General features: G+C 41.7%; 3 protein-coding genes and 1 long non-coding RNA gene across 10 annotated transcripts in view; 2 read left to right on the plus strand and 2 right to left on the minus strand.

Moving 5' to 3' along the window:
• LOC129736399 (uncharacterized) overlaps positions 1-2789 on the minus strand; it is a 5515-nt gene extending 2726 nt beyond the window's left edge. Inside the window, exons 1-2 of one of the 5 annotated variants that reach the window (XR_008732931.1) lie at positions 2195-2789; positions 1-787 (exon numbers count right to left, since the gene is read on the minus strand). The exon at positions 1-787 is cut by the window's left edge and continues 61 nt beyond it. This is a non-coding gene — a long non-coding RNA (uncharacterized LOC129736399). The other 4 variants (XR_008732932.1, XR_008732930.1, XR_008732929.1 and 1 more) reach the window with 4 other exon arrangements.
• Positions 2790-6510: 3721 nt separating this feature from the next.
• Positions 6511-12942, minus strand: CMPK2 (cytidine/uridine monophosphate kinase 2). Its single transcript, XM_055714768.1, has 5 exons — positions 12653-12942; positions 12425-12539; positions 11431-11632; positions 9935-10168; positions 6511-6682 (listed from the first exon to the last, which is right to left on the minus strand). The coding sequence occupies exons 1-5, from the start codon at positions 12746-12748 to the stop codon at positions 6562-6564; spliced, it is 768 nt and encodes a 255-aa protein (XP_055570743.1). The 5' UTR covers positions 12749-12942; the 3' UTR covers positions 6511-6561.
• Positions 12943-18806: 5864 nt separating this feature from the next.
• RSAD2 (radical S-adenosyl methionine domain containing 2) lies at positions 18807-27430 on the plus strand. Its single transcript, XM_005432253.4, has 6 exons — positions 18807-19416; positions 19598-19759; positions 20205-20434; positions 21734-21883; positions 23667-23699; positions 24253-27430. The coding sequence occupies exons 1-6, from the start codon at positions 19068-19070 to the stop codon at positions 24415-24417; spliced, it is 1089 nt and encodes a 362-aa protein (XP_005432310.2). The 5' UTR covers positions 18807-19067; the 3' UTR covers positions 24418-27430.
• A 1348-nt stretch (positions 27431-28778) lies between these two features.
• On the plus strand, positions 28779-96252 carry RNF144A (ring finger protein 144A). 3 transcript variants are annotated; one of them, XM_055713925.1, is made up of 9 exons: positions 28779-28947; positions 43867-43956; positions 64737-64882; positions 83342-83446; positions 83658-83718; positions 84765-84972; positions 86835-86982; positions 88304-88393; positions 91477-96252. In XM_055713925.1, exons 3-9 carry the CDS (start codon positions 64748-64750, stop codon positions 91606-91608), a joined length of 879 nt encoding a protein of 292 aa, XP_055569900.1. In that variant the 5' UTR covers positions 28779-28947; positions 43867-43956; positions 64737-64747; the 3' UTR covers positions 91609-96252. The 3 variants fall into 3 exon arrangements, with proteins under 3 accessions (XP_055569900.1, XP_055569901.1, XP_055569898.1); XM_055713926.1 differs by lacking the exon at positions 43867-43956 and adding an exon at positions 48402-48476; XM_055713923.1 differs by lacking the exon at positions 43867-43956 and having other exon boundaries at positions 28780-28947.
• Positions 96253-143495: the final 47243 nt, after the last annotated feature.

Consider the following 143495-nt stretch of genomic DNA (forward strand, 5'->3'; position numbering starts at 1 on the left):
CATAAGTACAGCTGTTGAGGAAGAGAACAAAACAAAAACAAACCCTCAGAGAGGTGAAACAATGGTGAGAACAAGCCTCCCCCCAAAGCTTTCAAGTCTGCTGTGGTTTTATTGATACAGACCCCTCTGAGAGCAGGATTTCTCATTGCTTCATCATTTATAGTCCTGGGTGAAGGCAGGGAGAGGTGTATGTATGAGAGAAGTTGAGCTTCAGAAGCTTCTTGAGAAGTTTGTTGGGCTGCTAGGTTTGATTTAAGAGTTTAATTATGTCCAAAACATTTCTCCCATCCCTATTGCTGATGTTTTCTAAAAATTGATCAATACATCATTTTTTTGCTATCTGCCTGCCAAACATGAAGTCAGAAGAATGATTGAGGTACCTGCATTTTACATCCAGAGTATAGACTTCAATCAAGGAACTTGTTACATCAATTACGCATAGCTTAAAGGTCTCCACAAGTACCAAAGTGGAAAGACTGAGCAGAAGGTCCATACTAAACCCTCCTCCCTATTGGATGCATTACTCAGGTCTGCCCAGGAGTGCAACCTCACCTTGGTGGTACCCTCCAGTGAAAAGACTGGCCAGGGCTCACCCACTGACCTTGAAAGCACAGGGACAGAAATGTTCTTCCTTTGTACAACAGATTGACAAAATACATTCCAAGAAGACATAAGCACAGGTCAGAACCTTACTCTTCTTTCAACGTTTCAATCTCTTGTCTCTTTTCTCTGGTAAGAGTCAGGCTAGCATTGCTTCAGAAATAAAAGTGTTCTTGCTCTTTCATCCCTGTGGGGAAAAGATTAGGAAATCAACACCCTTGTCTGTCTTATGTGGGAAAAGTCATGCTCTACTAAGGGAACATGGTGCAGACTGAATAACAGATGCAGTGGTTTTAGAAGTGTCCTAAATGGCATTCAGACCTAGGGAAGCAAAACAACATATGTGCAGCATTGCACCCATCGGAGTGTCCCTTGCATGGATCAGGTTATGCATGTGCCATTTCTGCCCACTGGTGAGCTATACAGGCAGCCCAGGTGAACTTCTGGGATCCACTGACCCACAGTTGTACATGAAACTTACAGGTAGGAGGCATCTGAAAAATAATTTCTGTCATATAACTAAGCTATGTATTCAGAGAAAGATTTAATTCCCTACGTATTCCCCCAGCACACAATGTGCACACATACACACATGCACACATACTAACATGCACAGTTCAGGATAGTGTGCATCCAGTCCAGCATCCTCGCATCCTTGCAATCTTGCAATCTTGCATCAGTGTGATTCTATCACAGATTATGAGGTTTTGAAACACATGTGCTCCACCCTTTGCATTTTCTTCATTTTTTTCCATTGCTGATTTTGTATGGAATATTTACTGTACTTTTTGTGGCATGACCTTCTAGGAGGGAAATGTGTGGTCCTTTGAACCTACCTTTTTGAATATTCCCTATTTTTCCCATCTCATTCTTCATTATGGCATGGGCTGAGCACAGCCCTCACTGATTCCCTTCTGACTCAGATCTCCTTTGTGGCTGGTGGGCTGCAAACTCAGAGCAGCTCCCAGGCTGTTTCCCTTGTGTTGGAAAACTTCCCCTGTTTCCCTTTGCCCTCCTCAAGGAGCTTTCTGCAGCCACCTGCAATGTTGTTTGATTAGATTTCTGAGGCATAGGCAGTGTCCCAGGGCTCTGTGGTCAGGTGGACATCGGGGACTGTTGTGGCCCATGAGCTCATGTGTACAAGTGGCTGCATACCATCCTGTTCCCCTTCTCCATGTCAGTCCTGTAGCTGCACTTTTGTTTTACCCTGAAAAAAAACTGCCCAAAGAACTTCTTTGGAGAACAAGATGAGGGTAGCAACCCCTATCCCTTCTGAATAATGCAAAATCATCCCCAAAAAACACCCTAAATCCAGTGTCTCTAGAGACTTATGTGAGCAACAGGTTTTGTCCCAACAGATTCAGATTTATAAGAAAAACTTCATAAAATGCCAAGCAATTTTTTTCCTAAGATCAAATGCTTTGAGAAAGTGAATCTATTTCGGGTTATTGCTGGCAATGCTACATATAGGTGCTTCCTTTGAATTGCAGCTGCAGATAAGTAAGTCTTCATTTCCTATGCACATTCAGATCATTTCCTAGCTGTCTGCTCTGTGAAACTCCCACACAGAAAAAGGAAAGGCTTTTTACAGTACCTTGAGAGCAGTTTGTTGCACAGATGATGCATCCTCCGAGGGAGGCAGCTGTAATTGTAAAGTAGATGAACTCTAGAGCTGAACTCTTTGCTGTGTTACAGGAGTCATATGGGAATCCTGCTCAACTGAGCAGCAGTGCTGCTACCAGGAAGCAGAGTCAGACCCAGTTAAAGGCTTCTGATCCCAAATACCACAGTTAAACCCAACGGCAGTTCAGAAGCTTGGAACTGCTGAATAAAAGCTAACTTAAGTGCTTTCCCTTCACTAAAATAGCCTATATTCCATTTATCAAACAAATATCATATGGAAAATGGAAAAGCAGAGAAAAACTCATACTGTTTGGGCAATACACATACGTAGTACACAAAAATAATACATGAACTACATTATTAAGGATGTCATTTGAGAACAGACACACCCAAGTAACCAGCTCCAGGAAAATACTGTTGTAGAGTGAGAAAACTCGAAGTAAAATACTGGCACAGAGCCATTTTTGCCAACCTGACACAGAAGAATTGCATCCCATTTTGGAGTGAAAACTAAAAATAGTCTGAAGATGTTTGAGGAATTTTTTTTTTTGAGGGATAAGATGGGTATCAGGGGTGTCTGAAGGAAAGTTTCTGGGAGCTGCAGTCATGGACTGGAGCATTCAACCCGAAAGCTTACAGGCTGGGAACAAGGAGTACATGCAGCTGGATACAGAACAAACCTCAGAGACAACAGCAGCACAGTATCTTCTGTGTGTCAACGTACGGAAACCTGTTTGCATCAGCAGGTGAGACTCCTTAGCACCGTGTCGTTACTTACCACTCCAACCTCATGCCAGTCTCACCAATACCACAAGAGTCAAGGAAAGCTTATTTGGATATGATCCTCTACAAAAGTGTTCATATCCCAACAAAAGCCTCAGAGTAACCAGCCCAAGAGACTTACAGCTCTGGGAAGTCGTATATGTCCTCTACAGAAGCTGTGTCTTCCGTCCTCTCAAGAAAAGATGTGCCTGCTTGACTACAGCATCTTTTGCGAAAGAAAACTGACAGCCCAAGCAAATATGCAGACTGCACTAAACTTTTACCTGTACAGCTGGCCCCAGGGAGAGGGGAAGAGCAGCAGAAAAAGTAAATTGCCCCACTAGAACTCATTCTGTACCTGCCGTGTGCTTAAAATGGGGCTTTTACTGGCTGGCTCTTTTCATAAGCAATGAGTTTGCGGACATAACATTTTTTGTCATTTCCCCTGCTTTGCAGTACATGACTTGCACTGTCTCTATGGCTGAATAAAAGGTCATGACTGACCAGCTGGTAACACAGAATGCATTTTTACACTAATGGCAGGGTATTCTAGCTTTTGTTTCCCATTACAATGACTGTATATTTACATAAATCCTACATCTGTTTAGCTAAATTAAGCCAGAGGGTGATGATCTTTGTCTTTACAAAAGAGCTGATTTAATTGTATTGAACATAGCTTTCCATTTAAAAGATCAAAGTCAGTGCAGCCCCCTGCAGCAACAATTCAGTCTTATGTGTTTCTTCAAATATTTAAATTAAGAAAATAGAGGAACTGGGGCTAAAAAAACTAATGAATTTTAACAGACAAATAACAATTACTCATTCCTTAAAAAAAAAAAAATAAATAGGGAAATAAAAATAAAAACTCTTTGGGGTCTTTGTTTATCCAGAGCTTGAAGAGAGACATTTTTCCTTCCATCAGAGTCTCATGGAGTGTCCTGGCTCTCCAGACTCTGAAACTGTAAGGAATCGATAGTGGAGGCAGCATGCACATTTTTAGGCAAATTTGTAGAAGCTGTAATGCTATGGGGAAAAGACACAAAACACTGAACAGTAAAGAAAACCTGGTGAAGAACTGGCCTCTCTAGACACCATGCATTAGTTCCAGGCACTCAGCACAGTGAACTCCTACTTGATAAAACATCACTTTGTATGTAAAAGAACAGGTTGCCCAGGGAAGCTGTGGGTGCCCCATCCCTGGAAAGGTTCAAGGCCAGGCTGGATGGGGCTTTGAGCAACCTGGTCTAGCAGGAGGTGTCCGTGCCCATGGCAGCGGGGTTGGAAGTACACGATCTTTAAGGTCCCTTCCAAACCAAACAATTCTATGATCCTGTAATAAAATTGCATGTTACCTCTACAGAAAATAATGGTAAAAATCCTGGCTATGAAACTGTACCTGTAGTGGAGATAGGTATTTCATGTCTTCTGAAAGAGTCTTCATGTCACCTCATAGCATGTGACTTCAGGAAATTAGTCTTTGTCTTGCAAACTTTTATTTTTGGGAGGGGAATGACTGAACACCAGCCTTACATTTCACTGCTGAAATTTGGTATTCAAGAGGTTTCCTCATCTCTCAGGCTGACAGCAGCACTTACTGCTCCCAACACTGGGTAAGCACCACGGCTACACCCCATGCTACTGCAGGACGGGGCCAATTGTGCACCAAAATCCACTTTTCCCTGCTCCCACCCTGTGGTTACCCCCTGCAGACAACCTGGGAACATGGACCAAAAGCATCTGTAGCATGTTCGAGGTTAGCCCTCAATCAGGAAACAGAAGAAACCAGACCCAAAGTCTGTTTTGGCTCTGAGGAAACCCTTCCAAGAGAGACACGTTGCTTTTACATTACATCTGCATCATACATCCACATTAGCATTTCAGCTTGCATCAGGAACACAATTTTGAAGTGATCGTCCTGACTACCCCTCCTCACCATGCTTTGCTTCACCTTGTAGAACAGTCCTGGTGTCTGCAAACAGGACCCCATCCAGACAAGGCTAAAACAAAAGATCTGGTGTAGGAGCACACTCATTGCACTACAGCCGCTAACACAAGACCAGTCAATGTGACCTGATTAGAGCTGGTCTGAAACAAACCTCTGAAATAACGTGGAGGGTACACACTGGGTCCTCTGCACCAGCTCCTCTGTGCTGCAGGTCTGCCCTACTTGTTCCAGGCCACCTGCTAACACAGGCACAGCTCAAAGAGGCTGCGCTGCTGCTTTCTAACCCTCTCACTGCTTAAATGGGTGAATAGCGCCATTTTAGGCACCATATGGTATCCCTGCAGGCCTCCAGCTGCCACTCTGCAGATCAACAGCTCAACCAAATGTCTCGTGTCATATCTGGCAGCCCCTCACAGACATCTCAGATACCTTAGGGAGACTAACGGACTGTGGATGTCTATGTTTAAGCAACAGAATACCGTTTTATTTAAGTATCTATTCTCCTCTAAACCAAAAAAAAGAAAGCAAATGAGACTAAAAATGAGGAAACAAAGGTGCTTGAAATACTGTGGTGAGTTCTATCAAATAAAATAGCATTTCTCATAAAATTCTCTCATCTAAAACACTCGGAGACTTTTTTAATAATTAAAAAGTACACACAGCTTAATTTGGGCCAATAAGAGTATTGTTTTGTACTTCAAGAAACACCTGAAATTTACTAATTGCTTTTATTGTTCAGTAAGGGCTGGGTTTACTGACTTTAACAGAACTATTGAGAAGCCTGAAATTAAGTTTCTGCATGTGTACTTTACCAGTCTAATACCCCAGATGCTCTGAGAACTTTAGCATCAGGATCTTCTCAGGATCACATCCTAAAGCTAGGTCTGTACTAGTAAATCAGTAAATTATCAAATTACTAAATTTGCTGGGGTAGTAATAAAAGAAACAGGCTTTGGCACGTACAGTGCCCTGAGGATGACTGACAGAGAGCAGCCACCTTCTGTGCTAGCAAATGCCTGGCCTCCAGAATGGGCTGGCTGCAGGTAAGCAGGGATGCTGCATGGGCTAACCATGCTCGGGACTGCACGACAGAGACTGACGGCCACAGGACAGCACTGTGTCACGGGCTAACCTCCTAGTCTTACCCAATGATCACACTCCAAAGCTGCAGAAAAACAGTTAGCTACCAAGAAGCAGCCTAAGTTTCTGAATCTGCATGGATATATTTAGAGCTCTAGGTCTTTTAAGCAATGAACCCAAAATATGAACCCTTGCTGTTCTGTTAGTCTTCCTAAGTAGCCTTGGCTTAAAGAAGAGCATGGACTATGAATACATACTGCGTGTGTGCAATCAATAGTGTTTGATGCCACTCACTGTATATATATTATCAGCACTCTTAAATACGAACCTACACTTCTCAGTAATAGATGTGAGTGGGATTTTCCCCTTATACAGAAAAGTACAGTAAACAACAGAGAAACAGATAACCTGCACAGATTACTGTTGACAGAAGAAAGATTATTCTGTGGGACAAAATACATCACAGTGCATTTTCAGGTACCAAAACCAGAGAGGCAATATTTAAGTGCACTAAAAAGTGTATTTTAACTGTTATAACAAAGAAATTGCTTTCACAAAGCACAGTGTTTACTAATTAGTTGTAGTACTGTCTTGAGAACCTCTTCCTTGGAGGCACTGGCATCAACCTCTTGGCATGCAGGATTCACCATCCTTCTGTAGGACTCTTCAACTCTATTTAAAAACAAAACAAGAGAAATAAAACTTCAAATGGCAGGGATATGAAATGGCATTAGCCATCAGTCTCGGAAGAAAGTGTTTGCACTGCAGAGACAAAGGGAAAAAAATCTAGTATGCTAAGAATGAAAGCTACTGCAAAAAGCAAAAAACCATTTGTTAACTATTAAAATGCAAACCTCAAAGCACATAGTTTCCTTGACATTGATTCCCAGAACTCTATCCATATCCACATGGCATGGCACTGAAGTATTTTTTTCTTTACAGCTTAGCACTGGATACAGTCTGGTATAGCAGTACAATGGACAGCCTGCTTCTAACACCTGAATTAATTTATTCAAAGCCCACTAAGGTGTCTCTGAACTATATGGCATGGCATTGTGTAGGTGTGCTCACTGACTGATCTGAGCTTTGAGTTACTGGATTACAGAGTTGGCACATAGTCCAGCCCTTTCCTCTGATCAACTTTGTTAACCGGATGAACATTGGGATGAAATACAGGATGAAAACCTCCTCACTCAGACTATAAGCCTTCTCACAATTCAGAACTTCCTGCATTTAGCATGCAAGGATGAATGAGGATGTGAATATAATTTTCTATGTTCCCACAATTACTAATGCCAAACGTTCAGGCTGCGATTCATAAGACAAACAAAGCAAGATTCTGGATGTTCTCACATCCAGGTTGACATAATTAACAAGTAGAAATAACCAAAGGCTTTCTGACAGAAATAAGAAGTAACAGAACTGGAACATAAAAGATTCTTAAATAGCAGCATCCTCCCTAGCCCACCCATCTCTCTGCAGGTCCCACTATATGAACCCTGTGTCCACACAGCGTTTCTGTCAGAATTAAGTAATGGATATTTTTAAGGTATATGATCACCAGAAATGTTAAAACCCTAGAGGTAGATGTCAGTTTTGCAATTTGTAGATACGGACACTGACATTCAGGTGTCTATACTGAGGTATCTACATGAGCACTAGGTATTTAAGTTTCCGCTGTAGACAATGATGATCTAATCGATACATTTGGTGGGGCCTAGACAGCAATTCAACACACCCTGACGTAGGATGCCTAGGGTGCAATTCAGTTGCTTAAGCAAATTTATCTAGTACTGCTAGAGATGCTCAGGACTATCTCATTCAGCTTCCAGTTGCTGATCCAGAAAGTGTCCACAGGTTCTGCATCACTTCTGCCAGCCTTACGCAGATGTCTGAGATCATATCAAATGGCTCTAGATAGTTATACTTAGATCACTGAACTCCAAGCTGCTGGAAGGTTCCATTGAATGTACTGACTATATCGGGACCTGACACACTTAGCACAACTAAAGATATCTACAAGAGGACATCTAAATTTTATTCTCTTAATCTGGATCTTAATTCCATAATTTTCCAGGGAATTTAAGTGTTTCAACTTCTTGCCTCCCAGTTCTGGAATTTGTAGGTCTCTCTTCTTCATGACCTCAATAAGAAAGAAACACAGAATCACAGAATGGTCAGGGCTGGAAGGCACCTCTGGAGATCATCTAGTCCAACCCCCTGCTAAAGCAGGTTTACCCACAGCATGTTGCAGAGTCATGTCCAGGCAGATTTTGAATGTCTCCAGAGAAGGAGACCCCACAGCCTCTCTGGGCAGCCTGTGCCAGGGCTCTGGCACCCTCACAGGAAAGGTTCTTCCTCATATTCAGGTGGAACTCCCTGTGTTGCAGTTTGTGCCCGTTGCCCCTTGTCCTGTTGCTGGGCAGCACTGAAAAGAGCCCGGCCCCATCCTCTTGACACCTGCCCTTAAGATATCTGCAGGCATTGATAAGATCCCCTCTCGGTCTTCTCCAGGCTAAACAGGCCCAGCTCTCTCAGCCTTCCCTCACAAAGGAGATGCTCCAGACCTTCATCACCTTTCTAGCCCTCCACCGGACCCTATCCAGTAGTTTCCAGTCAGTCTTGAACTGGGGAGCCCAGAACTGGACACAGCACCCCAGATGCAGCCTCACCGGGGCAGAGCAGAGGGGACAATGACCTCCCTCGACCTGCTGGCCGTGCTCCTCCTAATGCACCCCAGGGTCCCATTGGCCTTGGCCACCAGGGCACACTGCTGGCCCATGGGCACCTTGCTGCCCACCAGCACTGCCAGGCCCTTCCCCGCAGAGCTGCCTCCCAGCAGGCCAGCCCCAGCCTGTACTGGTGCGGGGGGTTATTCCTGCCCAGGGGCAGGACCCTCCACTTGCCTTTGCTGAACTCCATGAGGTCCCTCTCCGCCCAGCTCCCCAGCCTGCCCAGGTCTCGCTGAATGGCAGCGCAGCCTGCTGCGGTCTCAGCCACTCCTCCCAGTGCTGTGTCACCAGGAAACGTGCTGAGGGGACACTCCGTCCCTTCACCCAGGGCACCGATGAATCAGTTGGACAGGACTGGACCCAGTACTGACCCCTGGGAACACCACGAGCCACAGGCCTCCAGCAGGACTCTGCACTGTTGATCACAACCCCCTGAGCTCTGCCACTCAGCCGGTTCTCAGCCCACCCCCCTGTCCACCCATCTCACCCACACTGCCTGAGCTTGGCTATGAGGGTGTTATGGGAGACAGTGTCAGAAGCCTCGCTGAAGTCAAGGTAGACAACATCCACTGCTCTCCCCTCATCTACCCAGCCAGTCACTCCATCAGAGAAGGCTATTAAGTTGGCCAGGCATGATTTCCCCTTGGTGAATCCACTATTCCTGATAACCACTCATGCAGGCCTCCTGTCCCTTTCGTTTGATTATTTACTGATAGGGTGCACCTATCCTGAGCTTGGAGGAAGTGATGCTTGAATATTAGCCAGCTCTCTTGGACACCCTCACCTTCCAGAGCCCTAATCCATGGGATTCCCCCAAGTAGGTCCCTGAAGAGGCCAAAGTCAGCTTTCCTGAAGGCCAGGGTTGCAATCCTGCTTATTGCCCTGCTTCCTCCACTTCTGCCACAAAGGTGCTACAACAAAAGTAGCACATAGCAAAATACAAGTATTTTAACTCAAAGCTCCTTTGCAGGAGAATGAAGTTCTTCACCTGCGGCTTTCAAACACTTTCAGTCAGAACTAACAGAATTTACTCTCCTTGTCAGCCATGAATCCTTTCCAAAAAGAACCCAAACCCCAACCCAAAAGCTTAGATGTAGGAAAGCCTTGTCTCAGCAATGTGAGTGGGACATTTGCCACTGATCAGACAGGAGCCAAGATTGCCTCCATCCTCTTATTCCTCATTAAAGTGTACCTTTGGCGAAACAAACTGTTAGTTTCCAGCTCAGCTTCCTCCTTTGTTTTCTTCAGCCCCCGACGCTGAAGTCTCCGGACTCGCTCTTCAGGATCAACAGTCAGGAGAAGAACAAGATCAGGTTTAAGCAGATCTTCAGGCCACTGGTATACCTCATCATGAGCTGGTGGAAGACCCTGGACTTCCCCAGTTATTTCAGTGGCAATTGTGTAGGCAGCTGTGCTGTGCCAGTATCTGTCAGGAAGATATAAATGGAGAGAAAAATTTTAAAGAGGACACTAATTCTTCAGTAACATAGAAGACAGGTGTCACTATAATGGCAAGTGCAATAATGACAAGGTAGGTGACACTGTGATTTTGAAGGGAAATGTAAAGAACAGTTCTCTGCCATCCATTATTTCTTAACAGAGCGGTAATATGCAACACAGTACTCAGCATTACTGTGAAATATTAACTAAAACATATGGCAGAAGCTACACATTATGCAAAGAGTGTTCCAATTATTCCTATCAAAAGAAAAGTCTTCTCATCTAGTGAGAGAGGTCAAAAGAAGAGTTACATTATATGGCAAAATCCAATATTCTCGTCCCTTTTTTGTGGTTCCTATCCTACTTCATGCAACAGATTTGGTAGAGAACATGCAGTCTTCAACCACATGTGAATGAAGACAGACTTTGCTAACGGTTATGCATTCCACTTGCATTTAGCATTCCCACCACTCTGAGGCACTGTATTTTATTTATTTCAGTGGTTTTGTGGCTGGTTGAAACTAGCACTCACACACACAGCTTCCGTGTGTGTGTGCTGTGCAGGAGGTTAAAGTACATGTACTGAAATAAGCCAGAGATTTCAAAGTGCATCTAAACTTACTTTAGCAAGAGTAATACTGAAAGCTGCCTACACGGCTGGTGAAAACAAGAAACGACATAAACAAAGCCAAAAAAGTGGGAAGTATATTTCTGGCTTTACATTGTCAAGGAGTAAGTCTACCTAAAACTCAGTCCTTCTAATCCATTCATACCTCAGATGCCTCTTAGAGATAGGGCATCAGCAGCCCTCATTCTCTGCAGGTCACAGAGCCCTAGTTTGTCTTGGGCTGCACAGTCCATGCCTCCACTTATTCCTAACAGAAGACGTAAGACTTTCCATGTGTCTTAAAGCCAGTTATGAGTATCACACAGATGGAAGTCCCCCATCTTACTGTTATTTAGAAGTATTTCTCTCTAGAAGATTTAATATTTATCTGACTATATGCAAAGTAGCGCTTCCAAAAAAAAAGAAAAGAAAAAAGGAGAGGAGAGGAGAGGAGAGGAGAGGAGAGGAGAGGAGAGGAGAGGAGAGGAGAGGAGAGGAAAAGAAAAACGAAAAGAAAAGAAAAAAGAAAAGAAAAAAGAAAAGAAGAGGAAACCCAGAGACTATGATTGGTAACTGCTGCTTGTAACACCGAACAACTATATGATGGCACTGATATAAGAGGACTTCTTAAATATACAAACCTGTCTATGATCACAGGTGCTTGAGTGGATGCTTTTGCTATTTCTGAAGCAAGAATGTAGTTGCCCGCAGCATAAAATGCTCTTTTAATGGACTCTGGCTCATCATCAAACACTGTCCTCCACTGGCTGATGCAATCTGGTGGGGACCTTAGCAGGATGCCATTCAGGGTGTCCTTAACTGACTGGGTTACGGTGGTTTTGCCTGCATTTCATTTACATAAGGAAATATTTGTTACATTATGCACAGGTACAGCTGAGTTTTAAAAACTGAAAACTGCTCCTATCCATTCACTCAGAGCACATGTTCTGACACCTATGTAACCAGAGTATCTTGCGATAATGTTTTCAGCGGGAAATTATTCTGAGTTTAGTTGCAGGAATTGTTGCAGGACCTACTCCACTTCCTATTCTCAACACCTTCCACCCCTCACTCTTGCCAGCTTTAGGTCTTCGCTGCCTTAAATGCATTAAGTGCAAGACAATTTCCCTATATATGCATCTACAATATTTTTCTAGGTCACAGTTCATGTGGATGTCACCATGCTGTCCGCCAGTACTTTCTTTTTAGAGGGGATTTTAATTTATCCTTAACTTATAAGTCAGAAAACAAAGCTATCCAGAGGCAGCTAACACTTCTCCCTGAGCCAAACTGCTTCCAGTTTCCCAGTCTACCACTACTTCAGTTCATTTATTTGAAAACTCTCCGGTAAAAGCGTATTTCATCACCTGCACAAGAAATGTAATTTCCAGCACTCTGTGTATTCTTTCATTTATGTAGATAAAGAATTCATCCACTGAATGAAAATTAGCACAGACTGTTTGATCTCTTACAAGAGAAGACAGACTGGTATTTCTAATTCCTAATTCCTTCAAATCTGTCACAGGTTTCCAGGATTTTTTGACTTTTTAAGCCTTACGCCTGGCTGAAAGCCCTAGCGCTCGCTCTTTCCAACAATTTCTCATCCGTGTTTCTTCAACCACACACTGCCCTTACCTGTGGCATCCAGCCCCTCAAAGACTACGACGGGAAAACCTCCCTTCTGCTGGCGCTCCGGGCATTTCTCCAGCAGGTCGAGCAGCGCTCCAGCCTCCGGGATCCGCGCCGCGCACTGCAAAGAGATGTGACCCTTCACACCCGCCCGCCGCACGGCCCCGCAGCTGGAGGCGCCGGGGCGCGGACCCCGCTCCCGCAGCGCTGCGGGCGGCCCCGGCGGGCGCTCACCTCCCGCAGGCGCTGCCGGACGGCGGGGGCGGCGGACGGCAGGATGCGGCGCAGGGGCTGCGGGACAGGCGGGAGCGGGGCGCAGCGCCGCAGCATCGCTGCCGTAGCCGGGAGGAGGAGCCGGAGGGAAACGAAACCAGCCCCGCCGGCAGGGAGAGAGCCTGGCTACCGGCGAAGGCCCGGCAGGCAGGGGCCGCTCCGGGCGGGGAGGGCTTTCTGCGGCACCCCCGCCCCGCCGCAGCGGCGCTGGGGTGAACGGGCGCGGTCCCCGCGGGAAATGGCTCCGTGCAAGGACGGGCTGGAAAAGAAAGTGAAAGCTAAGGTCTTAGCCCCAGGATTCGGTCTGCCAGCCCCTCCCACGGCTAAATCCTGGCGTTCTCCAAAATAAATAATAAAAAAAAAAAAGGCAACACAAATACACTCCGCTGCTTCGGACTCGGCCAAAGAGATAAGCAAGGCATAAACCACACTGAACTGGTTTTCTGTGTTGCAGTGCCCAAGTAGCACCGAGCTGTCGGGACACATCGGTAACTTATTCCCATTATTCTGTTACTCAATAGCTTTATAACAAGACCAACGGACTCAAATAATTTTGGAAGTACAACAGACTTTCCCAAGCCTGCAGTGTTTCCATAACTTTGTGATGGCCAATTTCAGCTTTCATCGGCTCAGGGGCAGGAACCAGAAGCACTGCAAATAGCTGCAACGCACACTTAGTCCCATGTCAGCTGCTACGAGTAATGTTGCCCAAAATGTGGATTTTGAGTTTTCAAAATTTGTAACCTGAAATGAAGGAGAATCTGCACCTCTGCAGAATCTTATTTCTCCTTTTCAATAGTTGAAAAACTCTCAGTTAATCTAAAGTTAAACTTCTGGTGCATCTTCTGAAAGAATATACTCTGCAAGCAAGCACACTCTATAAGAAATCCCTCAGACACTTGATGTCTTCCTCTGGTCAGCTCAAACAAGCTGCACAAATATCTTTTGCTTGGTGTATCTGCAGGGAGAGGGGAGCAGCTGGTAGACAGTACCAGTTAGCTAAAGATAGCTGTACTAGTTGGGAACTACCCATGCTGAGGAAGCTGCTGGAAGGCTGAGCCACAGCAGGAACTGGGAATACAGCTCTGGAGGCTCTTCAATACAGTCTCAGCAGCTGGTACCAAAACTGACTTTATTTTAAGGTGAAACATGCCCTTTTTCATACCTGAGAACTCCTGTGTTGTTCCACATCACTCAAACACATGGCTATGGCAGCTGGGTATGGGTGCCAAAAGACACAAAGTGAAACATCGTTCATTATACAAGAAACAAATAGATGGTAATTTTAGAAACATAATAATATGCACTACTGAGTCAGAGTAGTGACTCTTCTTGCCCAATATTATGTCTGGTAGAATGACATGCTGTGCATAAGCCTGGCTTATCCATGGTGCCTGCTCCTAGCCCTTGTGTTCATCCAGCGTCCAGTCACTGAATTAGAATGTTAGACAGCACATCCTCATCTCTTCCTTTTAACACCTATTTATGGACCCTTGTTAAACCTCTGTTTAAATCCCCTTTTGACTCTACGGTACAGTCTACCTCCACAAGCCCCTGTGGTCTTAAATTCCATCAATGCATCTGTTGCATAAACCAGTTTTCTTTTATAAGTTTTAAATTCATATCCTACTTGTTTCAACAAGTGCCCCTTCCAGTAATACTACTGACTTTGGTGAATAACAGTTCAACATTCAGCTTATTTATCACCGTCATGATTTTGTAAAGCTCACTCAGATTTCCCCCCTTCAGCTTTTTCATGTCAGAAATGAGAGCCCCCACCTCTTCTGAGGCAACTGCTTCATCCCCCTGATCATTTAGATACGGGGATAGTGTCTTTAATTCCATAAGGTCCTGCCAAGATGTGGAGAGCTGAACAGTACCACTAGCCAAGCTATGGCTGCACGCACCAAAGTTTCACAGAACAGCAAATAATGCCATCTGCCTTGTTCTCAGTACCTTTCTGGATGATAACCAAGCTTTTTGTTGTCTCTTTTTGCTACTGCCTCTCACAGAGCCATTGATTTCAGAGGGGTAGTAAAAGTGACTCCCAGATCTCTTTCCTGAGAACTTAGTGCTACTACTGAGCTCAGTGTCAGCTATTAAAGGTTTCAGTTATTCTTTCCTGCATGTATTACCTTCCCTTTTTTCTACACTGAAGCTTATTTACCACATTTCTGTTCACTTATTTTTTTTTAGGTCATTGACTTGCAGCCACATTTCATTTCAAAAGCACTTGAAAGGATGGCAGCGTCCCGCACTGACCTGTGTGTCCTCTTGTTCTTCTGTTTCTGTTTTCCTGATACACTGTTACTTTTCCCTTCCCTGCTAACTAAACAGAAAGAGCTTACTTTCGTTTTTCCTTTTCCCCTCTCACTACTTTGATAAAACCTTGTTTACAAGCTTTCTTGAGCCAAGCTGGTGGTGCTTCCAACCTCTTTTATAATATGCTTATGAGATCATTTATAATAGGCATGTGATGTCTGTCCTCCTTGCTAATTATTTAAAAATATCTTCTTGCAAGATTTTAGGTCTTTCCCACCAGATGATACAGAAAGAGTTCAGGTAAAATTATAGGAAGAATTGCTTTTTATGTCCAAGACAGGTCTTTGTATTTAAAACCAGTGTAGAGAGCATGAATATGTTTTGAAATTAACTTACAGTAAGTACTCAGTTTCTTCACAAGGACCTTTATCATTTTGATGTCTGTATAATATTAAATTATGTTGAAGAGCAAATATGCTAATTATATGAAAAACACTGTTCTGGAGCCTCTTGAGATCTTTGAGGGCTCACTGTGCTTGAGATACAGGCATAACAAGAAGCTGTAGGACCATTCAAAATGTTTTTCATTTGACCAAAGTGGAAAAAGAGAAAAAACAACCTGAAAATGAATGAATCCATAGCTTTAGAAGTATATCTAAGTGCACAGCCCTGTACTGTAGATGAACAGCTGTCTGAGACACAGGCAGGAATTACTTCAGTTGAAGGCTCATGAAATGCGTAGGTACATAAAATACATGCAAATAGAACACAGCTGTTTTCATGCAGAATAAACTTTAAAGGACACTAGTAAAGGGCCCTCCGGTAAAGACAAAGCTCTGGGGATAAGACCAAAAGAACACAGAAGTTAGTACAGTGTCAGGACAAAAGACTCTCTCCTGTTCTGCTTGTGCCAGTGGCCAGTGCCAGATGTTTGGAGAAGAGTAAGGAAAGGACATAGAAGGAACCCCTCCCAACATCTTTTTGCCAAGAAATGTTGGACCAGAAGATCCTTGAGGTGCCTTCCAACCTGGTATGCTATAATTCTATGATCTTTTCCCATATTCTAAGAGTCATCTGTTTAAATACTTCCTGAGCTGGAGATCACATATATACCATCAAAGGCCCATGGCGGACTTCTTTCAAACACACCTAATCTGTGTCTATATTTATATTGTGTGTTTCACATGCATTTCATAACTTAATTGCATGTGGGTTTTAATTTTCTATTTGGTGATTTCAGTGACACCCTTTGGATTCTTGCATCCCAAGGAAGAATGAGTCACTGCAATTACAAGGCCCTTGACAAACCCCCATTTATGGTGCTGCAGATGCAGCAGGGAAGAGATCATTTCCAGCTGGGAGTGGAGCAAGAAGTAATACACTTATCAAACGCTAAAAACTACATCTGCTGTTGCATGACTTCCCTGGTTGTCCTTGGACCATTTCTAGTCCTCACAGGTGACTTGATAATGACTCCTTCTTTAACCTCATTTATGTTACAAGTTCATGTCAGTAATTTGCTTTTCCCAGGGAAGACACTGTTTGACTAGAACTGCCAACTAGCCACACTGGAGAAAGCAATCTCTTCATTTAAATAAATAAAAATACATTATTTACATAAACAATATATCATTGTTCTAAAGTTTTGCTTTCCTAGCAACTAGGGAGCACAACAGCATTATCCATATTTATCCAGTGGATTCTTCCGTGCTAGTTGTGCACCTATGTACCACCCAGTGCACCATTAATAACATTATTCAACCATTTTTGAAAAATTATATTTATCTTTAAAAGGTTTTTCAGTGCAGATTTGCAGAACTGAAACATTTTGAGTGCTGGGACTCCATCGTGCCACTGTAAGATGACTTCTATGGGAAAGAAAGGGAAGGAATCAGACTTCCTACCACTTTCAAGGAAAATCATGCTTTTCTGAGCCTCTTCTAGAAGACTCCAGGACAGAAATTTTCATTACAGTTCCTGCTTGCAACATTTCTTGTAGATCCAAAGCTAGTGTATAACAATGCATATTTATGTTTTCTTGTAGGTCTCACCATAGAGCCTGTGAGCTAGAACAGTTTGGGAAGTAAAATGTGAGTCTTTCTTGTTACTGCTAGGATTTGTACATCTGTAGGGGGGCCCATCCTGGTCTGAGTTTACTTTGTGGGGCTTTACAGTAATGCAGAGAGTGTAATCTGAAGACATACTTAGTTGAGGGAGAAAAAAAAAAAAGAGGGTTTTTATAACTGCCATTTTCTAAGAAAGGATAGATAAAACTACAGAGAACAGGAAGTTTTGAGTAAGCTTGAGTGTTAGGTTCCCTGCATGGTTTGATCCTTGAAACAGAGACTTTCCCTTTCAAAGAAAAACAGTTCAAATGTTAATGTTTTGGTTTACTGAATCACTGAGCAGCACTCTTCTGACATGCTTTTGGAGTGTTTGTGTATCAGATGTCTCTTGTTGAGCAAAATTAGTATTCATCAAAGATTTTTAGTGATTTAGGAATTTTTACTGATTTCCTGCTTTAGGAAAGTATTTTGAACCTATTTTTCCCATCCAACTAAGGCACTAGGCAACAAGCTCAGGGCTGAGGTCTAGGTCACTGTGCCAGCCTCAGTGAATCTTCTGCGATTCCCAAACTTTCAGAAAGTTAGGGACGTTTCTGAGACAAGGTAAGATAAATGATACTTTTTCACCTGCAATAAGATCTCTGTGCAAAGCTATATGCAGAGATTGTGAGCTCGATGGCATACATACATATATATATGTATGCACATATGTATATACTGAGACACAACACAATATTTCTTGAGATGTAGAAGAAAAAAAGAAGTGTTGCAATTGTCTTTAAGAATGTCCTGCTACATTAGCAGTTCTGTCAGTTAATGGAAGCGAGTGAAGCTCCAGTTTAAGCCTGCTGTAGCCAACATGTAGTTGGTAGGTGCTGAGATCTGAGTATGGCTCCGTACCTTGGCAGCAGTGGCAACGCTAAACCGCGCACGCAAGAATGAGGAGACTGACTGAAGGCAGTGTGAGGCTGAAAGCCGTGTAGGACCTGGAGGACTGCAGATAGCAACTGGTGCTATGATGGAGGTGCTCCTTCTCCAGCAGTAGCTGTTGTGCCAACAAGGAACTGAGGAATATGACAACTGGCAGCTTGGTACTGATCTGTCCTGGTGTCCACATGAGGGGGCAGCCATCTCTCTCACCCATGTCAGCTCAGGCAGCTGCCAACTTTTCCTCCTGTAAAGGCTAACTGTATATTCAGCTTGGTGCAGTAACTTTGCTCGCGGTGCTTTAGGCAGTATTGGGGACCAAGACTTAAAGAACCTTCAAACATTTTCTTTTCATGAATCTGAAGTTCTCAGGCTCCCTAACCTGGACTGCTCTGCAATGCAAACCCGTTTAAACTTCCAGGAGCTCGTGGCTGTGTCTGAGGAGGATGCCGCAGGATGCAGCACAGTTGCACAAGCTCAGCTTTCCCCCCGCTTCACGAGCCACAGCGGTTGTGACCAGAAGAACTGAAGCCACCGAGCTCACGCTCATCAAAAGCGGTGTGCGGGGAGTGCTCAGCTGTGCCACCTGCTCACCCCTAGAGCTGCTCACCCCAGGTGCCGGCTGCGGGCAGCCAGCGGGGCTTCGCGGTGGCCCCGCCGGGCCGAGAAGCGGGGCTGTGGCGGGGTGGGGGGGTGAAGGAAGCCGCCAGCCGGCACCGGCGGCTCGGTGCCAAGTTTCCCTTCTGCGAGAACGGAAAGCGAAACCCAGCGCTTCTCCGCGCTCCGGCACGGCGCGGCGGGGCGGAGAGGGAGGGCGCCGCCGCACTCTTAAGTGCGGAGCGCCGGGCGCCTGGCTGCAGCTTGAGAGCCGAGCCAAGCCGAGCCGAGCCCAGCTCAGTCCAGCCGGACCGAGCCCAGCCAGGTCCAAGTGAACAGCAGCGCATCCCGCCGGGTGCAAGTGAACGGCAGCGCATCCTGCCGAGCGGAGCCGGGCCGAGTTCAGTCGGATCGACACCAGTCGAACCGAGCCCCGCGGGGTCCAACTGAACTGCAGCGCATCCCGTCGGGTGCAAGTGAACGGCGGCGCGTCTGAGCCGAGCCGAGCCGAGCCGAGCCGAGCCATGCATCTGAGCGTACTGGTCCGTCTGCCACTGGCGGTGGCGCGGACGGTGCTGGCGGCGCTGCGCGGGCGGCTGGGCGCGCTGTGCTGGAGCCTGGCGCCCCTCTCCCTGCCCCTGCCCCTGCCCGGCTGGCGGAGGGTCTCGGCCCCCAGCCCCACCGCCCCGCTGGGCTCCCGGCGGGAGCGGGAGCCGGAGTGGGACGACGCGTCCCCGACGCCCACCAGCGTCAACTACCACTTCACCCGGCAGTGCAACTACAAGTGCGGCTTCTGCTTCCACACGGCCAAGACCTCCTTCGTGCTGCCCCTGGAGGAGGCCAAGCGGGGGCTGGCGATGCTCAAGGAGGCGGGTGAGTCCCGGGGGGCCGCGGGATGCGCGGCGCCCGCCTCCCAGCGGGACCAAGGGGCGTCGAAATTGTCCCGGGTGTGTCCCCCTCTCCATAGCGCTGCCGTCGGGCACTGGCAGCCTGTGGAAGGGGCGGGCAGTGGGCAGGCAGAGGTTCACAGCGTCTTTCTCTGGTCCTTTTCTAGGAATGGAGAAAATAAATTTCTCGGGAGGAGAACCGTTTCTTCAGGACCGAGGCGAATTTGTAGGCGAACTGGTCCAGTTTTGCAAGCAGGACTTGAAGCTGCCGAGTGTCAGCATCGTTAGCAATGGCAGCCTGATTAGAGAACGGTGGTTCAAGAAGTACGGTAAGGAAAAACCACTGCGCACAGGAGCACTGGCAGGGCTCGGGAGCCTCCTTGGGGCAGCCTGACTGAAAGATGGGTTTTGGTGCAAGTGAGAGATGGTTTGTTAGCGCTTCAGTTACAGTAAACACAAACCAAACATAAATACCGGTGAAATATTGTTAATTATATATTGTAACCATAGGCAGTTTGTACTATTGCCTCTTTGGTGTAATAGTATAATAAAATAATAGCTCAGACTGTGTCCACAATTCTGGGGACACACAGACACACAAACAAGATGTTTTGGTGCTGCTGCTGTGGCTTTTGTGGTTCAAGTGATGACTCCGTAGAACTATATATTTACATGGCACTTCATGACAGATCACAAGGAAGTGAAAGTGGGCAGAGTCCTGACAGCTTTCTGTGAGAGAGTGAATATTAATCCATTTTTTAAACTTGTTTTCAGGTGAATATTTAGACATTTTAGCAATTTCATGTGATAGTTTTGATGAGGATGTCAATGTGTTAATCGGCCGTGGTCAAGGAAAAAAGAACCATGTGGAAAACCTGCATAAACTGAGACAGTGGTGCCGAGAGTATGCTGTTGCTTTCAAAATAAATTCAGTGATCAACAGATTTAATGTTGAGGAAGATATGAATGAGCAGATCAAGGCACTCAACCCTGTGCGCTGGAAGGTAAGAAATTGATGTATACCATAGGTTTACTTTTCAGAGAAAAGTAATAATGAAGTGAAGTCCTGGAGTTGTCTGAACCTCTAATGACCTCAGTCATATCTCCAGCTCCAGCTTGTGTTCATGTTAGCAGACTTCTTACCAGTGTTACATGGTGCTGAAGACAGTTCTGTCTCTTTCTGCACTTACATGGAGCCCAATACGTCAAGCATCTTCCTGGCTGTGATATTTACAGGAAACGAGCATTTCAGCATATGTAGATCTAGGGGTTTTATGATATTCAAAATAAGATGGAAGGTTTTTAACATCTGAAAATCTATCATGTAGAGAAAAGGAGGAAAACTTAGTGTACAATGATACATTACAATTAATATATTGCTAGCAATATAGAAGTGTACATTAGGCATTAGTGTTCTGCTATAGCGTATTAGTGATTAGCATGCATATATTATGATATTTTCTGCTAGAAGTTTATTAAATATGTTATCAGTTTGAAAATGGGTAGACATAATGTGACATAAATATGGGAGAACTTGTGGAATAATTTCTCACTAATTGCTTCATGGAAAGTGGTATACCCACATGATTTCCTGGGGAAAAAAAAAATCACTGTAAGTAAAATCTTGGTCTTACTGAAGGATTGTAAGGAAAATATGACACAAATTTTAATACTTTATCAAGCTTCCTGGCCTGCTTTCTTACTGGTGTTACAGAGCATGCTGATGGCAAAGGTGCCTTTTTTACCCTCAAAGCCTATGCTGAATGTATTTGAGGACTCAGCTTTTAGAAGGAGGCTGTTAAGTAGACAAACTGTTAAATTTTTTTTGTGGGGAGTCATCCCTATTTTTTTCTGTGACCATCCGAGGCTAGTTAAACTTACAGTCACCAGCTAGGTTAAAATCTTTAAGAATAAAAACTGACTTGATAATCTGCATGGTACATAGTACTTACTGGCATTTACAACAGCCATACTATTTGAGGTTCAATCAAAAGTTTATTTGAACTTTGATTATCTGTGCCCTTATTAAGACCAGGGCAGTTAAGAATTCTGTGGAAACCTGATCAATAACCATGACTGTATAATTACATTTAGAACTATGTAATGTTAATTTGCTAAAAATAAATCTGCACCATGCCCTTTGTGTAGTATTCACTTGCCACAATTTGTGTCAGTGTGGCTTCACTGACAGAAATTAAAGACATTGCTACTGAGACAGCTGAAAGTTTTTGTCATGATAACAGTCTCTTATCCTCAAGGCAAATGAAAACATAAATTCTTAACCAGGTGTCTTTTGTCTTCAGGTATTCCAGTGCTTGATAATTGAGGGGGAGAACAGTGGTGATGATGCCCTGAGACAAGCAGAGAAATTTGTTATCAGCGATGAAGACTTTGAACGATTCCTAGATCGCCACAAAGATGTCTCCTGTTTGGTACCTGAATCTAATCAGAAGGTAAAATTGAACTTGTCCTTTTAAAACCTTATTTTCAAATACAGTTGGAAAGATGGAAAGGAACTAGAAGCTTTCATGGCACTTAATACTTTTCCTATTAGTATTGGCTTAGAAAAGGTACAGTACAACTCTGTCAGCAACTGGGTTTTAATACTCTTTAAGGATTTTACTGGGCACAGAGTTGTTAATTAGAAGAGTAATAACTCATCAATCCCATTCCTGTGGAAACCAGTGGGAGTCCGCTCACAGCATCATGTGGGCTTCTGTTCAGTGACATGGATGTACAAAGTATCAGCACAGAAACAGGAGAAACTGGGATTTCCACAGCTGAATAGTGAACTCTAAAAATAATTAAGCCTTTCAGAATTTAATAGCTCTTCCCCACCAAGGCATAACATCTGAAAAGGTTGAATGTTAATGTAAACACACTTTATACTGTAAGCTTAGTTTCCTAATACAGATTCACTGTGATGTTACACTATGGCGGTGTCATCGACCTACATGAAGTAACACATCCCAGTCAGCATTATATTGGGTATTGAGAACAAGAAGTAGTATTCTTGCCGTGACACATCTTACTGGGTACTCCCTCCCACAGTAAAGTCACATTTTTAACATTGTCTGTCTGAACCTCTTTGAACTGCACGTTTGGGCTCTTTATTCACAAGGAGACTCCTTGTGCTACTGCAGAGCCCAGCAGTCAGCTTGGTGAGCTGCCATCCAGCTTATGTTAGCTGCAGTAAAGGACTTTAGTGTCAAAGGGTGGAGCTCAGGACATTTTGTAAGATGCCTGCAGACCCTATACATGGCATGAGGAGAGTTAGAAGACTCACTGTTGAGAAAGTTTATGAATTGAGTGAGGAGATGCTAGGCTGAACCAAGTTCAGGAATGCCTTAAATCTCTCATCTCGTGTTCCACAGATTAAGACTCTGCATTTACAGTTTATTCCTTAATGTACAGAGAGCTCAAGTGAGCAGACTGGGTTGCCTGTACTATGTAAGACACACACGTCTAGCATTTCAAACATTCAGTGGGAGACAGCTTTCATAAGAGAAGGTGTTTAGATGAGAACCTGTAACGGTTTCTGCATTTTTTCCATGTAATAAGTCCTACAAAAAAACCCCAGTAGGTTTCCCTCAGCAGGTTTGGTTCTAGAAGACACTTTCTGATTTCTGTTAAACCTGTGGGAAAGATGGACACCAAACTGATCAAACAGATTTCCCGTTCTGCACAGTAGCAAGCTCCAGCTACCCAAAGGATCGTGTAGGAGGTGCCTGGTTAGCTGAGCAAACTTGTCTTATTTCAACTGTTGGCCTATTTCTTGGTGCAGATCTGAGAACTTTTTGAGCTGGGAGAACACTTTTATTTGCTGAAATGATAATTAAACACACCAGCTTAAACAGTCTTGTAATTTGTTTGGAAAAATACATAATCATTCCAGTATACAAAATAGTGTACATTCTGCTAGTGTGGAAGTTAATAGAAGATTTGGATATTATTTAAAACACCTTTATCCAGCTGTGCACCCACATTTCAGTTAGACACTTGAGAACTCATATGCCAAGAATTACTGGCTTATTCATACACTAAGTCATGCTAGCAATCCTGTCATTTATTTCTGTGAATTTGATCTAAGCTCACTGAAACATCAGTAAGATATTACCTGTTTCAAAGATTTGGATCAGGCTTTAAAAAAAAATAGTTGATTTTTTTGTCCTTGATTTTTCACTATGGAATTTTGGTTTGTTTATTGATTTAGTTTTTTCTTTTGATCTATTACAGATGAGGGATTCATACCTCATTCTGGATGAATATGTAAGTCTTTGGTTGATATTTGGTATTTGTATGCTAATATATGTATGTATAAAATGTTGATAACAAATTAAATTTACTGTGCATTCTATAACATAATTTTACAATGTAGTACAAGGAAGAGATGCAATTTCTTCCCTTCAAACATACTGAGAACTTTTATGGTCTAAGAGGAAGTTGCCGTTAGGTTGCATGTATAATCACTGCATCACAAATATTAAAGTGCAGATGTGTATCTTTGCAGGACATCTTTGCTTTTTTTATTTAATTTAAAAATACAGAACTTGTCCTGAAAGTTAGGTTTCAAAGAGCTTACTTATCTTACATGTGACTGAAGAGCAAACATTTAATCCTCAGGAATTATGGCATGACTTTGTTCCTGCTAGGATGTGTCACTGTTTAACTGTGAGCTTCTGAGCCTTCTAAGGAATAGAGTGAAACTGTTCATGCACTTACATAGGTGTTTGTGGGATCGCAGTGCCATTTGTTTAACTCTATATGAAAATTAAGCTTTTACAAATTGACTTTCTAACATCTTAATCTACTGATATTCCAGATGCGTTTTCTGAACTGTAGAAATGGACGGAAAGAGCCTTCCAAGTCTATCCTAGATATTGGCGTAGAAGCAGCTATAAAATTCAGTGGATTTGATGAGAAGATGTTCCTAAAAAGAGGAGGAAAGTATGTGTGGAGTAAAGCAGACATGAAACTGGACTGGTAACTCAATATACTGAGTCAGGGCAGGTGCATTATGTAAAGAAAATGGGTCTGTATGTATGTATCTAAAGTTTTTGACTACACTTGGTGTATTATGCAAGCTGATGTTCAATATAACTCTATATGTGAATGTGTTAAATGGTTTTAGGATGAAGATTATGTTTTTGTCTATTTTTTGGTTGAACATTACTAAGTACCTTCAGAGTTTTCACGTAAATAGATCTCTGAAATCAACTTTCAACAATCAACCATTGTATGAAGGACTTAAGTGGGCAAAGCGTTAGTATAATGTCGAACAAGAAAGAGTTTTAAGATAATACATAAGTGTACATGCCAGAAAACAAATGGAAAACCACCCTAATCTCTAATTCATTATCAACAGCTGTAATTATGGGTAAATGTAAACTTACCAGGAAGGTATTGTGCCTCGTTCACATGGAAAGGTGGCTTGCAGTTCTTCACTAGATCACAAGACAACCAGATGACAGGCCTTTGGAAGCAGCCCTGGAGTTTTTTTGGGGTAACAGAGGGTCAGAATCTAGGAATCATTGTCTGTAATATTATATTTAAAAGGAAATCAAGATGAAAAAAATCAGCAATTTTCATTCTTTAGGACTTAATCCTAAAATCATCTGTTGTTCTTGTCCCTCTCCTCCATACGGACACGCAGTATTTGCAAAAATGTGGGATGTAATTTTCTGTGGAAACACATTTTTAGTCACAAAAGAATATTATAACATAAAAGTGCATTTTACCCAATGATGAGCAACTTCTTATTTGCTCTATGTAGCACTTATGTGCACTATGTAGCACACCTAATGGGTATCTTCTGTTGTATACTGACTGTGTTACTCGCATACTTTTTATTTTGCTAAGCCTTAGGATTACGAACAACAAAGTTCATATATCATGTAACCTTGTTTAAAGCTTGCTTGGCTCCAAATCATTCTTGCTTGCTGGTTATGAACATGCAGGTGAAACTAGCTGAGTTTTGTGATAGCAGTCTGATTGTAAGAGCTGGCAGCATCAACATAAAATAGGGAAAAGGTCAAAAACACCTGCCAAAGCCATAATCTAATATGCTGTCCTCAGTCTTGGTTTTCTGGCAATTGGTAGGGCTTTGTAATTGCAGTTTTCCAAATTTAACTAGTCTCCCCCCCACCCCACCCCCACCCCCCCCCGACAAAGCTCTGTATGAAAGGCACAGGGATAAGCACTGCACAGAGCAGAAGTGAGCTGGTGCTACTTACTTGTCCTGTCCATTGGACTCAATGCCTGGATTGTCTGACACATTTAAATGTTTGCAGCATTTGGAAGGCAGCATGCACTGAATGTTCCACGTAGAGAAAATTATGGCTCCTTTCACTTTTCTGATAATGCTAGTTGATTTTTTTTAGAGAGGTTTTAAAGAGAAATGTTTTGCATTTATCTAATGCACTTCAAAGTTGAAGGGGAAAGTGCTTAAGTAGGAGCCGCTGCTTCTGCATAAAGGAAGGTGCATCTCTGAATACACTGCGAAAATGTTTCCATTTATGATTCCTTTTGTTTCCATTTCTACTATCCTAACTGTAAATATATTGTCTCAGTGGTGCTCTTTTGTCTCTTTGTATTTTGCATTTTGCAATCACAACACTTCCTAGACTGTAACATTTCAGGTCTTTCTTTTTCTTGTATTACTACTAAGTGACATTTAGAATGTGGCCCACACACATTAACCCCACAGTCTTTTGGCAGCTGTTTCGCTGACCTCAGTTGGAGTTTTGCCTGAGTAGCAACTATGGGCAGTGCAAATTTATGTAACTGGGGCTTGACTTCCTCTGCATTCCCATTGCTCAGATGTTAAATCCAACCTCTTCCTTAGCATCCCCACTGCATGGTAGAAAAGAAGCATTTTCCTTTGCTGCTGGCTCAGTCCCAGCATGGGGAAAGATTTAGTGCGTCAGTGTAATGGTAAATCTACCAGCTTGCTGCTTCTGCAGAAAATGCCAGCTGTATCACAGCAGACAGATGCGAGGTACACAAACTCCCATTCAGATTCAGAAATCCTGCCATTCTTTGCTTTGCATTTTGCTCTGTAAATGGCTATTCTTTTGCTGCATGAGACCCTCTGTGCCTATGGAGGAAGCTGTAGGATAAACAAACTGGAGCTGAAAATGTGAAAATCGAGTCAATAATGCAAAGACATTGAAGATGGCTTATATCAAAAAAATCTAAGTTCTTATCTTCATAAAATCTTGAGGATTTCACATTGCCTCTTGATCCCATAAGTAATTAAGAAAAAGTTTCTGCTCTGTGTGGTACTCTTTTTCCAAAGGAAATGCCAGTCCATGTGTGTTGGAAATAAGAATTGGACATAACACAGTTTGACGGACAGTCATTGGTATTTTTATACGCAAAATTCATTGTTGTGTAAAGTCTCAAAAAAATTTTTTTTTGCCTACAGATTGATTAGCCTAGTTTATTTTATTTAATCTATAAACACAGTTCACATGGTACCAAAAAGGGACTTTAGGCATTTATTCTGTAGTTGGGCCTAACCTGCAGCATGGGACTTGAAAAATAATAATGAATTCAACAGAGTTATTCCCAGGCTTAGAGATTACATGTACATCGTGACCCTGAATACTCAGGATTTAAGTCCCGTAAACACAGATATGCTTAATTGTATTTTCCTGTGTAATTTCACAGTACTGCAGCTAAGCACTTGCTAAAGATGCTGAACTGGGAGAGAACTTCCACTGCAGTTTACTAGCATCATGCAGCTGTTTGTATCAGTAAAATTTGTAGAGAATGAGCATTTGCAAGAATGACCTCAGTTAAAATTATGAATATGCCTTGGATAATGAGTAAAACTGTCACTTAAGATGCTATTTAAGATGTCCTCTTTTTCAGTGTAAAGACTGATAATATCTTTGAATGTTAAAAACGATGAGTTTTTAAATGATGCTCTGACATAATTAGTGCTAAATATTTCACAAGGATGTTGCACATTTCAATAAATGTTTCTATTTTCTTAATTTGCCTGTACTTTTTTTTTTTTTAAAATATAACCCAGGTCCATACTAGCAGAATTTGTGACTGCATTCACAAGTCACATGCAAGTTGATGTGTGTCTGCATTCACAGGAGAGCTGTAATTCTGGATGCAGGCTGTGTTCAGCGCAGGGGGCTGCTTGCACGGTGCCAAGGGCAGCATCTAGCCCCAAACGGAGAACAATAGCGCTGATTCTCCTTGCCATGAGAAGGATTTATTGCAAGCTTGAGTGGACTGGGCTGTGCGGGGAGAAGACAGTTAAAATAGCTTCTGCTCTTCAGATGACAGCCATTACGAGAGACACAGCTATCCATAAATATGTAAGGAGAAAAAAAAAAAAAAAAGATTATCTGCTGTGTATGGTAAAGAAAGATTGAACGGCTAGGCAACTTAGAGGAGCAGAGACAAGAGGCGGCTTAAGCTCATCTCCCGTGTTGGGGCTGCAGCATCAACTCTTGCACTAGGCAGCCTGAAATTGAGCTTTTCACAGAAATTCGTTGTGTGTGATGTGAGACTTCGCTCCCCCCCTCCCCCCTCGTGTTTGCCAGCTTTTTCTCTACGCGTTGCGGCGGAGCGGGGGTGCCTGGAGCAGCGCGGCAGCAGGATGCTGTGCGGAGCCCGCGGGGGCTGCGGCTGGGCCGGGGGCGCAAGGTGCCTGCAGGGAATGGGCCCGGCAGCCCCGGGCACCCCCCGGCTCGGGGATTTTTCTTTTGTGTCTCCGCGCGTTACAGAAGGAAGCCGGTCCATGCTCCGCGCATCGACCCCGCAACACGGAAGCAGCTGCTTTTGCTAAACAGCCCTTGCAAAACAGCCATGTCCGCCGCTTCCTTGCATTCCCCTTCCTCGTTTCCTTGCAACAAGGCAAACCCTTCGGCTTTCCCTTGTAACACCGAGCCCCATTGCTTCTCTCCTGCCGCTGGGCGACCTGCTGGCCCGCGGGCCGCCGCGCCAACCTGAGATGCGATTCCTTAAATTAAAAAAAAAAAAAAAAAAAGGAAAAACGGCGGCGCGGCGCGGCACGGCACGGCACGGCACGGCACGGCACGGCACGGCACGGCACGGCCCGCCCAGGGAGGCCGCGCCGCTGCTCGGACCGGCGCGGGGAACGCCCGGCGCTGCCAAGCGGGAAACCCCGGGATCCCCGCGCCCGCCGGGCCGGGAGGCGCCTCCCGCGGCCGCCAGGGGGCGCCGCTGTGCCTGGCGCGGCGGAGCGGGGCGGCCGCTTCAAAGCGGGCGGCGGCAGCGCAGCGGTTAATGGCGCCCGCCTGGCTGTGGGCGCGCCCGCCCCCGCCCGCCCTCACCCCGCCCGCCTCCGCTCCCGCCGGAGAAAAGCCCGGGCGCCGCGCCCGCCGCGCACACTCCGGCTCCGCGGCTGACGGCGCCGCGGGGGGTGGAGACCATGCCCGGGGCGGCGGCGCCCTGCCGCAGCTCCGTGGGATAGCGCGGGGCGCCGCGCACCTTCCGCGGGCCGCCCCATGCCGGCAGAGGCTGGAGCGGCAGGGTAAGGCGTGCCGGGCGCGGGGGGTGTGCGGGAGCGCGGGGGTGTCCGCGCTCCCCGGTGGGGCGGCGGGGGGCGGGGCCGCGCCGGCACCCGAGTCCCCTTACGTAAAGGGCTGCGGGCGCTCGCGGCGGGCTGCGCGGCTCCCGCGGGGCGCGCTGAGGGCGGGGGCGTCCCTGCGCCCGGGGGCTGCCGGCTGCCCGCGGGGCGGGGGCGCTCGGTCGCGGAGCGGGGCCGGGGCTGCCCGAGGGGCTCGGGCGCTGCCGCCGGCCCGTGTTGGCGGGCACGTAACGCACCGGGCGCCGAGGTTCGCGTGCCTCTCGCCCGGCGGCTCCATAATGGGCTGAAGCTTCGCGGGGCCGGGCAGCGCCGGGGGGTGGCGGTGCCTGATGGAGGGGCGCGCACCGCCGCCCGCAGCCCGGGCTGCAGGTGAGCCGTGCAGCTGGGGTGGAAGCGCTGCTGTGGGCTGCAGGCGCGGAACAAGCAGGAGTAGATTGCTCTTTCTTGATGCATGTATGGTTTGTTTTGTCGGTGTGTGTCTTCCCCCCCTCCCCCCCAGCTGTACAGATGCTACCATTGACTTGGAGGTGTTGGAAGAAACCGTGTGTATGACGATCGGTTCCCCCATGCCCCCCCTCCCCGGATCCCTAGTGACCCTTTAAATTGCAGAATCCAACGCTGTATGGCTTGGATTTTATTGCTTCTAAAAACCTAGGAGTGTCAGCGGGGCAGGACACTTGAAGAAGAAGCAATCTGCCTGAATTTCTATTGTTTTCTTAGAAATACTGTCATTTCTGTCCTGGAACATAGTATTCTGTGTTCTACAACAAGAATGAATGATGACTTATAAATAGATCCGTTTGTTTATATTGCTCCCCGTGTAGCCAAACGGCTGTTTACATTGTGAGATGGATGGCTTCGCTTCGCGTTGGCTTATCAGCGCTGACCCAGGAGTGGGCACAGCTGAAGTTGTGGCATTCTTGGGCAGAGTGCTTCGGGGAGGTGGCACCAGGATTGGTGCCTGATTGATGGCCCTGCTGTTTGCTTGTATGTCTGCTTCCCATGTAGGTGTGAGGTGAAGGGGTGGGAGAAGGTTGTGTGGGGATGCAGTGTGCTGAGCAGCAGGTTTGTGCCTTCAAAGAAACTGCTTTGTTTATGCTTAGATGGGACTTACAGTGTGGAAGGTTCTGAGTGACCTGTCTCCTGGTAATGTTAGGGTGTCAGTCAGACTGACTTGGCTTTAAGTTTACGAAGTATCCAACAGAAGCCAGATCAAGTGAGGAAAGAGCAGTGGTGGGAAAAGCTTTGCTTTTGCTTAGGACCTACTTGAAAAAGACCGTATTTCTCCCCCTGCCCCTCTCCCCACCTCCTCCCCGGATGAATTCTTTTACCCTTTTCCTGGCCATCATGTCTCATTATCCTCTTGTGCAATCTGTATATTGTTCATGAGGGGGAGAAACCATCTGTGACTGAAATAAGAGTACAATAACGGAAGTTTTGGCCTGATATAACTGCTTGGAATGAGCCATCCTTTAGATAAAACAAAAGGTTGATTTCCCCTCCTTTCTAAATCACCCTGATTCCCATTCTAGCAGCTGCTAATCAAATCATGTGTTTGTCTTTGCAAGCAGTTACTGCAGGCTTTTGCCCTTGAAGCACAGTATTATAACTTACCTTCACTTACAGTCTGGATTTTGCATATTTCAGTATTTTTAGGCAATAGTATTTCTTTGAAAAAAAAAAAAAAAAAGACTATATATTTACTTAACTGCTTTTGTTTCTATCTAACGTGTTTGGTTTTATTCCAGTACTGCATTCCAAGTCTTTGTCACATCTTCTGTGGTTTTTTTTTTATAACTTGTGACAACTTTCAGTTAAGCCAGAGGACAAGGCTGCTGTCCTAACTATGAGTTCTGGCTGCAGTGCCGTCCTGGGGGTATGAATGGCTTCAGTATATCTGCTGCATTTCAAAGAATGCTCTCATAGGCTGGCAGAAAACTGTTGTTTGCCCTCTCAGTTGTTTGCTGATTCAGGGGAAAAATAACTCTGATGATCCCACAGCTTGATCTGTGCACGTAGACTCTTTCTCTCCTGGAGACCTGATGTAGCAGGGGAGACGGAACCTGTTATATTTGTCACTGTTTCCTGTGGAGTAGTATTAATAGTTAGGCAGTTGACTTAGTAGTCTATGGTTTGATTAGGAGACTTGCTTTTAACTGTGTTCTTTTCTGTATCTTGAGTTACAAAAAGGAAATGGAAAACAATTACAAACCAACCCACCACTCAGTTTGAATGGTTTAGCAATTCTGCTGTCTAACTTAGGCTGTGGTCAGCTGTTCTTTTTATAAGATGGGATCCTTTTCTATTCTCCTTTGCAGAAATGAGCTCATAATACTCATCTTTCCCTGACCTTTTGAAGGAGATCAGACAAAAAGATCATAATGATAATTTCTATTTTTCACTTCTGATGGCTGGGAGGAGCTGTTGAAAATACACTTGCTCCTCTGGCTGCCTGATGCAAAGCAATGGAAATGATTTTTCTATTTCATAATCAGATCAGAAATGCTTACAGTTTTTCTGCATATGCAATCAGTGAATACTGGAGCTGGCAATGCTAGTACAAAATGGGTTTTCAAATAGCTTGAATTGTTTGCTGGTGGTGACACCCTAAGTGTCATTTCTCAAAAAGGCTGAAGAAAATGAGGAACAGAGAAAGTGAACTGATGTATCTGATACCTTTTCCCCTCACAGTAAATAAAACTATTTCGTCAGATGGTTCTAGCCTTGGCAAGCCAATGTTATTTCCTTCTTACAGCATCACTTTCATATTTTCATTCGAAGAAGAGCAAGTGGTAGATTGTTGCATTAAAATACTTTGCTGTTATCCTCTATGTACCACTATGATAGTTTAATAAAACTATATCCTATTTGTCCTGTATGGAAATGGCTTATAATTGAAGAAAGGGACTAAAGATTACTTAATATTTCCTTTTTGTACCATATGATATCCAAAGGATCATCTGAAATACTTGAGAGTGAAGATGGGCCTTCAAGGTTGTCTGGAAAATAACAGATTCTGACTTACCAGGTTCAAGCATTTTTATGTTTTGTTTTTTTTTTTTTTCTTCCACCACATATGTTCAACTTTGCTGTGATCACTACTTTGCTTGTGAGCAGCTAGCTAGGTTGCAAAGTTTTGGAGTTGTTGTATTTACTCTTGACTTTCACTTGGAAATGTTACTGACCGTTCTGTTTCTGGAGTACTGGGGTTAATTCCTGTTACCATAAAACTCCACTGGGACTGCAATCTGTGAAAGTTACCACTGTGGCTCTAGGAGAAAGTTCCAGCTGACCTGCCTTTGCCTCAGCTCCAGCTGCTAGGAAATGGGGCATACACAGTACAGAAATTGGGTAACACCTGACAACTGTTGTATGCATCCAGCCCTTGTGGAGAGCTCTTAGCTAGCTAGTGAGGAATATGAAGATGAATTTAGCAAAATAGATTAAGGCAACAATCCTTTATTGGCCCACCACAATCTGTTACGTGATCAGTTTCTTCCTATGTTTATTATTTCTGCTATTGCTTTTTACCAGATGGTCTGTTTCATGTTTTACTGCTGGTGAGGATCTGTAGAGAGGAAGCTGTGTGTGGACTTACTCATGTCACGGATATTAATTTCCTCTTATAGGTAGTTATATATGTGTGTATATATAATAAAGTTATATACTGTTACATATATAAAATATATTTTTACACTTGAATTTCCCTAAACAATGTCTGTCTGAGGGCAGATCTGGCAGAGTTGTTGACAGTGATCACATGCTGTCCCACCCACAGTGGTTTTCCTGAAGCACTTATTACAACTTCTGGTGTCTGTCTTTTTCTCACCACCTTGCCCTTGAGCATCCTCTTCAGATTTGGGTGTGCTGATAATGAAGCTCTCATTTTGTCAAGCAATGCAGATTAGGGATAGCCTCCTCCTGTTGCAGGTAGTTGGTATGCACAAAGGGTGGCAGACCTGTTGTTGTGCAGCCTGTTGCTGGTGCTTTATAATACTGCAGAAAGTGCATGATAAGAAAGGAAAGGCTCTTTGTTTTTTTGTTAAACATATCCTAATACTGTTCTTCATACATTATAATAGTGTTCTGCTTATGTGAATTCCCTTTTGTTAAAATAATTACTTTAACTTTTCTCTTTATCCTTTTGCTAGTTTTGTCATGTAATAGCAATTCTTTAGACACCCAGAAATTTTTAGGATTCTTGTAGTTGTTTGGTATAAAGATTGTTCCCTGAACAGAGCGTGTTACTTAGTAGGACACAAACTGAAACAGTTCAGTCTTATTTCTGTATTTCTCCTGTGTGTTTTTTTTGCATAAACATACCCTTTGTGACCCTTTCAATTAGCTGATTGCTTTTGCACACTGATATGTTGAATACATCTTTTGGTCTTCTGTTTGTGTCTTCGTGCTGATTTGATTAATGTTGTGCCATCATCTTCCTTCATGTATAATGCATTTCTTGTCATGCATTTGGAGGCTAGAGAAGAAAACACATACGCCTACTTTCTTTAGAATAACTGTGCATTACTTTGTATCTGTCTTGACTTTTGTGGCAAAAGTGCTGACCAAATGTACGTGTCGAGGATATGTTTTAAGATGTTGGATTTGTGGAGAGACAGTCCATGATTAAATGTCAAAAGAAGCTTTCAAATTTTTTTCGTGATGCTCTTTGTACTTCTGGTATTTGTTGACATCTTAGATTTTGAAAGGTTTGCAGATGACATTTCTCTCTACTTTTAAGTTGCTAGGTTGTGCTTGTCAGTTGCTGTTTCCTAGTTGTGTGTGTGTAGCTTTCTAACAGAGATGGAGTGACTATCACCAGGTTTCACTAGCTGAAGCTGAGAGAGGTAGGATAACCACAGTCACAGCTGCAGGATGCACATGGCAGCTCAGGTGAGCTGTTGGTGCTCATTGCATCTTGAGGTTTGGTCTCAGCTGACCCTCAGGACCATGACTTGGAGCCTGCTGGGCTCTGGCTTGCTCCTGAGACCAAGCTGGCGTTGTGGTCTTTGTGCCTCTGGTAACCTGCAGGTAAAACAGACCAGGCAACTCTTCCTATGAAGCACAGACAAGTGAAATCTGTAAAGGCTGTTTGTCAAGCACAACACAGCGGTCAGCTTCGAAGTTGCTACATGTGTTGATGCCAACCACTTCCTAAGGGTGCAGGGTGTGTTATCTCACATGCAGCTCTGATGGTAATCAGGTAAAAAGCCTTTTATGTTCATGGATTTTCATCCATTTGTACTCAGCTGCAGGGTGTAAGTTTATCTCAAGGTTCCAAGCTCGTTCATTTTTCTTGTGATGCGATGGTCCCTGGCCCTGGAAAGGTTATGATAGGAGCATGTGTGCTGTGCAGGGCTTGTGCTAAAGAGTGCTGCTGGCCCTGGCACCTGTCCATGCTGTTGTTGGCTTCTGTATGTCTGCTCAGTTGTGCCCTGCACTTTGGGTGCTCTGAGGGAGCTGTTACCCACAGTGCGAGTTCATCCTTAACTCTGCTTCAGTTTCTCACCTCTGCTGCTTGCCTGAGCAAGTGCTGCCGGAGCTTGGCTTGCATCCAGTTGCTGCCATCACTGGGCATCATCTGTGGTGGTGTTCAGAATGTGTAACCTCCCATATTTATCTCCTTTCTTCCACAATGTGATGTCCTGCTGGAGCAGCAGTGTTGGGCATGTACTTTGTGTGGATTTATGTCTGAAAATACATTCTCAAATGTTTTACCAGTGACTGTTTTTGAGGGTGAAATGTATAGTTCTTGCTTGTTTTAGTGTCCCCTTTGCATCTGCAAAGAGACGTTAGGCTGGTGATAACCCACTGCTCTTTCATCTTTTGTTCCAGGTTGACATATCCGTTGAAAAATCTCACTTCAGAGGGAGCAGCAATGTAGTTCTAGGTTCAGTTCAAGTTAGATATTTAGTTTAAAATAAAGTTATGTCAAATCAATAGACTACTCGTAAATCCAGTGATAGTCTCCGTAGCAAACTGTCAGCACTAAGTATTTTCACCAGTCATTTCATATTTCCATTAGCTCCTTAAACTGCTGAAGTTCACAGACTTGAATGAAATGCAATGTTTATGACTGTGTTCCCTGACTTTCAATTTAGATTACTGCTGCGAAGCTTTATTATCGTTACTGGTAAATGTGCTTTCAGGGGCTGCTCTTTCTTGGGAAGATCTGTTTTGCTTTCTCTTGTCTGAAAGGTCTGCATGGGTTTTCTGGGATTTCTTTACTTTGGTTTTGTTTTCCTCTCCTCTACAACTGTAGCGTACTGGTCTCCAGACCAACACAGGTCTGTCTTTGTTACTTTATAATGGGAATTGCTGCTTTTGGATGAGGTGATGCAAGATAGTTGCCAATATAAGGAAGAGTCAAACCATTGTGTCCCCTCGTTGTGCTAATAATAGCGATGTACCGTTTTCCTGGCAGGCAATGCTGCTGCTAGTGGCAGCTTCAGGAGGGATCACTGGAAGGACAGCAGGGTCATTCAGGATCTCTGCTTTTTCCTCTCACCTTGGTATCTTTTCTCATACAGCTTCATTTCTTACCCCTTGAGACTGAACTGTTCTTTTCATTGAAATAGCTATATTTCTTGCTATGGCATCAACTAATTCTGATCTTTAACTGTGGAAGATGGCAAAAAGGGTGCTATTTATGTCCCCCCCATCTTCTACCCCACCAAAAAACCTCCAACAAAACAGTTTTTGTGCCACACTGGACTGAGTGTGGCACAAATTACAACTTGGAGAGTGCCAGGGTAAAGCAATATGTGGGTGTCATATCAAAGTCACTTCAACCAACATAAAAATCCACTTGTCATCTCAGTACCAAGGGAGCTTTCATATGATTCCCTTAACATGGGTGACATGGGAATAGTCCAGCCCTAGTGGTTATGGAGGTTTTGAAGAATTCATAGTATCTGGAGTTTGATGTGAAAGGGAGGAAATTCTTGTTCTCAAAAAAAAAAAACCCAAACCCTCTAAAGCTTTACAGTCAAGGAAATTAAAGAGAAGTAGGCTTAAATGAAAGACAGTAGAAATTTGTCAGGTTATGGCAAGGTCTAGATCTTTACTGATTTAAAGATTTCTGATAAATGCTTTATGGACTTTGTGGGGTGTTTTTTCCTGTTTAATGTTTGCCAGTTATACTAAAAAGTTAATTGTAGGAGAGGGCCTGAATCAAGCAAAAAAAATAATCTTTAAGTGAAGTGCAACTTAGGGCTGCTGTTTCTGAAGCAATTGTCTGGCCTAACTGCCTGCATTACTGCAAGGCCCGTGTAAAAGTGCTACCGAGTCAAAATGGCCCGTTCCTTCTGGTAGCAGGCTGCTCCCCTGCCTTCCAGGAGGGGAAGGAGAAGACCAGCACATAGCAAGAAAGGCTGTGGGGTCAGTGCTTGTCTGATAAGAGAGCAACTTAAAGGACGTACTGAGAACTACGTGAAGCTGAGTGAACAGCCTGTCTCTAAGCAGGTATTTGTAGGTGGTGACTGGGAAGCAGAAGGTATCTGTACTCTTGAAAGTTGCTGAAAGGTTGCAAGAGGCTGGTGTCTGACCATCAGCAACAGGTCTTCCAAGACATGTCGGAAATGCTCTTTATAGAAGCTGTAGACCTGAGCTTAGGTGTTGCACGTTAGCCAAAGTCTTCATGTCTGTGGTCCAGATGTTCTAGTGCTTGAGTGGGAGAAAATCAGAGGTTCCTCAGCCAGATCCCTTCCAGACATTCATTCAGAGCTTTGATTGCTTCCATTCAGTGAAAATATGCAGAACTCTAGTACTTGAAAATGGTAAATGCTGTAAATTGATAATAAGAAAGAAATTGGAAGACATAAGGTGCTCATACCTAATAGGAACATTTTTGAATACATACATCAGATACAAGTACCTCGTGTTTTGAATGCATTTGTAAATGCTTAAGAGGGCTTCATGGTAGCAGTATCTTCTGTGATTGGTTCATTATATGCTTAGGGAGTCTAATTGCCAAATTGACTTTCTTTAATCGAGCTGGCACTTGCCATTTAAAACTAATATATACCTACAGTGATGGGAAGTCTGCAAGGGTCAGAAAAATTTCCTGATTTGCCCAAGAACTTTTTTCTGGATATTCTGTTGTATTTCTCTAAAACAACAGTTACTTTTCATAATAATAATAATACAAAAAACCTCCTCCGGTTTCATTTTTTTCGTCCTACTCAGCAGCCATTCAGTACGCTGAAACAAGGAAATGAGGATATTTTGAAACAGGGATACTTTGCATAAATTGCTTCCAAAAATACTTGCTGTTCTTGAATGTTGATGCTTCCTATGGATGTTAAAGTAATGTAATGGAACTGTCAAGGAAAATAAGATTTGAGTTCATCAGAAAACAATAACGTAAATACAGTGGTTTTCTTCTCAGTACAGTATGCTCTGGCAGATGTCATCTGTTCTGGGGAAGTACCATGTATGCAAAGCATGCAAGTGCAGAGCGTGGCTTCAGGGCAATCTGCCTCAAAACAAGAGCATTGGGCACATGATGGTACATCTTAAAAGTGTATGAACTCTTAGTGTGTAAAAACTTGGTGTGTCTGTAAATGAGTGAGCGGTACTGTATGACTAGGAAGATGTGAGCTATTTCAGAACTTTCTCAGAGGATTGTCTGGTGTTTGCCATGGAGGCAACTGGGCTGAATGGGGGCCATTGACGACTGTGGTGTTATGAATTACAGCATTGCATGCCACGCTATAAATGAGTACACAGAGAAGGGGCTGTGTATCCTGTATACAGAGCTGTACTCTCCTTCCTGACAAATCTCGTTTAGATCATTCCCATCTTTATGCACTCTCCCAGTGTTCTGCTGTGTGTGTAGTGGCATGGTTTTGAGGCTACATGGGAAACTTGGGGCAGAGAACTGAGGATAAATGGCATATCTAATTCCTTTTTCCATCAAAGAACCGTAGTTCTCTCTTAACTGATACAGTGCCTTTTGGTAAATGTGCTGATACAACACAAAATACAGGGGAAGAGCACTGACGGTCACAGTACAGCTCTAACCCGGCAGGTGCAGGGAAGAGTACCACAAAGTTCTGGGCATATAGGGAGTGTATGCTTTGGGATAAGGCCATTGCATCAGTTTCTCCATGCCTCCTATTTTGCTTTTGTTTTGGCTGTGTAGCTCACTGCCAGTCAGCCCTTATGGAACCATTGTCAAGTCTGTCCATCTGGCTGTGGACTAAACAAAGTGCAGTTGTACCTCTTGTCGACTGTTGTGCTGATGTTTTGTGGCCTGAAAGGAGTTGTCCTGTGGTGTGCTCAAGTTTCAAGGGGGAATGTAGGTGCTTCAGGACTGCAGAAATGTGAATCTAGGGCATTTCAAATGAAAATTTCCTTCATTAAAAATAAATACACCACTTGACATCAAACTACCCTTTTTCCAGGCAAATACTTTAAAATGTACAAAGTATCTGAGATGAGCAGCAACTTTTCTGGTTCCTTTGTGATTGACTGTCAGAATGAGGTCAGGTTAAATCTGTGTGGAATTCTAGGTCAGGCTGAGCCTGCCCTTAGACTCTTGTTAAATTTCTTCCTGGTACTTTAAGTGAACAATAGCATTCAAAAATATTTGCAAATGGAGGTGTTAAAACATAGATTCATATTCTCATACATGTGTGAGGGTTGGATACAAATTTTCTAAAGTTTGAATTTTTACACTACTTGAAATGTCCATCCAAGTCATAGTCAAATTATTTTAATATTTCTTCTTAAACTACACTAGCAAGCCATATGGAAAAAGCATTTTTCCTACACGATATTAAGACTGTTCAAAGTGGTGTGACATGCCTACATATCCCTTTTTATAGGAATTGGTACAGTATTTTGTCAGCTTTGCTGCATTTGAAGATCGTATGGAAGGATTACAGAACCTTCTCCAGTAAGATAACATAATGAAATCATCGTTTTGTATTTAACAGTAGGTTTTGACTGAGTGTTCTTCATTGGAGGGAAAAATAAATATAGGGAAGATGTTTTTTCATCCCAACTTTTTAATGAGCAGGTGTGTGTGTCAGGAGTTGTCTTCTCATGAAAGCTTAATTGTATGTGCTTTTCTATTTTACATATTATGATAAACCTGGTAGTTAATCCAAGTTAAGACCATGTCTTCTTACAAATCTGAAATGACAAGGCTGCTTTTGCAAGTGCATCCAGGAGTTAGAGTAGTAATAGCTGTCAGGTTCAAAGCAAAGCTAGTAATTAAATCTTCTGGCCTATCACATTAGAAATGTAATTTATTTTCCTGTTTTCAGCACACAGTATCTCCTGTGTTAGTGTGAATGGATCTATTAAAATACCTTTTATCACCATGCTTTAAGCTTTTCTGTCTTCATGAAATCCTGTAGCTGCCTTCTGTAAAAAGCCTTTACAAAGCTCTCCACATCTGACCTGATAAAAAGCATCTTATTGTCATGATCCAGTCAGACTAATAACTGTTCAGCAGTGGTAACCTGAATAACATTTGCCAAGAGAAAATGATGTGGATATGTAAACCGGAGGGAGGGGAAGGACTGTGGCAGGTGGGTAGCCTCAGACTCTGCCCCAGGGAGTCCTTGGGAATTTGACCTGGCTTGAGCGACAGCCGAGTTTGGCTGGCGCTGAACAGCGAGGAGCTTTACTAAAGAGGAGCTTTACTAAAGCTCGTATGTGCTTCTCTCTTTGCTAAACCGAACACGTTAAGTTCTGCCCTGGCACAGGGATCACATGGCTTCAGTTTGGTTGTGGCATGTAAGTACCTTGCACAGCAGAATTTCCCTGTGACAAGTGCGTTGTGTCCCTGGCTGATGTGGGAGCCATCGCTGCTGAGGGATCTCATCTTTCTCCTTGTGGTTCTTACCTTTTTCTGTAGGGGTGACAGTGTAGGACTGCATTTCATGCAGTGTCCTGACAAGGCTAAGGAGGCTGGTGGGGACATAACATTTTACATAATCACATGTTGTCACTGCCATAAGTAAAGGTGAGAATCCAAAGCTGAAATTACTTGTTGTGCATATAACCTCTCAAATGTCATGCACTTTCCCATGCGTCCTTTTGCTTTTGCCCTTGGACCCTGTGGCTGCTGGGCTGTGAGCTGCGTCATCAGCTCTGACAGGATGAGGTGGAAGGAGATGAGTTTCATGGCCATTCATGCCTCCTAGCTACTCCTGGCTGACACAAAAGACAGACGAACCATGGGCTGTCACACACAAAAACAGAGTAGATCCTACAGGCTGGCTTTCCTCATCTGTCACTGGTCCTGTGCTGAGCCTGACACAGGTTTCCTAATCCTGCCTGTCAGCTTGTGGCTCTGAACAATGGAGCTTGCTTGTTGGGAAAACCATTACAGCATGTCAGCAAAAAGCGTGCTAGATGAATGGAGCCAGCAGCAGGCTGCAAAATATAAACAAGTAGATCGTTGTGAGAAATGAACTGGGAATCAAGATGTTCCAGGACTGGTTCTAGACAAGACACCATTTAACATTTGTAAGGCAGAAGCCTTAAAAAAAAAAAAGGCAGCGAATTATGCTGTTTACCAGTCTGTCATTCCAAGGTTTTTAATAAATAAGGAGTCACAATGATTTCTTCACTTTTGAGTAAAACTCAAAGGTGGTAGGTATGTAGGGTGTGGCAGAATGCAGTCAGATCTCTGTGACAAGTGTTCTGGGCGTCCATAGCATGGGAAGACTGTATCCTGGAAAGCAGCAACTCTGCAAAAATACTAGAGATCAGGCTCGTTACAGAACTTTACCAGTGCACCATGGGCTAATTTGATCCTTGGCTGATGTAATTTGTAAAATAAAACATTTTTCTCTTTGTACAGCATTAATGATAGTAATACTCAAATTCTGTATCTGGTTCTAGTTGTCATGTCTTTAAAAAGACTTTTGAAAACCTGCAGGAGGTGTAGAAAAAAGGGCCACAAGGATTGTTAGTGGTGAAAAATATCCTGGTAGTGATTTAATGTGGAAAGGGTAGGGCATGAGCAGCTTTTGTTTTTGCTTTATTTTTTTTCCTGCATTTGTTTTATTTTTAATTATTGGATCCCTATCTAGATAATTTTAGGGTAGACTTCATCTCATACAAAGACAATTGTCCAAAGATGGAGTGATGTGTCAGGTCCATCTCTGAGATAGATTGCTGTGTTGGTGATGGAGGGCAATGTCACTGGTGATAAGAAGTAGGCAGCTGGCTTTTAAACACTAGTAAAAAATGATCAAGAGAAACAGGCTGAGAAGGTTATTAAAGTTATGGAGTTTGGTGGTTTTTTAACATGAATTAAATAGCAAAAAAAGGGGTTAAAATGGCAAGGAAGCATGCAGGGGAGATAACCATTGCTTACCTCCCTTCAGAAGTATTTCTCAAAGTCAAATTTTGTTGATTGAAGCCCAAGAAAGAGGAGGATTTTGACTGCCTGGATGAGTATTTTAGCTATCTGACATCAAAAGGAAAGGACTGCATGTTATGTATGTAATGCATATTCTTTCTACAGGGCTTAGACATATAGGTTCTTGTTGAATGTACTCAGCCTGCAGGCTGGGGGACTGGCAGGATGGTGGCTCATCAGGGAAGAGCCTCTTGGGAAAGCCTTGTGTGGGAGGGGAGGTAAGAGGTTTGTTTGGCTCTGTGCAGAGCTTAACCTGGTAGCTGCATATCTCCAAGGAAATGTCAGAGAGGAGAACTGAAATTTCCGGTTTGGGTAAGGAGTGGGAGGCTTGGAATAGGAGGCAACTCTGTGGGGAGGTAGATCCCTCTGGAGAGGATAACTGTTTGTTTTTTTTTTTTTTTGTGGCTGCCAGCGAGCAGAGCACCCAGGAGCAAAGAGGAAGAGGCACAAATGCCACTGTTAAAAAGGCATTTTTTCCTCGGGATCCCTTCTGCCTTTGAAAAGAAGTGGGAGAGAGGGCCCCAGCCAGAGCGGTCAGCAAAAGTGCCAAGTGAGGTGCTGGCAAGGGTGGGATTTTAGGAGGAAGGAGGTCAGGAGGTGCCTGTTGGCTGAAGCTGATGCAATGACTGAGAGCGCTGGCCAGGACAAGTTTTGTGTTAAGAAAGAAGGGCTGGCAGAAGAGCTGGAAAACATCTGGGGTAGAGCTGTAGGAAAGGAGTTTGCAGACAGCTTAAACTAACCATACCCCGACAGGACGAGAAGAGTCTGAGCATCTTAGCTGCCTTGACAAGAAAGTATCTTCTACTAACTTTATTTTGCTTCCTTTTTTCTTGTTTTTTTGTTCTCTTCCTCCCATTTAGAGAGTGAGAGGTGTAACTAGAACCACTGGCTGAAGATCTAATAGGAAAGGTGAATGGCTGCAGCTCTTCAAACCAGTAAATTGCCCTCCCCACCATTAGAGAAGGTGGCGGATCTGTTGCAGTGTCCAGCCCAAGGCAGGTCATGTGTCCAGGCAGTATTTGTTAGCAATGTACAAGTTACTTTTCTGCCTTTCACAGTACTTAGACAATGAGCAATAATTTGTGGTGTTCAGGTTAACAAACTAATGCATCCAGTGGTCCTTCTGATCAGCTCCAGGAAGCCCGTTTTCTTATTTTACAAGCAGATACACCATAAGGAAAATAGATTTTGTCACTTTTTTTCTTCTTAAATGTCAAGGGAAAGTGGGAGGAGGGCAATAACTTAATTTTGTCAAGATTTGCTGATTTTCAAGCAGGTTTTGTGGCAAAGCAGCAAGTAGGAGGGGAAGGTTAAAGTGAGGAGGATGTGCAAGAAGGGAGGAGGGAACCTCTTTTTGGCGATGCAACTGTTGGCTGAGTAACTAAACAGTAGCCTGGAATGTTGCAGTGCATGTATATCTGAGCTTGTTCAAGTAAAGGTTGCCTGAGTTGTTTGGCCCTTCCTTTAACTACCGTTTTGGGTTTTTCTAAAAGTGTGGCAGATACTTTTTCCATATCACATCACTGTAAATGGCAATCAGAGTAGAAGATTAGAATGTTGCAGGAATTATATGCTCATTTTTAGAAGTTCCAAAGGCTAATGCATGCTTGAATAATTACAAGTCTTCTTGAATAGCATGTTGTTTAAAGCTTAAGGTGAATAAGGAAGACCAGAATCTTATGTGTGTGTTTGGCTACACACCCATTTCAGGCTGCCTTTATTTAGATTTGGTAATGAAGGACAGGTGTTATGTTAAAAATCGACATACTTCATTTTGAGGATGTAAGTTTTCTGAATATTCTTTGGAAAGGAACTGAGCTGGAGATTTCTCTTTCAGAAATAAAACTACTGGATAAATCTGAAAATGGCAAGTAGCTTGAAGTGACAGTAGGACTTCTCCCAGTTGCTGTGTTCTAAATTCCTTCTCTTCCCTGGTAGTTCATCACATTTATTAAAATGCTCTGCCTACATACTGACTGTGCTCAAAGCAGTGGGCTTTGTGTGTGGTTTTGTTATGTGTTTTCCTGGTGTGGTTTCTAGAAGTGCTTTGCTAAGTGCTTGGAAAGCTGTTGTAGTTCACTGTTGGATTTGTATGTAAGAAGTCCCTGAACCTTGTGCTGGATACAACCTGCAATCCTTCAGACTGTGTTCTTCTGAAGCTCTGGGCCACGGAGGCTGCAGCTATGTAAGATGATAGTAAAATGTGCAGTGACTTTTTTTTTCAGGCTTGGAAACCAATTGCTTTTCTTTCTAATTATTTCTTGTGTGATGAGATTAATCTGTCCAAACTGGTAAGTACTAACTGAGCCAGGAAGTGCAGAGAGTAGAAAGGGTTAAGAGGTGAATTTTGTCTGTCTTTGCTAAGACAACCTGTGCCACCACAGAATTTTAGAAGCTTATTGGCAGAATGGAGCTGTTGGTTCCGGTTTTATACAGTCAATCTAAATAAAGTCTGACCCTTATTTCTTGTCTTTCAGGCTTGGCTAACACTACCTTGCACCAAATTCCTAGGCTGGTTGGTGCTTTCTCATGGGATCCCTGTGACTGACAAAGGAGAGATTGTTATGGTAGGCATTTGCCTTGACAGCTCTTGGCCTGGGCACAGACAGATGCAGTTTCCAATGCAGCCGCTCTTTTGTAGGACTCATGCCAACAGGAGCTGTGGCAGGGGGAAAGTGCCCAAGAGATAGTTTTTATAGTATTTGGAGTTGATGTTGTGTTCCCCTATGAAAATCAAAACCATGTAGCCCCAGCTACTATAGAGAAGGGAATCTGTCAAACTTTGCTTTTAATTATGGAGCTCTGGAGTGGTTCATTTACCAACTGTATTCAGGAAAACAACAAAATCTGTGTTCTAGTTAACTTCCTAGCAAAGTCCTAAGCGCAGAGAAAAACACTGTTTTGACGCAGTCCAATAACTTTGAAGCACACTTTTATGGTACTACTTCAGGTTGGTTCATTAGGCTTTTGTTTATATAATAAAATAACATATGTAACATATATGTCTTTATAACAGAGCCTGTTTGGCTTTCATATATGGTCTTTGATTTAATAGTTTAAGCTTCCACAACACTGCATCTTCAGTTCTAAACAGCAGTAAATCCATAGTCCAAATAAGCAAGTGACGTGTTTTGGGATGGCTACAGAGCTATATGTAAGCCATTGTAATTGTTGATATATTTGGTAAATGCATTTCCAGTAAACTAAAAAAAAATAAAATACTAGTACATATTTATCATCTTGTCTTCTAGAAGGCAGTAACAATTCTGTTTAAATAATTGAAATCTATCAGTTTCTCTATGGTTTGGAAAAGAGCACCCTGTAAATATCACTACAGCTGGAAATGCTGCATTTTGCTTACACTAATACATGGCTATATGCAGAAATAATGACATTTTTAGATTCTTCATTTGCCTGAGCTCATGATTTCCTGTTGGTAGCTTTCCATTTCCCAAGCAATGCCACTTTCTCATGCAAGCATCTTCTGGAAATAGTATTGAAAAGTCATATACTTACGGACTGACAGATTTTAATTTTTTTCTCCTTTCCTTTGAAACTTGTATTAATGACTTAATTATCAAAGTGTAATGATGTTCTTGCTTGACTTTTTCTGATCGCAGGAAAAACCTCTTGTGGGGGAGCTATAATCATGCTGTCCTTGGCTTGAGTTTAAGTACAGGAGTTTCCATGTAACAAACTGTATGCTCAGCTTGAGTAACGTGTCTTAGTGTAAAGAAGTACTGTTTAATTGTAAAGCTTGTTGAAATATTTTTCATCTGGGATTTTTTCTGCTTGCTTTTTTTAGTACTGAAAGTGAAAAACCTTTTTTGTCACGTTTTTACTAGCAGAAAAAAACAAAATAGGGGGATGGGGAAAGGAAGCAAGATAAAATTTAAATTAAAAACACATCTGATACTGTTTTCTGTATCACTTAAAAAGCAAGTTGAGATTCAAAAAACAATTATACTGTTTCATTGCTTTTTATTTTAACTCGTTTAAAATTTAAATGTGGAGAAGTGGAAAGGATTTCTTGGGTCCCTCACAGTTTGGGCTGTAGATGGTAAGAATTCCTTTCATAAACTTCCAGCTTAAAGCAATCAGTATTTCTGCTCCCCCTGCTTTTGGAAAGCTGTAATAGAAACATATAATGCATCTCTGATGCTTAGAAACTTGAAGAAACTTTCTATAATAAATGGACGATAGCAAGTTTATATGTCTGTCCTTGTGGTTAATGGCTTCTTAGTTTAAATAGTTCCTCATCCCTTGTGTGATGCGCAAATTACTCTGCCTTATGTCTGTTCTGGGAGTGACCATATCTCTTCTTTGATCTCCATGTGTGAAGCTAAATAAGCCAAGGTCCGTTAGCCTCTTTCCCTGAGATGATCCCTCCATCCCTCTTCTGGAGTGTCCCATGCCTTCAGGCATAGCTGTCTACTTCTGTGCCTATTCCCTACCATATTCTCACCAGCAGTGCAGCTAGTTCTCATCTCCCTGTTTGTTTAGCTTTCTGCTGAGGTGTTCTAAAGAACCTCAGACCTCTCCAGGCACTATATCCCATTTTCTGAAAACGCAAAGGGAAAAGTGTGCATAAAGTGCTCTTGGGACCAGTGTCCAGTCTCTTGGAAAAGCATACAAAGCTCATCCTTTTTTCTTCTTTTTAAAAGCAGAAACCTCAATTTAGTGTCATTGTTCTGCCAAATGTGAAACAACTCGGACTTCTACGATCTTTTTGTGGACTTCTGTGATTAGTGTGAGAGAAGATCTGACATGCTATGCACATACATAGCTGGCATGTGCCTTGGTTTTGAATCTTTCTGCTGCCTTCCAACCCTGTTTCACTGAAATGGCTCTGCAGGATTACTGAAATGGAGCATATCCTGGCAGAGATCTGTATTGGGAAATATTTGTGGCATATGCATGCTTGTGAGGTATTTGTGTAATGAACAAGAGCATACCATACATAGTTCAGACTATTAATATGGAGCAGAGGAGTGTTGCCCTCTGAATTTCCTCATCTAGCAGGCAAGAGCCTGCCACTTCTGTCAGTGTGGTAGCAAACATCGTGGCAGAACTTACTGATCTTTCCTAAGCATCTAGAGAAAAGCCTGTGTGTCTCACCATCTTTAGAGATGCTGTCAGAGATGTAGCTTGCTCCTGCTCGTTAGTCTGCAGAGAAGGGAGCAGATGGGGAAAGTCAAGAGTTTGCCAGTAAAAGGCAAATTCTTCTCTAATGATCTGGTGTTGGCTTGAAATTGTGGGGCTTTCTTACGAAGTTGTTCATGTCTGTCTCATTTACAACCTTAAAATATTTGTAATGTTTCATTTTGCTGTGGAAGGAAGCAACAAAAATATTTTTGCTTTGCTACAGGTAAAATAAGGTTACAGACAGCTACTCCGAAAACATTAATGGCAGCTGAGACCTCTGTGAGTCTGTGTACCATAATTTAATGACAAGTGGGCAGTGTGGACGATCTAGCTCCAGTGACACATTCATAATTTGCCTTATTATTATTATGTTACATCTTGTAGCAGTAGCCAAAGGCACAGCTTGGTTTAGTCCAACATATAAAACTTTGATAGCTAAAAGGAAATTTAATAAAGATGTAAATATAATCTGCCTACAAAAGTTGTAGTGTTTTTTTCAGCCTGTGACAAGAAGGAAGAACTGCACTGCAGAGGTGACAAACTCATTCTGTGGTGACAGCCACAAAGCGGTTTTTAATTATAGCTCATCAAACATTATGTAAGATTAAAGCTATTCATTAGCTTTAGTACACCAAAAATTTCCCCCAATAGCAAAGAGAGGTTTGAAGGTGAGTAATAGTGTGTTGTGGTTTTTTTTTTTTAAGTAAGCAAAAGTAAATTACAGCAGCTCATTCTAGAGCCCATCTGTATTCTTTGTTTGCCTGATTGTTTATATATGTGGGTTTGTGGCTTGGCCAAGGCATTCCCAGTCTTTGAGGCTTTTAATTCTTAGTTCTGAATGTCTCACTATTACTACAGAAGAACTTAGCATCCTGTTGGTATAGCTGGATGTCACATTTCTGAGGCTTTATTTCAAATACTGGAGGTTTTTTCCTCTTTTTATTTTGTTTGTTTGTTTAGGATTTTTTTGTTTTGTGTTTTTTTTAAAAAAAACCCTAGTATTAATTTCTAGTAAGTTCAGATTGAATAAGACGTTTTGGGATTGTGCCATACACTACAGCCTGAATGGGAGTTACTTCTCTCCTTTTTTTAGTCTGTAGAACTGATATCTGGCTACAAATGTTTGCTTTTTGAACAGATTTGATGCGTATATGAAATTGGCTTTTGGAATAGTTTGTTCCTGCTTATGTATAACTGGCCACTTTTCTTGTTAAGAGAGGATTGCAAGAGTCAGAGTTGGGGGTAGTTTTGAGTTTTGCTGTGGTTTTTTTTTATTTTTTCCTTCCTCCTGCTCAGCAGGTGAGAAGGGAGTAGAGGACAGTGACTGCTGCAGATGCAGAGCAACATGGAAAAGCAGTAGCATTCCAGTACTTAAGTGTGCTGGAATGTACTGGCAACGTACAGAGTAGGGAAAGAGGCACAAGTTTAGACGCTTGTCTGCTGTTATGATTTTTGACCTTCATAGAGAAGTTAGGCAACCACTGCATACCAGTCCTTGTAGCAATCATCTCCCTTACGCAAAAAGGTCTAGTTGCTGCATAGCAAAGTTGGTTCCTGAGCTTTCACAAGCAGAACTTCCACTTTTTCTACTTTGAATACAACTTATACATATTCATTACAGCAGCATGTGAGAAATTTTCTTGACCCTTCCTACATTACAGTGGGGATTCTAATTTTCTCTATTCAGTTTTTCATTCCCCTGTTAGTGTATTGATCCTGACAGGAATTGATAGCTCTGTTTGTCATCTCGGTGTTACTGAATCTTCTTCCCATGCTCAACAGCTAAAATTCAGCTTTTTTTTTGTTTTTTCTTCATTCTGGTTTTTGCATGTCTCAATCCAGTTTCACTTTCATATAAAACTTGTAGGTTGTCTTGAAACCATTCTGTGGGATAAGAACTGCCAATGGGAATGAAGCTGCTGAAGATCTCTGCATCTGAAAGGTGACCTGTCAGCTTCATCCCTTTCCTTTGCCACCATGGTAAAAGGCTGATTTACAGCTTGCCATATTAATCACCAGTCCTTTTAATGCCTCTGTCATAATTTTGAGGTGCTGGTTCCCATTTCTGTACAGACTAGAGCCCAGGGCTGAGGAGGGAGCAGGTTGGTTGCTGGTTTGTCACAGGCATGAGCAGAGCTGCACAACTGAAGCAGTTTTCTCAGGAGCTGTGGAAGGAACTTCCCCAGGAACTTGGAGCCCTCTCAAACCTCACTGCTTGCTGTTCCAAGCACAACACCACTTTTCAACCACGCTTTCTTTAACCAAAACACAAAGCCAATCTCCCCAGAAGAAAACATTTCATTTTGAGTATGAGTGGAGAAGGCAGGAGAGAGTACAAACTGTCTGTGAGACAGTATAATTATATTGCCTTATGCACTACATACCACTTTGCCTGCTTTTTCCATCTGCTGAGTCTCTGACCGCTGCTGGCATTGCAGGAACCCAGGCCTCCTGGTTATTTCAGGTCGCTAGCAGGTTTTGGTGCATCCTCCTCAGCCTAGCTCATGTGATTCGTACCTATGGGTAGAAGTTAAGTCCAGTTTGTTACTCGTTATTAGTGTTGTGCCCAAGTGCAACAGCCTGTTTGCTGACCAGTGCCTGGGAGAAGGGGTCTCCACACAGCAACCTGAATTGCTGCTCTAGGGCCATTTTTCTGTGACCATAATTTTTTTTTTTATTTTGCTTTCTGATTTATTTCTTTTGTTACTAATTTTCATCATCTTTAGGAGGCATTTTAAAACATGGTTATAGTCATTTACTGACAACCGCATAGTTAGAAAGCCCCATGAAATCAGTTTATGCTTTATAGGTTTTTAAGTCTTGTATTTGGATGTTTCCTGCTCTGCATGTGCTGCTTGTTTTCACTGTCTTCTGTAGACCTTCATTAGTGGGGTTTGGGTTTTTTGTTCTTTTGGAGTGTGGATACATGACAAATGTGTCAGTAGTTACTGACCTAGTTGCTTTGCCAGTCATATTCCCAAACTGCCTGTTAACTCAGCTGTGTAACTTCAGCTGTTAGACTTCAGAGGCTTAAAGCTTACATAGCATTGCCTTGGCTTATAGCTGGGGCACTGTGTCTGGTGCAAAAACCTCCCTGTTCTTAGTTTAGAACACAATTAGTTATGAATGAAAGAAACCCTGGATTTCCCATTTTCTGTTGCATTCCTACACTGCTCTGCTCAGGCCTTTCCCACCAAAATGAGTTCTGAAGCCCACCAAGCACCTTTGTTCAAATTGCAGTGCTCTTGTTCCCATTTGTGCTGACCCGTGTAAAGGAGATGTACTGTCCTTATGGCTCTGATTTTTGAACAAATTGCTTGTCCCAACTCTTTTCTAGAGGCAGCAACCAGCTACTGTGTTTCTCTGTCTTGTTTTAAAGTAGCATTGGTTTGCTCTTGGATCTATTGAATTGGTTTCCTCTTGGAAAGAAACTCCAGGGCTACCTTTGCCAATTAACTATGGCAACAATACTGCCTTAGTATACAGTGTAGGTTAACCAAGGATTTCAGAAAAGAAATATGGGATACCTTTGATGGTTAGGTATTTGTTCTTTGGTGGGGGGTTTTTAGTATGGAATAGGAATTCAAGAACATTCCAGGGTTCAGTTCCTTCCTTCTGAAAGTTTTCTTCCTGTCTAGTTTTAATATTGACAAACTGTTTCATCCTAAAAACGTGTAGAGCTCTTAACTCCTAGCCAAGCACTTACTGTCCTTTGACAAAAAGAAAAAACGATCTAGAGAATGACTTCAGGCCTCTGACATGGCTTACTCATGTAATAGACTATCTTTAGGAACATTAATAGCCATATTTTAAATGAAGTTTCTATTATTGGTCTCCTAGATTGCTGGTTGCAATAAAGTCAACCAAGGGAGAGCAATCAGATTGAGTTTGTTACTAGGAATATCTAAAAACAAACCACAAAAGCTAATTTTAAGCAGTGGGTTGCAATCTATGTTGTTTGGTTTAGAACCTCTGGAGCAGTTCCTTTCCAAACATCTCTAATTTTGAACTGGTATGTGAGACTGCTGTGGCTGCTCTTTCACAGTCTTCTTAACCTAAATGCTATGGTGACCATTAAAAGTGAATAGGAAAAAATAACAATTACAGAACTAAAAAAAGTTTCATTTCTTAGTACAGTGGATTCCCTTTAAATAGGGAGGGTATGTCTCAAGAGCTGGGTGGGTGGTGTGTGTGTGTACCATGTTAATTGGCTGAGACCATAATGAACGACCTCATCTGTGATCTTCCCAGAAGCTGAAAAGAAGGCAGGCTTCTATGGTTTGTCTTGTTTGGTTTGGGAAAGCACGAGTTGAACTTGGAAAGGTTTCTACTATCTAAAATGTTCAACACGTGGCCTCTGGAAAGTTTAGAATGTCTTTACCTACTGGTTTTTATTTCAACCTTTTTATTTTTTCCAGTAAGAATTTGTTGTACTAAGGCTTTTCTGCTCTTATTTTTTTAACATTGAAATAATGTTAAATGGTTGATGTTATTGCTTCTACTACTTTTTAGGCTGCATGCAAAAGGGAGGAAGCTCAGAAGTCACAACTGTTCAGACCAATACTGCTTCAAGATACTTCCTGACACCCAGATGGGTCTAGAGAATATGATTGTCCACTCAATTCAGCTACTTGTCAGTTTTCTGAGGCAGAGAATTTAGTACCAAGGCTATTCATATTAGTTGAATTGTTTTATAACTTTGTATTGATGTTAACTTCTGAAACCTGCTGTCCACTGCAGTGTGCGCTTGAGGGTGATGCTGACCCTGTTCTGGGTATCTTAGACTATAAAGCAAGACCTGACCTAGTGATAAATGTATTTTGTTTAAATCCTGTTAATAAACTGGCTCTAACAGTGCAGAATATCTGTCAAGCTCCTGAAAATGTTTTTTTCAGACCTAATTCACGTCTGAGGCGAGAGGCTTGATGTATGTTTTACGTAAGGAGAAGCATGTCTTCAAAGAGCTGTTAGCTGTTTCCTGTGGGACAAGCCTTAGTTACCTTTCAGGTAATAAATGATCACCTGGACTCGCAGCAGGAGCTCATTTTATGAAGTGGCTTTGAAAAGTGTTGCTACTTTTTTGTTTCCTTACTTCTTTAGGAAGTAAAATGACTTAATTCTGGTAATGTTAAGAGACATGAACCCATGGGAGTGAATCTAGAGGAGGGCCACAAAGATGATCAGAGGGCTGGGGCACCTCTCCTGTGAGAAAAGGCTGAGAGAGTTGGGGTTGTTCAGCCTGGAGAAGAGAAGGCTCCAGGGAGACCTTATAGTGGCTTGCCAGTGCCTAAAGGGGCCTGCAAGAGAGCTGGAGAGGGGCTTTTTACCAGGGTATGTAGTGATAGGACAGGGGTAATGCCTTCAAGCTGAAAGAGTGTAGATTTAGATTACGTATAAGGAAGAAATACTTTGCTATGAGGGTGGTGAGCCACTGGCACAGGTTGCCCAGAGAAGCTGTGGATGCCCCATCCCTGGATGTGTCCAAGGCCAGGCTGGACGGGGCTCCGAGCAACCTGGTCTGGTGGAAGGTGTCTCTGCCTATGGCAGGAGGTTGGAACTAGGGGATTTTTAATGTCCCTTCCAACCCAAACCATTCTGTGATCAATACTGAAGAAAGCTCTTCATTTGGCTGTTTTGTTTTTAAAGCTGCTCTTTATAAACCCCTAGTTTATATGATGACCCCAGACTTCAGCTGTGTTAGAAATGTTTTCTTCCTTGCCTGAATAAGTCTATGCAAATTTCCCTGGCTTTATGCTACATGCCATATCTCTCTGCTGGGAAACTGTGAAGAACGAGTATGTCTTCTATCCCTGTGCCCAGTGTGCTTCTTGCTAGTAAGCAGGTCAGCACTACAACCCACAAGAAGTGTGCAGCAGTTTAGTATCCTTCCTGCCCACATTCACGAGTAGGTAGGAGTTTATGGATTGAGCAGAATGCAAGTGGTGTGTACAGAGCCACAAACCAAAACTGCTTCTACCAACGTGCAGTGTGGGATACACCCAACATGCCAGAGCTGAGTACCTGTTGCAGTGTGCATGTTAGTTTGGGCAAGGGGCTAATAAGGTCTAGGATTGCTAAGGGGCAGTGCAGAATGTTAGCAGGCAATTCTTATTTTGAGAGTAGGCTGTCACTTTCACTACATATCAAATCTACAGCAAAGTCAACTGTGATCACACTGGGTGTTTTTGCATTACTTTATTGTGACCTGAGCTGTTCCTTCTCTGGCAGGATGAATTATGCAGGTATGTAGAAGGTTTAAGGGACAGACTTAAGCACCTTCAGTTTTCTCTTTCTAACAATGCAGTGACATGTAAAGCCATGTGCTTTTTTTATTTTTATGTATATTTTAATTGCAATTCAAATCGACTATACTGATGCCATATTAGAACAGCTCTATTTTTTGATAGCTATTCTGTACTGATGGTACTTTCCTTTAATTTTCAATACTTGTCCTGTTTGGGTAACTCAAAAGCCAAGTGTCTTCCATAATATTAAAGACTAACACCCCCAAAAGTCCTAATCAACTCCATACTGTCCTTAATAAATTAATTAACTGGCAGGGAAAGCCATTTACAAATGTAGACCTGCTCATAGTTTGCTCTTAAGATGTTATAAATGAGGAAGGAAAAACTAGTTCAAGCTCCAAAAGTATCTTAATTTACAATTAATCAATGAGTAAGAGGAGAAAGTTAAATGGCATCTAGAAGTAATAAGGTCCAACACCTACTGATTTTTAAGAGCTCTGTTCAAGTGTACAGTGCTGTGTAAAAAAAAAAAAAAAAAAATCCCAATAGCATTTCCCTGCATGTGTTACCAAAATCAAAGGTCTGTAAGTTACTGGTACTTGTTATCTAGACAACTGTAGCATGAGGATACCTGAAGGGAGTGTTTCCACTGTGGCCAACCTGCACTCTTCCTTTCTCCCCCTTAGCTTTCTGCTGCCTGTGCATGCCCTTAGTGCTTCAGCCTTTGGTTTTTGGTCCTTCTGCCATTGCTGTTGTGGAGGTTCTAGGCTTGCTGTCTGCCACATGCAGATGGGGTGCTGCAGTGCTGCTGCTTTCCACAGTAAACTTATGCATGTTACTTAAGTGTGTTATACTGCAGGTGTTGTGAAATGTGGGGAGAGGGGGGAAAAATTGCCACTACCAACAAAGCCAGAAGGATTACTGTGCAACGGTAGTATTACTGTGAAGGATTAGAGCAGCGGCTGATGTTGAGGCCAGTGCATTGCACCTCTGAAAATACTGTAAATGCTGATTCTTACTCTGCAGAAGAAGGGAAATGTACACTCAGGCAGCTAACACACTGCTCATCTACCCGCCAGCCAAAGTGGTGTGGCAGGTACCAGCTGATGGGTCAGAGGCAGGGCTAAGCAATGTGAGCAGCTCAGTTACGCAGTCAGCTTGAGGCAGAAGAGGTTATCAGTAGTTTCTTATAACTCGGGAGGATCTAGTGATTAGAACATCACCTTTTTTTGGTGTGTGCAGTCTCGGTGGTTCATACTGACGTAAGAACTTTCTCTGGATTGTGAAGTTCAAGGCCTGTGAAAAATGACTTTACTGGACCGTTATGAAGAAACCAGACCAAAGTAAGCATCTGTCACTAATCAAAGTGTTCCTATGTAATGACTGTCTGAAGTTCCCTAGCCTGTGTGAGTGACAGGTCTGTGCCCAGGCATGTGCTGGAGAACTGTGGTCGGAATGCCTAATTCTGCATGTGCAAAAGGAAACTTGGGAACAGACATCACCCTACTCCCCAAGCTAGCAGAGCTGAGATACTAACATTGACCGCAATACGATTACATTTTGTAACACTGTGCTTGAAAGCAAACTGCTGGTATCCTAGAGAAAAGAGGAAAACTTGTTCCAAGCTGCTTTCCTAGTAGGGCACCCAGAACTCTCCTGTTCGGCTGACCTGGGCTGTCCTCCCTTGGATACTGTGCAGGGGAAGGGAGGCTGAAGAGCAGGATTGTAATGCAGATGTGATGAGAGCAGGTTGCTTCAAGCAGGAGGAAATAACAGCAACAGTATTATAGATAGGCAAGGAGATAAAAAGGCAAAGAAAAGAAAACAAAACTTTTAAGAGGATTGGTGATAATTGGATTTGACCAGTGTGCAGAGGAAATTTGAATCAAGTTTGTCAGACCAGAAGTTTGTTGTAAAATGTCCTAGTTCATAGGTGTCATTTTTATCACACAAAGCATCAAATTAAATGCAGCATTGTCTGTTGGTGAGACATATGGAAATTCTTAAATATTTTCTTCTGCTATCCATTTTTAAATTTGGTAGTACTATTGACCAGGCTAGATCCTGTTTGCAGGATGTACTGAGCAGGCTGGATCAGAGTTTTTTCAGTGCTCAAGAGATGAGGGGGTAGAGTGGGATCATTTTACTGATCTATAATTTAGGTCATTGCAGAGCCCAAGCTATTAAATTTATTGTCAAAAGATGGAATTCTTCCAGAAAGATGTGTATGGTTTTGGTTGGCGGTTTTTTTTTTCTGTTTGGGTGTTTTTTTTTCTTTGGCTGAGGTGCCTGGTATTAGACACAAAATCTTCCTCTGAAGGCCTTCAAAATCGCTTCCCTTCCTCTCACTGAGTAGGTAATATAGGCAGTTATCTTGGAAAACCTGCTTCTTTAGGCACCAACAATAGGGTGACTAAGTCTGAATCCCATCCTAGTTTTTCCTTATGTATAGTCTGGTGTGTCACTTTGTACACAAAAGTAACAAAAGTTACACAAAGCGTAACAAAAGTTATGAGTTTTTATAGCATGACATCTAATTCAAATCTACTGTACTTTTCTGTCCTCTGAAGACTAGAAGGGTAGTTCTGGGTCATAGCTGATGCACGGGGCGATATGGTATAATAGAAGCTGTTACTTCTGTAGAAAAGCTGTCCAACTTCTAGCTAGAGCTGCTGTTTTTAGGCATGGTTTTGGAAAAAAAAGTAATTTTCCAGATGGCTGTAATTACTGCACAAAACATTCCTATGAAGTTTTACTCTTTCTATGAAGTCTTCCTCTTTTTTTTGTACTTAAGCAGTATTTTCTTCCTAGTCCTATTGGCTATATGTGCTGTGTTGGTACTTCTCCCTCTTAATGTTGTTAGTGGAAGATAACTTTTAGAACAAGGGAGAACTTCTCCGAGGGGCAGATCTGGGACATGAGAGTGGGAAGTTGCTGTCCACACAGGGAGCTGTGAAAAATGCAGTCCCTTACAAATATTTGCCTGGAATTTGGTGGTTATTGAGTCACAGGAACAGGGAGAGCTGTGGGTGAATTAGCTAGGCTTCACCCAGCTCTGATTGCTGTTTTCAGCTACTAGTGTATCTGCTTTGCAGTTCAGGTGTAGCATACAAAGGGATGGTACTTGTGTATGTATTGTCTTATAGCTAAGGTGTGAGCTGGTGGTTAAGACCTGAGCTCTGCTGTTAGCACGTGTGACAGACAGTAAGAGGATTTGTGGTGGGTTTTTTCAGTCCTATGCACTTTATTCCTGCACCTGAGACTTGTAAAGCACAATGGAAGTACAGCACTGGGCAGTGCACCAAGTATGCATTTTGCCATAGTTGCAGGGAAAAAGACAGTTTTTATTTCCTTTTGATTGGTGGAAATAAGAGACTTGCTCAGCTGGTCTCTCCAGATGTCTTGGTCAGAACTGGGGCTCTACTTCCCTTGCTCATGCTCACATTTTGTTGGTAATTTTGCAACCTTTAAATGTCATTTCTAGCTTTAAGTTTCCAAGGCTCCCCCCCCCCCCCCCCCCCCCCAAAGAAGAAACCTACAGAGCTCAAGCTTAGTGTTGTTTGGGCTTTGTGTAAACACAGCTTTTACTTTTCTGGGAGAGTCAGCTGTGGAGAAGGAAAAATCTTGTGGTATGTTAGTTTCAAACTGCTCCTTACTGATTTATTGCTATTGTGGAGACAGTGCAGAGTGAGGTAATTCATCAGTTCCTTGTAAGCAGAGAGGAGCAAAGAATAGGAGGAAACAAGGAAAGGGGTGGAGGGGGAAAGAGCTGGCAAAGAGAAAATAAAAACAGGGGGAAATGTAAGGGATGGGAGGAAAGGCACAACAAAGCAGTTGATTTTTGACTGGGTGGTTTGTGGGTTTCTGGAAAGTAACAAGATGTTACCTTAGAAAGCAGTGGAATTGTCTGTGCCCTTGTTATTATTGTGGCCTTCACTAGCTGGAACATGAGCGTCACAAGGGACTTCAGTGCTGGACAGTGTTCTGGGATTGTTGCAGCCGCAAGGTGTGTCCTCAGGTTACAACTGGCTTTGGTTAAGACCAGTCTCTTGTAGGTCAGCTACATCTTTATCTTGCTTTAAGACCTATTCCAGATGTTCAAGTCTCCCGCAATGAAAGGAGCCCAGGGTGAATCTGGCAGAGTTAGCGCCGGCGAGAGGGCAAGGTGTATGGGTGGGAATCAGCCTAAGGCTTACGGTGGTTTAAATGCGGGTGGCTCCTGTGGCCAGTAGTGCAGCTCTAGTTGGTATGGCCAGCAGTTGGGCCAAAATAGTCAGCATACCCTAAAGCAGGTATCTATAGCCACGATGATAATAGGAGCCTGTAGCTGGAAAACGTGAAGGTGTCTTCTTAGCCATATTGATTTGGAGTAGGACTTAACCGTGTTGAGCTGCCTGCCTTGGCTGATGAACGCTAGCTGCATAGCCCTGTGTGTACCCATGGTTTTGAGCATGAATTGTGTTAAAGGTGGTGGCTACAAGGAGCAGGATACTCTGTAAAATCTGAAAACTTGGTAACCATCAGCTTGCTTCCAGTAGAAGCAAAAGCTGAAAACATCCAGCCAGGAAAAGGAGTTTGAGTTTGTTACTGATTCTGTTTTCTGATAACAAAAAAAAAGCCAAGTTAACAGGATGTTGCTCTTTCACTCTGAAAATCTTCTGGTAGTTGCCAGCATTTGCTGAAATAGTGACTCATATCACAACTCCTTTCAAGAAAGATTACATTGCTTTTTCTGCATTCAACTGTCAGTAGAAAGGAAAAGTTTGAGATATTTTTTTCAGTTACCCCTCTTCCTTTGGTCATGATGCCAACAGGTTGTTTTAATCTGTGCTTGATCTCAGCGTCTTGTGACTGTTTCAGTCATGTAGTCTTAGTTCTGGTTTGTTGAAACTTGGGGAGGAGGAGAACAATGGAGTGTGAGTATGGAGAAAATCTTTCTTATTCCTAGATTCTGTTTGCAGCTGATATTCCTGTCTCTAAAATACAAAGCTTAAATATTTCTTAGCTGTTGATAATTTAACCCATGGTTTTCCACACTTTTGCATGGGCTTAGTGGTTGCCACAGAAACTCATGGATGGTACCTTGCTCTTGGCCCTAGTATTCGAAGGCAGGGATTCATTGCAGTAGAGTTTATGGGAGTTTTTCAACAGGAATGGCATTAAAGTTCATGGGAGCTTTTAATGAGGATCAAATGGGTTCATCACTTAAAGGAAGCCAAGGAGATGGGCAGGCTCATTCTCTCCAGACCAAAATATGTTGCATTCTTGCAGGTGATACACCTGTGCTACAGTGTCTGGGCTTTTCTCCAGTATGACAAGGGGGTGGAATTTTCCTGCCCAGCACAGGGGAGAATGCTTTTAAAATGCATATCGTTTTGGCCTAGCTGTTCCGCATTACTGTGAGGCCATGTCTGTGGCTGCTGAGGGTGCCCGGGGTGTGCTGAGGGGCTGGGGCACCAGAGAAGCAGGATGGTGCAAGGACCTCCTGGCTCTGGGCTGAGGTGCTCTGCTGCACCAGGGCTCATACAGTCGCTTGGACAGCAAACATTGATTAGGCACTTGAATTCTGAGCAATATTCTGTAGTATTGCCACATCTCTGTCCTTTTGTTCAATAGCCCCGAAAGATTACACGAGTGTTTTTGGGGCACAATGCAGTGGAATTCTGCTTCAGTTGTTATTGTACAACAAAATATACTACTTCTGGCAACAGCCAGGAAGAAGATCTTTTTGCCCTATTTTCTCCTCATTTCCCCCCGTCTCTTCTGTGTTCTCTACTTTCTTCCTTCTCACCCCTTTTTTCTTTTTAATAAAATGTTTTGGGTTTTTTTTTTTCCCTCCATGCCTTTAAATCTTCCAGTGCTTTCCCTTCTGCCTGACTGCAGTTTCTTTCAGATGGAGTAAAGTGGGTGTCTTTGGTTTGTTTTTTTTTTTTTTTACCTCTTTGAAATGTTTTCACCCTTGCCTATGGGGTCTGAAAAGCAGCCACACCCGGTTTATTTCAGGTTACTGCTGTTGGCAGTGCTTTGAGAAGCCACAATTGCACCAGAGCTGGTGACACACACAGGAGAATGCAGGGTCAGAAAAGTATTGGCACTGTCACATTTTTTAGTAGCTGTATTTCTGGGGATACATGAAAGGATTTTGCCCTCTGAGGTTTCTTCTGCATGGAGAGAAGATGAGCTTATCTATTTGTAGCATGTCTATTTGTAGTATTCTTTAGAAGTTAGTATCTTTTCCTCTTTACCCACCCACATTTGATAGGCAGTGTTGTTACATACATCCTTAGATCTGGAAGCTCTCCATTGTTGTTCTAATATTTAAAATATTTTGTGGTCTGTGCCGTAATCAAACCAAGCTGAGTACATTATTCTGTTTTTTCCCCTCTTATATGATACTCTAATTTCTCAGGAAAAGAAACAAGATAAATTGATAGCCAGGTATTAAGCAAAAAGATTTTTAGCTCCCACTAACAGTGACTTGTCCCAGAAGTAGTCCAGTAGATTTCTTTCACTCTTGGTGCTATTGTTTAAGTACCTTTTATTAGTGAGAAACCAGCTGTTCTTTCTTTGGGCATTGGAATGTTTGAATGTAATCTTTATATGTGTATATATTTTAATATTATACATACATGTGCATCTATATTAGATATTTATATATATTTAAAATATGGGGGGGTTATCAGTTAGGAAGGTAAAGCAAAGAAACACAGTGGCTATTCATGGGGTGAAGTCCCTGGAATAACTTTTTCAACTCAGGGAAGAGCCTGTTTCCCACGTGCTATACTGGCCAGAAGATTGAAGTTGCTGACAGTACTCTAAGCTTTTACATGTTTTTATCTCTTCTGGGCTGAAGCCGTGGAATAGCTTGAAAACAAGAACAGAGATGGTGGTCTTGGCATTGATGGTTAACCGGTGTAAGGACTTAAAGTTCGGGTCTGAAGAGTTCACGGTTGACCTATGTGTTGACAATACTTTCTGCAGTATATTCTGTACAAGCTAAAGTTTCTTATGTGTTGATAAGAGTTATGCTTGAAAAACAGCAGCATGTTATACTGGTGGAAGACAGAACGTGGCTTTACTGGTTGGGGTTGCCTGGAATTCAAAGGACAACTGATATCTGCTGGACTCATGCAGTTATTGTGGATCAGATTTATGAGTGAGCCTTCAAGAGTTAGGTAGGTATCTGGCAGGATTTAAGAACTTAAGTCAGGCAGGCAGCAAAGCTCTGTAAGTTAGTAATCTCTAAACACCTAAACATATAAATCCAGTCTTCTGTGTGTTTGCTTGACATCTAGCAGAGACAATTATTCTACTTACCTCCCTGGTAAACTGGGATTGATAAGTGAGAGATACTAAGTCTGCCTGTCAACTTTTATAATCATAAAATCTACCTAGTGGGTAAATTTTTATTCATTAATTTGTGTTGTGGGGGACTTTTGAATGTTCTTACCAGTCTGTGGTACAGTTGCATAATAAAAACTGGCAACACCAACAAAATAGTTGCTAACTAGTCAATTATGTCATGCAGGCTTCTTTCATATTTCCTTAGCCATATAATACTGAGGATTCTTGGAAGAGCCTAGGAACAGAGAAAAATGGCATGCAAGTTCAAACTCTGACAGAGGGGGAAACAAATAATCCAAGCTTCAGGACTGTTGCTGAACACCCTCAGCCACCAACCTGGATCATGTGAACTAGCCCCTGCTGGCTTGGGGTCTTGGAGATTGCTAGTGATTCACAGGCAGTGACCTACGGCTGTAGCTACATAGGAAGGCTCAGAATTGCTTAGGTCAAAGTCAAAATAATCACTTAATACATGTGGCAGGCAGTGCCAGTTCCAGAGTGCAGTGTAGTAGCCTTTGCAGATGACTCCGCTTCAGAAATGTGCGTTTTTTCCACATAAGTAAAAAAATGGGAGAAATTTTTAAGATTTATATGTATTAACATTAAATATATAAACATACTTCATATAAAATATAGAAAATTGTACTGTGACAGATGTGTTTGACTTTATGTAGGAAGAAGTGTAGCTTGTATTATTTTTATATATACACAGACATATGCACACATATACTTATATAAATATATATACAAAACTAAAACTGCACTATAACAGATGTGTTTGATTTCATCTAGTAGCCTGGATTATTTTAACTAGCATCACTTTGACAAAAAGGGGCAACAGGAATGAGAACTAATTTTAAATCCCATTTAAATTCCTTCCTTTGACTTAAGAGGGCTGTTTTCAATCATGTCAGTGAATTTGGATTAAGATAACTCCTTAAGGCAGATGAATTAAGTGTGGCTGATTAACTAGTTGTCTGGTAGGAGAGGGAACTGAAGCCCTTAATTTAGAAGTTAAACCCATTCCTGACCTAAAGCTGAAATTTAGATTCTGTTGAAAGCTCTATATTGAGTCTTTCTTGGTGAAAAAGACCCACCAGTTAAAGTGTGCTGTGTATGACTGTCTTGTTCAACCATATTTTCTAGTCCCTTTTTCCTCGTAAACTGGTCGTGTATCTGTAAAGTGTTGACAATGTAACTGTATCCCGACTGTGCAGTGCCATGCAATACTTGACTGCAGTAAGAAAACTCACGCTGTTTTATGATTTCTTGAATGACTTGCATGGAATAAGGTTGCATTATTTCCTGATTACAGTGTTTTTCACAGAAGTTTTCACAGTATTTCTGTTTCACTGTCTTCTGCAACTTCTTGAAGCCTGGAAAGAAAGAATTGTTCTATTCTTGACTTACCAGAGATAGTCAGCCATTTGTTGTCACTTGAAAATGTAGGCTGTGTAGGTGGACCAAAATCTGAGGGATTACTGTTCAGAAATCCAGTTTGTATTCACTTAATTCATTAATTGTTGTGCAGAAATAATGAAAGATTCCTTCCCCTTCATAGCCATCTCCCAGAATGCATAATAGTCATGTTTTAAATATATTAACATATTGTTACATCAACGTGACCGCAGTCACATTGCATTGCACATCACTAGAAAGCATGAGAGTACAATCTGAAGCTGTAAGGGACCACAGCTATGGAACAGTAAGAGTCTACACCTGTTTTTGACAGAAGGTGTGAGGTTTTTTTTTTCTCCTCCACTCATATCTTGTGAGTTTGCTTCGTTTTTTTTTTTTTTTAAAAAGCTTTGTTAAGCTTCATGATATGTAATCATGGAAGCTTATTACTTAATTGCAACAGTGTAGCAGGTGATCGTGAAGCAGGGTCTAGTCTGTGCTTTGGGAAGGCTTTGTTCTTTGTTCCTTTACAGGGACACCCAGTAGAGATGCTGCAGTGGGATGTGGTAGCTTTTTGTATATGTTTTCTAAGGCTGGGTGGCAAATTTCTTTATTGTTGCGCTAATGCCACCAGCAACAACGGATATTTCCCCCACCCCATGACGGCTGTAAGATTTCATTATTACAAGGTGTTTGGCAAGGAGGGGTGAGGAGGAATAGCTCTGTTACCACTTGAGGGTTCATTCAGGTTTTGCTTTCTGTTATCTCTGTGGCTGAGTTCGTCATGGATTATGTGCCAGCTGTGTAGGGCAACAAATTTCTGCTGGCCTGCTGGATGCCGGCTTGAAAGAAGTTTCACCTTGATTCACTTTTGCCTTACAGAAGACAAAGAGGATAAATATTTCCCAATGAGGTGTTAACTGCAGTATAGCTGTGCTGCAAAAGAGCCTCTTTTGAAAGTCCTAGGCAGCAAGCTTTATTAACTGAAAGGTTAATATTTTCCCCTTTATCATAACTTATTGACCCACACTGAATAAATACATACATTTCTTTTTTGTTTGGATTATTCTTATTTGTCTTTATTAATGTTTGGCAAGCTTTTAGTCTGATTTGTGTCAGATCTTACATCTTCTCCATGAAACTTGCTAGGATATCTGTCTGCCGCATGTATTAAAGTGTGTCCTTGACTTAAATTTATCCTTCTTCATTGTTCATCTGCTAGTTTCATTTGCTTGCTGCCATAAGCAACAGATGTGAAATAAACAGGGCAGGACAGCAAATAGCTCAGGTGTGTTTGATCGCTGCTTCTCAAATACTTCATGAGTCTCTGCAAATGTCACATAAACCAAAGCCTGGAAGAAGAAAATTGTTTTTGCTGATACTCAGTGTTGAATGGAAAAGTATTGGTAATTGACAGTAAAGAAGCAGTCTAGCCTTAAAGATTTTGGGGTTTCATTCATATCTCTGTGTCAGACTGTCACGTTAAGGTCTCAGAATGACTGTGCAGCAGAAGTCCTGGTTTGTGACATGGAGTCATTATTCATGTGCCATTCTACGGAACTGTTGCCTCAGTTTCCTTTGAAACGGTGGGGAGTTTGTGTGTGGGCTTTCAGAGGAAGTGATCCAGAGCATCCCTGGAAATTAGGGTGTTGAATCTTTCTCTCCCCCTCTCCTGCCTGATGGCTGCACTAGAAATAAGTATGACTAGGCTCTGCACTTTTGGTGTCCTTTATGTACATTATAAAGGGCATCTTCTAATGAGTTAGACTGAACAGAGGGCTAACATAAAATCTTCACTTTGTTTCAGAGTATTTAGAGACCTGGGTGGATTCATGTCCACAATTAATTGAATATCAAAGACTTCACAAACACTTCTTTGAACTCTCAGTGTGATTTCTTTGGGGGCAAGGAGTATGCTTCGGTTGAGCATCTGCCTAAACCTAGTGTAATAAGCATTTATTTGTTGCAGTTCTGGAGGTTTTGGGAATAATTCATGGATAATAAACTTGGATATAAGCAGTTCCTGAAAGTGCAAATGAAGGGAGAAGGGGGGGAAAAAAAAGGGCCGGGGGGTGGGGAGTGGGTGGGGTGGGCAGGGGAAACAACCACCACCACCCCACCAACCATAACCGTGGTTGGAATAGTGTAACTGCCACTGTGGGGAAGGTAAGGAACCAGCTACTTTTGAGGAGGGAAGTAAGATTATGTGGACCTCCCAGCAGTCTTGGGATGTGAATTTCACACACTTTGAAGGTCATGTCAGTGACAAAACAATGCTAGCAAATATGGTATTAAGATTGGACATACTATATAAGTTACCTTAAGATGTCGGGGGGTGGGGTGGGGTGGGTGGATTTCGTTTGGTTCTTCCCCCCCCATCTGTGTAACTTAAATTAGCTTTCCTCTTTGTAGGAATACATTTGTTATGTGGGAAATTATTTTATTTCCAGTTAGTCAATTGACAGCTCTCTGTCTGGGCCCTGAAGCCTAGGATAAAGATGCTCTGTGTGGTCCTAACTTATTGCTGTCTTGAGGGTTACATAGGTATTACAGCCTTTTTCTGTAGTTACTTGCCCCAGTTGGTTGTTGCTACAGCAAAGCTGTGTTCTCAGCATATTGCAAGGTTTGGAAGAAAAATGCAGGCTAAAACTCTGAGTGTACTCGGAATATTCATTGTTCTTTCTAAAAATAACTTGGCAAACTGATCGATCTCTCATGCTTTTAGGAACAAAAATATCTTGGTCTGTGAGTTTCAATATTATCAGGCTGGAAAAGGGGAATAATAGGTGCTTGGTTCATGAAAGACCTTGTGGGTCTTGCCTGGGTAGCTGGAGTTGTGGGGGTTAAGGAATGTATAAGCTTGTAACTAGTGGTTAAAACGACAAGAATTGGGGATGAGATTTTTGCATGTATAGTGTCAGACAAGTCTGACCTTCTGACCTAAGGATATTTCCTGCTTGTTCTCATATTTTGTCAGTGTATTGTGGCCTGTGGTGGTTTTTTTTTCCTTTTGCTTGCTTTATGCATGTTTTATCAGGTCAGGCAGAGGATATATAGTCTGCTGCAAGTGCTGACATTGTCAAATTAGCCATTGCTGTTTATAGCTGTTTCTTTTTTCCTGTAGAGCTGACAGGCAGCAGCTGACAAGGAGATTTTCAGTGGCAGAAATGTACTATCAATATAAGGAAATAATGGAGTTTTGTGCTGTTTTTCAGACTGTTCTGCAATGACTACAGCAAGATATAGGCCTACTTGGGACTTGGTACTTGACCCATTAGTGTCCTGCAAGCTCTGTCTTGGTGAATATCCCGTGGAGCAGATGACAACAATAGCACAATGCCAATGTATCTTCTGTACCCTGGTGAGTTTTCCTTTTTTTATTATGCATAAAAAAACAATGCACAATTTCAGCTGCAGAAGTCACGTGTGTTTCTGCTGAGTGGGTTTCACCCTGAAGCGTTGATGCTGAAGTGGAAATGAATACTGTTGCTGTGTACTTGACACAAATGCTAGCAGGTAAACTTTCTGGTTTTCCTATTTTTAAAAAAATAAAAGGTTTTTACAGCAGTGTACTGAAGTGCTGAGTATACACTTAGTTCCTTAGGAAGGTTATTCACCCTTAGCCTTTTGCCTGTCAGTGGCTTGGATTTGGGTTGGATTTGTTGGGTTGTTTTTGGTTAGTTGGTTTTTTTGGTCTTTTTTTTGGTGTGGCAGTTGTTTTTTCTGGGCTGTCTTTTTTTGTTTGTGATTTTTTTTTTTTTCCTTTTAACTTTAGAGTAGAATCTTTCACTAAGAAGGAACCCACAACAATCATATAGTCCAGCTGCCTGACCACTTCAAGGCTGACCAAAAGTTAATGCATGTCATTCAGGACGTTGTCCAAATGTTTCTTGAATACTGACAGACATGGGGAATCAACAGTCTCTCTAGGAAGCCTGTTCCAGTGTTTCACCACCTTCTCAGTAAAGAAATGCTTCCTAATGCCCAGTTTAAATTTACTCTGCAGCTTTGACCCATTCCTGCCTATCCTGTCACTGGATACCAGGGAGAAGAGCTCAGCACTACCCTCTCTGTGTCCCCTCCTCAGGGACCTGTAGAGAGAGAGCAATGTGGTCGCCCCTCAGCCTCCTTCTCTCAAAACTAGACAAGCCTAAAGTCCTTAGCTGCTCCTTGCAGGACATTGCTTCCAGCTCTTTCACCAGCTTTTTTTTAATCTCCTTTGGACACATTCAAAGACCTCCACACCCTTCTTACATGGTGGGGCCCAGAACTGCACACATTACTCAGGGCAAGGCTTCACCAGTGCTGAATACAGCAGAATAATCCCCTCTCTGGACCAGCTGGTGACACTGTGTTCGATGCACCCCAGGATGGGGCTTGCTCTCTGGCTGCCAGGGCAGACAGCTGACTCGCACTGAGCCTGCTGTGAACCAGCACCCCCAGATCCCTTTCTGCAGGGCTGCTCTCCAGCCACTCCTCTCCCAATTTATACATGTGCCCAGCATTACTCCATCCCAGTGCAGAATCCAGCGTTTCAGCTTGTTCATTTTCATCCCATTGATGATTGCCTAATACTCCTATCTACCTAGATCCCTCTGCAAGGCCTCTCATCCCTCAAGAGTCAACAGCATCTCCCAGTTTGGTATCATCATCAGACTTGCTGATGGTGCATTCAACTCCTGCAACTCCCAGATAATTGGTAAACATATTGAACAAAAGTGGCCCTAGAACTGAGCCCAAAGGAACATCACTACTGACCGGTTGCCAGCCAGATGTAGCCACTTTCACTACAACCCAACCCTTTGAGCCCTGTCCTGCAGCTGATTCTTCACCCAGCGCACTGTGAACCCGCTCATCCCACGGCTGCACAACTTGTCCAGAAAGATGCTGTGAGGGGCAGTATCGAAAGCCTTACTAAAATCTAGAAAAACGACATCTGCCACCTTCCCTTCGTTCACTAGGCAGGTGACCTTAGTGTAGAAAGACAGCAAACTAGTTAAGCAGGACTTCCCCTTTGTGAACCCATGCTGACTGTGCCTGATGACTGCATCATTCTTTAAATGCCTTTTAATAGTATACAGTATGGCCATGCAAGCACTTGCAACTAGAAAAGTATTTAATGTATTACAGATTCTAGTACTCCTGTATCACCGTTACAATCATATAAGTGGCTTTCATTACCATGTTGTACAACTGCATGACTGGAAAAACAAGCATCTGGTCAGTTAAGTACTAAATGCTGGTGAACATAAGTGTAGTACATAGCAAAGATCATCATTATAGTAAATAGGTATTGCTGGTTTATGAACAGAGAAATAAAAGTAGTAGTAGCTTTCTGTGCCTAATGATTATTTGGAGTGAAAATGTTAGATCCTTTAATTTTGCAATAGGTACAGGTACACCAAAAACCTCGTAAAGATTGTTTGGCAGTGGGAAAGTTACAGTAATATCAGTAAGAATATAATTTCTGGGATAAGTGATGCTCAGACTTCTAACAGCATGTCATAAACTCTTGAGAAATTTTAAGTTTAGACATAGGATTGAGTAATTTATTTTTTTTTAACTTGCAAGTTTTTTTCAACAAAGTTGGTTTTGATATTTGGGTTTTTTTTACGTTGAAGAGTAAGCGGTTTTTAAGTTGTCTTTTCTATCTTTTTCTTCATGGAAATGCTACCTTTTTTAAATAATAGATTTTTTTTTTTCTGATGGCTATTGAGAAAATACAGGGGATTGCCAATAAAACAGCTTCTTTTTGTTGCTTACAGGAACAGCTGTTTGCATTGCTTTTGTTTTGCTCAGTTTTTAATACATGTAATACTCTAAAAACTCCCAGGTTGTTACAAGTAACTTTTAATGTTGATGGTCTTTGGGAAAAGACAAAGTGAGCACACAGGCAGGTAAACAGATATAATCCATTGCAAACACTGTGCCTGGCCAATTACAGGATAAGTATTGCTTTGTTCCACACTTTGAAAGGAGTGTTTGCTCAAGCATGCAAAAGTATATAAAATAATAGACTTAATTAAAACTGTTCTCTGCTGACCTGGTGTTTACAGGTGAGTTTTCAGTGTGTCTCCCTGTTGTCTGGACATGGAGACAATTTTAATTTCATTTTTCAGTAACATCTAAGTGGCAGAAGGAAGACTGGGTTACCAGATGCATCTTTGCTCTCCACCTTGTTCCTTCTGACACTTGCTGCCATCACTGATCTTCCATTTCTTCTTGGTAGAATATGGTTATTGACTCTTACTGCTGTTTCGAAAGATAGAGCCCATTATAGATGTTGAAGATGCAACCTTTGCTAATAACCTATTCTTAGGACCTGGCATAAGGAAACTTGCTGTGGTGACATTGGGTTCTTGTGTCAAACTGTATTCAGGTGGAATCATCAGTCCATTTTTACCACTTGTATTTGATTGTCTTGAATAGTTCATTCAGCTTTGTCCTGTTTAAGCGAATCAGCCTATCTTGTCTGCCTTTTGTCTGCCATTTGCATGATCTTCACTACAGTGACATTTGAGTGCACTGGAAAAATTATTTACCCTTAAGTTTTCCTGTGAATTAATAGGAAATAATATTACCCTTGCTTTCACTGATGGCAGTGGGGGAGGAAGTAAGAATCAGTCCCAGTAATTGCAAGAGGCAGTAACTATAAACCTGTTACAGCCCAGGAATTCAGCGTGACCGAAACCCAAGGCCTCCATCTCTACCTCATGGACAGCCTGGTATTGATGTCTTTGGAAATGATCATTGCAGTCCTCAAGATCAACTGTGTTTTGTAAACAGCCAAATTAAAGTTATTGAAAATCACAGTAAAAAAGTATCTTTTTTACTGAAGACTTCGGATGGAGTCTATGTACGGTAGATCAGTATATTATACTAGGATAAGTGGAAATACAACTGGAGAAATATTTGACTGTCTCTGTTTTGTTCTTGATGAACCAACATATAATTTTTCTCTGGCTTCTTGCTTTTATGTAAATGATCTGAGGTAACTAACAGGCACTGCAGTGTTATGAGCAAAACAGAAAGAGGGATGTCCGTCACAAGTGTGAAAACTATTTTGAAATATAGCTGAAAACAGCTCTTGCTCCAAGCTCTAGCCCTTCTGTCTAAACAACTCGTGCTGTCTCAGCCTGCTGCATGTATTACAAAGAGATCTTTGAAGTGCAGTGCTACTGATACGTAGGCAGAATTTAGATCAACATGCAGATTTCTCGATCCTATAATATTTCTGTCTGCAAGTCTTCACTCTTTATAACCATAGAAGTGCTGTGGTCTCATGAAGGATTGTCTCTTCCCAACACTTACACAATAACACAACATTGCTATTCAGAAAGAGAGAATGGGGACACTGTTTCCTTTTGCTCTCTGGCAGAGCTGTGCATGGATTGAATAGAGCAGACTGCCACTCCTCTGCTGATAAGGCATAGATGCTATAATTTCCCATCACATTATTTTTCCAGTTGTGGCTATTAGTACAATACTCCATTATGGTTTTTATCATTATGATCACTAATGTGCACACAATGCTGTGAGCTCTCAGGTTTTGTATATCTCATCCATTAGGCATGTATCCGTTGTTGGATTGCTTGAGGTACCAGAGGAACAAAAGTCTAGAGGGTAGAAAGAAAAACAAGCTTATCTGCTGTGCTGGTTTTCTGTTTGTTTGTTTTTTCCGAGTATTGTCAAGGGGCAAACTAGTATCTCTTTTCTTCTGCAATCACATCAGCAATAGGACCAATCTGAAGTATTTGAAGTATATTTCAAATTGTGGACTAAAATGCTTAAATGTCTTGTTTTTTATTAAATCACTTTCCTACTGAAATAGCACACTGTACATAGCTGGTAATTTAAAACGTCAAGGTAGTCAGCAGTTGCTTGCCCCAGCAGAAGTAATTGATTTTGCATGTTTTCTGCAGAAAGTTTTTCTTACCGCACTTCTCTTCTTAAGGAAGGAAAGGGAAGAGTAAAGCAAACAGAGCATCACTTTGTTGTTTAATTTGGTTTGTATTAGTTACTGCACCAAACTTTTCGAGTTATTACTTAGCCTTTGCTTTTTTGGGGGTGAAGAGGGGGGACAGAGAGGGAGCAATTTTAGTCCAATTCCTGCGTGAAATTCTGATCACTTTATAACCTATGATGAAGTTCTCCTGTCTTTAAAGGACAGGATGTTCCCTTGATGTGTTAATGATTGGGTATGTACTAAAGTTACAACAGGGTTTGTTCCAGTTGATATTCTTGCATGGAAGTCAACCAGTTGCTTAAATCTGTTCTGATTTAGCTGTACACACATTATACATGTGTGTACATATATATATAATTTATAGCTATATATATAAATAGACACATAGAAGTGTCGATGTGTTGCAAGTATAGTGATGCTACTGTTACTCAAGACAAGCTCAGCTCCTCTTGACTTCACATTAGATTGTTCCCTTCAAGATGTTACATATTCCAAGTCTTCTAGTACTAGAGTCATCACTTGCTTACCTTTCTCAGGTTTAAAAAGAAAATCAGTCAAGTTGGCAGTCCAGGCAAGCAAGTATCTAGAAGAAATATAAAGCCTGAGAGACAACTTGTCTTTGATGGAAAAGTTTATTGTGATTGCTCACCTGCAATCCACCTTGTTACTGATGGAGGGGAAGACTGCTATTCAGGTACATGAGAGAGAGATCCTATAATCAGAAAAAAAGTAGCAAACCTAACGTTAAGACCTACATTCTGCTCCTTGTCTGTGACTTCTTGTCCAGCTGTGGACATGTGGATCAGCTTTGCGGTGTTTGAAAGTAACACTGCTAGGTTGGTTTTGTTTGTTCAGTAGATACTTGTACTCTGATTCTTACTCCTAGGCTTTACATGAAGCTCTTTAGACAGCTGGCTAATTTTCCTTGGACCTTTAGGCATCCCTCTGAGTTCGGTAGAACTGTGATTTGAGTCTATAGCAAAATATATTCCATCTCAAGTAGCATGACAGTGATGGGCTCTCCTGCTATCACTGGCCTGCTTTCACCAGGATTACTGCATTTGCCTAATCATGACTGTTCATACATGTCTACTTAATTCTAATCATCCCCCTAATAGAGCTTCTCCATAGGCTGAAGACTGGAAAGGCAGACCCTGTGATCAGCAAGGCAAATATCATTATCCTGCCAGTAAGTGGCAGAAGGCATCTTTTTTCGTGTTTTCTTCCTTTCCCTGCCGCCCCTCCCCGCCCCCCCTTTCCCACCTTGTTGTAATGCTTGACTGGAAGCAGATAGTTTTGCTGGCCTCTGAGTTGAATGACTGGAAAAAGCATGATTTACTTAGTGTTATCCCTCATTCCAAATGAGGCAGAGGCAGCATCACCTTCTTGCCCTGGGGCAAGGCAGACCAGACACCAGGAGCGGTGTGGATGGGAGCAGGTGGCTTGGTTGCCTTCTCTGTCCTGTATGGTTTGTCCCTGCTTGCCAAGGAAAACCTGCCTTAGCAGGGCAGTGCTGGGCTGAGGCCAGGCTGTCCCTACCTCTATCAAGACAAGATGCCCTGCTTGTGGCTTTTTTTTTTTAATTGATTGGAAACAAAGTGCTGAGGTACTAACAGACTGACTCCTGTTCTTACCTCTGCCATCAAGAGTGGTTCCAAAGAATTTTTATCAATATGGTGATAAGTGTTTTATATATAAAAAAACATATATATTTATATATGAGTGTGGGAAATCTAATGGCTTCTGAGATTTTGTAGAGCTCTGGGTACTTCCTAGCAGCTGTAATGTTTTCCTGTTTCCCACCAGCTGCTGGCAAAGCCTGGAGCCTGCCGCTTGTGCTCGCTTCCCCCAGACCTTAGCAGAGAACCGATACTGATCTTGACATGTGATGTGTCAGTAGAGGCTTCATGGTTAGAGGTCACTATGTGTTTGCACAGCAGTTCACATGACTGTCTGGGTTCTGACTTGTCTTGTAGGTGCTGTGATGACAACCCCCTGCTTAAATAATAAACTCTGTATAATAAACTTGGGAACTGTAGAACTCTGACTGAAAACTAAATTTGATCCAGAGCCTTCAGCTCTTCCCTCTCCTGTGTGATGTTACTAAATGAGATTAACGTTATCTGTCTTCATCTGAACGTTGGGAAAACTAGTTCATTTTTGTCTGCATGTTTTGCATGTGAAAATGAAAGGTCTTTTGTTTGCTGCAGGTGTATTGTCCTCCCACTCAGAAATATTCATTCTGTTCTAAAATAGAATAAACTTTTCTCAAACAACCATATAAGGGAAGACTGATTTTTTTGTTGTTTTTGCCTCCTGAATATTTGAGTTTTATCCTGCATATGTTGGCATTTGAAAACAAATTTCTTTGTAACGTTTACTCCAGGTGTTTCTACTGATTGCAGCCCTGAATAAGTGAGAACAAGCAGCTTATGCAAGCTAATGAAGTAGTAAAAATCCAACATGAAAAAGTTATATGTACATCCACTTGAAATATCTATGCTAAGATGAAGATATGTGCAAACTGCAAGATACTATCCTTGTCTTGATTGGCCATTTTCTGCTGACTACTGATCTAAAAGACTTCTCTGAAAAGAAATTGTTCATCTATATATTTTACAGTACACACATATAAATGTCTATATAATCTCCCTCAAAAAAAACCAAACCAAGCCACCACCATTTCAAGGGATAGGCAGATGTAAGTCGTCTTTGCCTTCCCTTTCTCTGTTAAGATGTGCAACTGGAAATGGGCATTTGTTTTCCAGGTTTGTTTAGTTCTGTTGCTTGGTCCTGCCTGTGCCTTCCACAGCCACTGATTGCTGTGTCTCAAAGGATGTTTGTCATGATCTAGTATTTCTCAAGCTGAAGTCAGCAGGGCTCCTCTTTCTGTATCCTTAATGATACATACATTTCTTCTTCCCTCACCTCCATCTGTGGAGAAGGGCCTGGGAGTGCTGGTGGGCAGCCAGTTGCCCATGGGCCAGCAGTGTACCCTGGTGGCCAAGGCCAGTGGGACCCTGGGGTGCATTAGGAGGAGCATGGCCAGCAGGTCAAGGAAGGTGATCCTGCCCCTCTGCCCCGGTGAGGTTGTGTCTGGGGTGCTGTGTCCAGTTCTGGGGTGGCCAGTTCTGGGCTGCCCAGTTCAAGAGAGACTGGGAACTACTGGAGAGGGTCTAATGGAGGGATGCAAAGGTGATTAAGCAACTTAGGAGGGAAGCCTGAGCAATCTGGGCCTGTTTAGCTTGGAGAAAACTGAGAGGGGACCTTACCAATGCCTGCAGATGTCTGAAGGGCGAGTGCCAAGAGGATGGGGCCGGGCTCTTGTCAGTGGTGCCCAGCGACAGGACAAGGGGCAACAGGCACAAACTGCAACACAGGCAGTTCCACCTGAATATGAGGAAGAACTTTTGTACTGGGAGGGTGCCAGAGCCCTGGCACAGGCTGCCCAGAGAGGCTGTGGGGTCTCCTTCTCTGGAGGCATCCAAAACCCACCTGGATGTGATCCTGTGCAACCTGCTTTAGCAGGGGGTTGGACTAGATGATCTCCAGAGGTGCCTTCTGACCCTGACTGTTCTGTGGTTTGTTGACTGATGGCCTGATGCTGACACTTCCCTGTGCTCAAAGGCACAGTTACCCCAACGCAGAGGGTTTGGTGGCTGCCCTCAAGCAGAGGGGTGCTGTACCTCATCCCTAAAGTATCTTGTCTAAGCCATTGTTTGCATCAGTTAAGTGTATACCAGGGACTGCTGTGATATTTGGGTGTAACATTGGAAACTATTTGAACAGAGGCAGAGCCAAAGCAGCAAAATCTGTACTGCTGTTCACAGGATAAATCAACAGCCATGTTTGCACTAACTAACCACAGTGGCATTTGCAATGGGTGAGTCCCTGCTCCTCTCAGTCTGCTGGCTGTTCCCATCCTGAGGTTTCACCAGCTGATGGGAGCACAAGGGCGTTTGGACAAGACCAGTTTTTACAGCTCACTGAGGAATGCTTATGTGGTTTGCCCTGAGACATGGAAGCACGTGGGTTACATTAATCTTCCCCAGCCAAGATGTTTGGCTATCATACACAGGCAAGATGATGTGACTGGATTTAGGCTGACAATACAGGCTGTAGCAGGGCTGCAGAATACCTGGTGCAGCCTTTAAAAACTGACAGTGTGGGCGTGGGGAAAGGCACTTGCCTTTGGCAATTTTTAACAACAACAAAAAATCTTTAAAAAGAGGCCAAGTGTTGGGCAAGTAGAGGCAGGAAGCCTGTCAAACAGAACTTTTTCAAATTACTTGCCACTTTGGGATAAAAGTTAATCACCTGTGATGCTGTCCATCTCTGGTCCTCGCTGAGCTCCCTTTCTTGGTGTGTACCTTCTTGTTCATGGCATAGGAGGCCAAATTTGTGCAGGTATTTCCCTGTTGCAGAGCTCTAGAGAGCCTTGCAAGTGCTTGTCTTTGTATGTGTAGCAACAAACAAAGGATATAAAGAGCAAACATGTAAGAAGACTATTCTTTGTTACTGCTTTCACATTTGTAGATTTGAAGTGCTGCATGTCAAGATAAGTGACTGTTTCCTTCTGTGATTTACTTTTAAGGATGATGAATCAGCTGCAGGGATAATAAAAATTTGAATTTTGATAGTGAAGATTTCTTTGAAAGTAGATTGTCTCTGAGAAGATGTTTATAGAAGTGGAAATGATCTATTAAAGTTCAAAGTAACATCACGAACATTAAACATCTGTGCAATATGTATTTGTCTCAGATCTAGGTGGTTTATGAGGTTGAATATAGTTTGTGCTCTTAGATTTGGTCAGTATAGCTAACAGCATATCTAATAAAGGGAAAAAGATATCACTCCCACGGTCATTTGTATGCCTCAAACATCTCTCTGATTAAGCATGCATAGATGTTTCCCAGTAAGTCACTTGTCAACCAAGTAAAATCAGCGTGGTACCTAAAAAGCGAGATTGTAGATCTGCCGTAAAGAATTATGCACACTGGAGCAGCAGTGCAGGAGTATTTCAAAGTTGAACCTGTGATTAAATAAGAATAGATTTGAGGCAGGATAATAACTACTGCTTTACACAAAGAGGCCATGTGGGAAGTTTGAAAGAAGCTTAAAAGCTCTCTGAGGAATAATGTACCTTTTTTTATTTTCTCACATGTTTTCTTGCATGCTTTAAGCGTACCACAGAAATTTGGCAGAAAGTAGTTTTCTTGTTCTGTGAAACACTGAGATTAAAAGTGGGAAGGCTGTTTATGACTGGATTGTTGCAATGGAAGTACACAGGCTCTTCAGGAAGGACAGATGGGAGAGGAGGAAAGAGTTGTCGCTCTCTATGTCAGTGACCAGCTGGAGTGCATGGAGCTTCACCTGGGGCTGGGTGAGGAGCTGATGAGAGCTTATAGGTCAGGATTAAAGGGAGGGCAGGGCCAGGTGACACTGTAGTGGGGGTCTGCTACAGGCCACCCAACCAGGAAGACTGAGCAGATGAGACCCTTTATAGGTGAATGGGAGCAGCCTCACATTCACAAGCTCTAGTCATCATGGGGTACTTGAATCACCTTGGAGGGACAACACAGCAGAGCATAAGCAATACCGGAGGTTCCTGCAATGTGTTGATGATAGCTTTCCTTTTCTAAGTGACAGAGGAGCCAACGAGGAGAAGTGCTGTGTCGACCTTGTTCTCACCAGCAAGATGGGGCTGGTGGGGAATGTGAAGCTCAAGGGCAGCCTTGGCTGCAGAGACCATGAAATGGTGGAGTTCAAGACCCTTAGCACAGCAAGGAGGGCACACAGCAAGTTTGCTACCCTGGACTTCAGGAGAGCAGACTTCAGCCTTTTCAGGAATCTGAAGGAGATCCTGGACAAGTTCAAACACAGAAAGGAAGTCTGCGGGGAGTGGAAGCAAGGACAGGTAGCCTAGGAGGAATACAGAGAAATTGTCTGAGCAGTCAGGGATCAGGTAATGAAAGCTAAAGCCCTGATAGAATTAAATCTGGCCAGGGACATCAAGGGCAACAAGAAAAACTTCTATAGGTTTGTTGGTGATAAAGATTAGGGGAAATGTGGGCCCTCTCTTGAAGAAAACTGGAGCCCTGGTTACCCAGGATACAGAGAAGGCTGAGGTACTGAATGATTCTTTCACCTTGGTCTTCACCGACGAGTGTCCCAGCCACCGCCCAAGTTGTGGAAGGCAAAGGCAGGCACTGAGAGAATTAAGAACCTTCCGCTGTATGAGATCAGGTCCCTAAGGAACCTGAAAGCTCACAAGTCCATGGAATCTGATGAGATGTATCAGCGGATCTTGAGGGAAATGGTGGATGAAGTGGCTAAACCACTATCTATCCTATCTGAGAAGTCGTGGCAGTCCAGTGAAGTTCCCATTGACTGGAAAAGAGGAAACATAACCCCATTTTTAAAAAGGGAAAAAAGGAAGACCCAGAGAACTACAGGCCAGTCAGTCTCATCTCTGTGCCCAGCAAGGTCATGGAGCAGATCCTCCTGGAAACTGTGCTGAGGCGCATGGAAAATAAGGAGGTGATTGGTGACAGCCAGCAAGGCTTCACTAAGGGCAAATTGAACTTGACAAGTTTGGTGGCCTTCTACAACAGGTTTATGGCACTGGTGGGTAAGGGAAGAGCAGCTGACGTCATATACCTGCACTTGTGCAAAGCATTTGGCACTGTCCTGCGTGACAGTGATGATCTCTAAACTGAAGAAACATGCACTTGACAGATGTGGCACTTGATGGATAAAGAATTGGCTGGATGCTTGCACTCAAAGGCATGGGGGACACCTTGTAGCAGCCTTCCAGTACCTAAAGGGGGCCTACAGGAAAGCTGGAGAGGAATTTTTTACAAGGGTATGTAGTGATAGGACAAGGGGAAATGGCCTTAAGTTGAAAGAGAGTAGATTTAGATTAGGTATAAGGAAGAAATTCTTCACTGTGGGGGTGGTGAGATGCTGGCACAGGTTGCCCAGAGAAGCTGTGGATGCCCCATCCCTGGAAGTGTCCAAGGCCAGGCTGGATGGGGCTCTGAGCAACCTGGTCTGGTGGAAGGTGTCCCTGCCCATGGCAGGGGGTTGGAGCTAGATGATCTTTAAGGTCCCTTCCAACCCAAACCATTCTGTGATTCTATAATTTGTGTTATGGCCAGATGAGCATTCCTGTTGCTTTTAGAAGTATCCATAAAACACTTAAAAAAGGTAGCGTATGACAATTATATGTGGTTACAGGAATCTGTGCTTTTCAGGAGTAGGGAAGACTTAGGCTCAAAGCTTACTCTGCCATTCTTCCCTCCTCTTCAGAGAACACCAGCTGTAGGCTGCTTATTTTAAGGGAGTCTTTCTTCTTTGGATTGTTCAGTTTTGTCTGAATGCAAAGTCTCTCTAGCAACTAATGTTTTCTTCAGGGAAAAGCTCCCTAGTCCAGAGTGAATTTGCTGTTTGGACAGAAGTGAGGGGAACGATTACTCCAAGAGTATTAAGTCTCCACCTCAGATGTGGACACGGACGTGTACCTGAGCCATTCACTCACTCTCATGCACACTCTCTTACCCTTCCCCACGTGAGTCCTGCACAGTGCATCACTATGTACTGTTCTAATCTGAAGCTAAAAGTGACCGTTAAATCACATTACCCAAAAGACTTACGGACAATGTTCCTACGAGTATAAATACCTATTCACTAGACTGACTGAAGAATTAGCTTGGTGTAATTAGCATAGAGCAGTGGAGTAACCTTGGTGTTACACTGTCTTATGGCAAGAAAAGGTATCCCTTTCTCAGTCTTCATTTTTAAGTAATGTAAAGAAAAATACATGGTGTGAAGAACATAAAAATATTATGAAATAATGTTAAAAGTAGTTGTTGCAGTAGTTCTGTTCATCTGTGTAGCCTCATCACATGGATTTTGAGCTTTGGCTTAGTATCCTTTTAGCACAAAACCTACCCATAGACCAAACTGTAGATTTGTAGCTACGAAACACTGCTAAATAAGTGCTTCTCACTCAATATTCCTCATGTTCTTTCCCAGAATTTAAGGCCAAAAGGGATCTTTACATCCATCTAGCCTGATGTCATTTGTCATATAGATCATAAAGTAACAACCAGTGATTCCTGATTCTTCATGTGGTCAAATGCAAATTGTTGTATGTGTGTATATGTATGTATATTTCTAGAAGTTCATCTAATCCTGGTTTGCAGATGATACAGAATGTGAGAGACCAGCAATTTAGGCTACATGTTAATGATCATCTTAATTTCTTGTTCAGTTTGAACTTTCTTCCCAGTATTACTTTCAATTTCTCCTCTTTGCGTTGAAACTTAGGCCCACTAGCTCTAGAAACAGATTTTTTTTTTGTTAATAAATAACAAAATAACACATAAAAATTAAAAAAATTCCTCCCTTGTTGGAAAAGCATGCCAGCCCTTCCTTGTGTTCCTGAAATGAGGTGCGGAACTCTTAGTGGTTGTCTGCCCAAGGTGAAGGCTTATTCACCTGGTTAATATTTCTGCACAATAGTAATTGCAATTGTCTGCCTTTAATATTCACCTTTAATAAATGCATTGTAAACAATTAATTCCCTTTCTTTTTTAGAACTTGGTAAATGCTCCTTTTTTCCCTTTTAATTTTTTCAGTAGGTGTTTGGTTTTTTTTTTTTAAATGTTCTACCAATACCAGCACATGATGATTGTGCGTACAGTGCACATTTTTTTTTGGGATGGCTGTGGCCTAGTGCCAGCATGAAAATACATTTAAAGTTTTCAGAAATAAATGATATGGTGATGATATACTTGGCTCTGCAGTCCTGTCATGCTTTTTTAGCCTTTCCAAATCCATTGACTGACTTACAAAAATTTTTCATAAGACTTGCAATTGCATCTGCAGCATTAGCGTAGTCAGAAGTCTGCATGTTGACAAAATCCACCTAGTAGCTGTTAAGAGAAGAATACAAGATAATCTTTTTGCCTGCCTAACTCTCAAATAAAACGTGACATTCCTTGTCTCCTGCAATAGCAGCAATAACATGTTCTTAAAAGTAATTTTGTTGTAACTTTTCAAAAATGTTTGCTCTTCTATTTTAAAAAATTAAGATGTTAACCAAAAATATCTTTAAGTGGTTTTAATTACATGCATCTTATATTGAAAAATTATCTTAGCCACCAAGTGAACACATGTTTTCTGTCAAAGGAGATGGTAGATAAATGTTGCCCCACATGGAAGCAATGAAAGTCAGAGTCCTCCTTAGGAATTGTGAAGGATTTTATTTGGTTTTGGGTGTCAGGAGGAATAAGTACAAGCATTCTCATAGGCCTAAGTGTTGCCTGAATTCTCCTAAAAGAAAATTAAAAGCCAGACATGTTAATTCTTTATATCAAGATTTTGCTGTGGCCTGTGCAGGTTTGTTGAATGCAGCAGAGTAAAATTTTTATGGTTTGGAAATTAGGCAAAAAATAACAGTTTTGATTGTCACAGGGTATTTTGATCTTTATAACATTAGACAAAATGATGTGCGGCTCTAAAGCAGCAGCACATCAGTGGTCACTGAATATACCTTTCTGTGTGGCACGGTTCTTGATGTACAAAAGCTGGAAGTACAGCACATATGGCGGAACTCTAAATGTTAGGTGATGCTTGGCAGCTTCAGAAAGGAAGTCATTCCTTTATTAACCATCTGTCTCTCAGGCTGAGGCAAAAAAACCCCACCAAACAAAGTGTTTCTCATTTATATAGGTAGCTGATAGTAAAACCACTGTTGGGTTGGGCTCTCAGTTGATCCCTATGAGAGTGGATCTGGGCCAAAACTCCTCAAAGTGGATGTGCTCCTGCTCTTTGTCATGGGGACAGCAAATGGCAGTAGGATTCCTGGGTTACCAGGTGAAAGAAAAAGTCATCCAGACACCAGAAAGGACAGCAGTGATGTGCAGCAGGGATGCACAAGGAGTGTGCATACACAGGGAAAATACAGGTGTAATGCTTAGGGGAGCTAACTGGTCTCTTCTCACTGATCTTAGCAGCAATTGGGGCACGCGATTCATCTTGACATGCAGCTTACATAGCCTTATATAAAGATTGAAATATAGTTTATATGTTTTATATATATATAGTCTGTATATAGTTTATATGTAGCACATATGTTGCACAGTGCTTTGCTTTCCTTTGTCTACAGGAAATTACAAAAGTTATATGGCAGTTTTCATGCGATTCCCTGTCTAACAGTCATATATGGTAGTATATTACAATCTCCTTTTAATTTATAATTATTTGAAGTTGTAAAATGAGTGTTAAGTTATAGATCTGTATAGTTAAGGAACCCAAGCAGCCTCAGTAGCGTCCTGAAGTGCCAACATCTAACAGTTTGTTTCCTCCCCACTCATTTGGTGTTGCTGAGAGCGTGCATGCTGGACAGAAATCTAAGCTACTACAATTACCTGTTCAGTTGTTGCAATTGCAACTTAAACCAAAGTAACTTCCCTAACAATTGTTACAAACTGACATGTTTTAGTTCTGAATTGGGAAAGGAGTAAGAGCCCACACATGTTTTTTTACTCTAGCTGAACTAATGACTAAAAATTTACACACTTGGTCCTCCCTTCTTTCTGGCTAGGCAGCTTTTCAGTATTCCAGGTGAAGATTGTCAGAGTACAGAAGTGAAGTACAAAACTGAATAGAAAGCAAACGTTTCTTCTTATGACTTACTTAATTCAGTAGAGTTTGGTTGGTGGGGGTTTTTTTGTGTGGTTTTTTTTTTTTTTTTTTTTTTTGTCAAATGCCTTATGCTTGTAACTTTCCATTGACACACATCCATGAAAGGAAGACTAAAGATGCCTCTCAGCATATTGGTTTTATAAGGGTGAATATGCGACAAGAAGGATATCTCATGACCTTATTCCAAGCTTAGCTCTTAGGTACCTAATTTCAGCTCCTGTTTTCTCTGAGAGAAATTATGTAATACAGTTAATTTTGAAAGTTCTTTGGGGTGACTTACACTCCCACATTTTTACTTTATCCTATACAATACTTTATAACCTTAATGGAAAGACTATGAAGATACTTTCTTCCAGCATGAGATCAATTACAAGTGGCACAGAAAATGATCAACAATGTATTTGTCACCTTTTAGGAGTTGTTTTGTAACTTTTCATAGTATATAACTGAGTACCTGATCCTGCTGTGGTGTTTTGCTTGTGTGCTGGTGCATTTCTAGTACTATAACCAGTTTAAAATTTTCTGACACAAGTGGCACATCTTGTGTCTGCTCTCAAGAGAAGCCACCGGTACCCTGTGCTTCAAATTCACTTGCAGCTCTTTGGCTTACTCTTTCTCCACCCAAGAAATCTCTGAAGTGAGGAAATCTTGAATGGACAGGGTGTTTTATCCTCTGGCTAATTTACAGTGGTGTATCACAGCCTCGAGACAGCATCTGTGTTCCCAGAAGGTGTAGCATAAGAAGTACACTTTGGCTGTGCTGGCTTTGAGGAAGTAGGCTCTAGTGCCACATCAGGGGAAGGGGAAGGCCTTGGACACTGCTCGTGGCAGGGGTGAACTGTGTCATTCCTTAGACAGAAAAGAGTAGAAAAGACAGAAAATATCTTCATAGCCTCTCTGTCAAGGCTATAAATGTGAGGCAAGGGAAGCAAATCGAATAGCCTTTGGCAATGGTCCCAAACAGGTTGAGGAGGAGAATTAACCACATTAATGATTAATGACGGCAGAGCTCATTCAGCTTGAAAAGTACTTTCTGTAAGTGCTAAGTGCTGACATTAAAAATGTATGCATTTTCATTTTAATCCACACTTGGCATCTGCAAATGGAGGGGAAATGGAAGAGCCAACAGTATCATTACAGCAACACTAATACCTCACTACAGCTGAAATCACAGCTTGCCAAGGCACACAACCTAGGATCTGGTTCTTGCAGGGCTCAGCCTGCTGTGTTTGCTGCTGGTGGTTCTCTTGAACTGCTCCACCACCCACCCTGCCGAGCTCAAAGTGAAGGCTTGGAAAGCTTCTGCAAGCCAAACATCTACTAAGTGAACAGTTGTCTTCATTAAATCCCTACTGATGAAAAAGGGACATAGACTATAATCTATCATGTGGATTTTTTATGCGTGTAAAACTTTTAAAGATATCAATTATCCAGTCTCCATTTTTCTTTCAGAAAAAATAGACCTGCTGTCTCTGTTGAGTAGGAGACACAGGAAAGGGGACTGTGGCAAAATGATTTGTTGTGCTGTCAAGGTGGTGGCATGTTGCCACCAGAAAAGCTGTGTACCAGAGCAGCAGAAATTGTGTGGGCAGGAAGAGAAGGTTTTGCTGCAATCAAGCTGCAAGAGGTAGAATCTAGACTAGAACGTTAATATAGGCAGTAGGGTCTCTGAAAGGAGCTGAACAGACATATCGAGAGGCAGAGCAGAAAGAGAAGAGGCGAGATGAGTAGTGTCAAAGTCTCGACCTACAAGGTCCAGCTACAAGCCAGATGCAAAAGGTTAGGCTGGAAGTGTGCTTGTTGATGGGCCTGTTCGATGGCATGGCTGGAAGGAAGCAGCAGCTTTGTGCTCAGACCTGCAGTTAGGCGTGCTGGACTTGGCAGGGTCAGTGCAGCCCTTTGCCTCCCCAGGCTGGTGCTGAGTCGGCGGCTGTGTACCTTTTGCAAGTTCTGTCTGGAAATGGTAATTGAAGTCCTTGTTTTGCCAGCTTGCTGCAGCGTGTAATCCTTCTTGCCTCCCACCCAGCCGTACGCTGGGCTTGTTTTGTATCTTCATTTTATGCTACCGTCAGTCTAGCCTCGCTCTTTATTCACATACCCGGTAACAGAGAGGTACCTGCTTTCTGTAATTGTCTCCAGTTTGCCACTGCCAGCTGGGCTCACAAGCAGGGTGAGAACACCACAGGGTGACCCATCTGCTGGAAAGCAGACCCTCGTTTGTTCTCTGTGTAGTGTCAGGCTGGTAGAAGTTGCACGGTATCTGCAGAGAGGAGGATATCGTGCGCTCTGCATCACTACCCTTGCCTCCCCAGCCAGACACCGATGTAGTAGCTCTCACCTTGATGTGGAGGTGTGGAGGTTGAGAGAGGTGGTTGCTCTTCAAGGTTAACAAGGTTTGGTCTCAATTTGCCCTTAGTCTAAAATAACCACCTTTCTTCTCTCTTGTGTTGATGGTCGTGCTGTGTACTACTGTTTTAGATGCTATGTTTTCAGTTATAATTTGGGTAAAATGCTGTGGTTGCTAGGGGAGGAAAGTATTAGTGTTACAAATATTTATTGTTTGGTCCCTATGGAAACTGTGGTTCTTCCGTGAGTCCTAATTCTCACATTTTTCCTTCCTATGGAAAAGATACATCTTTAACCATGAAGTTCAGATAGTTATTTTCTAGAAATAGAAGGCAAGATACACCACTCCCTTTTGCTGACTGGTGTGCTTGACAGATGTCTGTCTATGGGTAGTTACTGCTTACTAAGCTGTGTTGTGGTTTCCAGTCACATAAAGATTTTTGGAGTGTCGTTAATCTAATTTTATCTTGGTAGTGTTTTATTATTTTTTTTCCCCATCCTAGCTCCCTGTTTGATTTGTGCTTCTCCCCATTATTGCTGTTTTTTAATTTGCTGCGTGTTTTAATTTGAGGAAGAGTTACTTGATGGTGAAATAAACTTGCTGTTTTCTATTTACAGGTATAACCATGGCAAAAGCTGTAAGCATGGTCAATGGATGTAAAAAGGTCATGAAAAAACAGTAGTATCTTTTTTCAAGGAAGTTTGAGTTATTCAGATTTTCAGAGGAAAGCTGTTAAAATACTGAGTGATTTATTCTTGATGGGATGGTTAACTCAGTCTTTGGCTCTCTTACAGTGCCTAAAACAGTATGTGGAACTTTTGATCAAAGAAGGTCTAGAAACAGCAATCAGCTGCCCTGATGCTGCCTGCCCAAAGCGAGGTCATCTGCAAGAAAATGAGGTACACTTTTACTGCAAATAGGGGTGGGTTTTTTTAGTTCCCAGGATGTTTAGATGTGTCTTGCTCTATATGTTACAGCTGCCATAGTTGCCAGCATATGTTTTTAATAATTTTCCAAAGGTCAAATATTTTGTCTCAGTTTGTTGAAAATGCTTTTGATTATTGCTGTTCTAATCGGAAATTTGTCTTTTTCTTTTCCTTCCTTCAACAGATTGAGTGCATGGTTGCATCAGAAATCATGCAAAGGTATAAGAAGCTGCAGTTTGAAAGAGGTAACACATGTTAACACTACGCACTGCAAGGCTGTGGGAATGGTATCGCTCCTGAGCAACCCCATAAATCAGAATCTGGCTCTGCACATGTTCATGCAGTAGCATTGTGCATTAATTGTTCAGTTGTCAAAAAAACAACAACCCAAAAAGCATTGTTTCTGTTCTTGCCTGAGTGATTTGCAGAACTGCAACGTTCTGGGAATAAACTAAGGAAAGAAAATTACTATGTATTATATTGCTCCATAACTAAGGGAGGGAGCTACTTCTATTTAGAGCTTTGCTGTTTGAGTTGACTACCAGTACTTTAGGGGCTGGGGAGGTAGACTGACCCCTTTTATGGAGCCACCATTATCTTCTGTGATGGCCTCTGGTGCAGAATTACTAGGCAGTTCTGTGTGTAATGATAGCATGAACCTTGTTAATTTTTATGAGGTTATAAGCTGACTGGGTGCCTATGGGGGTGTGGAACTGTGTGGCCATAGAGAATTTAGAGTAGTGTTTTACTGAGGGCAGGACCTGTCCAAGAAACCACTGAAGTCATTGGCAGGTTTTTATTGGCTTCAATGGGCTTTGAAACATGAAATAACTTACAGCAAACAGCCTCCCAGAAAGGGATGAAACTGTGTAACAGTCTTATGCTATTGTTAATTATGTGGTTACATTAGGGCAGAGGCCACCATGAAGTAAGAGTCCTACTGGGCAAGGCACTGTAAAAACACTTTCTGACGGGTTATACCTGCATAGTATGTGCTCTATTTATCTTCAAGTACAAGTGAAGAAAAATACACCGCCTCATTCTCAGAACAAGTTTACTTCAGTGAATGAAAACAGGCAGTTAATTCAAACTCAGGAAACTCACTTTAGCTTGGTGCCCACTTGCAAAGCAGGCCAGATTTATGTCTGAATGGGCAGCATAAATTAAAAGGCTTCTTTTAAAAATGCGTGTCTTCAAATGCCCTGCCAGTCAACCTCAGCTTGAATACATTGTTATGGAAGGCCAGTCTTGTAACTGCCTTTGAATTTTGTTCTTTTATGTCCCTTTGTAGAAGTGCTTTTGGATCCGTGTCGGACTTGGTGTCCATCCTCTACTTGCCAGGCAGTTTGCCAGCTCCAGGAATCAAGCCCACAGGACCCCCAGCTGGTCCAGTGCAAAGCCTGCGACATTGAGTTCTGCTCTGCTTGCAAATCTAATTGGCATCCAGGTCAAGGCTGTCAAGAGAACATGCCAATCTCTTTTCTTCCAGGAGAAACAAGGTAAAGTATTGCAAAAGATCAAATATTTAGAAACAAAACAATCTTTGAACAAACCAGAGTATGAATAGTAAAGTAGCATTCTCCTGATACTCTGTTTTAAAGCTGCTTCCTTCACTTAGTCATTCCTGTTCTTGTAATGCTGTATTCCAAAACTGGATAGCTCTTGGCAGTATTGCTCATTGCCACTATTGCTGGTAAAGCACAAAGGAGCTGCTGGAGCCTCTGTCACCGGCCCTTTTGCCCCAGCGGGAAAAACACGATATAGAGGCAGCTCATGAGCTTCCCTTCAGGAAGATCTTGTTGCTGCTGCTATTCTGGATGGCGTGAGGGCTGGTAACATCGTGCCAGACAGTGATTTTTAGGATACTCTCTTGATATCCTAACTGCTGCACATTTGGCCAATGATCTTAAGTTCTGTTTCAAGCTGTTTCCAGTGGCATACTGCAGCCAGTGAGTAAGAAAGGCCATTGTGCATATGTTCCACTTAATGTTTGGGTTTTTTCAAAGATTGCATAGCAGTTTGAGGTATCATTAAAGACCTGGCCAGCCTTGGACTTAGCTATTCATACGTTGTCTTCTTTCAAGCTTTGCTGTAACAGATGACTAGCTAGGATGCTGTCATGATGAGTTCCTGATTAAATATAGTAACTTCTGCACATGCTTTTTGTGTGTGCTTGACCAGAACTGAGCTTACTAAACTTCACAACAAGGTAAAAATTTTATCTGTTTTCCTTCATGTTTTGGATGCTTTTAGTTCTTGCTTCATTTTTTTACTCTGTTGAGGTTTGTTTTTCCATTATTTTGGAGAATAATGTGCCAGTAGCAGTTTGTGCTACCATGCATTTGGAGTTTCATATACAGTTTATGGATTCAAAGCAATTTTCTGTAATACAGTTGCCCCTAGTGTGACTAATGTGTGTGTGTCCTTTTATCCTGCCGTTGGGCAAATCAGTCAGTCAGTCAAGGGTCAGTCCTGTTTTCCAGCAAACTGTTGATTCCCCATCAGTTGTTCATGTGTCTCCCACTGGCAGTGGCTGCAGGAAGTGTCATTTGTTAAGGTACATTTAAGTTAGTGTGCATAAAACCTCCATGTGGTAGAGAGCTACTCGAGGGAAATAAATGTTCTTCCAGTGTTTCCACATTCCTCTGTGTTGTGCTCGCTATACCAGGGGATGTCCTGTGGTTTTGCACAGCCATGCAAGACAAAAAAAGGCAGTGCTGACCCTAACTCATGAACAGCGGTCTTGCTAGGACAGTGTTGGAGATGAAGAGATCAACTCCGAGAGAATGGCATGCCCCCAAAACCTCACAGTTCCTGATTTGGAGGGAAATTTCTAGGGAGGATCGTCAAGGAGGGCAGAGACAAGCTATCTTTCCCTGGCATCCCGGTCCAAAGGAATGTGGTCTGGGCTTGTTGTGCCATCAAGGGATTGCTTCCTCTTCTTTTCTGAGAAAGAAGGAGGGAGGAGAAAGACAAATGACTTAGATGTACAAAGCATTTAGGTGTTAACTAGCTGCTGTTCCTCTGATATATTCCAGGAGAAAGCTGTGTATCTGTTAGTGTCTCTAGTTAACAAAAACAGTTGGTAAAATATGTGGTAAAGAAAATGTCCTGACTCTCACGTAGGCACTCAACATTAAACAGTCATTAAACATTTTTTCTAGAGATATGTTTGAAAAATAGAGAATAGCTAAAATATCTGAATAATAAAACCCAGCTGAATACCTAGTTCTCTAGTAATTTATCTTTTTTTTTTTTTTTTTTATGAAACAGTAGGCTTACCTTCTCAGCATGGTTCTTACATATTCTTCTCTAAACTGACATGGCCATGTACTTACTAATTCCTCACTCTCCCCCACAGTTCAGTTTTTAAAATGGAAGAAGATGATGCTCCAATCAAACGCTGTCCAAAGTGTAAAGTTTACATTGAACGAGATGAAGGCTGTGCCCAAATGATGTGTAAGAACTGCAAACATGCCTTTTGCTGGTACTGTCTGGAATCTCTTGATGTGAGTACATACCATGGAGTCTGGTTCTCAGAAACTTAGAATTTCATTGCTTTGCCATCCAGCAGGCTCATTAATCAATTAAATAGTATCTCACTAGCTTCTGCCCAACTTGGTGGTCCACAACCCACCAGACCTGATCCTGGTAATTTGATAGGATTTGTGCTCTCTTTCACTTGTCTGACCTGTGCAATCTTAGCATTTTGCTGATGTGAGTCAGTAAGTAATCATCAAAAAGTAAAATTTCATGAAAATACTCTGTTTGCAATCTTACTTAGTGGCAAGTAAGATTGGGAAGGGTCATTGCTTCGCTTTGTGGTTTTTTTTCCCCACTAATACTTCATTTAATACTGACTTTTCAAGTTCTCCTTCTTGAAGGAGTTACAGGATGAGTACAGCAATGTTCTTAGTCTTGAGACTTCCTTAGTGGAAGTTTAACAAACTCTAGATTTGGTGCGTCATCATGTAGAAGATTAGCAGTCAGATTTTACCGTTCATTGTGTTCTGTGGGACAAGAAATACATCTGACATATGAAAAAGAATACAATGTTCTCCTAGCACCAGGAATTTGTCAGTCTATAAGCTGCTGCTGTCATATGTTTGTCTTTTTAAAATCGGCCTGTTATCATGCCCAAGGATCAGAGTATATAGAATATACAACATCTGTTTCCATTTCATCTGCTTTATTTTATAACATTGTTAACAATAGCAAAGGAAATGTTTGAAGTTCCTGAAAGCTACTCTGACTATTCAAATCCTGGGGTTGTCCTATTTGAATGCTTTAATAATAGTCCTTAACTCACAGGCTTTTCATGTGCTCAGTTAAAAAGCAGCGTTCCCTTGGTACTAGGCCTGCTGTCTTGACTGGTTTGCAAAAGGATGGCAGGACAGGTCGGGACATAATTTCTCAAAGATCTGTGTTGCCCTTTTACTTTCAACTAGTAAAAGGAATCAACTGTGGGAAGTCTGCAGTACAAGTATTTGTTTTCCTTTGTTCTTTCTGTATGTGTAAAATGTATGCAATAGTCCTTTTATCGGATCCTCTTGCTGAACTCCATGCTAGCATTTAAATATGCAGCTTGAGAGCCTTTGGGAGAAGAATTCATTACAGATACATAACACTTGCTAAACAGCCCTGTTTGTGAAGATGCTTAGCTGTAAACAAAGCACTTTGGAAAGGTTAGACCTGGCCATATCCACTTTACTAAGTTTTTATCTTCCTGTACAGTTCCTGGTTATAAGTTCTCAGGAAATAGTGGTTTATTAGTTGAAGAACAGTTTACACTTCTGTTTATTGCCTACCTTTTATTTTAATATTTTTTAGGATGATTTTCTCCTTATACATTACGACAAAGGACCTTGTCGAAACAAGCTGGGACACTCCAGGGCATCTGTTATCTGGCACAGAACACAGGTAAAGCTCAGATATTTAAAAGCTCTCTACAGGTCTACTACTGTCATAGTGCTTTCCTTTGCCTTACTCATTTTAACACCTTAGGGTAAAATTCTGTGCTAAATGGTAGCTGATCTTCATAGCAGATTTTGTTAAAGAGGGCTGTAGCTCGGACAGGAACAGTTTGCTCTTCCAGAGAGGACACTCCTGGGCAGAAAGCCACTGAGAATTAGAAGGGGTACATTTGCAGAGCCAGTTAAGTGCCAGTCCAAGTGCGTTCTCAGTAAACATAGAGGATGGACTAGGTTGCCACCATCCATATTACTAACAGGAGAGCTCATCCTGCAAGGGATCTTTAGCTTCAGATCCAGAACTGGAAAGGAATTAGCCTGAGTATGCTCAATATCTTGTTATGGACTCCAGTTGACTCATTCATGGACAGAAGGTAACCCCACGAGTTTCAAACACAGATTCAAACTGACAGTTACAAAGAGCGTGGGGATGGCTCTTGTAGCCTAGACCTAGTCTTGCTGGACCCACCATGAATGCTGCTAATGAAAGTGCTCTCTGCACTACTTTAATGCATGTAATATAAATGCTAATGTGTGACTTGGTCCAATCTACTGCCTTTACAGTCACTTCAGAGATACAGGGACATCTGGGTTTCTGAGTCATCTTTTCCTAAATTAACTGTGTGCCAGTAAAAAGCTACCTTAGCTTGAGATGAAGCGCTTTTCTTGAAATATACATTTCTTTCCATTCGAGCATAAACCCCAAGTCTAGAGAATAAACCCCAATTCTGGCCAAACAGCTAAACTGAAATAAAATGAGGATTGCACCGTGCTCCCTCCACATACACCCCTGGGTGCCTGAGCTATGGACTGAATTTTGTGTGGCTTAGCCAACGGTATCTTAGGAAGTGTGTGGGTAGATAAGTTGTCTTGATGTACCTGTAATGTGAGGTGATTAATCTGATATTTGGAATCTGTTCTTAGCTACAGCAGTTAGCGCAGATATGTTCGATAGACAATACATTTGATGTTCAGGTCGTTGTTGAGAAAGCAAATGGTAAGTCTCTGCCAATCAGGATATGATTCTGCTAAACCTGCTTAAGCCCAATCAACATTGCAGTCATTTCCTTATGTGAAGTTTCTTTGAGTATTTAGCCAAGACAAATTGAGGTGAGCCTTTGGTTTGTGGTTTGTGGGTTTAAAAGAAAATATTTGTTTTGGCCAGAGGGAGTGGCTTGATGCTGAGTAGGACAGCAACTTCTTCAGAAGCAACAGAACCAAGTAGAAGATGAGTAATACTCAGCAGGCAGTTTTGTTTAAAAAAAAAAGCAAAAAACACAAGAAAAAACCCAAAATAAACAAAAAAAACCAACCCACAACAAACAAAATGAACCTTAATTATCTCTTTGATAGCACATTGAGGCAGAAAGGAAGGTGAAAATTAGATAGCTCATAAAAATTAGCAGTAGTCAATCCAGTCCGCTGAATTGCTAACTTCCTTCCAGCTTGGCTCTGACCAGCACACATCTAGCCTGGGCTGCAAGGAGGTAGGCAAGGGTGTGCTGCCTCCGAAGATCAGTATGGCAGCAGCTGCATTTTTAGTAGTCACGATTTTTAAAGGAGGTGAGGATTTGGCTTTGGTTTGTGTCTGTACGAAGTAAATACAAAGATTAGCACATGACATGTGCATCAGATTGTCAGCACCTCAAAGAAAAAAAAAAAAGACTAAGTAGCGAAACGTGCACACCTCTGAAGCTGAAAAAGAAATTGCTCTTGGCAAGAAATAAAATTGTTGGGGCGTGGAAGTTTGAGCTCCTCGTCCCTGGACAGCTAAAAGCCGGGACTGAAAGACTCGGTCAGGGTAGGAGGCAGCCCGAGGGCCGAGCGCTGTCCCGCAGCGCCACCTCCTGCAGCCAGCCTCGCCGCCCAGCCCCCGGCCCCGGTGCTGGAGCTGCAGAAATACATACGTAGTAATCAGAACGAGAAATTGGCCGTGGCCGACAAAAGCACTAGTAAATCATCGCTTCTATACCATGGCTAATTAAATATTTGCCAGCTAATTGAAGTGGCGTATCTAGCCCTGGCTAGAAGAATTCTTAATGAGTACTGCACTCTTAATTTCATTTTGCCTTCTGTTGTGGGGTTTTGCTAGCAGATTAGCATTCCGCTCCTGCCTTCATTATTCAATATTATTCACAGACTCTCTCATGTGAATTAATCTAAATTATTTTCTCAAATAATTTGCAGGCGTATTGTTGCAGCATTACACTTACAGTTGCCTGTGGCAAATGGGAAACTTCCTCAGGCGATGAACCTCAGCTTGAGTGTTTTTTTAATAGTTTTCCAAATTTAAACTCTGTAGAAACTAATAGAATTTGGCACGCTGACAGGATGGGTAGGTCTGTGGTCCTCTGCCCATGCTGGGAAGAGGGTGATCAATAAATGTCAATTTAAAAAAAGCTTTTAGAGTTAGGTCATGTACCCTGAAGCAGCAGGATGAGCTCAGGTCTGACTGCAAAAAGCCATTACATATTCAGAGTCCTTCTGTAGTCCATAGTGTTTGTAACCTGTGGCTGAGATCCCCAAGCTTGTGTTGCTGCTGGTGGGAAGTTTGTGGGAGTCTTCCCTGGCTGTCCATGAACAACATGAAAACTTTGACTGATTAATTTTGGAGCTTTCTCCAGCAAAAAAGGGAGCACCTGGAAGTGAAAGTCTCTAACTCTTTTCTAGTCTTGATCCTGATATTTACGTCTGATCAAGAAAAAAGTGTCTAGTCAATTGCTTCATTAGTTGTTTGAGATATAGCAGAACTCGAAAAGGCAAATAACAGTGTGCATCACTTTGTGTGATGGACCTGAGTTGTGTGGCACGATGTTGACTGGAGCCATGAAACATGAGCGTTCACTCTCTGATTTCACTCATGTTTGCTGATCGCAGGAGCTGACTGTAGCGTGCTCTTGGGGGGAAGTCCTCACTGTGGTAAGGTCAATGGCACTTGCTGAGATCCTACCGAAGGACACTGGTGGTGCACTGATGTCAGCAGAATGCAGACAATTGCTATCCCTAATGCAGTGGTATTCTTTTCTCTTGCAGGTGGTAGGAATTTTTGCAGGATTTGGTCTTCTACTTTTGGTGGCCTCCCCTTTCCTTCTGCTTGCTACACCATTTGTTCTGTGCTGCAAGTGCAAATGTAATAAAGGAGATGATGACCCTCTGCCTACCTAGACTGAAAGAAGATTGGACTCATCACAACATGTGTTTTGATTTTATTGTTGCTGTTGCTGTTTCCCTCTTGCACTTACATTGGTGTAGCCTTACTCGTCCCATTCTGCTTTTCATTGACACACAATCTCGGTTCCAGAAACTGTTGTTACTACTGTGGCATAGATAATTGATGATAGACAAGGAGGGTAATGGAAGGCAAGTTTGGTGCTAAAGGGAGACCATGGACCTGAGTAGCTATCAGAGATGAAGAGATGATACTGCTAAAAAAAATGCAAAAGGTTTCTGCTGCCCTGCTGGTGGACTGGGAACTGTACAGAATGACATCAGCAAAACAAGCTGAAAATGCATACAAACCTAAACGTCTGCATATCTGTTCGCTTACATATTTGATGTCTTCTTATTCCTGTATGTATTTGTTGCCTATCATTTAAACCAGATAGTCAACTTACTGTGACTTTGCCATGTTTATTACACATCTGTTTTTGTTAAAGCCATCACAATGTCCTTTTTAGTACCTATTTTTCCAAGTATAAGAAAATCAATAAGGTGCATATAGGCCATCCTATGCCTTTCTTGAAATCTGGGGAGGGTTAGAGGGACAAAGTTGGTCCTGTTGCCTTCCAGGAATTTTTTGAAGTCTTAATATAAATTTGTTTGATTGAAAGCTACATTTTAAAAATGAATTGATGAAGCTGTAAGGTTGACACAAACCTTGGTGTCACAAACCTGCTATCTAATCAAGGTTCTTTTAAAAATGCATTGATGGTATTGATTACCGCTGGACCACTAGTATTTTTCTGAATTGTTATTTTTTGCTGTTGTTTAGGGTTCTGCTACACTTATAGGGCTATGTAACTTCTAATCCAGGTATCTTAATCTTTTTATATATAGAGAGAGATATATATAATCGTATTTAAACCAAATGTGTAAATAGCTGTGCTATTGAAAGATTTTGGAAGGTCAAAATAGCTTGCTTCTGCCTTTAGGGCAATTACTAAAAAATACAGGACTAACTTTACTATTTAGCAGACTCTTGGGTTATCAGTGAATCTTTCCTTTTAAGTATAAAAATACATCAGGGTTATCCCTGTAGTTAAGAATAAAAATGCCTGGGATATTTGTGGAAGTTGTACTTTACATTTAAACTACTTAGCCCATTTTCAGAGTTAATATCATAGGTTGTATGGTGTATGCTGTTAATAACAATACTGTGACGAAACAAGTTTTTATTTGAAAAATAATCACTTGATTTGATGATTTTGTGGAATTCACAGTGCTGTGTTTCCAGGATAGTAAAGCGTGCTAGTCAACATACTATTAATCATTGTAATTTCTCTTTAGAGATATTTTTTTGAAAAACATTTTACTCTGATTGTAAAGCCTACAAGAATTTGACTAATAACTTCTTGCTATGAAATATAAAGCACCTGAAACAATGTGTATGTCTGTGTGTAGTACTGAAGGAAAACATTATTTTGAATGGCTTGCGGACTAAGTTCAACTGTGTTTTTTTCATCATCATTTATTTCTGTGCATTATCAGTGTACTGAAATGGATGAATATGTTGAAGCCAGGATAACTTTGCACTACAAATGTATTAAGACCCTTCAATGCAACTGCTTCTGGCTGCTGTCACAGGCTGGGAATATGTTTTCATAGCTCAGGCATAAGGAAGTGACTCCTCCTTTATACGTTTGTTTTATACTGTCTGTTAAATAAAAAGACTGTAGGGTACAATTTTGAAAAGGGCCACTGTATTTTTATAAAACAACTCTTGAATTGCTTCTCTTTCTCCTTCTTCCAAGTTTATTGGTATCCAGATTCAAACTGTATCTGACCACAGATTTCAGCTTCAGGAGCTGGAGGTTGTCTGCAGTTTGCTTATCTGGCTTGATTTTAATGAGTTCAGCCATTGTAATGTGAAGATAAAGGATAGCTGGTTTCCAGCAAGTCTGAACCCTTCATGGTGTCTTCACATTGTTTGTGGCAATGCACTGTTCAGATCCTTTGTTATCAGAGTCTTTTCAGTATTGTAAGCTATCTGTGTTATTAAAAAATGCATAATTGTTCAAAAAAACCTGCGGAAGGAAATCAGGGTAGTGCATTGGATGGCTGTTTTCCAGCCCCCAGGGTGTGTGTGAAGCGCTGAGTTCAGCAGGCGGGGATCTGGTTATCTCACCCGGCTCTGGCAGCAGCTCAGTCCGTCTCCCCCCATGTACCCCAAGCCGAGCACCTGGGTTGTGCCGAGTCATTGCTTCGGTGTGCAGAAGTCCTGGAAACCCTTCTGCAAGGGACAGCTTCCTGCAGGTAAGCTTGAGCAGTGGCCTTTCATACTTGGCCCTGTAATTCTATTTAACTGGAGACAAAAAAACCCCTGGACCACAGGACGTAAAAGATTTCATGAGCTGTTACTTTTCTAACTAGCAGCACTGAGGGATTTTGCTGTGTGCAGCAGTGGCTCTAATGACAGATTTGGCTGCTGGGATGACAGTAAACAGCAGAGGTGCAGTGGCCTGTTAACAGGACCAGTGTCCTCCTGGTATGAGGTTTACGTTCTCTGTGCCTTTCTCAGAGACAGCCTTTTTGCGGCAGTATAGCGAAACTTGAGTTTTCCATGGTACTGTGTGGCCAGTTAATAATCAATGTCAACATTGATGCATTTCCAGATTTAAAAGAAAAAAAGAAAGAAAAGTCTTTTACAAATACAGACATCTTTACATTATAGTTTCTAATTGATGCTCACAGGTAACGTTATGTATCAGAAAACTGTGTACTTCTGTCAGTATATCTCTCTGATCTCGACATATTTGAATTTCTACTGGAGATTTTTATGACGTTACCTCTTGTTTCACATCCTGGCTGTTGGGATAGACTATATGCCTACATATGTTTACCAAATACCTAATTTGTTCAGGTTTGCTAAATGTCGTTCCATCTGTATTCTTCTCGGGGATTTTTTTGTTTTTCTTTTTTTGAATTTTTTTTTAATGCTGATTTGATTCCAAAGTAGCAACTTCTGGTGGTGGTGTATTGAGTTTGGGGCATTTTAATGTTACAGCTTACATTGATAGCGTGACATTCAATACCCTGAAACTGAACTGTAAGTACCTTATTTTAAACTCTGACTTTTAAATCCCCTGCCATGGAGAAGTGAATGTTTGTCTCTGCTGCTTTCCAGATGAAATTCTGTTACAACAGCTTTGGCTTTTTAGAATTTCACCAGAAAAATAAGGTTCACCACATGATTTCTCTTGAGTTTATTATGGTTATGCTATTATTTAGGGAGTTTGGATTGTTTTAAAAGCTATTTTTAGTGGCGTTTGTAACAATACATAATTTGCATGTTCTGTTGGGATGAAGTGGTGTCATGTCTAGCGAGCGAGTGTCAAGTCCAGACTCCAGAGGCTTTGCATCTCCCTAGACTTGACATTCATTGCTTGGGCTGAAGTCAGCCCTGAGAGGGGTCAGAGCACACAGCCCATACCACCTTCAATGGTGGTAGCAATGTGGTTTCCCCACGTGACATTGGACAAGTCACTTATCTCCTTTTATCTCAATTTAACCATCTTTTAAATGGATGGACCAATGTTTACCTACCTCACATGAGGATTGTGAGGGCAAATTCATTGGTTTTGAGGCTCTTCAAGATCCTGTGATGAAAGACTGTATATAAATGCTTACTGTAGTTTTATGTTAATATTTCAGTTTTATTCATGTTGGCATTCATCCTGAAACCTCCTACTACTGACTTTAGCATGCCAAGAATTTGGGATGCTTTCCCCCACATACCAAGCAGCATGATCTTTCCTCAAATACTCTGGCTTATGAATTAGGCAAAATCCCAAATAAGAGCTAACTGGATCAACTCTCGGCTTGCAGTTCATCTCCTGACATGCAGGAAACACAATCAAAATTAGTGAAAAGATCTCCTGTTTGTGGAGCTGATAGGATAAAATATTCATAGATCAGAAAAAGATGAAGTGCTTTTGTTATGAGCAGGAAAACGAAAATGAAGTTTTGTGCATTTCATCTGTAGGCCTTTTACTGCATAGGAATAAATATATTTGATACAGGCTGTTTTCATCCCAGTGAGGTGCAGCATGCATAAAGCTTTGTGCAGGTTTGCTTTTTTAAAACCAAAGTTGGTACATTTCATGTGCGTAGTCTAAAATCCTAAGGAAGACGGGTAGAATATGGTTGTTGATGACAGTGATATTAAAGGCATCAAAAAAGCCTGCATCAGTGCTTAATTGCTAATGCACTTATACTAAGTAAGGCATGCTGTTTGTGTTTAGAGCCCTGTGGTCTTCATTATTGCTTTGAGTTGTGTATCTCTCTTATAAGAATTCCAGGAACATTAGGTACAGGTACATGGTACATAACTGAACCTTTCTTGATCATTTTACCATGGATGTATTTTAAACTTGTATAGGGATAAGCATGAAGGAGTCATGCATATCTATAAATAATGTATTTGACCAGTGTAAAAATAGTTCTGTTGATGTATTTGAAATGTAAGTACATTTTGTGCCACTAACACTGTGATGTATAAAAGAGCTGTTGAATGCCTTTTAATGTTGTGTTTTGTACTTTGAATCATATTGAAGAGTTTAATTTGTAATTTCAATAGATATTTTAAATGAATGCGTCTCCTGTGATTCTTCATAGTGACTTCCCAGTGCTATACATTCACTAAAGGAAAGTGCTTTTGTTATGGTAGGACTCCCTGTGCTTACCCACCTCTTGATCCTTGATCCTGAGCAAGCACAGCCTGTAGCCTGGAGACCTCCTGCCTCGTTTCTGGGCATAACTGAGGTTTCTGGCTCATTGTCTCCCAGTTTAGCCGTAGGAGTGAATCTGGGTATCTCTAGAGATAATTTGACCCACAGCTGGGTCTTTGGTCCAGCTCCTGTTGCAGTCCGCTGATGGACGCCCTAGCCGGGTGAATGTGCTGCTCCGAGGATCACTCTGAGATGCATGTATGTTCTTGCACCACACATTTAGGTCTGGTGGAGATAAATGCGAGTAGCTTGTATTCCCCTGGGTTTGTGTTGTGTAGGTGAAACTTTCAAAGGCAAAGTGCAATCACCTGAACAACAGAGCATACTGAACTCCCTCTGACAGTGGAGTTGGCTCTCATACCTCTCAGCCCATCAACACGCACTTTGCGTTTTGCCCGAACTGCAGGTGAGGATGCAGTCTTGTCTTCAGTGCTCTTAGTTTCTTTCTCACTTGTTAGGGTGCAATTTGTCTATATCCCTAGGAAAAGCACAGGCACAATTTCTTAAAAAAAAATGGTATGCATAACTGATGCGTGTATGTGCTTTATATCTGACAACTTAAGAAAAACCAAGGCTGCATAATAGCTGCTACTCAGTCATGCCTCCTGTCATTTGCATGAAGCATAATGATTTTTCTCCATAAGGGAAAGATCAGTTTAGATATTTTGTTCAATTGGGCAGAAAAATGTCTATAAATGCCACAAGGGGTTTTGACCGATTCTAGGAGTAGGTATCATTAACAAAGCAATCGCCTGTCTTTCCCTGCTCCCACAGTCTGCTCCTTCCAATTAGGGTATGTTGTCTTTGCAGTTTTCTTTCAGAAAGGAGGATTGTTTCTCAGTCACTTGCGTGTAGTTCAGTAACATTTAGCTCCCTGGGCATCTCCTCAGTCTGTCTGCCCTGTTCGGCTTACCTTGCTGTAGCAGGGTTTTCTTACACATGCCTTCAGCTCTGTGACTGGGTTTCTACACAAGTCTGTAATCACAGAATCAAGCAATTCAGAAACTCTAGGTAACAGACTTCAGGGTCTCAACTGTCTAAAATCAGATTATTTAAGTTGAATTCTTAAGTGGCAAACTGTAGCCCATGTATGTTCTAGCAAATAGTGTCCAGCATCATTCAGTCGCCAGAGGCGACCCGCATCCCTAGTGGTAAGTTCTGCTAGGAGGGACCCCAGCCCCAGAGTAACTCCTGAACCCCATCTGGGCATTGGGTGGGAGAGTTCAGGTCAAAATCATGCCAGTAAGTGTCCTGTAAGAACTGAACAATTGGCACAATTGAATCCCACAGCACAAAAACATTGTGCTAGGTCGAGCATTCTGCTAATTATAATGGTGCTAATAGAGACGCAGATGTAGAAATCGAATTCTAGAGACTGACAGTGCCAACCTGCAAGCACAGTGCATCCACAATATCCGCAAAACCTCTTTTTTAAAAAAAATATTTTCTTAATTGGAGATCATCTAGGATGTTTCTCATAGGAGATTTTATGCTGTGGGTACTTGCCTGTTAGCAGTGCATCTATACTTATTTTAAGCAGGGTATATAGAAATTGATGGAACCTTTGCTGATTTTGATTTTGAAAATAAGAGATAAAAGGCTGTCTTGCACACGGATGGCTTTGCTACTCAGACTCTGCACTCTGGGAACCAAGATCCAGCCTTGAATCTGACACCACTTAATTATGAGGTTTGTCTTAATGTTCAGGTGTCTGGCCTTAACTCGTGGTAGTCACGCAAAGACACGTATTCTGGGTCTTTGGGACTCTCAAGATGCTTCGCAGATGTGGTTTTTTTCCCCGCCCACTCTGATGACAGAAGAAATCTAGGCAACTGTCTTTGCTCAGACTCACAACTTTTACATGGCTAAACCTGAGAGAAACAGTTGCAGAGTGCCTTACCAGAAGTAGTGCTTTCAGATACCAGGGCACACCTTGGTGGAGGAAATGAGAACCTGGTTACACTGCTCCCATATAGTGTGTGTCTGTGTGTGTGATGTCTATAACTTAACACGTGGCACATCCACAAAATGTTTATTTGCTGTAAATCATGCAAACCGACTCACACGTGCAAGTGATGGAAATGCACTTGAAGGACTGAATAGTCCAGTTCTTCTGTGGTGTGTGCACAAGAACAACATCAAGCTGGATTTGCTAACTGGTAATTTATTCCTGGTGTTCCTTGGTCACTTTTTTTTTTTTTTTTTAAAGCCAAAAATGAAATAAACACTATAATCACTATATAAACACTAAACTTAAACCTAGGGTCGCAAAGAAGAGAGTCCCTGGGAGTAAATGCTAGGTATCCTAACTCAATGCTGTTTTGTAAAATCTGAATGTAAATATGGGTGTCTGGCTGTTATGTGGTACTTTATTTTTATGCACAGCATGTCCTTAAATGTCAAATGTGGCTTCTAGTCAGTGTAGTTTATATATGTTTACAGGAAGAAGAAATTCTACTGTGTAATTTTGTAGAGCAAGAAATGTGATCCTGGAGCAATGGAGATTGCCCATATTAAATAGACCGATAAAGGTTCTGGGTTATTTTTTGTAGCTTTGCATGGAAGAAAGTGTATTAGGAATAGAATTAAATCACTTCCTCCTTCAAAACACTGCCTTCTCCACCCCCAAGCGCCCCCCCCCCCCCCCGAGTAGCTGGAAAAGAGAAAATAAATGTCTATAAGCTTGAATAAGTGGGACTCCATGTATGCTATGAATTGTATGCTCAGAGCCCATGAAAAGGGATTAACCTTTCCATTACTTTTTAGTGAGTTTGGATTTTCGTTTTAGGTGAGCCACAAGCTTGTATTGCTGAGTAAGAGAGCACATGTGACAGACTGCCGTGTTAGTGTGACAGGTTTTCTTTGCCAGTGATTTGCCTCAGTTGTCATGACCTGTTTTGTGTGGCAGAATACAAGAGACTGGTTTCGCTGTGGATTATAAGAGAAAAACATGTATCATTAAAGGAGAGTGAACATAACACACTAGCTTAGCAGGTTCTGTAGGCTTGACCTGCTCGTACCAGTCTAAATTAAAGTCTGTGGACTCAGCCATTCCTGAGATCTATGCTGCTGTGTTTTAGTCTTGAGAATGATTACAAACAAGCACACATTTTAGTTTGGGTTTGTGTTTTGTTTTTTTTTTTTCTTTGCTCCCTTGAGATGATGTTTGCGTTTTGGTGAGTGGCAGAAATGCTTGAGGTGCCTCAAAATCCTGAGGCCTCATTATATTTGAGAACAACACTTGTTTTGTGGGATTAGCCACAGGAGAAACGTGTGAGACTGTGCAAAATTTTCCTTTTAAAATTGCCTTGGCAGATAAGCGTAACATAGCATTTGTTTCTTTCTTTTCTCACCTCAGTAATTATTAGTCTACTCATTTTGTTGAATTCTGGTGTAACTTCTATGGTGGGTGTACCTCTAGTGAGGGTTACCTGAGTTGGAATAGGGATGCACTTTTTTTGATGCGTTAGAAAAGCGCATGAAGCAGGGCGTTTTAAGCCCCAGCGGTAAGCGGTGCTGCTGAGAGCCAGCAGGGTGCAGCCTCTGAACGCCGCTGCAGCAATAGGGACCCGCCGGCTTCGAGAAATCCCTATTAACAAGGTTTCTATCTCAAGCTTTTAAAGTCTCTGTTTCCAAACCTCCGCAGAGTTAATTGTAATGATATCATGGCTAAAAATAACGATGTTACGATGGGCCTGCACACTCTGCTGGGGCTGTTTTAGTCTCTGGGTATTAACATATATTATTGCTCCTGCTCTCTGAGAGTATATAAACCTTTTCTGAAAATGGAAAAGCCTAAGTAGTTGAATTTTCAGAAAACTGATATACACATAGAGATGTTTCAGTCTGCAAATGTAAAATGAGAGGTGCAAACCAGAGGTCTCTTTCAAAATGCCGTGTTCAGAGAGTACTGAGATTAATCACACTGAGAGAAGAAGGGGGAACACTAAAAATCAGTTAGTTCAAAACAGATTAAGTATTGGCTAATAACATTGCATCTCCTCTATATTTTATAATTGACGGATGTTGTAACTGAGCCAAATTATTCTCTTCCCCCTTCCTACCCACGCCTGCTGTCGTAGCTGTGTTCCTCAATACAGATGTTCAGCAGAAACAATGCAACTGTCCAAACAATAACTCCAACCGGCCGTTTAGTAGTCAACACGTTTGGCAGTGGGGGCAAGCTGCAACAGGGGGTTGCTGTGATTCCTTCTGCCTTTACCTCATTCTGTTTATGTGTGTTCCAATGTTCGTGTGTCTTCCCCCCTCCTCCCAGGTATATCTGAGTAAAGCAAAGTGAAAAGTTAGTTTCTTCTATTTTTTGTGGCCTAGGATGTTTCAGGATCCTGCCAACACTAACACAAACTCTAACTTTTAAAGAAAATATAATGTGCTGTCCTGGCTGCTGCCATCTCCCTGCCAAACTTCCAGGGGCTCCCAGGAAAGTTCTGGTTCATGCCAATTACAGCCTGTAAGGATGTTTGGACCATGTTTTTCAGCTGGATTCCTTTTTCCTTTTCAGGACCTCGCAATTATCTGATGCAAAACAGTGTGATTAGAGGACTGGGGTAGCACAGTGTATCTTAGCAGACTGCCAACACTTTGCTCCCACCATATCGCTACATTTTGTTCAGCAGATCTCCCAAGTCTTCAGCATTGGTCAGGTGGTTACAGACTGAAGACTTTCTCAATGCAGGATGCCTCCAGCCTTTTGATGCTGCTTCCAACTTTTCCTGGCTTCCCAGCAGCAGGGTATGGTTTTTAGGTGCAGAGCAGTGCTGTGTGTTGAAGAATGGCCCTTGGAAGATGCAAGTCTACAGGGGCCGTCTCACTGCTTGCCAGAGTACGAAACAGAAAGCTGAGAGATACAGAGCAGCAAAAGGTAGAGGTACCAAGAAAGAACACTTTCCTCTCTGCCACCTCTGCCTGTATGGTAGCAGATAGAAATGTAGGTTTGATGCTTAGTGCCATCACTCTTACTAGCAGTTTTTATCCTTTCGCTTGCGATCTTAGGATGTGCTGCATTGCAGGCTCCACAGTCAGCCGCTGGCATCTCCTTACAACTAAAACTTGGTAAGGGAGGCAGAGGGGGAGCTGTGACTGGGTTAAAATGTGAGACCTTTATGTCAGAGCTGACCCTCTGACTCAGCTTCTCCTTTGCACTAACCTGAGGCAATTGACCCAGACTAAATTTTCTCTGACATTTGTCGTGGAAATAAACTGAACATGAAAAGCTACAGTACCTGCAAGCAGTATCTTTGGTCATTCTAGATACATGCCAGGGCTCCCTTGAAACCCAAAGATTTCTGTAGGGTACAAACATCTCTCTTTGACAGATTTTACCATTGTGCCTGAGAAAACCCCTTCTGAGCCACAGGGTCTGGCCAGAGGCTGATGCTGTGAGACAAAAGAAAAAAGAAATGCCTGAGGTTCCAGCAACATCTGCTTTAAATTACAGGACATCTTAATGACCCTTCAGGACACTCAGTACTTAAGGTCTATAAAGTTTTTGATGGCAACCTTAAATGTGCAGCCTGTCAGCACAGCTCATTAAGGTTATAACATTTCTTTTGCCTGGCTGGACTATGACTTTTCTTACTCCAACTCGAATATGAAGCTCGCAGAGGAGCTGTAGCTGCTGCCCAGTGCCAGCAAAGCAGCTGGGAGCTGCCTGCCTGCCTGCCTGCCCCTTTGCTGCAGCTCGCAGCGCCCGGAGCACTCAGCAGAAATGGCCATGATTGCCTCTGCTCAGAGATGATCATCTCTAAATACGGGTGGGCAACAGCCCCACAGAGATGACTGTGGGATTCCTGGTGTCTTGCTTCAAGCAACAGTTAATGGTCTCAGCCAGGAGGCTGCATTGGGTGGGATATGCCCATAAAACAAGTAACGATGCCCCAGTGGAAGCGTTTTATAGGGCTTTATGTTTCTGAGTATTCAACAACCACATGTGTAACAGTAGGAACTGTAAAAGCTCCTGGATACAAGGAACACTCAACATGTTGGTGGGGGAAGGCAAACCGCTTCTGTTTACAGGAAAATATCATAATCTCTCAAAAGGCCATAAAAGCAGTCAGAACATGAGGTCCAAAAACATTTCCATTACTCTCTAGAGCATCCTGGATGTCCTTTGTGTAAAACAGGTATTTCCACCCTGAAGAACTCAGCTTCTACTGAAGACTCAAAATAAGGTTTGTGTGATGGGTGTGTGGGCTGTGTGCTGTGCTCTGGCTAATCCCTGCCCTGAAGCAGCTGGGAGGGGGTGGTCACAGAGGAACATTAAATAAGGGTAGTCCACAATGATTAGAAAAGGTGATTATCACTTGATTAGCCAGGAGTAGTATCAGGCAATTTAAGCAAACATCTCTGATTCATTATTATTATTTCCTTCAATGAGCAAGATTTCAGAAGATATCTTGCATCCACCCCTCTCCCACTCCACAGAGCAGAAAACCTCTCTGGTGTTGCTGCTGACTTTTGTTTCACTAAAATGGAATTTTCTTGCTATTTTAAACATAAGAAACAAAACCCCAAATTCCAACAAGCTCTGGAGTGCTGCACAATGCCTGGCTTATTTCTTTTCATGCATGGTGTCATGGCAACAGGAAGAATTTGAAATTAATTATAATTCAGGCAAGATGGCCTCTACTTATATTATATGTTGGGTTTAGCCTGGCCTTGTGCTTTTATTTATGCCAAAACAATATCAAAGACACTCTTTGCTATTAAGGATTTTTCTTTCTCTGGTAAATAAATTTGTGGTCACTTATTTGAACACGTAACAAGCTGTCAGTGAAAATTATGACTTTGAATTAGTATAAAGATATGAGACAAAAGAAGATTCAAAGGAAAAAACAGAAAAAGGTAGTAAGTGATTAAGAGAAACAGATCTTGTTAAACTTCAGTAAACCCGATGAGTAAAACAGAGTATGTTCTTTTTAATAGGAACAGCTGAATGAACATTGCTGTTAACAATTTATCTAAAAAGATTTGATTTATGGGCTTAGTAATCAGATAAGAACGTGTTTCATCTGAGAAATGTTCAGTACCTGCCTTGATATGATGATGCTTTAACCTTTAAAGACACTTTGATGCTACACAAAGACAACTCAATGAAAATTCAATTAGGCTTTCCAACCTAACAGGTGTTTCACTTCCTCATTCAAACACAAAGTCCCAAATTATTCATTTTTTAATTCTGCTTTGCATTGCTAAATAGTTATATATTGCATACATTTTCCAATATAAAAGGCTAAAGTCAGGTTTTTAACCATTAGATAGCATTCTTACGCCTGGAAAGACAGCTCTGCAGATCAGTACCAGCAAGGCTATTTTGCAGTTCCACCTTCAGACGTGCTGTGCATCCTGCGAAGGGACAACAGCTGGCAGGAGAGCTTGTGAGGACTGAGATTTCCCTGCAGCAGATTCCTGCAGCCTCTGTTCTGCATAACACAGTAATAACCCCCATATGATGAACAAGTGACCCATTTATGAGGCAGCTTCCTGAAAATCATGAGAGATGTGAAGGTTTAAATCATAAAGAAAAAGGAAATTGAGGGAGCTGGGGTTGTTTATTTGAAGAAAAGGAGGCTCAGGGGGGGACCCTATCACTCTCTGCAACTACCTGAAAGGAGGCTGTGGGCAGGTGGGGGTCGGTCTCTTCTCCCAGGTAACTAGTGACAGGACAAGAGGAAATGGCCTCAAGTTGTGCCAGGGGAGGTTTAGATTGGATATTAAGACATTTTTTTTTCACTGAAAGGCTGGTCAAGCATTGGAACAGGCTGCCCAGGGAGATGGTGGAACCCTTGGGAGTGTTCAAAAATGTGTAGATGTGGTTCTTGGGGACATGGTTTGGTGGTGGACTTGGCAGTTCTGGGTTAATGACTGGATCTGATGATCTTAAAGTTCTTTTCCAACCTAAATGATTCTATGATTCTACAATCTGTTGGCTTTTGAACCTTAAGCATCCATATCTGCAAGTTTTCATTCATCATGAAGACAAAAATCAATGTGCTTAAAAAACCGCAAAGCAAACAAACCAAAACCAAAACTGAGGTTCAGCACAAGTTCCAAAAGTAGGATTTCTGAATAAATAATAAATCCAACAAAGTGTTACTTTTTTATACTTTTTTTTGTATGAAATGTTTTGCATGTAGCCTATTTCCTTTGTGCCAATCAGTCCTGATTTACATGTTCCAGGTATCAGGTAGCCACAATCAACCTACAGATGACTAAACATGATATTCTCTTTCTTTTTAAATGGAAGGAGAAATGGAAATTTTTATTGAAATGGAAAGCTATATCCATCTGGAGAAAAAGAAGAAAAGGCTATATTCAGGTGTTACTGTGCATTTAGTTCTTGACTAAATGAAGAATGAAAAAGACCTTGAACTAAACTCTTAATCCCTCAGGAATTAAGCACTAGGCAGTCCTGAAGGCTTGTGAACATCACTGTCACTCAAGCCTTTGCATGCAGTCAGAGCTACTTGGAGGGCACTTTGGCTGTAAGTCTCTTCGCCGTTATTTGCCTCTGTGTTCTCAACACAATTTCTAGCAGTTATTGCACAAGATGGGCTGATGACAGTGGAAGTTCCAGAAGATATTGACATCTCAGACTTCGGCATCAGGGATCAGTAACATTGCATAAATAATCTCTGAATATTGTGACTAATTTCTATGTCAGAAGAACAGCTACTCATTGCAACAACTGAAGAAGGACATGTGGGAAAAGTAGCAACAAGCACTGAACAACACATTGACACATGTCCTCCAAGCAGAGGGTTCAAGAACTGATCCACTTACCAGATGTATGGCAGAAATCCAGGCACCTTTCTTGATTCCTCTTGTCTCCACATAGAATGCATCAGAGATGAACAAAGACTCTGTTAGCCAAGTTTTTGAAGACGGGAAGTTACTCAGGTCTTCAGCAGAAATATTTGGGGGGTGTAGATGCTTGCCCAAGATGGAGGTTGGAGATACTCTGCTGTGTGATACCACTTTAGCACCAGCTTTCTGAAGAAACCTGGGATGATAAAGGAAAGTGAATAAGAGACAAGGAAGCAACCAGATTTACTAGTCCGCAATTACTCTGAGGAGTAGTGCTTTAGCTGTGGCTTTCTTACTGTGGCTCTTTCTGTGTTTCGTATCTGCACTGCCTGTAGCCAGCCGCCCTGTTTACAGCCACAGATGACAATGGAGGATTTATAGCATCTGTATTGCTTTAGCATGTTTTCAGATAGTTCAAAAATGAGTATTGCCATTTATTTTGGATATTGTTTTAAATGAGTGTGTTTCTTTTGTGCGCAGAGATACTAAGACCCAGGTTTTTTCCATACCGACTGACAAACAAGCAGTGATCAAAAGCACTGACATGTGCCAGCAACCCCTCTCTCCCAGGACCATGCTCCCAAATTTCCACTTCTGAAAAATGTGGTCCCAGTTAGCAGAACAGTGAGACCTCGCAGGCAGCTGAAGAGAGTCTGTGTGTTTAATCCACAGTTAACAAGGAGCAGGAAAGCAGTAGGAGCCCAGAAACTTCCTGGGTACGAGCGATGTCGTGTCAGCTGAAAACCTGGCAGAGCAGATTCATAGCGGAGGAGAGGGCAAAAGCTCAGAGTTGGTGGAGAAGCATCCAGTAGAGCACAAGAGGGCACTGTATTTAATAAAAAAGGGAAAGACACAGTAGTGGAATTAAAAAAAAACCAACCACGCACCACTGCCATGCAAATACAAGCGAAAGGAGAAAAAACACCAAATGCAAATTGAGCAGGTGTAAAATGTTACGTGACCACTGCCAGAGCCATCACTGCTGTTCTGATGCAGCTTCCTTTAGCATTTTCTTAAATCAGAAGTTTCTCCAAGATACTTAAGGATTTGCCTGTTTGATAGAACGAGGTAAAATAAAGAGAAGATGCTGAATAATATAAACCAAGTGACTTTTGGGCCCATTTTTTTGACTGGTCTTAGCATTTGCTTCTAACGTTTAATACAATAAAGTGCTTTTAGAAACCAAGGACGGGAAAAATCAGGGTTAGAAACTTTGCAAAGGTGGTATGCAGCTGTATTCTTGAGCAGGTGGAAAACCAAACATATTTTATTTCATAGAATACCCGTGTAAAAGGCTCTTCTTAGTGTGTTTGATAAGCTCTCTGTGTAGAAAAGTGTGTATCAGGATTACTCTGCACCTGCTGTGCAAATCTACTCAAGCCAGGGCTGCTGTCAGGATACTTTTCCGTAGTGGCAGCAGCACTTCTGCCTGGCTGAGCACAAACAGGCTTGGCTTCCTTCCACCCTCCGGCCAGGGTCACTGAAGAGGAGACACTTTGCATCTTCATACAGGGCAAGTTCAAGAACCAAACCTTGCGATACTGTAATTTTAGCATCTCATAGCTTAACATTTAAGAATTATGTTGATATAAAGAATGATGAAGGGGTTCCAAAGGTGTCCGTGGGAAACTTTTCTCAACCACAGGGGGTAGAACTGAATGAAATGAGTTTGGAAATTGAGAAGATCTTGACCTTGGCAGAAGATGGGCTGAAGTGAGGGACTGGCATCCTTTCAAGGGTGTTGTGCCAGTCAGTATTTTTCCTGCCCAAATGAGAGGTTAGGCAGGCTGGTAGGAAGTTGTTGGGAGCCAGAGGCACTGCTTCTCAGCCAGAAAATGTGCCATTCATGAGAGGCTCAAACCCCTCAGGAGACAAAGCTGGGAACTGCTGCCTCTCATAGGAGACTAGAGGTCCCAGCCTGTGCTGGCCCTGCTGGTAGGGCCTGATGTCTTTCCAAAAGAATACGGCTGCATACCACCTTTGCAAAGTTTCTAACCCTGATTTTTCCCGTCCTTGGTTTCTAAAAGCACTTTATTGTATTAAACGTTAGAAGCAAATGTTAAGACCAGTCAAAAAAATGGGCCCAAAAGTCACTTGGTTTATACTATTCAGCATCTTCTCTTTATTTTACCTCGTTCTATCAAACAGGCAAATCCTTAAGTATCTTGGAGAAACTTCTGATTTAAGAAAATGCTAAAGGAAGCTGCATCAGAACAGCAGTGATGGCTCTGGCAGTGATCACGTATCAAGCAACAAAACCTTGGGGTAACACAGCAAGTTTCCATCCCACTTCAGTCTGGGGACTGGGATGTGGGTAGCAACAGTGAAAATGTGTCTAGAAGAAACAGAGGTTTGCAAAACAGCTTTATTTCTTCAAAATCTTTATCTCTCCGTTCCTCTTACGTGCACACATACATACCGATTTCCAGTGTTTACATTTGGTGTGCTTCATCTCTATTGCTCTGCAAAGTTATTAATTCATTCCTTTCAGAGCTCTAGTGAGGAACCCAAAACTGAATTTCTCACCCCGATTCTCGTAGTTTTTTATCTCACCCAAACACGATGCCTACAAATTAGATAGCTAGACAGCAAAGTCTCCCATTGCATGCAATGGGAAGAAACAGTTGCCTCCAAAGGGGGCTTATCTCACAAGTTACGTGAAATTTAGACTTGTCTGTAGGTTTGGTGCCTGAGAGATGAGATAAGATGAACTGCTCACTGTTTAAGTCCATTAACGTTGAAGAAGCATGGGGCTAGTTTCCCATAGCCCAAACCAGCCTGCCTGAAGGCGTGTATGGGACTTTCCTCCAGAAGTCATTTGGCTTGTCCCTTCCCAAGAACCAACACTGGAGCTTGTGGGATCCTTTTCCACATACTTACTTAGGACGCCATCAGAAGGAACACCAAAATCACTGTAAAATTGTGGTCTGAGGTGAATGACTTTTAGCTGCTTAAACTTCCTGAGATAATTTTATTTCTGTTTTCTTTTGTGCGTTTGCTTTTGTGGGACTGGCTAGAGGGTTATGTTCCTGACAGTTTACTACAGAGGTCAGTTCTCATTCTGGTTTCTGAGTTGACAAGATACACTTGCTGTTTTCAAGTGTTATTTCTGAAAAAAAAAAAAAAAAATGTCTAGAAACCTTTTGGGAAATGAAGAGAGTGTTGCACACGCTCTGTATCACGCAGTTGAATTCCTCAGGGAAGCACCTGATGCTGGATAAAGTGGAAACAGTGAACTTGAAACAGCCACACATGGAAATGCAAATTGAATTTGATTAATACTAAGAATGGCAAAACATTAAACTTTTGTGTCTTCTATTCTGAACTGTGATTAGAAACAGCCAGCTGAGCTCTCTGCGCAGCAGACTTGCCTGCACTCACCTAAAACACGTGGGGCCATCTTTGCAACTCTTCTGTTTATTGTTGTTTATACCCATCAGGTATGCAGGTGTGCTTTTTCCAGCTAACAGTTCATAATTTCATGTATCCAGATGTAGCCCATATATAAAAAGGTCCATATCAGGACATTCAGAGTTTAAATCAATATAATTTCAGGTATTATTCCTTCTTTCCATTATTTTCTAGTTCTTGTGTCTTTCTTCCAGTGTAACCAGAGAACACCAATGCCAGAAAGCATGTCTTCACCTTGAATATTTGTAAGTAGTCTATAGCCCCCTTTAGTTTGTTGTTTCTGACTGATCTTTGTTTTTCAAGCAATTTATCAGTTTTAAAATAGATGGGTGTGTTACATTCAAAAATCCTGATGAAGGATGAATGCTTTGATCTTTTCTTATTAAAAAATATGCTAAATAACAATTCCTCAAATGGTGTAACTCTCTAGATCTTGCTTAAGACAAATATTTGTCTGTTTCTGAGCAGTCTGATTTTCCAAAATGATATTTTATTAATGAAAAGAAAGTTTAGAAAATACAGGTCAAATTAAATTCTCTTACTGTTGCCATTAACATTTTTTTGGCAAGACTTCACTCTCTGATGTATTTTGGCAAAATTCAAGGCTCACACTTAGATCTTAGATTCACTTTTGTTTGAAAAATAATAATAATCTACTAATCTGAAGACCGTGAGCAATAATATTATTTCCGGGGTACTAAGGCCTAGGATGAAATACCTATTACGGTTTTTTGTATTTTATTTTGTACTCTAAGTCCCATTCCAACTCAAAGTGACGAGGTTCTGGGGAACAAAATAAAAATAAAAATAGTTTATTTTTTTAGTCACTTGAGTGTTTTGAGGATTCTGCAATTAACAGCCTACAAGGCTGCTGACTTATATGTGGCATTTGAGGAAGGTTATTGCAACCCTCCACGCAATAAGCTGAGTTGGGCAAATGAGGTGGTGCCTTGAGAGGATGCCCCAACTCCTGGCTGTCAGGTGGGCTGTGGCCTGTAATCCCAGTTGCACAGGGGGGTTATGTTGGTTGTGTAACAAAAGCAAGGGATCTTTCAGCTCTTTTCAGTTTGGACACTCCTAATGGTTGTGTGGGTGTTGAGTTTCTATCTGAAAACTAGTCACCCCCCAGCCAGTTGCTTGCATCTGCAGGTATTCAGGCCTCGAAAACCTAAACTGTAATCTTCTGAGCTATGAACCAGGAGTTATGGAGTAATTTGAAAATATGTACTTTATACAGCTAAATCAAAGTTTATCTCAAAAATTGCCTGGCAGGGCTTTGTGGTCATTTACTATCACCTTTTCCCACTGTCGCATGCTACCCTTCAATGCTTGAGCTGCTTTGTTTTACTCAGAGTGAAGCGTTGGATGGATGTGGTATGTTCTGTCTGTAATGGATGCATAAACAGTGGCTTTATCCTAAAAAAAAAAAACCCAACAAACAAACCAAAAAACAAACAGGACAATGAACTTAGAAACAAAGATTTACTAATGGCTAAGTTAGTGAAGCCCCCGAGCAGGCTAAGGATTTTGAGATTTCCTGTTGTTAGAGGTTTTAATAACAGACTGGACAATTATTTTATAGGAAGGGTGTTGTGGTGGTGGATTGGGACCTCCTGAAACATCTCTGAACTCTGCTGTCCAACAACTCTAAGTCCATGATGAGACCGTGTGTCACTTGAATAACCATTCAAGTAGCACCTACTACAAACCTTCAGGAAAGTTCAGATGCGTGTCCAGACACTTGGATGACTCATATAGCCCCTAAGGTGTTTTATAATACAGGAATGCTACCACAGCCTCGCTCCCTGGCAGCAAGTGCTCCAGATAGCACATGGAGCAAACACTCCTATTCTGTCTCAGCAGCTGCTTCACATAGTTATGGGGGTGTAGGTATTCATATCATTATTAACTTGCTGTTTGTGAAAAAAAGAGGTAAAGTCTTGCTTAATAAATGGAAGAGGCTTTTCCTTGCCCTTCTAACAGCCCACAATAAAGGCAGTGAAAATGAAAGGACAGACCACCCCGTGCAATGGGCTCAGTTTTACAGAGGCTTTGGAAAAAGATAGTAAGAGGGCAAAATATCTGGCTTTGAAATAGTTTCCACAAAAGCCTGGGAGTGAAGAGAGCTCAAGAAACAAAATGACCCTGAGAAAAGGGTATTTAGGCAAAAAACACTGGTAAGGGAAAGCCTTGTTTCAAAAGCCTATGTCATACCTACAACAGAAGACAAGTTTACTTGTCCAGAATGTAAGATCTTAGGTAGACACATTCAATAACCTTATTCGCTTTTTGACAACCAAACAGTGGGATAGTCTGGCACACCAGCTGTGCCAGGTTGACTAGATTTAAACCAGAACGAAACACTTCTCTGGTTGGAGGCAAGACTTGCTGTCTGCGGTTATCAGCTGCAGGGCTTAAGGAAAGCTTTTATTGAAGGGAAAGAAATAGCAGGCAGCACTGTTTGCCAAGTCAGACTTACTTGAGAAGTCAACAGACTAAATGTCTACTCTCTTGGTCTTCTTATTGTTTTAGGGGAGTAAAATCATTTCTCAAAAGCCTGCTATACCATGGTGTATCCAGAATCTAGAGACAGTTTCTAAACCTACACATCCACACTGCACAAAACCAAATTGTTCCTGCTCCCACATTGGGCAGAACAACATGAAGATAACATTCCCAGGGACATATTGGCAAGCTGCTGTTTTCCAGATGCGTACTGTGTTCTTCCTTAGTCCCTTTGGGCTAGCTATAAGCTGGACAATTATGTTGCAGAACAATACATGCACTGAGGACCGGTAGTCAGGCTCGGTAGTACTCATGCAACTCTTACACAGATTGATCTCACACAATATTGCACGTGTTTGGTAGACCCCAGCTGGACCTGAACTCTCCCCTACTCCCAAAGCAATGGAATAAAATCCTATTAATGTGTTTTCCTATGAGGTGAAAAGCAAGGAGACAACTGCACTTTCATTTTCCCTGCGTATTTCTAATGTAAGATAGCAGCAGAATTTACATATGGAGTAGTGGCAGGAAAAGGTGTGACTCATAAATTAATCTCTCATGGGAAAGGAGGGAAGGCGTTATTCTTCAGGTTGTCACAAATGCAATACTGTACTTCATTTCCACTCTTCTTACCTGTATTGTATTGTACAGAATGAAAAAAAACCCAATCTCAATAGTTGCAAAGAAACAAAACACTACAGAGTATAACAGGCTATAAAGTCTGACTGGTAATATTCCAAAATAATGCTCTACATCTGATTGTATATGTTATTACTTTGTCTTGTGAAAGGAAAAAAAAAAAAGAGAGAGAGAGAGAAATAAATCAAAGTAGGAAACAGAAAAGAGCCATGGGAAACAGATGAATGATGACATTCAAAGAATGGCATGAAAAACTGTAGAAATGCTACACAAAGCCAGGAAATTGTCATTTTGCAGCAATGGCATCTATCTGTGATCGTCTCCAGCACTGTTTCACCACATCCATCAATAAAAGACGCACAGATGTCACCATGAGAAATTCACAATTTGAATCAAGCTCCACAGCAAGTAACAGAAAGACTCTGATTGACTCTAAAGGGCTTTGGATCGGGCTCTTTCCATATCCTGGCTCATTTCGGCTCAGGACCTGAAATTACTATTATTTTTTTTAATAACAACACTTTCCACTTCTGTAGTCACTTACATCCACAGAGTTCAGTGAAAGCTCAGAATATTTCATCTTATGAGTTCTATTAATATCAAATGAGATAAAGACCTTTTGGTTGGAAATACAAATCGTCTTACCTTCTACTACTCACAGTTCAGAGCCAGCCAAAAACTGTAATTAATTTTGAGTAAGAAATTGTAACATGTTGAAATGTGTTCTCATTCTAATTTAGAACAATGTATTTCTTATAAAAAATTCTATAAAACATAATAAACTAAGAAGTTATTCAGATTTTGAAATACCAAGTCAGAGATCATTCTTCAGTTTTATACTTTACTTATGAAATGGGATTTTCTTCTTTTATACATATGACAGTAAACGTCTATCATTAATTACTGTCTGAAATGCAAAAATATCAATGCCTGTAACACATCATAATGTGATAGAAATACAACTGAAGAATCGAATTTGGTTGTTGTTTTAAGATTGTGGAAGGAACTGCCCCGTAGTACCATAGTAAGAAATGAAAACTCACTCCTTTTTCCCCCCTTTTTTCTTTTTTTAATCAGTATCTCCTGTTTATGTTACAACAAAATTGTTTGATCCTTTAAGACAGGTCAACACACTATGAAAACTAAAGGCAATAAAGTAAACAAGTCTCCCTTAAGCACAAAAAGTAGTATGAAAGTTGTTCTGCTACATGTTTAAGGAATGGAAAAAGTGCTTGTGCAGAACCATATGGTAGTGGATTCCTCTGGGAAATCTGCCCTGGATTATAAATAAGGAAAAAAATTTATTTTGAATAGACAACCAGTGACTTGTAGACAATGAAAATAAAATACCTCTGCAGAAATATAGACAATAATGAGCACACAAGACAGGTGTGTCTGTATCTGAGTGTGTGTAGGCACAGTTTGCCTTCCTTTCCCCCTGAAAGGATTTCCAAATCCCAAAAGATGAGACCAATAAAAGCAAATAATAGTACTGCTATTTTAGCCACAAGAAATAAGAAAAAGGCAGATCCAGCAGGAGCAGCTTGATGCAAGAAAAGGGCTTTTATCTCTCCTTCCATCCTGATATCATAGCCAAGCATCATGATGAGACTTTCAGTTCCAGTGCAACAGTACACTCCATTTTTAAAGGCCAAAACGGATTCTGATGAGGCTGTCTTGATTCATTAAAAATAGCCTTGTGCTGAAGTGGAAGAGGGCTTATTCCAAAGCCCGCTGAAGTCAATAGGAGTTGACTTCAATTGCCTTTGGATCTAGGCCATGGTAATGATAGAGGCACCATGAGGTCATAGTTTAACAACTTTGTTCTAAAGGACAAAGCCTAAAACGTTCCAGCCCTCGTGAGTTCCTTACTGAGCTGCAGGAGGCTTCAATGGACGGTTTGCATTATGAATTGAATCCACTATCCTTTGAGTTGAGAGGATGCTACCGAGTGCTCAAGTTAGAAAAGCTTGTGGCTGCAGTGGTTAGGGCTGCCTCTAGAACAGTGAGGGCTCTCAGGGAGCTCTGAAACATTCTCCGTAAATTACAACAGTGCATCTCAACTACCTTCTTCAGCTGCCACCACAGATGGCCTAGATGGGTTCAGTAACTGCATGTCACCCTAGCTGTGATTGCAGAGATCTTCCTAAGGGTTTACATCACTATTTCAGCATTTCAGCATTCAGCCTTCTGCAGCAGCTTCTTCTTAGATTTTTTTTTTTTTTTAAGATTTGCAATAAACAAATAAGCATCATAAGCTTATTGAACACATTTTCCCCGCTTCCTCTCATTTGTAGAAACCTTCCTCTTTTTATCTCTCCTAGCTTCCAGCACCATTGCAGTCCTTTGTTGCAGCCAGGCAGGTATAGCATGTCACATACTGCTGGTGTCCTGTCTTTGCACATTGGCCTTTACCCATGCAAGGGGAGCTCATACTGGTTTGCTGGGTGATCCTGGGCTGATGAGGTTTTGTTTTTGTCGTAGGTTGTGTGTACTTCAGGATCATCCTCAAGGAAACGTTTTTCTGAGCCCAGGGATGGGGGTTTGTCATTATACTATGCAGCAATGCCGCTGAGCTAGTGCGGGGCGGTGCAGGGTGCAGCGTCCCCACTGGTGACTCTCCCAGAAGGGCAGCTTGGATGTGTGGGAGGTTGGTGACAGGCTCGAGGTGAGGCAGGTGAAGCACATGAGTCAGTGCATGCTTGAAATTGTTTGACTTTGACCCAATCTGAACCAGCACACAGTCTCACATACAGATCATGTAAAACCTGTATCTTTTCCCTGAGCTTTCTTGTGAAGGTTTGGTGAATTCAAGGAAAAGCCTCAAAACATAGGTTCAAGCATAAGAAAAATTTATGAAGGATCATTACAAATGAAACCATGGCCAGAAAATGGGTCCCAGCTGCCCCTCTGAAGGAAATATTATTGCAGGTTTCTTTTTCTTCTACAGCAGTTGTAAAATCTAAAGGAATAAAGTAGAAAGGAAGAAAACGTGATATTGGGCTAGTTTTGCCAGTGCAAAGAAAAGTCCCATACAATTAACGGTCTAGTCCTGTGGAGCTGTGGCTTTAATGATTTGCCTGAAATATCATCATCAGAAATATCTTAAATAAAGGTTTGTAAAAACATCCTGTTTTGAGAAATATTTAGCATCTTATGAAAAGAGATGTAAAAATGAAGACAGGTTTATTCCCAGGAAAGGGTAACATGAGCCTTTGGTATGATCAGAAATTTATGAATTCAATACCCCAACAATAACAACAAATCCCCCTATCTATCTTCAGCTTATGCATTTCTCAGCATAATTATTTGCTGTCTGTTAGACTCAATAGATGCAGTCCTCTGTCTGGTTCCAGTAGTCAGAGCTCTGGTATTTCTGATGAGTTCTGCTGCTAAGGATGCTTGTCGGTTCTTATCCTTGATCAGAGCTTATGTCAGGAAGTATTTTACACCAGTACTATTAAAAAGGTAGCTTGAATTAATTAATATTAGCTAAATAAATAACAGATTTTTTATTTTCTGTACATGAAGGGAATCTTTCATGGACAGTAAAGTTTTTGTCCATTCTCACTGAATAAACAGTATTTTTAGTCTATTATCTCCCATCATTATTGTAATGTTACTCAATAAAACTAAATGCTTTATTTGTTCAGCAGGGTGACAGTGTATTTCCTTAACAACACAACATCATTGTGTGCTTTAGGAAACAGCTGCACAAGCCAGTAAAGTGATGACACATACTTGGAATTTTCTCCATCTCTCAACCACATTTTGATGAATATCCCATGAAATGAATAAAAGCTATCTGCTGTAAATGTCAGGCAGGTGCTATGCAGCTGCACACCAAACACGGAAAGACTATTTCATGAGAATCTATCTGCTGTATCTATCTCTTCATCTCTCCATCTCTGCACTGTGTCTACCCATCTACATCTTTTCTGTCCATTCTGCCTGAATTTCAACTCTAAATCTATTTCAGTCTAATCATCCGCTTGCTTCTATATAAACCCAGTTTTTAGATCCTGCTGTGGCTATGTTGTTCAAGCCCTTTTACTAAGGACATTAAACACAGCTTGTTTTCTAGGTTCAATATTGGTTGAAAAGTCCTATTAAGAGACATTCCAGAATGTCAGCCCACCTTTAGGTACCATTTAATTAAAATGCTCAACAAAGTGGGACTGACTTCCAAATTTTGAATATCTGACCCTAACAGCTTGCACAATTCTTGCAGTGCAGAGAATTTTTAAAAGGAGTTTTGCCTTCACATTACTCTGGACAGAGGTAAAGGCATTTTAATTCCATCTTCCCAGCAGTTTACTGTCAAGGTAGGTATATTTGGCTCAAGTGACTGACAGACAGTACGTGTTTGCTTCAATGAACCTTGATACTATGTACAGAAATCTCCAGACTTTCTGGAGAATGTATAGGACTTGGTGAGTGTTCATGTGTGCTGTCCCTGTGGCTGTGCTTGGCATGTGCTGGTGATCAGATTTGCATGGGGCAGAATCACTGTGCATAAACATCTCTCCATTGTCTGTGGAATATGGATGGGACTGACACTTTCTAAAATGTGCTTAAAATGGGATTCATCTACCTAAAACCTGGTCACAGCCCATGAACTTGTCGGTTACATCTAAGGTATACATATGTGGATATCAGTGTGTGTATTTATATTTTTATATATATATATACACACCCACACATACCCACATTTGTGTATATATATAGATAGAATAAAGTGAAATGGAATAGAATATTTCAGTTGGAAGGGACCTACAACGTTCATCTAGTCCCACTGCCTATGCACGTGTTCTATATATTCTGGTGTATAATATGTATATTCATCTGTATATATGTCTGTGTGTAAAGGAGAGCCACCAATGCTGCAAGCAAATCCATGGTGTCAGCTTGTATCCATGTGGTTGCAAAACTGGGAAGATTAGCTAATACACTAGGTGCTTGTGCTGCAATTCAGAGGGACCGCGACTGGCTGGAGAAATGGTCCAACAAGAATCTTATGAAGTTCAGCTAAGGGGAATGCCAAGTCCTGCAGCTGGGGAGGGATGACCCCATGCACCAGTACACACTGGGAGCCAGCCAGCTGGAAAGCAGCTCTGCAGAGAAAGCCCTGGGGTTCTCTGTTGGACACCAAGTTGACCATAAGCCAGCAATGTGCCCTCATGGCAAAGGTCAAAAACATCCTGGACTGCATTAAGGCTGCATTGCCAGCAGGTCAAGGGAAGAGATCCTTCCTCTCCAGCCCTGGATACCACATCTGGAGTGCTTGGTTTGGTTCTGGGCTCTCTAGTACAAGAAAGACATGTACATACAGTCCCAATGAAGGACCACAAAGGCGATAAAAGGAGTGGAGCATCTGACGTATGGAGAAAGGTTGATTGAGACTGGAGAAGAGAAGGCTTATAGGAAGTCCTGTCAGCGTATATAAATACTTGATCAGAAGACATAGCCAGACTTCTCAGTTGAATCTAGTGAGAGGACAAGAGGTCGCAAACTGAAATACCAAAAATTCTGTTTAAACATCAGAAAAAAACCTTGTTTTAATGTGAGGCTGGTTGAACACTGGAACAGGCTCCTCAGAGAGGTTGCAATGTCCATCCCTGGAGATATTTAAAACCCGACATGATGCAGTCCTGAGAAACCTGCTCTAGCTGGTCCTGCTTTGAGCAGGGGTTTGGACTTAGTGATCTCCAGAGGTGCCTTCCAGCTTCAACAGATCTGTGATTCTGTGAATGTGTGATTCTGTGGGTGGAGGTGCCCAGAATTTCTTATTTGCTCAGCAGTTTCGGTTAATTTTGGTTTGGTCATACTAGAAACCTGGAAGCAGAAATCTACCTTAAATGCACTCAGCAGACTTCTAGAACCACTGCATTGCCCATTTAATGCCCTGAAGACAAGACACATGGATTGGCTTCGTTGCTGCTCCACACTTCCTCTGTAGCGCTCCACTAGTACTTACCTTTCTCATTTTTTGGTACAAAGGGTTTTATTCAACAGTTATATTATGGAGATTGTATGATCCTCACTCTTGCCTTGCAATGTCACTGAGTTAGTACAAAACTAATGCAAAATACATGGCCTCTATTCCAGACCTTTGTGCATTGGAAAGTACACAAAGTTCATTCAGAGTAATCCATGGTCTTCTGTGTAAGAAAAACTCAAAGTCAACTCTAAACTTAGCTAGCTCACTTAAATTGGTTTTATTAGCATTGGTTATTTGCACTGAAAAACCTTGCCAGGGAGAAGAGCACCTAAGGACTGTTTTTCTTAGCTTTCCAAAAGAAGAAACAACATCTAAGTGAACCAGCAATCAGTTTCAGTACATACCACCCTTGAAAAGCAAGACATTTTCAGATGAAATGAACAATAAAGGTATGGAACATTTTTCCTCCCACATGGTAAAACCGGGATGAATAGAACCATTGACTGACTTGTCCTAGACTAAACCTCATGTATTTTTGTATGACAGACATATAAGAAGCTTTGCCCCGGAAAGATTTCTAGAATCAGTTTCTTTAAACTTCTAGTGCACATAATGAAATATGCATATTAAAAAAATATTCCTCTGTCTTTAATCAATCAAGTTTTCTTTTTTATTAGTTCCCGAATATTAAATTTGTATTAGACAGAATTGATAATAAATGTTCACCAAAAAGGCCTGTAAGGGCCTACAATATATTCATTCCCATGTTTCACATGACATTAGAAAAACATGTTCAACTACCTAAAGGGACTGCTGAAGACTTATTTTTATTTGAGTTTTCCCTCCTCAGCTAGTATATAAATGTAAATGGACCAGGGCTGTTATGTATTAGAAAAAATTTCATAGAATGGTAGATTCTCTAGACACATAAAAATGTCTCTTGGGTGATTTTTCTGTTAACTATTTTTTACATTTCTTTTTCTTGGAGTACATAAGCAAAATCAATGAAAACCTCCCTGAAATACTAATTCTTCCCATACTTGCATGAGAAAAATTATAATTGCCCTTAGTAAGGATGAAACTAGGATTAAGGCATGTATCAGAAAAGAAGGGAGGTAAGACAGTTTCACAGTAATTAGAACTGAAATCTATATTTACATTTGTTATCATAAAGGAGAGTACCTCTGTTTATTTGCTTTTCACATAAAACAAGAAATCAACCTTTTTTTAAATCAAGGAACTGGCATGATTTCTTTTTGTCTGTAGTACACAGTTTGCAGATAAACATTACATTTTTAGGGGCTTGTCATACACGGTTTTCATTAGAGTTTATGAGACAAAATTTACTAAGCAAAGACCTGAAAGGATATGTTTTCCTGTTGTGTCTGTTTGTTTTTTCTTTTCAATATCATTTTTTATTTTATATATATTTAAAACTCAGTGCAGCCCTCTACTATTATTCTCCCAAATGAAATGGGGTTTTGACTTATGTGCAAAGATTTCAAGCGGAGGTGCTCGTGGGTAAAATTTTCAGTCATATACTGCTGATGAAAGAATGCTCTACCTGACAGACAAGGAAAAGGAACAGTTATTTATGGCTTTTTCACTCCCCAAATTATGACTAATTTCATACCATACTCCAGATTATGAACCTGGCAGCAACACAAGTTGTCTTCCAAGCTCTATGCTGATTTCAAAGCCTTTGAGATACACTATAGTCTAAACCAAGGATATCTAAAAATAACTCTAAACCTAGGCACATGGAAAGCTCAGTAACTGCATGCTTTACGGTGAGTCTCATCTGGGAGATGAAAGTTTCTTAAAGGAGTTTGCCTAGCCTGGTCTACAAACTTTTAGGATCTATAATCATCATTGGCAAACTGATCTGGTATTTCCCTCTCCTTAAAGTCAGAAAACTTCCTGCAAATTAATACTGCTGCAGTTTAAACTCATGGTACCTGTTCTATCTTCAGCTGCATGAAAAAAGAAAATTCAAAGCAACTGGTAACAAACATTTCTTTCCATTTTCAGTAAACTTTGATATAGCTGGAAACTGCTTTGAAGTCTCTCCCTCACTTCTTTTATTTGCACATATTATTTTTTTTTTTTAAAGCAGCAATTAGTTCAAGTTTTCTTGCTAAGTCTTTATCTTCAAATTTCAGACTTGTCACTGACCTCTGGACCCTCTCCACAAGTGCCCTATTTTTCGGGAGTACATGTAAAATGGAGCTCTGGCTGAAGTCACATCTTACTTAAGTGGAAGGGATTCCATCACATGTCTTCTACACCATACACCTGCTTATTATTACCAGTGTGATGTTAGCCCTTTTATAATGCATGCCTCCATCAATTTATGTTTAGTGTGTGACCCACCATAGCTAAAGAGCTTTTTCTGTAAGCAGTTGATTTCCTGAGGTATTTGTACTTTATCTTTTTTATTTCTTACAGTGCCATGTTTTGCACACAACCTTGTTGAATTGTGTCCCATTTATTGCATATCATTTATTCAATTTCTTAGTGCCATCCTTGATGTCAAGAATGCATGAAATTTATCAGTCATTTTAAGTTCTAATCCTGCTATCTGCTATATTTGCAATGCCAGGTTGGTACAGCCTCAAATTTCTGAAACGTATTTCTGTTCTGCTGCCAAAGTTATTTAGTGTGGATACTGGAGACTACCACAGACCGAGCACAGAACCTTATAGATCCCATCTTTATGCACTGTCCCAGCTGAATGTTACTTAACACTGGGATTATTTTCTTATTTAATTCTGTGCACACATTTATTTTAACCACATATTCCTAAACTGTTTATGGAATTGGGTTAGAAAACAAAGTCAAAAGCTTAAAAAACAAAGGTATGTCATATTTATTTCTTCTTTCCTATCCACACAGCCTTTTCTTCTGTCATCAAAAGCCTTTCAATAGACTCAGCAGTGTTTTTCCTTTAAAAATCCATGGTTCAAATGCTTACAGCCATTTTATTCATTCCAGTGTCATTCTAGAGCTGAAGTTAAGCTCCACTGCTCTATAAATGACTGAGGATACCTTTTCTCTTTTTATATGTGTTACACCATATTTTATATTTTCCATCCTCTGGACCCCAGCTATCCTCAATAATGACTAGATTTTTTGGTAGGGCCCTAGACAGTGTCCTAATATCTCTGAGGAGAATTTAAACAGAGTATCAAAATATTTGAAAATATTTAACATATTTAGATAGCCTCCAAGTTGCTCTTTTTCTGTGCCAGCTGATTTTATGCTTCTTTGACACTGATGATAATTGTGTTAGCTATCTAATCACAGTGGGTGAAGACTACAGCAAAACACCACGAAACTCTTCAGATCCATTGGACCATTGGCAATATCTGTCATTAGCCTTCCTTTTCCATTAAGCAGAAGACTAAAACTTACTACTTAAAAAATTACAGAATGCTTTCTTGTTACTCTTTTTCTTATTACTGCTTTGTGACAATGTATTGAAATTATCCAGTATTTTGGTCTTTCTGACATTGCCACTTCATGTTTATGTTATTCTTCATGCTTGTCATTAATAATTTGACCAGTTTTTATTTTATATTCATTTCTTTCTGAAGAGGTAACCCACGTTTAGCCTCTCACTGTTAAGTTCATATATTTGTTATTAAGGAGAATTTGAGGTGGAACTTATAACTAAGATTATTTTTCATTACAAATGAAAGAAATTAAGAGGCAAGGGAGAAAGAAACTTTTGAGGGAGTGAAAGGAGCCTCTTCTGTTCTGGTTTGCAAGGCTGCTGAATACATTATTGGATCCCTTAAACTGGAAAGTTAAATCTGTCCCTGAGGTGGCCACTCCTTTTGCTTTGCCATTCATCTTCCTTGTGCCTCCATTTCAGAAATTGCCAGCTCCCTTGGACTCTTTTTCCTATAGTAGTGTTTCCTAATGGGTCTTACCTATCAGTTCTCTGAGGTATGAAAATCTGTTTTCCTTAAGCCTTTTTCCTAAAGTCCTTTTCCCCACTATTCTCTACTCTTCCATTTTGAGGATTTATCAGTTCTACCACTTCACTGACCATTGTCCCCTAAGTTGCCTGCCCCTCCTCGTTTTCACTCATTTTGTCTTGTTTGATCAGAATCAAGTTGAGAAGAGTTTGATTTTCACTCAGCACTTTGTTACAACATTTTCAGTATAAGTGATACTCATTTAGTCTGATTTTAACTAACTTGGACACTTTTTTACCTAGGTTTCCTCCATAGTCTATGTAGAAAGACAGACTTCTCCAGATGCAATTCTTCCTGTCCTAAAATAGCAGTCCAAGACAGGTGGAAGGGGCTGATTGCAATATCAGCCTACATGACCAGTTTAAATTAGATACCTAACTATGAAAAGGCTAAAAGAAAATTAAACACACCCAGCTTTGCATTCTCTGTGTCCTGCCTTATTTCTTTCCCAAAGGTGCCCTTTCCTCCTTCTGTTATTACCCTGGAGACTTTCAGCAGGTCTGTCTCCCACCAGCTTCCAGATCTCAGAGTGAACATGTGCATCCTGCGTCATATAAGGCAAAATACTTTACACATATCTATGACTGATTCAGTCATTTCCTTCTCGTCCCTCTTATGACCCTATTACGAATACCTCCTCCCCCCTTCAGGAAACCCAAGTCTTCTAAGCTACACCATCTGCATAGCCATATATTTATCTCCAGGATGTATCTGTCCTTGCTCAGGCTTTTACCCTCTCTGATGGGATTGATAAGCACACCAGCTGAGGCTCTGATTGTCTCCTCGTCACTTCAGGAGCCTTGCTGTTTCGTATGGCTTTCCTCTAGCTTGTTCCTAGAGCAGTAGCTCCCCAGTGAATGAGCTGCATGGAGAAGGTGTCAGATGGCTGAATGAGCCTTGGCAAACTTGTGCAAGAGCTCCGATCTGGGCAGAACCTCTCCATTCCAAGAAGTGGTTGTTTCTATTACTGAGAGAAGTGAGTCACCAATTACTACCACCTTTCATTTTCTATTGCAAGCAGGGGTCGTGAACCACTTAGCTGTCAGAGCATGTGGTTTTTCTTCCTTCAGCGCTGCAGTTGGTTTTCCACTCATCACCAACACAGTTTACTACTTTTTTTTAAAGTTTGATAGATTGCCAGCTGAGGCTGAAGCTCCATCTGCCAGCAATAGCAGATCACAGCCAGCTTTCCTCCTGTGGACAAATGTGTTCCTTTTCCTTTGCTGGGGCTTCTGCAGACCTCAGCTTCTTTGTTCTTGGAGTCTCCATGTCTAGTACATCTATGAAGTCTTTGCGCTCCCTCATGCTTCTCAGCCCACCCTCCCTTCCTGTAATTCTTCCATTTGATTTCTAGGAAATTACATTTCCTGGCTCTCTGGATTCTGCTATAAACCACATTCACTGAAAATCCAGACTGTGACCTGTATAAAAGAATCTATGGTTGGGATCCTCAGCTGGACGTGGCTCCCCAGAGGGCAGGTAGAGGAAGAGCTGGCTGCTGAGTCAGCGCTAGCAAGGAGAAATTACTCAGCCTTATTACCCTCTTTTCCATCCCCCTGTAAACTCTCTGAATCCTGGTTTATTCCAATTTCTTTATGAAGTTCTGTTTTGTTGCCCTCTGTTGCTGGTTAAGTGATCCCAACCTTTCCATAGGAAAGGGGGCTTCTCAGTAAGTCCCTGGTTTAATACTTCAAAGCTGAAACTAAATTTTAAATCACAATGTGATATCCTGTCAGCTGATGACCTGAAAAGGTTTTTAGTCACATCTTACTAACCAGCATTTCTCAGGTGGTAGCTAACCCCCACAAAGGTTGTGTATGAGCCACCACGGTTAAGATCAGATGAGCAGCCTGGACGAAACCTCTGTGCTTAAGCACCACAGGCTGCCCAGGGCCCCGCTCACCTGTGGGACTGACCGCCCCAGGAGCTCAGCAGCAGCCCTCTGCACACCTCCGCACCTGACCTCCCTGCCTGTTCCTCTGCAGCTCCTACACCGGCACCTTTCATAAGGCAGGTGAAGGGTAACAAGGTCAATAGCTTTTGGCAGGTGATGTGAAGAGGAAGCTAAAGGAAAGCTGCAGTTGAGTCTGACTTAAGCTGGTGGGGTTAGTGGTACTGGGATTTTTTATACTGATTCCAGCAGTCTTCAGAGCAGGCAGATTGTTAGTCAACTGCTATCACAATCATATTTTAAAAGGAAATTCCATTCAAAGAAGAGCCACCTGTGAGCCAGGTGTTACTCATTTGTTGATAGAAAAGAAAAAAAAATAATCAAAAGGGCCTATTCTAGAAAATCTTTTGAGAGTTACTGCTGAACAGTGTGGCATAAGACTAAGACTATTACTATTTCAGTTGGAAACCCCTGCAAAGTACCTTGAGAGGTTCTTAAAAATCTCAAACTCTAAAAAAAATCTACCCAGGTCTTTTATCCATCACCTAAATGCTGGTGATGTGATGACAGAGGAAGGTGTGGAGAGATGGCAAGAAAGAGCAGGAAAGTGACAAAACTTATTTTTCCAGCTTGTTGTGTGGTTATTTTTCTACATCAAATCAGAGTTATGTCTATGATATGATAGATTTTCCAGAACAAGATGCAGTACACACTCTCCTGCTTTTTTCCTGCTGTCATATTTTTAATGATGAGCATTAGTATATTTTTATCTGCTGAAGTCTGACAGAGGCTTTTAAATCCTGCGGTTACTACGGAGCTATCAGTGGGCTCAGTATACGTTTGGGCAAAGGACCAGAATAGCTGTTGCTACATGTTATTCATAGGCAGCAGGCAGTGAGGGGGGAAAAAAAAAAAAAAAAAGTCTTTATTTCCAGAAAAACAGTTACTGTTTTGGTTTGCTTTGGTTTATTTTTAACTTTAGAGTGTTGCCACATCCTCAACCCAATTCTTCCCATTCCTCCTCCTATCCTGTATGTTTGTACTCTATATACAATTTCTGATACCATCTCACTTTTCTTGTGCCTGTCCTATCAGATTCCTGGTTTTCCAATGAGAAGCAGAAAGGGAACAGGAGTTTTCCTGGATTTCCCCTAATATGGTAAAACTGTAGCACTATTTCAGCTTTTAAAAGCAACTGCTACTGAGCCTGCTTGTCTGCCTTGTTTCAGTGACTATTTTTTTCAAATTGCTGTTCTTCTCCTGAGCTTATCCAAATCTCTACTGTGTCTTTAATTTAATATAATTTGTCCTCTTTTAGTGTAATTGTGTAATTGAAACTCTTCAGGTTCTCTTAAACTCTCACCAGTCCTAATGAAATGCTGTTTTTAGTACAGATGCACTGCCCTTTTTTTTTTGAATTCTACAATTTTGTTCTCTCCCAGGTTCCTTTCAGTCACTTTGACCCTTAATTCCTTTAGCAAGTCCTTCCCCGCTCCCCCGCACCCCCCTTTTCCTGTCATCTGGTTATATACAGTTTTCACCTCCACCTTTCCTTGTTTTACTTTCTGTTCCTAAGTGGTCAAGTCTGTTCCCCGACATTTCCAGGGTCAATGACTCAAAACTGACCTTCCCGCTCATTCAGCCTGGATTTAGTGCTTACCTAAGTGGAAACTGCTCTTCCTTGCCCTTCGCCTTCAGCACAATGGGACTAAAAGGCTCTTTGTCCTCCTCCTCGAACTGCTGCTTCGCTTCTCGCGGGATAGATCTAATACACTTCCCACTCACAGGGAGTTGTAGAGGTGCAGGTTACCTGGCCAGGAAGGGAGTGAGGAGGGGTGAGCTGGCGTGGGGCACCTGCTCCAGGAGGGCGTGTTTTACAAGGTTTCCCAGCATTTCTTCTCCTTTTGGGGCCTGATGGAGGATGAGATATTTAGGCTCTTTCCGAACTTCATCCAACATTTAATTTCAGTTCTCACACCAACAATTTATACCACCTTTCCTTTCATTAGCTACAGTGTCCTTCTCTCAGCTCCTTTCCTCCTGGCTCCTGATCCTTCAGGTCCATAAGGCAGACTGCACCACTGAGGAGGAATACCTGTCCCAGCTGCTTGGCACAGTCACCTGCAGCGTCGCCTCTGTACACAGAAGTAAATCAGGGCCAACCTCTCGCCATGGCACTCAGATGATGTAGGGGTGGTCTGCATGTGGCACCTGGGGGTTTGGACCTGTCCGGGCTGTCCGTGGTCGGCAAGGCTCTCTGGTGTGGGAAAAGTGGCATGCGTGGGGTTCCCTGCCCCCACAGGCAGGTGCTGCTCAGTGTGCCCATCAGGGTAAAGTGCAGGAAATTCATGGGCTAATTATTTATAGGAAAAGAAGAAAGGGGAAATAAGTTGCACATCTAATGACATGTAGTTTTCATTTTAATATTGTCCCTCATTATATGCCCAGCGGTTCTTCCTAGTAGCTTTTATTAGACAGTGCAAAGCCCTGGTTTTTTCCAGTCTGTTCTAGGTTGTAGGACCCTTACAACATTTACAATGCAATACCTCTTCTTCTGTTCCTAAACCAGGCTGTAAAGTTCATAAACCAGTTCATTTAGGGAAAGGCTTTAATTTTCACTTAACTCTATCCTGATTATCTAGATGTGAAAATGAAAGCTGTTTCCAGGTCCCTTAAATATTTCTGCTCAGGAAGAGATTTCAAACTGCATCTTAAAGTAAGTCCACTTTACAAATATCAGAAAGTAAAGAATGAAAAACACTACGAATTAAGTTGCTTTAAAATAAAACATTACAATTGTCAGGTGTAACTGAGTTACAAATCAAGGCCATCATCATACCACTATGTACTTTCTCATTATTGAGAATGTAATAAAAATGCTGTGGCTAAGTGCCATGCATCCTTAAATCTGAAGGAGCAATGCTACCTTCTCTATCTTACACTTCAGTGTTATGCACATTCAAAAATGATTGATGACCTTTATGAAGGGTATTAGAGAGATTTATGCAATGCTATTTCAGTTGTCATGATGTAATGTCAATAGTTGAAGCAACATCTGTCCAGGTGGTTTTGATATGTAAAATGTGCAGTGCTTCAACATTCTTTCTCCTGGAATTTCACAAAATCATAAAAATATGTAATCGACAGCTGATGCCAGCATGACTCTCTAGCTTAGAAATCCTTTGAGCCAGGTATGATGGATAGAAACCCAGGCCAACTGCATTTTGCCATTGTTCTAAATGAAACCAAATTCTCAGCCCATTTTGTTTCTAAGTTTCTTTTAGACTGTAACATTCATCACGTAGTCAATATTTAATATATTTATATGCAACGAATATAAATTCAAGGGCCAGAGTGCTTTGGCTTTGAAAAGCTTACATGCAAAACTGAAGACTCTGGATTTCAAGCTGGTGGGTATGCTTTTATTCATTTTGGAATGTTGAATAATAATTATAATAAATATTTTATACATTTGATGACAGAATACCAGAAGAGCATACGAGGAAGCAGACATATCTACATATCTGCAAAAATAAAAGGCAAGGTCACTAACAACAACCACTAAAAAAAGTTTTCTGCTTTGCTGGTAAGGGCTCGGCTGGACCACTGCAGCTGGTTTTGAGTACCGTGCTTCTGAGTACCATGCTACAAGAAATATGTGGACCCACTGGAGAGTCTGGAAGCTGAATTAGAGGTCTAAAAAACATGAGGCATGAGGATATATTGACACAAATAGTGGAAGGGAGGTGAGGGCAAACTAAAGAAGAAAAACCCAAAGGAAGACAAAATAACAGGCTTCAAGTATGCAGAGAGCTGGTGCACAGAGGAAAGGGATAATCTGTTTTTCATATCCAGTAGGGATACACTGAAAAATAAGGGAAGTGAAGAAAAACAGAACTCATGTCAGACACTGGGAAAGCTTACTACAATAGTTAGTGAACCAGTGGAAGATGTTGCTTGGAGGTTAGAAGGTGTAGATATAGTATATATCTGTAATTACAAGGTAAAGTTAGGTTATAATTAGGAAGTATAACTGATCTCGTCATACAGCAGTAGGTTTTTGAGGTCCCTTTTAATGTTATTTTTCTAAGGTTCTATTTTTTAAAATGAAACAGGACATCAGCATTTGGCCATGATTCACTCACTACTGGAATAATTTTGGAAAAGCCCTGTGCTAAATGCTATCTTTAAATGTGATTTTTTTAATGATTTGTCTACACAGTATTTTACTTTACATGTTGGATGCACTGTTGGATTAACCCTCTGTGTGCTCAGTTCAAGTTCTTCTCTTGGTGGAACTAGCTGGGATCAGAAACACTCAGACGAGTAAAATTTGAAGCCCCTGCCTCCTCTGAGGTCTCTCTCGTGCTGTCTGCGGGACTGTTCGCTGGCCATAAGGGAATGGATCCAGGTGATACTCCGAGTTGGCACATTGACGCGAGCCATAACAGCAAGGCAAGCGCTACAAGAAGCACTCTGCAGAGAGAACGTGCAGCATGTATTGACAGGGTGCCAATGGCACTAAAGAACACGTGGCATCATTAGCAGCTTTTGCAGGCAGTGCGGATTTTTGCAGCAGCGTGCTGCCACGATTTATGGCCGGGTGCTGGGGTCTGACTTGCTGGATCCCGCCCGGGGGGAGCCTGGAAGCGTTGCTGCAAGTAGCAGCGCTGCCACAGGATGGAGCGATCCGCCCGAAACTGCGAAACTTGGCTGATACATTTCACACTGTAAATTTAAAACAGAAATCTGAATATGGCAAAAACATAAGCTGTTTCTGGATGTGTCTCAACAAGACAAGGCTTCTTGCAGCGAGCAGGCAGCAAAAAGGGAAGAATCCAGTATAAAAAACCAAAATATGCCGCAGCAGTGGTACATGAGGGCAAATTGTCACAAAGCCTGTTGAGAGCTGTTGAGTGCCTGTTATGCTTATCAATATTGCTGAACTGAGCTGTAGCAAAAGGAAGCCCTTTCCAGGGCTCTCTGAATTGCTGTTTTATGCAGGGCATCACTTAAATTCCGCTTCCTAAACTCAGTATTTTCCACTCTTTTTCCAGAGTGGGGTCCACCCATCTGCAGATAAAATGAATATGGAGCAAAAATAGAGGGAAGAGAAGGTCTTGTGCCAATGCAAAATATTTGAACTGGAAAACAGAGCTGAACTACCACATCTTCTTTGCGAATTGTCTCACTCAGTGTCTTTAGACTGTGGCTTGTCCTCTTCACCCAACTATATGTAGTGAGAGTCGACATTATTTCAGGTAGAGATTCCAATAGTAGCTGGGAGAAGCTGTGAGCAATTCACGTTGGGGATAGGGCCCAAGCCAGAAGGGGAGATAAACGGCTCATGTGAACACGCATGTAAAGGAGTCACGTTCTCAGCAGGAGTGGGAAACTGCTCTCTTAACATGGAAGAAACCCTTTGATTTCAGGAAAAAACTTGCATAGACTGATACTATGATCAACTAAAAAAATTCTGTAAGTATTTTGGCGGACATCATCAAGAATGCTCATGGCAGAAAAATATCACACTTGCATTTTGTTTTTAAAAGATATGTTTATGTATTAGCTATCACATTCTTTTAAAAGGCTGATTCATACTTCCAGGTCTCAAAGAGGATTCTAAGACAGTAGAACTTGATAATTTAAAAGTTCTCAAAACATCGAAGGCTAATTTTAAAGTTTTTTTCAGAATTAGTTAGATATTTTTATTGTTTTGTATCTCACCACAGACAATGAGAAACTAACCAAATTCTTTTTCTTGAAGGACAATTTCTAATCAAATTTACTGTCAAATTTTAAGACTTATCATTTTCTCATGGTTTAGTATATAAAGCTTGAATTTATGGAGTAATTACTGCCCAATGATGAAATCTCCTATATGGAGAAAAAATATTTGCAAAGATTCTAAGTCATGGGAATTGTTTTCATTAGCTCCATATTCTGTTAAAGCATTTTTTTAAAGAGAAATTTTTAAATTCACTCCAAGTTTTGACTATTAAATTTCATCTGTCTGTGTGACTGTGTATTAACTTGGTTTTAGAAATTCAGAAATGTCCAGCTTCCAGGAGATGGTGCTGTAGCACTTCAGCTGCCTTCTGCCTTCCTACCGGGATGTACGTTCAGATTTTCAACTCTGATGAAAATTTTCTTTTTCACTGTGATTGCTCAGAAATGCAGGACCACCCCCCCACCCCCCCCGACACACACATATTTTTCTCCTCTCCGTTGAAACACTTCGATTTTTCTGAAGACAAAAAAAAATAAAATAAAAAAGGAGCACAAATACTGCCCCACTCCGCTAATGTGGGGATCAGCAAAGACCAGTATCAAGTAATCAAGCCACTTATTTTGGACCTAGCTCAAAGTAGCTTTGAGTTCAGCTCTGCTGTTTTGGTTGAGATGCTTCTGTGGGTACAGGTCTGTGTCTGAAGTTTTTGCCTGAGCTGGTCACAGTTCAGCAATAATTAAATTCAGATTTTAATTCTAGATTATCTTTGATTCTAGATATCTTCAGTTGTTAATTAAGAGTCAGCTCTGAAGGCGTGGTAGTCTTCTCCCACCAATGCCTGTTCCAGCAGCTCCCATGGAGTGAATCACTTCACAAAAATAATAAGCAAGAGGGGGGAAAAACCCCAAACAACCAAGCAAAATACCAGAAAGGTTAAAAAACTATTGCAGTTTACCCCCAGCTGGCAACTAATTATAAGCACCACACAGCCTCTTGCTCAACCCCCTCCTCCCCTCCTTGGTGGGATGGAGAGGAGAATCGGAAAAAAGGTAAAACCTGTGGGTTGAGATAAGCCTAATAATTTGAGTATAATATAACATAACAATAACAACAACAACAACAACAGCAATAATAATAATAATAATAATAATAATAATAATGATGATGATGATCAGGGAAACAATAAAAAGAGTGAGGAATAAACCCCAAGACAGACAAGTGATGCACAGTACAGCTGCTTACCTCCCGCTGACCGATGCCCAGCCAGTCCCCGAGCAGCCATCGGCCCCTCCCGGCCAGCTCCTCCCAGTTTATATACTGAGCGTGATGCTCTATGGTATGGAATATCCCTTTGGCCGGTTCGGGTCAGCTGTCCTGGCTCTGCTCCCTCCCGGCTTCTTGCGCACCCGCTCACTGGCAGAGCACGGGGAACTGAGAAGTCCTTGATTAGCACAACTTAGCAACAGCTAAAATATCAGTGTGTTATCCACATTATTCTCGTCCTAAATTCAAAACACAGCACTGTACCAGCTAGTAGGAGGAAGGGTAACTCTATCCCAGCCAAAACTGGGACACAAATGGATTGGAGTCATACTTTTGAAAGCTCTAGCCTTGGCCTTTCTCCCCATAGATCCATCAATGACTTCAGTAGACCGACACGCATCAGGCGGGGTTCAGAGGACACCTCTGAGGGAGCTGCCAGGGAGGAAGAGGCTGAGTCCAGGAGTGCCCAGCTTTGCCCTGCCCATCTCCAGGGGATAAATTTGATTTATGGCCTTGCAAACCCGGGCAGTACAGCCTGCAGTAGAGATAATTTGGGTCTGACAGCTAATTCTATAGCCATTGCACTGCAGACATGGAAAGTCTGTCCACTTTGGAAAGGCTCAGTATCCTTTTGCAGCCTGCTGCCCTAACTTTTGTCTTGTAAGTGTTGTAGGAAACCAGGAGCCCTGGACACATTCCAGTATCTACATTTCTGTTTGCTTTATGTAGATAATGTGGAGCTGTGTTTGGGGAGTTTTCTTTTCTTTCCTCTTTTTTTTTTTTTTTTTTTTAACATGTTTCTGAAATATTATAGCATAAAATGAAATATTTAAGTGCAAGGGTCTGGAAATCAGTACTTCCAGATTCCACAACTGGCACTGACTACAGCTAAGGGAGAAGCAGTATTGTCCACACAAAACTCTGGAAAGACATGAAAAATGCAGGGTCTTAAAAAATCACAATTAAAAATCAAACATTTTTTCACGCCTTTAATGGAAAAACTGGAAAAAAGAAAAGAAACTGTTCCCTCAGAAAATCTGCATTTTGCAAAGAAAGAAGAGCCTCTTTTTCCTTTTTTGTTGGAGATTTTCAATGTAATTTTTTTTCACTGGGTTTAGCAGTGACTTTGACAGACTCTGCTTGACCTTGAGCAAAGCCTTCATCTGCTAGTTACCTAAGTGACTCCCACCTGTGTTAGAAAAATGTCTATAGAAAGATAATGAAGCTTCTCTTGAGTGTTTTTCTGCAGACATGTTTAGTGGAAAGAGGATAGCTTTATCCCCTGCAGCTACATTTGCAGTGTTTATTCCTTCTGCTTCCCTTCATGCCTCTTCCAACGTAGAAGTGCCTTGAATTTCATGTTTTACCTCCTTTTGCAAAGGCAATAGTAGGTAGCATGTGCAGTCAGGAGCCATCAAAAGATTTTTCTGAAGCATAGCAATATATGTTTTGCAAGTCACATTTCCTTTCCTATAGGCCATCCAGAACCTTTATCAGAGGCTGGTTGGTACCCAATTAGATGTGCCTATCAACCTCATGAATACTCACAGAAAGACATGTTGCCTGAGAAGAAATATCACCTAGTACTGTCATGCTGTCTAGAGTGGCTGTAAAAGCTGTAAAAAGGTCAATGAAAAAGCTGGGTGTGTGCATGTAAATGTATGTACACAGCTATGTATGTATTTTATAGAGTTTGACTGATCACTATTGCAAATTGCTTCCCAACCCTGTTGAAAGGAAGGGCAGTTCTGTTTCAGACTGGAGTCACAGGCAAATAAAATAATGCAAGATCCCTGCAAAAGTCTGGGGCAGAGAAGGGGCTTGGGCCACGACCTCCCTCCGTGTGGCTGCTGCAGGCACTGCTGGGGGCTGCTGGTCTTGCTTTAAAAGCAGGCAAGACTGTAGAACAAACTGTAAAAGAAATAGTTAAGCCTAGAAAGGTACTACTGCAAACCCAATAAAAAGTGAGTTTAACGTAGATTATATGTACTAGCTTGTTGACTTCTTTTTTGAGACAATATCTGATTTTTGAGACAAAGAAAATCTGGAAGATCTTATCCGTCTGGCCTTCTGTAAAGCCTCTGATTCAGTGCAAGCATCTGATTCTAGAATACAGATATGAAATTTTTCATTAGACTGAGAAAAATTAATTAAGACTGGAATTATAAGTGGCATGCATATACTAGTGAAAAATCAGTTTTATTACCTTCCTGAAAAGATCTTAAATCTATGGTTCTTGAAGAACTGGGGCTTTTTAGCAGGTTAAGAAAATATTTTTAGTGATATAAAAACATTTTACAAAGTTCTTGTATGTTTTTTCTCTGTATATGATTTCTTCTTTATCTTTGATAATTCTTCAAGTTATATTTGTGTCTGAAGGTAACATCCATCATCATTCTGGGGCTTTCCTCACCTGACCTTGCATTTTTGTAAACTCATTGCAATGCAGAGAACTATGGACACCAACAAATGGTGTAGGTAAAATAGAGGTGCAAACTGTATTGCGCACTTTAGCCAACAGTACGATATAGGGCAGGAGACATTTTGCTGTAACTGTCATGAAGAAATAAATGGTTTTGTCATTGGCTGTACAGTACCCAGTCTTAATCAAACGCTTATATAAATGATTTCTTATTCACAAAGAAAAACTTGTTCTTAGCCCCACCCTTTAAAAAATTATGCCTGGGTGGCTATGTTTTGGCTTGGGTTTTGATGTGCTGGGTAACGCAAAAACAATAAAGCTGTATGTGCTGTAGCTGTTAAGTAGTTTAGCCAGGATAATAATCTTGTGGATTACAAAAACTGAAGAACAAAGGAGAAACTGACACTGAATATGAGTTTGTGAGATTTGTCATTTGTAGTTCATCAGAGACAGCACACTTTAGCTGAGCTACTCTCCATATCGCAATGCACAGGAGAGTAATTGTCATAGCGATAATAAGCTCTCTTCCCAGCATGGATACTGAATGGCAGAGAAAAGTGACAATTTAGCTCCTTTCTCATATAGCTATACCAACACAAGTAAGTCTATCTCTTCCACCTGTCAGCAGAGGTAAATTTGTTCCAAGCTGTATTCATACATGGTGCTTAAATAGTAAAGAACACTGATGCTTCACTGATTTTTCTGCTTTGGTTCAGCTTCACTGAAAGCTTACCTGCCTCCTTAGCAGTAGGATAGAGAGACAAGACCCTTCGAATCTAGAAGAAAATTACATGCAGAAAAAAATGAGCAGCTTTTTCAAAGCATACTTATTTTTAATTATCCCTTTGGGTTGATAGGTTAAAGAAATTACCTACTCATATGTGAAGTTACCCACATCACGTCCAGGGCTGGAAGTAGTGTAGCAGTCTGCCTTGCTGCTAGGAACCACTGTGCTGCTAATATCTGCTAGGAACTACTGCACTGATAATAGCGCTATACAACTCCAGGTAGTATCTTTGTATTGCTCTGCTCTGTACCATATACACACACTAGCTATTCAGAGCTGCTTTTAATGTGGAATTCGGCTGGAGCTGAGGAAATTGAGCCCTTGGAAGGCTCAGTCTTGGTTGTTTTGTTTGAAATAATATCAGTATTAAAATTAAGAAAACAAGAAAAACTTGAAACTTTTTAAAGTTAACTTAAAACAGCTACTCATGACTGAGTTCCATGTACAAATACCTCATTCCCCACTTTTCACAGTCAGCAGCATCTCCCCTGAAATATTTAACTGAGCCAAGAAATAAAATGTTAAATATGACATCCTTGATGCTAGCTAGCACTACAGCTGACTTTATACAAAATAAGCAGCAACATGCTGAGTATCTGAGAACTGTGGCATTCAACCCAAAAACTGTCTTTCACCAGAAATGACCCCTAGAAACCTTAGTCTTTAGATTCCTGAATGATAAATGATGAATTTGTTCTCATCTTTCTCTCCTCCAAAAGAAAATTTTGAAACCAAATTCAACAAAGACAGAGCCTGGTGTCCTGATATAGCTCAAGCCACAATTTGGTGACAAAGGCAGATTTCACAGTTTTGGTGAATGGTTTTCCTTTTGGTTATAGTTTCAGAGCAATTTCTTTGATTCTAAGGCAGCAGCACACAGGTAGTGTAGCAGGACATGAAAATGGATAATAATTTGTTCTTACTTTACAATTTGAAGTCTCTTTATATTGGTAGTCTTAGTAAAAAAGCTCTAGCATGAAGGAGAATGAAGTGCATTGTGCCAGGGAGATTAGAGCAATGCTACAAGCATGAAAATATGGGGTTTCCATATACCATTCTGCTGGTTCATTCTTTGAGCTGGAAAAATTACAAACTACTTATCCAGTGAGCATTTTTTTTAAATTAGTATAAACGCTCCAGTGCTGAAGACAGGTTGTTCATGATGAAATTTATGTTTCTGTGTTCACCCATCCCAACAGCTAAAGGACGTGCAGTTATTCCCTCGTTTCTCCTTTTTATTTTGTCCAGAAAAGCTACCCTGACTTGACAAACCTCTTACTAAAGGTTTTTCAAGACTGGAACATTCTTGGAAAAATGTTACATTTCTACAAACTGGCATTTCCAAGAATAAACACTTTGGTGAAATATCCTTGACCAGCTCAGTTAAGAATCTCAGACACTGTACCAGTACCTCCATCTTCTTCTCATCTCCATTAGAAGTAAGGCTAGACCTGGACTCTTCATCTAGAAAAAAGCAATTGGAAGGGAATATAATAAGGTCTATAAAACCATGGACTGTTTGAGTAAAGCGTATAGGGTAGATTCATTATTATATTTCAGAAGGCTAGAACTAGAAAGCAGCCAATGGCAGACCATTGCAGGAAAAGAGACTGTATCTTTAATAAGAGCAACTGGTGCATTTGGAAAATTGTTACGTTTCTATCTGTGGACCATGGTAAGGCAAAGTACAATAAGGGAAAGCAGTGAAATTAGCTGGCAACAGATTAAAAACAAGCAAACAAACAAAAAGTTAAAAGTAAAAGACATCACTTTGCATCAAAACAGAATGAAGTTGTGTGTTTCATTCAACAAGATAGACTACATCTAGATTATCAGAACCTAGAAGTGTGTATGTGGTGGTTTGACCTTGGCTGGATGCCAGGTGCCCACCGAAGTCACTCCGTCCCTTCCCTCCTCAACCAGACAGGGGAGGGAAAATATAACAAAAGGCTGGTAGGATGAGATAAGGACAGGGAGAACACTCAGCAATTACCATCCTGGGCAAACCAGACTTGACTTTGAAAAATTAATTACCATTCACATCAGAAAAAAACACCTTTCCCCCACCCCTTCCTTCTTCCTGGGCTCAACCTAATTCCTGATTTCTCTACCTCCTTCCCCCCAAGCAGCTCAGTAGGACAGGGAATGGGGATTATGGTTGATTCATCACACATGTTTTCTGCCACTCCTTCCTCCTCACGCTCTTAGCGTGCTCCAGTGTGGGTCCCTTCCACATGGTACAGTCCTTCAGGCACAGGCTGCTCCAGCGTGGATCCACCCCAGTGTCACAAGCCCTGCCAGCAAACCTGCTCCAGCCTGGGGTCCTCTGTCTCCATGGGGCCACAGGTCCTGCCAGGACCCTGCTCCAGCATGGCCTGCCCACAGGGTCCTAGCCTCCATCAGGCATTCACTTGCTCCAGCATGGACCTCCATGGGCTGCAGGGCACAGTCTGCCTCACCATGGTCTTCACCATGTGCTGCAACTGAATCTCTGCTCTGGCACCTGGAGCACCTCCTCCCTCTCCTTCTGTACTGACCTGGGTGTCTGCAAGTTGTTGCTCTCATGTAGTCTGACTCCTCCTTTCCACTGGCACAGACACTCCTCCCCACTTCCTGCCTTCTTAATACGCTATCCCAGAGGCGCTACCACCATCGCTGATGGGCTCGGCCTTGGCCAGTGGCAGGACCAGCTCAGAGCCAGCTGGTGCTGGCTTCATTGGGCATGGGGGAAGCTTCTGGCATCTTCCCACAGAAGCCACCCCTGTGGTCCCCCTGCTACCAAAACCTTGCCGTGCAAACTCACTACAGTGTAACAGAGAAGGGAGCACTCTACACATGACGTACTCTTATTCTTTCCTGAGTATCTGTTGGTACTCACTGTAAGAGTCAAGCTACTAAACTGGATGAACCTTTGATCTGACTTAATACACAGAGGGCCAAAATCATGTAGACAGACTTCCCTCAAGAGGAAAGGTGTTGGTTTCCTATAGGACAATAAGGGAGAGGGTGGAGGTGTGTTTTTTCAATGTAGTTTTGATAGCAATGACACTAATTTTAGATATCTATATGACTTTTCTACTTAATACTAGAAACGATAGCAGTGGATTGAGTGCCTCATGAAACACTACATTCTTCAGCACTGATGTAAGATTATGGCAGCTGCTGTTCCTACTGTTGTTCTTGCCTCTTCAGCATGGTATCCTTCCTCTCCAGTGGTGACTGGTCAGACAGAGAACGGTAGCCCTGCTGGAGCCTTGATTACCATAAAGGAATAATTTCATTCAGGCTATAAAATCTCTTGCCTTTAGAGGAAAATCTGCTGGGTTGATCACCTGAGTTATACCAGTAAAACGGGCTCCCAATATCTTCAAAAGTACCCTTGCAGCTTGTTTTACTACCATGTCAATGCTATCTCTAAGGTGAGTTGCCCCCTCTGAAAACAGAAGGTTTATTTAATGCAGTAGTTGTCTCACCATTTCACATTTACTATTCACATTACAATTAGCCCTGTGGGTCAAGTACATACTCCATGCAGCCATGAAGAGTTGCCATTCACTCTGGATGTGTTAGAAACTGTTTCTGTCTGGAAAATTGTTTTAATGGTAGCTTTTTTGTTTCTACAGCAGAATGAAATACTCAAAGTGCACTGGTGATGGGGTGATATATATTCCTCTTCACCTTGCTGTGAAATTTTGAAGCAAGTGAAATGTTCTGGCTTTTTGTTAAGTGTAAAACTTTTCATATGCCTCCGGGGGATGACTGAGCATGTGAGCAGTTGTGTTCTGGGATCTGCAGCTCTCAGGTGTCCTGCTTTCATTTGCTCAGAGGTTATGCTCACTGGCACATTTGCCAAGGGCTGTTGTTTGGCTTCTCTGAATGTATTCTGGGTAATTCTGTAAACTGCATTCAAATACATGGATTATGTGGTAAATACCTCTGTCTGGTACATAAGGTCCAAACCCGAGAAAGGTCAGACAATACGGTATGAGGATGCATAAGCCTTTTTCATTAAACACAGAAAACAACATCTGTTTTTCCTTATTTCAGTTTTACTTTAACAGATATCGGTTGGTTAATGATTATACAGCAATTTACCATTATTAAGCAGGTGAGCCACTACAGCACAAAAAAGCATTCTTTGGAGCCAGTGGAAAATTATGGGAAAAAAACCCCAACACAGTGCACACACTGCTCAGGAGCTGCAAGAAGGCAGGTTCAGAAATGCCACAACACTAATAAGCTTTCCTCTGGAGACATTCACTGTTCACATGCCTCTAAAATAAGGTGAAGTCCAAAAGTGGTTCACAGAAATTGATGCTGGGGTGCTAATCAAAAACATTTTAGTACCCAGAGCATCTGATCTGGCAGAACACAAAAATCCAGGGAAGTAGTCATGGAATTTTAGCTAACACTTCAGAAAACAAAACAAAAAAGCATGTTGTGTTTGTGGACAGGTGTGAGTCACTCTGCTTGAGAACAGAGAAGCCACAGAGCCACAAACTCTGATTTTTTGATCATATTTTGGATTTCATTTATATCTGCAGAGCGAAAGTGGATGTAAGAAATATATTTTTTGCCCAGCAACTGTTCTTGTTGGAAATAAAATTAAACTTCCCAGCTAGCAAGGAAAGGCTTTCTGTATCTGTATGTGTTTTAAAAATCTGTATGACCACATGCAGTACTTCACCGATATCAAGCAGTACTTCACTGATATCAAAGAGCACATTTTACACGAGCGTTTCAAAAAAGAGACTCTTCCAGCTGTTACTTCCTCTAAAACAACTTGCTTGTTCTTTAACGTGTTGTGAGGAGGACAGATTGGAGAATGTAATCACCTTATGAAATCAGCTATCTTCTGCCTAGATCTGCGTAGCCCAAGCTGGGACTGTTTTAAATCCCTTATGTTTCCCATGTTACTGCATTGGATTGACCTCACTGTGATAAAGTGTTAATGGAATGAGCAAGGTCAATGAATTCTGTTGGAGTAGGCAAAGATCAAAGGAGGACTTCACTTCAGGCTCCTCTAGGGTAGTGCATACTCTCAATTCCCACATGGTGACATGTTAGTACCGAGGAAGGTCGCAGCTTGGACTTTTGTCCCAGATTCCCTTCAGTCTCTGTGCATACAAGCCTACAAGCCCCTGCTGTCAAGCATTGTTTAACTAATCAGTTTATATATGTCAATGGTTAATTTCTTGTGGGATTACATTCAGAGAAGAGCTCTCCAAAAAAGAGGACAAAGTCAATGAAGAGAGCTGTTGAGTACAGAAGAGAAAATATTTGTCCTGGAAAAAAAAATCAACAGACTATCTTATTAAAATCTAAGAGTTCCTCAGTCTAGATTTCATTATTTCAATTTTTTTGGATTTCTGTAAATACAGTAGCCTAGTTACACAATTCAAACCCTTACAGGCATTGATAGGATCTTACAAGTTAGAGAGGGAAGAAGCCTATTAGATAATGCAGCCATCTCCCTGCTGATGCTGAACAAGTCCTTGAATGACTTATGCTCATTGGAGAGACCTAAAGAGTTGAACCTGCACTTTCAAGGGCAATTCACACCAAATAAAATCAGCCACTTTTATTGTAAGATTTTTAAGCTTTAAGATCAGTGACTGATTTTCCAAGAAAAATTGGTAATAAAGAACATAAATAATACAGGCTAATACTGCATCTGTAGTAAAAATAGTATCCATGAGGTTGGGTTCTTTAGAACTGTGAGTATAATTCTTATCAGCACTAAATAATAGTAAGAAAAGTCAAATAATATAAAGTTTCTGAAAGGCACAGCAGGGTAGATAAATGTTTTACAAATCTTTTCCACAATGACATATTTTATAACTTAGACTCCTATTTCTAGTCTTTGTCCAATGTGTGATGTGCTGTTGTTATTTTCCTACAGATTCATTGCACCTAGCCAGCAGTTCAAACTGGATAGACAACTAGTTCTTGCCTTTTGGAGACTACGATTGCTGATGAAAGCAGGCTGTATCTCTTTAGTTGCCGTGGTGCAAGAGGAAAAAAATTTTTTTTTTCCAAGAGGAAAATAATTTTAGAACAATAAGCCTTCTCCATGCCCTCTTTACCAAAATTCCCATCATCTCAAGGCGTGAATTAGATACGTTTATTCTGCACACATGCCACAAAAAGCAGCTATGTCCAAACACCTCGCATGAAATTATTGCTGCCCCTCTGGGGAGATTATTTCTTTTTGGCCATTAATCCTTGGTGGTCCCCTATACCCAGGCTAGTAAAAAATAATGTTAATTTCCTTGGAGTCAGGAGTTTGCATCCCCACAAGTTATAGGCTCTCTATTACCCTTTCACAGCGTATTGGCATCTACTACATACTCCATATCTTATCTCACACCATTCTTCATTCTTCCTGCTTGTTCCTCTCATAGCTGCAGTCAGGATAAGCTGGCATGTTCACACAATAATTACTGAATAGCCAGGTCATATGAAATATTCATAAATCACTGCAAAACAGCCCCATCAACCATCACACTGATGTTAAAAAAAATGTATCCTGAAAAATAATTACCAATTTTTATGTTGCTGTCTCCCTGCATAGGCATATTTCCTTCTTTCCTTGCTCCCATTTGTTCCCATTTAACAAGTTATGTAAAAAAGTTTTAGCAATTCATCTGATGGCTGAGCTGCAGTTATTTATAATTATGGAATATTCTTGGGTGTTTGTTTAAAGTGTGCTGGAGAGCTGCTGGTTTTGTTTTTTTCTAGTAGGCGGCTCATTACTTCATAAATCTGTGACTGAATGGGAATTGTGGCTGGGGAGCAACTGTGCTGCTTCATGCATCATGACCAAGTGTGTGTGGGAGTCAGGAACAGCACCTCTCTGGACCAGCTGCTCCATCCATCTGCAGCTGGGTCTAGGTACAGTGATCTACGGTCAAGATCTGCACTGGGAGTATTTTTATAGCTGTTTTATAGCAGCTGGTGTGAATGGCAGTAGAAAAATGAACGATCAACTTCCTAACCATTGGGAACAAACTAAGAAAGAAAAATAAGCATAAAAATTAGCACATTTTTGTTAGTATTATAAAGACACTCTTTGAAGTTCAGTTTCTCAGAAGAGCTACTGTAAGCCTACATATTTATTGGTTTGTCACTCAGCTGAAAATTTGCTTTATACCAAAACTTGGCACAAAAATATATTTGAGTGGCAAATGATGTTCATAATTTCAGATGCTTTTATGTCCTCTTAAAACTGAAAAATAACTATTTAAAAAGGAAATGTTACTTGAAGCTAGTCTGGTTTTGCCACTTTTATGGAAAAAAATAAGGGTACATGATCAAATTGAGTTATATTTATAATACAGGTAGACTGGGATTGCTTGTCAAATACTAAGTTTATACTTTCAGTCCGTGTGGAATCCAGCCTATGTTAGCAAGAGCTAAAGCTGTGTTAATAAAAGGGACAAATTCAGCTTGCTATACATTTAAAGAGTGAACGATTATTATCCTAGTTTCAGCAAAATATAAAAAGAATTATATTTTTTTACATCTTTGGCTTTTAATTTTGGATTTAAATAATCATGAGGTATCTCAGCACATTTTAGATTATATCTGCAGCTTTTCTGGAGGAAGCTCTGTATGATGTAGCTCTGCAGCTCCTGCCAGAGGAAGGATTGACATCACATATCAGTCTCCCTCGTAATGCATCCACTATGACATAAAGCAACATGACACAGAAAGTGAGATTGGTGGCTTTTTGTTAGACTTCTTTTTCAAATTAGATGAGTGATTATTTAGACTTCCATTACAGAAAACTGAGACAGTGGAAAAAGAAATGAAAGGCTGGTGCTTCCACAGGTGATGTCTGGGAAGAGGATTATTGGCATCTCCTGGATAGAGTTCCCTTCCATGGAGGAAAGGGAGAAGCATTTTTGTTTTCCAGAGTCCACCTTCTCTTTAGAAATGCTCATTGAAATCTCTTAGAAAAGTAATATCTTGAATACAGCAACTTGCACCCAATTCTCAAGATGTATTTGTCAAGAAGATGATACCTGGAGAGCAAAACCTTTTCAGTCTGCAGTGTTTTCCTTAAGATGACATATGGTGAACAAGGTGTTTCAGAGCACTGTTGCTGTGCTCAGTCTGCCTTTCAGAAAAGGATTCACTGCCTGTGAACAACAGGCATGTATTTTCCAAGTCCTGATATGTCCATTCTCAGCTGTGCATTGTATCAAAGGAGAATTGAAATTCTCACAACACTGGCAATCCCCACATTGTCACAGTGTGCTTCTTACCACGCTGGATTTAGCACAGGTCATTTCATGGAACGACCTACCTGAAATACCAATAACATACTACTATTCCTGAACCTCCCATGTAGATGTGCTTACTCCCTTACTCATTCCTCTGCTCTGGTTTAGAAAAACAGACATGTCAGGTGGGCTGGTCAAGCCCCAGAGAAACCATTTTGTTCACATAAAAAATAAATTCAAAACTCCTGTTTACTTCTTAGACATATTTTTTTCGTGAATGTGACTGCAGAAAGGTAGTGGACACAGTTTGGTCAGAAACAGGAGTAAGATGGAGATACCAGGGTACCAAATGTCTTGGGGAAGTTTCTCAGACTCTGTCAGAATCTGATTTACCTGAGCCTTTTGCATAATTCTGGTTTATGTCTGTCTTTCAGCTTCTAAACTTAGCTGAAACTTTGATGCCCTTTAAGAGGATATACACTTTGCTAACATTTACACTACTTGGGTCTGCCCTATTTCTTCAGGAAAGCTTTATCCAAAGTATAGCTGTTGTTCTCCCCTTCAGGAAAAAAAAAGAAAAAAAAAAAAAGAAAAGAAAAAAAAAGACTGTTTCAAATTTCCCTTACATAATTCAGAAATAAATTATTAGTTACATTTCATAATGAGTATTTTGTTCGAGTCCAATAAGACAATGCTGTAACCAAAATGGAATAGCATAAAACATTCGGAAAAGCTCATTACAGGCCATTATGTTAATATCGAATATAGGCAACTAACATAGCACGCAGTACCTGGGAAAGATGGTTATTCTGGGAACATTCATAGGTTGGCTTTGAGAATTCAGGCCAGATCATGAACTGCTCTGGGCAGAGCTGAATTTGTTTGCACCATCTGAGCTTCTAGCCCTTTCTGTTTTGAGTGTTTTACTGCCTGGATGATGGCAGCGCGGCTGCTAAAATTACCAAGAAAGTGTGGGGAAGGTGCGGGGGGAAGGCGTAGGGCAGAGTCACCTCTTCATCGCAGCCCCTCTCAGGCACTGGTAAGAAAATGGTAGAATCAAAGTTACATCTCAAAATTCAGAACAATCATTTCAATATAAAAGTAAGGGAAGAGCATTCATGAGATATGAAAGAGACTAATCTGAAAAAATCAGCTGCTCTTTCATGGCCATGCACAGCTTAGAGCTAAAGAATTAGAAAATGCTACTGTATATTCGATGGGAAAACAGGTCTCTTTAGTGTTTTCCAGTCAGCAGTGACAGTCTGTCTTCCCTGAGCTTGGTGCAGAGGGTCAATTTGAATCCTCTGAAGTGCCAAGAGCTCCATCTGCTCTTCCATCTGAAATGGGAATATTTTTGCTCTTTTTTTTTAATCTTGATTTGGTCTTTCGGTGTTTGTGTTAGAACACACAGCCCAGATGCCAATAATGAGGAAAATATATTAAGTGATAAGGGAGAAAACAGAGAAATTAAAATGAACG

Source organism: Falco cherrug, chromosome 6, assembly GCF_023634085.1.
Source record: "Falco cherrug isolate bFalChe1 chromosome 6, bFalChe1.pri, whole genome shotgun sequence".
Classification (NCBI taxonomy): Eukaryota; Metazoa; Chordata; class Aves; order Falconiformes; family Falconidae; genus Falco; species Falco cherrug.

What these genes read in the sequence shown, in the direction of transcription:
- CMPK2 (XM_055714768.1), bottom strand. Translation starts at nt 12,748, where the DNA reads ATGCTGCGGCGCTGCGCCCCGCTCCCGCCTGTCCCGCAGCCCCTGCGC. An exon ending in TGAGGGGCTGGATGCCACAG is followed by an intron (nt 11,633 to 12,424) that starts GTAAGGGCAGTG and finishes AATGAAATGCAG; the next exon opens with GCAAAACCACCGTAACCCAG. An exon ending in AACAGTTTGTTTCGCCAAAG is followed by an intron (nt 6,683 to 9,934) that starts GTACACTTTAAT and finishes GTTTTTAAATAG; the next exon opens with AGTTGAAGAGTCCTACAGAA.
- RSAD2 (XM_005432253.4), top strand. Translation starts at nt 19,068, where the DNA reads ATGCATCTGAGCGTACTGGTCCGTCTGCCACTGGCGGTGGCGCGGACG. An exon ending in TCAACCCTGTGCGCTGGAAG is followed by an intron (nt 20,435 to 21,733) that starts GTAAGAAATTGA and finishes TTTTGTCTTCAG; the next exon opens with GTATTCCAGTGCTTGATAAT. An exon ending in TACCTGAATCTAATCAGAAG is followed by an intron (nt 21,884 to 23,666) that starts GTAAAATTGAAC and finishes GATCTATTACAG; the next exon opens with ATGAGGGATTCATACCTCAT.
- RNF144A (XM_055713925.1), top strand. Translation starts at nt 64,748, where the DNA reads ATGACTACAGCAAGATATAGGCCTACTTGGGACTTGGTACTTGACCCA. An exon ending in GTCATCTGCAAGAAAATGAG is followed by an intron (nt 83,447 to 83,657) that starts GTACACTTTTAC and finishes TTCCTTCAACAG; the next exon opens with ATTGAGTGCATGGTTGCATC. An exon ending in TTTCTTCCAGGAGAAACAAG is followed by an intron (nt 84,973 to 86,834) that starts GTAAAGTATTGC and finishes TCTCCCCCACAG; the next exon opens with TTCAGTTTTTAAAATGGAAG.